The sequence below is a fragment of the Acinonyx jubatus genome, chromosome B3 (assembly GCF_027475565.1).
Source record: "Acinonyx jubatus isolate Ajub_Pintada_27869175 chromosome B3, VMU_Ajub_asm_v1.0, whole genome shotgun sequence".
NCBI lineage: Eukaryota > Metazoa > Chordata > Mammalia > Carnivora > Felidae > Acinonyx > Acinonyx jubatus.
Genome location: NC_069386.1, coordinates 23,775,242 through 23,919,420, shown reverse-complemented (window position 1 = coordinate 23,919,420; position 144,179 = coordinate 23,775,242). Strand labels below are relative to the sequence as shown.

The window sequence follows — 144,179 nt, the reverse complement described above, 5'->3', positions numbered from 1 at the left end:
AGAAGTAATCAAGCAGATGGCAGTACTTTCATTTACCCATGTTGTTATGGAAGAATTCCTACAGATGCAGAAGAATATTATTTATTCACAATACTGAAACAGAACTTTGCATTCTTCTCTGGGCTAAGTTTACTTCATTTTTTTATCCTTTAATTACATTTTTTTCTTTTTTCTCCTTTTTTATTTTCTAATTAATTAATTTATTTATTCTTAATTTACATCCAGGTTAGTTAGCATATACTGCTATAATGTTTTCAGGAGTAGGTTCCAGTGATTCATCCCCTATGTATAACCCAGTGCTCATCCGAACAAGTGTCTCTCTTAATGTCCCTTACCCATTTATCCATCCCACCATCCACAATCCTTCCAGCAATCCTCAGTTTGTTCTCTGTATTTAAATCTCCAATATTTCCCTGTTTTTATATTCTTTTTGCTTCCCTTCCCTTATATTCATCTGTTTTGAATCTTAAATTCCTCATATGACTAAAGTCAGATATTTGTCTTTCTCTGACTGACTAATTTCACTTAGCATAATACCCTCTAGTTCCATCCACGTTGTTGCAAATGCAAGATTTCACTTTTTCATTGTCTAGCAACACTCCATTATATATATATATATATATATATATATATATATATATTGATTTGGATTTCCCTGATGAGAATTTTTTTCATGTGTCAGTTGGCCATCTGGCTGTCTTCTTTGGAAAAGTGTCTATTCATGTCTTTTGCCCATTTCTTCACTGGATTCTTTGTTTTTTGGGTGTTGAGTTTGGTAAGTTATTTATAGATTTTGGATACTAACCCTTCATCTGATAAGTCATTTGCAAATATCTTCTCCCATTCCGTTGGTTGCCTTTTAGATTTGCTGATTGTTTCCTTGGATGTGCAAAAGCTTTTTATCTTGATGAGATCCCAACAGTTCATTTTTTCTTTTGTTTCACTTGCTTCTGGAGACATGTTGAGTAGGAAGTTGCTGTGGCCCAGGTCAAAGAGGTTTTTGCCTGCTTTCTCCTCGAGGATTTTGATGGCTTCCTGTCTTATGTTTAGGTCTTCCTTCCATTTTGAGTTTATTTTTGTTTATGCTGTAAGAAAGTAAGAAAGTGTTCCATATTCATTTTTCTGCATGTTGTTGTCCAGTTTTCCCAGCACCACTTGCTGAAGAGACTGTCTTTATACCATTGGACATTCCTTCCTGCTTTGTCAAAGATTGGCTGGCCATACGTTCGTGGATCCATTTCTGGGTTCTCTATTCTGTTCCATTGATCTATGTGTCTGTTTTTGTGCCATACTGTCTTGATGGTTACAACTTTGTAATACATCTTGAAGTCCGGGATTGTCATGTCTCCAGCTTCAGGATTGCTTTGGATATTCAGGGTCTTTTCTGGCTCCATAGAAATTTTAGGATTGTTTGTTCTAGCTCTGTGAAGAATAATGATGTTATTTTAATAGGGATTGCACTGCATATGTAAATTGCTTTGGGTGGTATCAACATTTCAACAACATTTGTTCTTCCAGAACACGAACATGGAATCTTTTTCCATTTTTTTGTGTCTTCTTCAATTTCTTTCATAAGCTTTTTATAGTTTCAAGTGTATACATTTCTTGCCTCTTTGGTTAGATTTATTCCTGGGTATTTTATGGCTTTTCATGCAACTGCAAATGGGATCAATTCCTTGATTTATCCTGTTGCTTCATTATTGGTGTATAGAAATGCAACCAATTTCTGTGCATTGATTTTATATCCTGCGACTTTGCTGAATTTATGGATCCATCCTAGCAGTTTCTTTGTGTAATCTTTTGGTTTTTCATGTACAGTATCAGGTCGTCTGTTAAGAGTGAAAGTTTGACTTCCTCCTTGCCAATTTTGATGCTTTTTATTCCTTTGTGTTGTCTGATTGCTGAGGCTAAAACTTCCAATACTATGTTGAATAACAGTGGTGAGAATGGACATCACTGACGTGTTCCTCACATTAGGGTGAAAGCTCTCAGTTTTTCCCCATTGAGGATGATATTAGCGTTGGGTCTTTTATATATAGCTTTTATGATCTTGCAGTATGCTCCTTCTATCCCTACTTTCTTGAGGGCTTTTATCAAGAAAGGATGTTGTATTTTTTCAAATGCTTTCTCTGCATCTATTGAGAGGATCATGTGGTTCTTGTCATTTCTTTTATTGATGTGATGTATTACATGGACTATTTTGCAGATATTGAACCAGCCCTGCATCCCAGGTATAAATCCCACTTGGTCATAGTGAATAATTCTTTTAATGTATTGTTGGATCCAATTGGCTAGTATTTTGTTGAGGATTTTTGCATCCACATTCATCGGGGAAATTGGTCTGTAGTTCTCCTTTTAGTGGGGTCTTTTGCTGGTTTTGGAATCAAAGTAATGCTGGCTTCATAGAAAGAGTTTGGAAGTTTTCCTTCCATTTCTATTTTTTTGGAACAGCTTCCAAAGAATAGGTGTTAACTCTTCTTTAAATGTTTGGTAGAATTCCCCTGGGAAGCCATCTGGCCCTGGGCTCTTGTTTTGGGGGAGATTTTTTATTATAGTTCGATTTCTTTACCAGTTATGGGTCTGTTCAAATTTTCTATATCTTCTTGTTTCGGTTTTGGTAGTTTATATGTTTCCAGGCATTTGCCCATTTCTTCCAGATTGCCCAATTTATTGGCATGTAATAGTTCATAATATTCTCTTATTATTGTTTGTATTTCTGCAGTGTTTGTTGTGATCTCTCCTCTTTCATTCTTGATTTTATTTATTTGGTTACTTCCCTTTTTCTTTTTGATCATACTGGCTAAGGGTTTGTCAATATTGTTAATTCTTTCAAGGAACCAGATCCTGGTTTCATTGATCTGTTCTGTTGTTGTTGTTGTTGTTGTTGTTTATTTCAATAGCATTGATTTCTGCTCTAATCTTTATTATTTCCTGTCTTCTGCTCTTTTGGGGTTTTATTTACTGTTCTTTTTCCAGCTCCTTAGGATGTAAGGTTAAGTTGTGTATCTGAGACCTTTCTTCCTTCTTTAGGAAGGCCTGGATTGCTATATACTTCCCTCAGATGACCAACTTTGCTGCATCCCAGAGGTTTGTGGCTGTGTTGTTATCATATTCATTGGCTTCCATGTAGTTTTTATTTTATAAATTTTTTAATGTTTATTTTAGAGAGAGAAAGACAGACACAGCATGAGTGGGAGAGGAGCATAAAGAGAGGGAGACATAGAATCTGAAGCAGGCTCCAGGCTCTGAGGTGTCAGTGCAGAGCCCAATGCAGGGCTTGAACCCATGAACCGTGAGATCATGACCTGAGCTGAAGTCAGACGCTTAACAGACTGAGCCACCTAGTTGCTCGGGCTCACGGACTTTTTAATTTCTTCTTTAACTTCTTGGTTAGCCCATTCGTTATTTAGTAGGATGTTCTTTAGTCTCCAAGTATTTGTTCTTTCCAAATTTTTGTTGTGGTTAATTTTGAGTTTCATAACATTGTGGTCTGAAACTATGCATGAAATGATCAAGATTTTTTTGTACTTGTTGAGGGCTGATTTTTGTTCCAGTATGTGATCTATTCTGAACAGTATTACGTGTGCACTGGACAAGAATGTATATTCTGCTGCTTTAGGATGAAATGTTCTGAATATGTATGTTAAGTCCATCCAGTCAAGTGTGTCATTCAAAGACATTGTTTTCTTGTTGATTTTCTGTTTAGATGATCTTTCCATTGTTGCAAGTGGGGGTGTTGAAGTCCCCTACTACTATGGTATTTCTATCAATGAGTTTCTTTATGTTTGTGATTAATTGATTTACATATTTGGGTTCTTTCAGATTGGGGGCATAGATGTTTACAATTGTTAGGTCCTGGTGGATAGACCCTTTCATTATGATATAATGCCCTTCTTCATCACTTGTTATAGTCTTTATTTTAAAATCTAGATTGCCTGATATAAGTATGGCAACTCTGACTTTCTTTCGGCTACCATTAGCATGATAGATGGTTCTCCATCCCCTTACTTTCAATCTGAAGGTGTCTTTAGGTCTAAAATGGGTCTCTTGTAAATAGCATATAGGTGGATCTTGTTTTCTTATACATTCTGTTACCCTGTCTTTTCTGACATTTAGTGAGTACTGAAAGATTAATTTATTGCCATTGTGTTGCCTGTAGAGTTGGAGGTTCTGGTGGTATTCTCTAGTCCTTGTTAGTCTTTGTTGTTTTGGTCTTTTTAATTTTGTTTCATCTTTTCTCCCCTCAGAAAGTTCCCCTTAAAATTTTTGCAGGGCTGGTTCAGTGGTCATGAATTCCTTTAGTTTTTGTTTTTCTGGGAAACTTTTTATTTCTCCTTCCTTTTTAAACAATAGCCTTGCATGATAAAGAATTCTTGGATGAACATTTTTATGATTCCGCGTATTGAATATATCTTGCCACTCCTTTCTGGCCTGCCACGTTTCTTTGGCTAGGTCTTCCGCAAACCTGATCTGTTTTCCCTGATAGGTTAAGAACTTTATTTTCCCTTGCTTCTTTCATGATTATTTCCTTGTCTGTGTATTTTATGAACTTGACTATGATATACCTTGTTGATGGTCAGTTTTTGTTGAATCTAATGGGAGTTCTCTGTGCTTCTGGATTTTGATGTCTGTGTCTTTCCCCAGGTTAAGAAAGTTTTCTGCTATGATTTGCTCACATAAACCTTCTACCCCTTTTTCTCTCTCTTCATCTTCTGGGACCCCTATGATTCTGAAGTTATTCCTTTTTAATTAATCACTGAGTTCTCTAATTCTTATATCATGCTCTTTTGCCTTACACTTCCTCTTTTTTTCTGCTTCATAATTCTCCATAAGTTTGTCCTCCTTATTGCTTATTTGCTGCTGTGTTTCATCCATCATTGCCGCTGTGACATTCATTCGAGATTGCAGCTCAGTTTTTTTTTTTAAATTTCATCCTGACTAGTTTTTACTTCTTTATTTCTGCAGAATGGGATTCTAATCTATTTTTTACTCCAGCTAGTATTATTACCATAATTCTAAATTCTGGTTCAGACATCTCTTTGTATCTGTGTTGGTTAAGTCCCTGGCTGTCATTTCTTCCTGTTCTTTCTTTTGGGGTGAATTCCTTTGTTTTGTCAATTTGGAGAAAGAAAAATAATTAATAAAATTAAAAATTAAAATTAAAAACAACACAAAAAAATCAAGGACAGGATGCTATATCCTAGGTGTGTTTTGGTCTGGTTGTTGAAAGAAGTTTGAGAGAATAGAGGGAAAGGGAAAGTAAAGAAAAGAAAAGAGGAAAACATTTGAAAATTTAAAAAATGGATACAATAAAATAGAATAAATGAAATGTTGAAAATAGAATAGGAGAAAAAATTTTTCAAAAGAAGTAAAAAATATAGTAGAAAAAATATTTAAAATATTTGGGGCACCTGGGTGGCTCAGTCAGTTGACCATCTGACTTCAGCTCAGGTCATGATCTCATGGCTTGTGAGTTTGAGCCCCACATCAGGCTCTATGCTGACAGCTCAGAGTCTGGAGCCTGCTTTGAATTCTGTGTCTCCCTCTCTCTCTGCCCCTCCCCCGCTCATGCTCTGTCTCTCTCTCTCAAAAATAAATAGACATTCAAAAAAATTTAAAATATTTAAAATATTTTTATAAAAATAGAAAATAAAAAATAATTTTTTTCTCTGTTTTCAAGAAAATAAAATAAAAAGAAAACAAAATTGAATAGATAGACCAGGGTACAGAATGGAATACAATTGAAATTACATTCAGTTTCCCCTAGAAGTCAAACTATGAAGCACATTATAGTCTGTAAAGTAAGCAGGCAGAAAGACTTGTATTCCTTACAGCACAGTCGGAACAGTTGCATGGGGCTTAGTGTAACAGTTCTGTTCTCCACTAGATGGCACTGCTTAGCTTACTGGGGTGGATTGTTGTGGTGTGTGTACACGTGTATGCTCATGCACAAGAGAGGTGAAAATGGCCATACCCAGCTACCCAGTCTCTGGTATCAGAACTCTGTCCTCTTGTCCACTGGAAATCAAGCACCCTTCTTTTGTCTCTGGCCTCTGTCCACTCCCCACCTCTACCCTGTCTGCCACTAAGTTGTCAGCCTGCCAAACAACACCTCCCTCCTGAGTTTTATCTCAGATGGGGTTTCGAAACCCCTCACTCCTGAGGGCCCTGCGGCTTTGTCCCACTCAGACCCTCTGGGAGAGTGTTTTGCCAAGCAATGTCCAGTGCTGGCCTGCCCCTGGGAATGCTCATGCAACCATGCCATTGCAGAGGCCCAGAGACTGCAGTCGGGTGCCACCCTGCCCCAGAAAAAGTTTGATCATGTAGCAGCAGCATTTCAGGGATTATGGTAAATCACAACACATATCTGGCACCAGTCTCTACTGCCTCCTTATGTGCTTGTTCCCACACCAGCAAATATGGCTGATCTCTAGGGTCTTCTGGGACCTTTGCCTGTGCAGAGGCCACAAAGCCTCTACCAAATATCCTCTCATCAGGGGAACTGCCTCTCTGTGTGTGGCCTGAGGACCCCTCAGACCTCACTGTCTGCTCCTGGGTATTTGCCCTTCCTACCAGAGCACTGCCAGGTTTCGAGCTGTGGAGTTTCAGACTCTGCACTCCTCTATTCATAGAGTCTTAATGGTATCCAAACCCTCTCTTTCTCCCTTTCTTATTAATTCCCTTCTAAGTATTTCTACTCTTTCTCTTTCTCTCCAGCTGCTTTCAGGAAGAGTGCCTTTCTTGTACTCTCCCCCACACCCCATCTCTGTCCTCTTTCTGCAAGCAAAAATAGCTTCCTACCTTCCATGGCTTCTCTTTCCCCCAGTTCACCTCTCTGTGCCACATACCTGCTGAGTTCTGTGGTTCAAGTTTTGCATATTGTTGAGTTAATTCTCAGATCAATTTTCTAGGTGTGCAAGATGATTTGGTGTTGATCTGGCTTCATTTCAAGGATGAGAGACACAAAACTTCCATGCTGCTCCACCATCTTGGCCCCTCCCTGAGAATCTCTTCATGTGTCTTTATCCATCTGTATGTCTTCCCAGAAGAATGTTTATTCAGGTCCACTGCCTATTTTTTTTATTGTATTGCTTTTTGATATGGAGTAAGCCTATTTTTCAACATTTTAAGGAGTTCATACAACATAAAATACACCATAGCAGTAATTCTATGCCAAAAAAATTATGGAAAATATTGTTAGAATTCCCCCAATATACTTCAACAGTCCATCTCAAGCAATATGCTACCCTTAGAACACAATTAGACACAAAATTGTATACAATACAATTTAGAGCCACGTGACAGTTAACAAGAGAAGACCCCAGAAAATACTTCAAAGCATTTGAGTAAATAAAGGAGAGAAATAACACATTTGAAGAAAATTTGGTTTCAGTGTTACTTATATGCTTCAGCCAGATTATTATTGGCCAGTGCCCATAACCTCCATAAATCTATTGGGAACAAATTCTGTGAAAAGGTAACTAGTGGGGTCATGTGGTATTTCCCCCAATCCTGCAGAAGTCAACGTTTTCAATTCTGAAACTCTGCTGTTGGCATTCACCAAGCCTGTACCCTCAAATTCCTCACAAATAATTTCCCCTAAACTTATTTTTTCTTTGTTTTTAATTTCCCAAATTTTGATAAGCCTTCACTACTAATAATAAAAACAACAAAGTCCCTTTCTATAGATTATCTTTCTTTTGTAGAGAATCTTTCCTCTTTGGCATAGCAAAAATAGAAGCATCAAAATGTCTATCAAACATCTGCCATTTTTAAGATGGTCATCTTTGGCCCTACCAAGAACTAATCACTCCACAGATTGAAGAGGTAGCATCACATCTCTTAAGCAGGTATAACTTTCTTAAAAACAGGCAAAGTTTTGATAGACATGTTTACAAGCCTGCTCAAAGATCTCTACCCAAGGGATGTGATACCAGCTATGCAATCTGATGTCTTCAAATCAGGCTATTTATGAACCATAATAAAAAATGTCTATACCATACTGTGAGAGATCTAGGCTGAGGTCATGAAGAGTTGAGGTACAATCTCATTCTACTCTCAAAATTAAGTTTCTTTCTTACTAACCCAAGCTTAGTTGTACAGTTGCTGATGACAGCTGCAGCTTCGACTTGTTTCCAAATGCTATTCCTTATGCATGTATCTTCCCAACCAAATATTGGGGTTAATAGTACTTGGGTTGGGCACCTGGGTGGCTCAGTAAATTAAGCGTCTGACTCTTGATTTCCGCTCAGGTCATGATCTCATGGTTTGTAAGATTGAACCCTGCATTGGGCTCTGCACTGACAGTGCAGAGCCTGCTTGGGATTCTTTCTCTCCCACTCTTTCTGCCCCTTCCTCCTTGCCTCTCTCACAATAAATAAATAAAATAAACTTTTTAAAAATAAATAAGGCTATTTAGGTGTTTTTTAGATGGTATTTCTCTTAAGGACACAGGCATACACAAATCCTGCCCTACCAACCTCCCTTACCTAAATACTACTCTCCTACTGTCATAGTCAACCATGGAATCCCAGGTGAAATAGAATCAATCCCAGTTGAAATAGTCTCTTTATTAGTACATCTACATATTCCTAATAACTCTAACATATGCTATGTTAAAGCATGAGGTTCCTTTATATTTAAAGTATTTTCTACTGTCTTTTATATTTAAATTCCTATGACCATTTGGTGATGTATAAGCAAGGATATGAAGAATGAGATGTCTGGGTCCCAAGAGGATCTCCAAATAAACTTATACACCTTGGCACATGAAATGAAGAAGAAAAAGAGGGAGAGAAACAAGTTTAACATATAATGATCCTGCCTAGTAGAAAAAAATATATATATAATCCAAAAACTGGCATAAGTATTTTTTGTTGTCATCTCTCTTTCTTGAAGTACAATTTACATAGTATGAAATTCAGGAAGGTGGCAGTGGAGTAGGAGGATCCTAGGTTCATCTCCTTTCATGAATATAGCGAGATAACTATCAAATACCCCCAGAAACCAACCTAAAGACTGGCAAAACAAACTGCCTTACTAAAAGAGGAGAATAGGCTACACTGAAGAATGTAGAAAGTATAGAGATGCATAATAAGAGATATATAGATAGTGGCTGCTGCAGTGGGGAGGGAGCCATGGTCACAGAGAAGGGTGAGAGACAGATTAGCATGCAGATGAGCCCACACAGGAAAGACAAATCCCTACAGCAAAAGGAGCTAAATTAACAGAGTTCTTGCAATCAGCAGGGCTTAAAGACTGGGGTTTCAAATCTCAGTGAGTGTGGCTGTGAAAGGGCATGAAGGGCATTGAGGCTGCACCTTGAAAGAAAGCAGGGCAAACAGTTCACAGACATACAGCGAGGAAATAGCACTCTGGGGAGCACCTGAGGAACACAGTGGGAAGGTCAATTTCTCATGTTAGGGCATGTCCCAGAGAGGCAGTGTTCAAGGAGAGGCCCTTCCAGGAACAAAGAAACTGGTAGGTGACATTTCTCTCCCTTACTCCTCAGCATAAGCACAGGGCCAACTACAAGAACCATCATAGTACTGACATTTATTACCTAACTTGCTTACACCAATGTCCCACCCCTGCAATGCTCTGGTGAAACTACTCTTTACAGTCATACTTACCTTAGTCTCAGCACAGTGACTCCCTCACCCAGAACACCAAACCAAACCCCTTCCAATGCTACATCTCTCAAACAGGGAGTTTTGTGGGGCCTTGGCTCCAGTGGCAGTAGCAACAACTCTCATTTCACAAGTAGACAAGAGAACATCTAGTTAAAACTTGCTACATTTAGGCCAGGGATAAAACATCGCCCAAAACAGGCAAAGAGAGCCTCTTCAGATGACTGGCCTGAAGTTTAAAGTGGCCAGGACACATACACAGCACACATTGGAGACATTCTCTGAAGCCTCAGGCCCTAGGGAACAGGTGACACTACACAGCAGGGCACTATGGGAGCTCTTGTTCATAAGGCCATTATCCTCAAGAAGAGGAGACAGAGATGACATTACTAACACAGAGAAACACACACAGAGACTTAGATAAAATGAGGAAACAGAGGAATTTGTCCTACATTAAAGAAGAGGACAAAGCCACCACCAGAGGTCTAAGTGAAAGAGATATAGGTAACCTGCCTGAGAGAGAATTTAAAGTAATGATAATAAAGATACTCACTGGACTTGAGGAAAGAGTGGAAGGCATTAGTGTCACCCTTAACACAAATAAGGAATAACATAGCAGAGATAAAGGGTCCAATAAATAAAATGAGAAACACACTTGATGAAACAAACAGCAGGCTGGAAAAAGCAGAGGAATGAGTTAATGACCTAGAAGGAAGAATAATGGAAATTAATCAACCTGAACAAAAAAGAGAAAAATATATGCAAAATGAAAATAGTCTTTGGGAACTCAGAAACTCCATCAAAAGTAATAACATTTGTATTATAGGAACCCCAGACGAATACAGAAGAAAGGGGGAAGAAAACTTATTTGAAGAAATAATAGCTGAAAACTTCCTGAATCTGGGGAAGGAAACAGATATCCAGATGCAGAAGGCACTTACAAACCCTAATGGAATCAACAAAAGCAGATCCACCCCAAGTCATATTGTAATTAAAATGGCAAAATGTAGTGATAAAGAAAAATTTTAAAGCAGCAAGACAGAAGAATATAGTTGCATACAAGGGAAGTCCCATAAGGCTATCAGCAGATTTTTAAGCAGAAATTTTGCAAGCCATAAGGGAGTGACATGATATATTCAAAGTGTTGAATGGGAAAAAAGGGGCAGCCAAGAATACTCTATCCAGCAGGGTATCATTCAGAATGGAAAGAAAGATGAAGAGTTTCTCAAACTAAAACTAAAGGAGTCATGACCACTAAGCCAGCTCTGCAAATATTATTAAAGGGGACACTTTGAGTGGACAGGAGAGACCAAAAGTGACAATATGAAAGTAGGAAGCATAAAAGCAGTAAAAAAAAAAAAAAAGAAAAAAAAGAAAGAAAGCAAAAAGAATATTTCTGTAAAAAATCAGTCAAGGAACTAAAAAAATAAATGGATGTAATATGGGGAGGAGCCAAGATGGTGAAACAGCATGGAAATTTTTTGTTTGCTTTGCATCCATGAAACACAGTCAGACCAACACTAAACCATCCTGCACACCTAGAAAACTGATCTGAGGATTAATACAACAATCTACACAACCTGAACCACAGAACTCAGCAGGTACACAGAGCAGAGAGGTTAACTGGGGGAGAGAGAAGTTGCAGAGGGCAGGGAGCCACTTTTGTGTGCATAGAAAGGACAAAGATGGAGAGGTGAGAATATGTGAAAATCACTGCCCACAAAGCAGCTGGAGAGAAAGTGGAAAAGTGGAAACAGCCACAGGGACTGAACTAAAAAGGGAGAAAGGAGAAAGAAAAGGGTTTAAACCCTATAAACAGAGGAAGTGCAGAGTCTGAAACTCCATGGCTCAATACCTGATGGTGCTCTGGTGAGAAGGGCGAATTCTCAGTAGCAGAGTGGAGTCTGGGTTCTTCAGGGGACATGGGGAGAGACAGTTCCCCTGATAGGAGGACATCGGGTAAAGGCTGAGTGGATACCCCAAAGGCAAGGCCCCAGTAGACCCAGGAGAACAACGACATTTTCTGGTGCTGGAACAAGGTTGTTAAGGGTGAAGACTGGTGCCAGATGTGTGTTGTGATTTTCCATAATCCCTGAAACACTGCTGCTACATTATCTTGCAAACTTTTTCTGGGGCAGGCTGGCACCAGCCACAGTCTCAGCATCGGCAGCAGCATGGTCCCGCAAACATTCCTGGGTGCAGCTGGCACCTAGCCATTACTCTATGAAACCCTCTTGCAGAGGGGCAGAACTGGTCAAAGCCACAGTCCCTCAGAAGGTGTCGAGAAAAACAGCCACATCAGAGACAAAACTCAGGAGGAAGGTGCTGCCTGGGCTTGACCACAGACTGTGTAAAAGCAGGGAGTAGACAGATGCTGAAGACAAACCACGGGTGCGCAATTGCTAATCAGGGAGAACAGTGTTCCAATATAGAGACTGGGTAGCTGGGTGACACCATTTTCACTGCTCCCACGCATGAGATATGCACCTATAAGTGCCACAACAATCCACTCCAGTAAGCTAAGCAGCACCATCTAGTGCAGAACGGAGCCGTTACACTAAGCACCGCCCAACTGGACCAACCTCGTTCTTAAAGAACACAAGTCTAGCCACCTGCTTAGTTTATGGACTATAAAGCACTTCATAGCTTGACTTCTAGGGTAAAACAAAGTAATGTCAGTTGTATTTCAGTCTGTTTGCCAGTCCATCTATTCAATTTTCTTTCCTTTTTTTTCTCTTTTTAAATTTCTCTTCTTTCTCTTCAATACAGAAAGAGAAAAATTCATTTTTATTTTTAATTTTTATTAAAAATATTTTCTTTCATGTTTTTCTACTATATTTTTTACCTTCATGTAAATTTTTTCAACTTCTATTTTACTTCTATATTTCATTTTAGTCTACTTCAGTGTATTCATTTTTTCAAATTATCAAATGATTTGCTTTTTTTCTTTCCCCTTTTTTCTCTAATCTATCAAGCCCCTTTCCACAACCAGACCAAACACACCTAGGATCTAGCATAATTTATTTGATTTGTGTGTGTGTATTTGTTTGCTTTTAATTTTTTAATTTTAATATTTTTTTAAATTTAAAATTGTTTAAGTTTTTTTGCCTCACAATTTCCTTTTCTCCTTCAAAATGATGAAATGGAGGAATTCACCCCAAAAGAAAGAGCAGGAAGAAATGACAGCCAGGGACTTAACCAACACAGATACAAGCAAGGTGTCTGATCCACAAATTAGAATCATGAAAATAAAAATTCTAGCTGGAGTCAAAATAGATTAGAATCCATTTCTGTGGAGATAGAAGAAGTAAAAGCTAGTCAGGATGAAATACAAAATGCTATAAATGAACTTCAATCTCGAATGGATGCCACGGCAGCAAGGATGGATGAGGCAGAATGGAGAATCAGCGATATAGAGGACAAATTTATGGAGACTAATGAAGCATAAAAAGAAAGAAGGGAATTAAGGCAAAGGATACAAATTAAAAATTAGAGAAATCAATGACTCATTAAAAAGGAACAACATCAGAATCATAGCAGTCCCAGAAGAGGAAGAGAGAGAAATAGGGGTGGAAGCGTTATGTGAGCAAATCATAGCAGAAAACTTTCCTAACCTGGGGAAAGACACAGACATCAAAATTCAGGAAGCACAGAGGATTCCCATTAGATTCGACAAAAACCGACCATCAGCAAGGCATATCATAGTCAAATTCACAAAATACTCAGGCAAGACAAGAATCATGAAAACAGCAAGGGAAAAAAAGTCCCTAACCTACAAGGGAATTGACAGATCAGGTTTGTAGCAGACCTATACACAGACACTTGGGAGGCCAAAAAGGAGTGGCAAGATATATTCAATCCACTGAATCAGAAAAATATGCAGCCAAGAATTCTTTATCCAGCAAGGTTATCATACAAAACAGAAGGAGAGATAAAAAGTTCCTAAACAAACAAAAGTTAAAATACTTTGTTAGCACTAAACCAGCCCTGCAAGAAATTTTAAGACAGACTTTCTCAGGGGAGACAAGATGAAAATATAAATAAATAAATAAATAAATAAATAAATAAATAAATACCAAAAGCAACAAAGATTGGAAAGGACCAGAGAACACCAGCAGACACTCCAACTCTACAAGCAACATAATGGGAATAAATTCATTTCTTTCAGTACTCACTCTAAACATCAATGGGCTCAATGCTCCAATGAAAAGACAGAGGGTAACAGAATGGATAAGAAAACAAGATCCATCTATATGCTGTTTACGAGAGACCCACGTTAGACCTAAAGACCTTCAGATTAAAACTAAGGGTATGGAGAACCATCTATCAGGTTAATGTTTGCCAAAAAAAGCTGGAATGGCCATACTTATATCAGAAAATCTAGACTTTAAAATAAAGACTGTATCAAGAGATGCAGAAGGGCATTATATCATAATCAAGGATCTATCCACCAAGAATACCTAACAATTGTAAACATTAATGCTCCAAATGTGCAGACACCCAAATATATAAATCAATTAATCACAAACATAAAGACACTCATTGATAATAATACCATAACAGGAGGGGACTTCAACACCCCAGTTACAACATTGGACAGATCATCTAAACAGAAAATCAACAACAAAATGATGGCTTTGAATGACACACTGGACCGGATTGACTTAACAGATATATTCAGAACATTTCATCCTAAAGCAACAGAATATACATTCTTCTCCAGGGCACATAGAATGTTCTCCAGAATAGACCACATACTGGGACATAAGTCAGCCCTCAGAAAGTACAAAAAGATTGAGATAAAACCGTACATATTATCAGACCACAACATTATGAAACTCGAAATCAACCACAAGAAAAAAAATTGGAACGGTAACAAATACTTGGAGACTGAAGAACATCCTACTGAAGAATTAATGGGCTAACCAAGAAGTTAAAGAGGAAATTAAAAAGTGTATGGAAGTCAATGAAAATGATAACACCACAACCTAAAACCTCTGGGATGCAGCAAAGGCAGATATGAGAGGAAAGTATATACCAATCCAGTCCTTCCTAAAGAAGGAAAAAAGATCTCAGATACACAACCTAAGCTTATGCCTTAAGGAGCTGGAAAAAGAAGAGCAAATAAAACCCAAAACCAGCAAAAGACAGGAAATAATAAAGATTAGAGCAGAAATTAATGCTATTGAAACAAAAAAAAAAAGTAGAACAGAAAAATAAAGCCACAAGCTGGTGCTTTAAAGCAAACAACAAAATTGATAAACCACTAGCCAGTTTGATCAAAAAGAAAAAGGAAAGGGCACAAATAAATAAAATCAAGAATGAAAGAGGAGAGGTGACAACCAACACAGCAGAAATGAAAACAATAATAAGAGAATATTATGAGAAATTATACACCAATAAAATGGACAATCTGGAAGAAATGGATAAGTTCCTAGAAACATATACACTACCAAAACTGAAACAGGAAGAAATACAAAATTTGAACAGACCCATAACCAGTAAAGAAATCGAATTAGTAATCAAAAATCTCCCCCAAAAACAAGAGTCCAGGGCCAGATGACTTTCCAGGGGAATTCTACCAAACATTTAAGGAAGAGTTAACACCTATTCTCTTGAAATTGTTCCAAAACATAGAAATGGAAGGAAAACTTCCAAACTCTTTCTTTGAAGCCAGCATTACTTTGATTCCAAAACCAGACAGAGAACCCACTAAAAAGGAGAACTATAGACCAATTTCCCTGATGAACATGGGTACAAAAATACTCAACAAGATATTAGCCAACTGGCTCTAACGATACATTAAAAAAATTATTCACCATGACCAAGTGGGATTTATACCTGGGATGCAGGGCTGATTCAACATCAGCAAAACAATTAACATGATTCATCACATCAATAAAATAAATAACAAGAACCATATAATCCTCTCAATAGATGCAGAGAAAACATTTGACAAAATACAGCAACTTTTCTTGATAAAAACCCTCAAGAAAGTAGAGATAGAAGGATCATACCTCGAGATTATAAAAGCCATATATGAACGACCCAATGCTAATATCATCCTCAATGGGGAAAAACTGAGAGCTTTCCCCCTAAGGTCAGGAAAAAGACAGGAATGTCTACTCTCACCACTGTTATTCAACATGGTATTGGAGGTCTTAGGCTCTGCAACCAGACAACACAAAGAAATAAAAGGCGTCCAAATCGGCCAGGAGGTCAAACTTTCACTCTTTGCAGATGACATGATTCTCTAGATGGAAAACCCACAGGATTCCACCAAAATACTGCTAGAATTGATTCATGAATTCAGCAAAGTTTCAGGATATAAAATCAATGCAGAGAAATCAGTCGCATTCCTATACACCAACAATGAAGCAACAAAAAGAGAAATCAAGGAATCGATCCCACTTACAATTGCACCAAAAACCATAAAATACCTAGGAATAAATCTAACCAAAGAGGTGAAAAATCTATACGTTGAAAACTATAGAAAGCTTATGAAAGAAATTGAAGAAAACACAAAACAATGGAAAAATATTCCATGCTCCTGGATAGGAATAACAAATATTGTTAAAATCTCAATACTACCCAAGGCGATCTACATATTCAATGCAATCCCTACCTGCCTAAATCCCACACCTGCCTAAATAACCCAGAAAACCACCAGAAGACTAGCAGAGTGGATTCTCCTGAGCCAAGCGTAGAGGAGAGGCCCACGGAAGAGGGTAGGAAGGGTGGAGAGGCGGTGCTCGCTACATGGACTGGCGGGAAGGAGCCAGGGCTGAGGGAAAGCCCGCCAGCAGAGCAGAGCCCCTGAGTCTGGCTTGCAAAAGCGGAGGCGCCGGACAGAGTGTGTTCTGACAGCAAGCGGGACTTAACATCTGGAAGGTTGTAAGTTAACAGCTCTGCTCAGAGAGCCAGAGGGCTGGAGGACAATGGGAGGGAGAGTTGTTGAGCCCAGGACGACAGAGCACAGCTTGGCGGGGAACAAAGGCGCTCACCAGTGCCATCTCCTTCACCCATTGCCCCAGCCAAAATCCCAAAGGGAACCAGTTCCTGTCAGGGAACTTGCTTGCACCACGCAAACACCCAACGCTGTGCTTCTTCGGATCCATCCCTCCGGCCGCGGGTCTGACTCCCTTCCCGTGCAGCAGGGCCCCTCCCAAAGCGGATCTCTGAAGGAAAAGTGAGCTAAGCATGCTCCTCCCGCCCCTGTGCACCTTGCTGATCCACCCCAGCTATTACACCAGATCCCCAGCACCACAAGCCTGGCACTGTGCAAGTAGCCCACATGGGCCACACCACCCCACAGTGAATCCTGCTACTAGGAGAGGGGAAGAGAAGGTACACACCAGTCTGACTGTGGCCCCAATGGTGGTCTGGGGGCAGACATCAGGTCTGACTGCAGCCCCTCCCACCAACGCAAGTTATTCAAGACAACACAGGGGAAGTGCCGTGCAGTTCTGCACCACTCCAGGGACTGTCCAAAATGACAAAATGGAAGAATTCCCCTCAAAGAATCTCCAGGAAATAGCGACAGGTAACGAACTGATCAGAAACGATTTAAACAATATAACAGAAAGTGAATTTAGAATAATAGTCTTAAAATTAATCGCTGGCTTGAAAACAGTATAAAGGACAGCAGAGAATCTATTGCTACAGAGATCACAGGACTAAGGAACAGTCAGGAGGAGCTAAAAAAATGCTATTAATGAGCTGCAAAATAAAATGGAGACAACCACATCTCGGATTGAAGAGGCAGAGGAGAGAATAGGTTAACTAGAAGATAAAATTATGGAAAAAGAGGAAGCTGAGAAAAAGAGATAAAAAAAATCCAGGAGTATGAGGGGGAAATTAGAGAACTAAGCGATGCACTAAAGAGAAATAATCTACGCATAATTGGTATTCCAGAGGAGGAAGAGAGAGGGAAAGGTGCTGAAGGTGTACTTGAAGAAATCATAGCTGGGAACTTCCCTGATCTGGGGAAGGAAAAAGGCATTGACATCCAAGAGGCACAGAGAACTCGCTTCAGACGTAACTTGAATCAATCTTTTGCACGACATATCATAGTGAAACTAGCAAAATACAAGGATAAAGAGAAAATTCTGAAAGCAGCTAGGGATAAATGTGCTCTAACACATAAAGGGAGACCCATAAGACTAGTGACGGATCTCTCGACTGAAACTTGGCAGGCCAGAAAGGAATGGCAGGAAATCTTCAATGTGATGAACAGAAAAAAATATGCAACTGAGAATCTTCTATCCAGCAAATCTGTCATTTAGAATAGAAGGAGAGATAAAGGTCTTCCGAAACAAACAAAAACTGAAGGAATTCATCACCACTAAACCAGCCCTACAAGAGACCTTAAGGGGGATCCTGTGAGACAAAGTACCAGAGACATGTCTACAAGCATGAAACCTACACACATCACAATGACTCTAAACCCATGTCTTTCTATAATAACACTGAATGTAAATGGACTAAATGCGCCAACCAAAAGACATAGGGTATCAGAATGGATAAAAAAACAAGACCCATCTATTTGCTGTCTACACGAGACTCATTTTAGACCTGAAGACACTTTCAGATTGAAAGTGAGGGGATGGAGAACTATTTATCATGTTACTGAAAGTCAAAAGAAAGCTGGAGTAGCCATACTTATATCAGACAAACTAGACTTTAAATTAAAGGCTATAACAAGAGATGAAGAAGAGCTTTATATAATAATTACAGGGTCTATCCATCAGGAAGAACTAATAATTATAAATGTCTATGCGCCGAATACAGGAGCCCCCAAATATATAAAACAATTACTCACAAACATAAGCAACCTTACTGACAAGAATATAGTAATTGCAAGGGACTTTAATACCTCACTTAGAACAATGGATAGATCATCTAGACACAGGATCAAGAAAGAAACAAGGGCCCTGAATGATACATTGGATCAGGTGGACTTGACAGATATATTTAGAACTCTGAATCCCAAAGCAACAGAATATACTTTCTTCTCGGGTGCACATGGAACATTCTCCAAGATAGATCACATACTGGGTCACAAAACAGCCCTTCATAAGTATGTAAGAATTGAGATCATACCGTGCATACTTTCGGACCACAGTGCTATGAAGCTTGATATCAACCACAGGAAAAAGTCTGGAAAACCTCCAAAAGCATGGAGGTTAAAGAATACCCTACTAAAGAATGAATGGGTCAAACAGGCAATTAGAGAAGAAATTAAAAAATATATGGAAACAAATGAAAATGAAAATACAACAATCCAAACGCTTTGGGATACAGTGAAGGCAGTCCTGAGAGGAAAGTACATTGCAATCCAGGCCTACCTCAAGAAACAAGAAAAATCCCAAATACAAAATCTAACAGCACACCTAGAGGAAATAGAAGCAGAGCAGCAAAGACACCCTGAACCCAGCAGAAGAAGAGAAATAATAAAGATCAGAGCAGAAATAAACAATATAGAATCTAAAAAAACTGTAGAGCAGATCAATGAAATCAAGAGTTGGTTTTTTGAAAAAATAAAATCGATAAACCTCTAGCCAGGCTTCTCAAAAAGAAAAGGGAGATGACCCAAATAGATACAATCAGGAATGAAAATGGAATTATTACAACCAATCCCTCAGAAATAGAAGCAATTATCAGGGAATACTATGAAAAATTATATGCCAACAAACTGGACAACCTGGAAGAAATGGACAAATTCCTAAGCATCCACACACTTCCAAAACTCAATCACGAGGAAGTACAAAGCTTGAACAGACCCATAACCGGTGAAGAAATTGAATCAGTTATCAAAACTCTCCCAACAAATAAGAGTCCATGACCAGATGGCTTCACAGGGGAGTTCTATCAGACGTTTAAAGCAGAGAAAATACCTATCCTTCTCAAGCTATTCCAAAAAATAGAAAGGGACGGAAAACTTCCAGACTCATTCTATGAAGCCAGTATTACTTTGATTCCTAAACCAGGCAGAGACCCGATAAGAAAAAGAGAACTACAGGCCAATATCCCTGATGAATATGGATGCAAAAATTCTCAATAAGATACTAGCAACTCGAATTCAACAGCATGTGAAAAGAAGTATTCACCATGATCAAGTAGGATTCATTCCTGGGATGCAGGGCTGGTTCAACATTCACAAATCAATCAACGTGATACATCACGTTAATAAAAGAAAAGAAACATATGATCTTGTGAATCGATGCAGAAAAAGCATTTGACAAAATTAAGCATCTTTTCTTAATAAAAACCCTCGAGAAAGTCGGGATAGAAGAAACATACTTCAACATCATAAAACCCATTTTTGAAAAGCCCACAGCTAACATCATCCTCAATGGAGAAACACTGAGAGCTTTCTCCCTGAGAGCAGGAACACGACAAGGATGTCCACTCTCACCGCTGTTGTTTAACATGGTGTTGGAAGTTCTAGCATCAGCAATCAGACAACAAAAGGAAATCAAAGGCATCAAAACTGGCAAAGATGAAGTCAAGCTTTCACTTTTTGCAGATGACATGATATTATACATGGAAAACCTGATAGACTCCACCAAAAGTCTGCTAGAACTGATACATGAATTCAGCAAAGCTGCAGGATACAAAATCAATGTAAAGAAATCAGTTGCATTCGTATACACTAATAATGAAGCAACAGAAAAACAAATAAAGAAACTTATCCCATTCACAATTGCACCAAGAAGCATAAAATACCTAGGAATAAATCTAACCAAAGATGTAAAAGATCTGTATGCTGAAAACTATAGAAAGCTTATGAAGGAAATTGAAGATATAAGGAAATGGAAAAACGTTCTGTGCTCATGGGTTGGAAGAATAAATATTGTCAAAATGTCAATCCTGCCCAAAGCTATCTACACATTCAATGCAATCCCAATCAAAATTGCACCAGCATTCTTCTCAAAGCTAGAACAAGCAATCCTAAAATTCATATGGAACCACAAAAGGCCCTGAATAGCCAAAGTAATTTTGAAGAAGAAGACCAAAGCAGGAGGCATCAGAATCCCAGACTTTAGCCTCTACGACAAAGCTGTCATCAAGACAGCATGGTATTGGCACAAAAACAGACACATAGACTAATGGAATAGAATAGAAACCCAAGAACTAGACCCACAAAAGTATGGCAAACTCATCTTTGACAAAGCAGGAAAGAATAACCAATGGAAAAAAGACAGTCTCTTTAACAAATGGTGCTGGGAGAACTGGACAGCAACATGCAGAAGAATGAAACTAGATCACTTTCTTACACCATTCACAAAAATAAACTCAAAATGGATAAAGGACCTGAATGTGAGACAGGAAACCATCAAAACCCTAGAGGAGAAAGCAGGAAAAGACCTCTCTGACCTCAGCTGCAGCCATTTCTTACTTGACACATCCCCAAAGTCAAGGGAATTAAAAGCAAAAATGAACTATTGGGACCTCATGAAGATAAAAAGCTTCTGCACAGCAAAGGAAACAATCAACAAAACTAAAAGGCAACCAGCGGAATGGGAAAAGATATTTGCAAATGACATATCGGACAAAGGGCTAGTATCTAAAATCTATAAAGAGCTCACCAAACTCCACACCCGAAAAAACAAATAATCCAGTGAAGAAATGGGCAGAAAACACGAATAGCCACTTCTCTAAAGAAGACATCCGGATGGCCAACAGGCACATGAAAAGATGCTCAACGTCACTCCTCATCAGGGAAGTACAAATCAAAACCACACTCAGATGTCACCTCACGCCAGTCAGAGTGGCCAAAATGAACAAATCAGGAGACTACAGATGCTGGAGAGGATGTGGAGAAACAGGAACCCTCTTGCACTGTTGGTGGGAATGCAACTGGTGCAGCTGCTCTGGAAAACAGTGTGGAGGTTCCTCAAAAAATTAAAAAGAGACCTACCCTATGATCTAGCAGTAGCACTGCTAGGAATTTACTCAAGGGATACAAGAGTACGGATGTATAGGGGCACTTGTACCCCAATGTTTATAGCAGCACTCTCAACAATAGCCAAATTATGGAAAAAGCCTAAATCTCCATCGACTGATGAATGGATATATACACAATGGAGTACTACACGGCAATGAGAAAGAATGAAATATGGCCCTTTGTAGCAACGTGGATGGAACTGGAGAGTGTTATGCTAAGCGAAATAAGCCATACAGAGAAAGACAGATGCCATATGTTTTCACTCTTATGTGGATCCTGAGGGAGTTATCAGAAACCCATGACGGAGGGGAAGGGGAAAAAAACAAATAGTGGTTAGAGTGGGAGAGAGCCAAAGCATAAGAGACTCTTAAAAACTGAGAACAAACTGAGGGTTGATGGGGTAGGAGGGAGGGGAGGGGAGGTGATGGGTACTGAAGAGGACATCTTTTGGGATGAGCACTCGTGTTGTATAGAAACCAGTTTGACAATAAATTCCATATATTTTTAAAAAAAGTTACTTACAGATTCATTTGGATTCTCTTTATATAGTAATGGGGTATGAAATTTTTTCATGTATGAATAATGATAATTTTACTTCTTTATAATTTATACGTTTTATAATTTTTTGTCTTGCTTAACTTCACTGGCCAGGATCTCCAGGATAACATTGAACAGAAATAATGAGAGTGGAAATCTTTGTTTTAGTCCCAACCTTGAAGAAATACTCCTAGTCTTCTACCATGTAGGACAATTTTATCTATAACCCTGACCAATTAACTAAGTCACTTGTTATTTCCCATAAGTCCATGTGTATCCAACTTCTCTCTCCACATAAAACAAATGACGAGTCATCCAAAGGTCTACCCATTGAGATGTTTTCCCCTACCCCACACTACTATTTTTTTGTTTTTGTTTTTAACTTTCTGGTCATGCCAACAACATACATTGACCCATTGTCAAACAAGTTCAAAATTTTTTTTCTTCTTTGTCAGCTTGTCATAAGAAATACTCCATTGGGTCAAAGGTAACACTGGGTGAAGGGAGAGGCAACACTGCAAGAGTAAATAACATGGAGTTGAGAGACAGCTGTTATTTAAGCTTACTTGTGATGTTTAGAGTTGCTGAAGCCTGATCTTGAATGTATCACTTCCACTCATGATGAATTTATGGTGGTATTACCTAGTCTTATAACTACATACTAAAAATATTTATGGAAATAAAAGAAGATCTGAAACTATATGTTGAAAGGGCCTCACTGTGAACTTGGAAAATCACCACTAAATGATCACATCCAAATCATATCCTAGTAAAACTATTAAAAGTTAAGATTTTTAAAAGTATGGCTCTGTGTTAAAAGACAAAGTTTCTTATAAAGGGCATAAAATCTAGTTCTCATCAGATTTCTTAAAAGCAGCAGAAGTAAAGAAACAGTGGAGCATCATATACCTAAAGATCAAAGGGAATATGTAAACCAAATGTCTTAAGCCAATTAAGCCATCCTTTGAATATCAAGGATATAGGAAAAACAGTTTAAAATATGAACAAAACTCAGGAAATACTGTATGCCTGACCTCTTCCTGAGGAATTTACTGGAAGATGACTTTTATCAAACCAAGATATAACTGAAGAAACATCAGTAAAAGGACTTGTTATAAGCTTAGAATGTATTTACTTATAGCCCTAACCTTAACCCTAAAACAAATTGCTGTGAAGAATAGTATGTAAAAATTATTATTACTAAGTAGAACTTACACCATTTTAAAAATAAGAGAATGGAGAAGTAATGGGGAGTAGAATATCCTCACTGATTGTTGCATAGGCAATAGGTAGAATTCAAACTTTTTTGAGTAACTATTAAATAAAATAGTCAAAATCTAAATACAGGAAACTGAGAAGATTATATAAAGTATTAGTGTAATTTTTTTCTATACTAATTTACATTTCTTAAATACCAAAAGAAATAAACGCCATAAATATAAAGAAGAGAGGATGATAATAATAATATACATTACATACACAAATAAAAATATGAACAAGATGTGTGGGAGTTATTTTATTGAAAATAAATTTTCATTTAAAAAATGTTAGGAAAGGTATTCTAAAAAATAAACATGGCTTCTTATAAGGAGTGAGTAGGAATGGAGTTGAAGGGATAGGAAATTGAGTGAAACACCTCTAGGTATATCTTTTTATGTAGTTTGAAAATTTGAAACATCAAAATATTTTACAAACTCCAAATGAAAATAACTCATGAAGATGAAAGAATCAAGCCCAAAAATTCCTGTAGACAGAAAAAAATAAACCTATGTATCAAAGTAATAATAATTAATTCAAGAAACTTCTGAATACAATAATCTGATCATCTTTGGGGGGTTAGTTTAAGGACTAGAAATCTGCAAAGAAATCTTGAATTTTACTTCGTAAATTTGTTGTTGATAGTGGTATTGGTAATTTGTGTGTATTGTAAGATAGAGCATATAATAAATATATTGGGTTCTCACTGTGGGAGAAGGAAGAAGTAAATATGGAATGAGAGAAGATGCAGAAGAATACAGGAGTATTGGGTTTGACACATAATTTAAAAAATGATAGATGATGGATAGATAGATAGATAGATAGATAGATAGATAGATATAGATGTATTCCATAAATATGGCCATTGATGCAATGAATAGTGCCCAGATTTACTAAAACAAATCAAAACAAAACCCCACAAGGTTTCTGAGAAACAGCTCAGTCACTGAGTACAGATCTTGAGTAGAATAAACCTGAACATCTTATTGTGCAAAGAAATACTCATATTGATAGGATCAAGTCAAAAGGATACAAAATTGGTTGGGGGGCCTCAACTTGCCAAATTTGGGACAATTTGAGCACTAGAAAGAATAATGATGTAATGTATTTTGTCATATTGAATAAAAAGTAAAACCATGAATCCATATTAAAACTAAAGAAAAATGGTGGGTAGGAGGAAAATCTCTTCTCTAAAATACACAGCTGATAGATGTAAAAGAAATGGAGGTAGAATTATTATATAATCATCAGTGTAAGGTTGCTTCAGATAATAATCATACCTGGACAAAAACTACTAGGTAAAATACTGAAATATATGCTCAACTTTAAAAGTACCACTACTCAAATTACTTATTAATTACAACAAACATTTATAATGAAGAAATCTAGTAGACCCCTAACCAAGTAATAAGAGCAACACTAACAATACAAAAACTACAATATATGCCTGCTTTGGTGATGCAAAGAGTATGTAACATCACCTATATATTATTTCTAAAAATATATAATGTGAATCTAATCATGAGGAAACAATCAGATGAATCAGATCATGAGGACTCCTATATAACAACTGCCCTGTATCTTCAAAGAATCAAGGTCATAAAAGAAAAAATCTTGTGGGGTGGTTTCTAGATAAACAAAGACTAAAAAATTATGAAAACTAATGGTGTGTGTTACTTAATTGGTTCTTACTCAGAGAAAGACAAATGCCATATGGTTTCACTCATATGTGGAATTTAAGAAATAAAACAAGGGGCGCCAGGGTGGCTCAGTTGGTTAAGCATGTGACTTTGGCTCAGGTCATGATCTCATGGTTCATGGGTTCAAGCCCCACATTAGGACCTCTGCTGACAACTCAGAGCCTAGAGCCTGCTTGGGATTCTGTCTGTCTTTCTGTCTGTCTCTCTCTCTCTCTCTCTGCCCCTCCATGCTCACACTCTGTCTCTCTGTTTCTCTCAAAAATAAATAAACATTAAAGAAATAAAACAAAGGATCAAAGAAAAAATGAGACAAAAAGGCCTTAACTATAGAGAACAAACTGGTGGTTATCAGAGGGAAGATGGGTGTGAGGATGGGTGAAACAGATGAAGGGAATTAAAAGTATACTCCTCATGATGAGCACTGAGTAATGTACAGAATTGTTGGATCTATATGTTGTACACCTGAAACTAATATAACACTATGTGCCAACTATACTTGAAAAATATTTAAAAAACTATAAGCAATATTACAATTAGGGAAACTTGAATATAAATTGTGTGTTAGACAACATTATTGGGTCAATGTTAAATATTATACAGTATTGTGATAATATGTAAGAATGTTCTTGTTGTTTTCTTTTTCTTATGTTTAATGTTTATTTCTTTTTGATAGAGACAGAGACAGAGACAGAGCATGAGCAGGGGATGGGCAGAGAGAGATGGAGACACAGAATCCAATGTAGGGTCCAGGCTCTGAGCTGTCAGTCCAGAGCCCAATGTGAGGCTTGAACCCATGAGCTGTGAGATCATGACCTGAGTCAAAGTCAGATGCTCAACCAACTGAGCTACCCAGGAGCCCCAAGAATGCTTTTGTTCTTAGGAAAAGTATGCTGAGATATGTAAGAGTTATTTTGATAGGGATTTCATTGAATGTGTAGATTGCTTTGAGTAGTATCAACATTTTAACAATATTTTTCTTCCAATCCATGAGCATGGAATGTTTTTCCATTTCTCTGTGTCTTCTTCAATCTCTTTCATAAGCTTTCTAGAGTTTTCAGCATATAGGTTTTTCACCTCTTTGGTTGCACTTATTCCTAGGTATTTTATCATTTCTGTTGCAATTGTAAATGGGATCAATTCCTTGATATCTCTTTCTGCTGCTTCATTTTGGCGTATAGAAATACAACTGATTTCTGTATGCTGATTTCATAACCTGCAAGTTTGCTTAATTCATGTATCAGTTCCAGCAGTTTTTTGGTGGAGTCTTTCAGGTTTTCCACATAGAGTATCATGTAATCTGCAAACACTGAAAGTATGACTTCTTCCTTGCCAATTTGGATACCTTTTATTTCTTTTTGTTGTCTGATTCCTGAAGCTCGGACTTCCAACACTATGCTGAACAACAATTATGAGAGTGGACATCCCTGTCATGTTCCTGACCTTAGGGGAAAGGCTCTCAGTTTTTCCCCATTGAGGATGATATTAGCTGTGGGTCTTTCATATATGGCCTTTATGAGCTTGAGGTATGTTCCTTCTATCCCTACTTTCTTGAGGGTTTTTATCAAGAATGGGTGTTATATTTTGTCAAATGCTTTTCCTGCCTATATTAAGAGATCATGTGGTTCTTGTCCTTTCTTTTATTAATGTGATGTATCACATTGATTGACTTGCAGATATTGAACCTGCCCTGCAGACCAGGAATAAATCCCACTTAATCATGGTGAATAATTCTTTTAATGTATTTTTGGATTTGGTTTAATAGCATCCTGTTCAGAATTTTTGGATCCATGTTAATCAGAGAGATTGGTCTGTAACTCTCATTTTTAGTGGTGTCTTCTGGTTTCAGAAACAAGGTAATGCTGGCCTCATAGAGTGAGTTTGTAACTTTTCCTTCCATTTCTATTTTTTGTAACAGCTTCAAAAGAATAGGTATGAACTCTTCTTTAAATGTTTGGTAGAATTCCCCTGGGAAGATATCTGGCTCTGGACTCTTGTTTGTTGGGAGATTTTTATTACTGACTCAATTGCTTTTTTTTTATGTTTATTTATTTTTGAGATAGGGGGAGGGGCCAAGAAATAGAGAGACAGACACAGAATCTGAAGCAGGCTCCAAGCTGTAAGCTGTCAGCACAGAGCCCAACATGGGGCTCACAAACCGTGAGATCATGACCTGAGCCAAAGTCAGACACTCAACTGACTGAGCCACCCAGGTGCCATCCCCCCTTTTTTATTTACTGATTCAATTTCTTTATTGGTTATGGATCTATTCAAATTTTCTACTTCTTCCTGCTTCAGTTTCCTTCCCAATTTGTTGGCATATATTTGCTCATAATGTTCTCTAATTATTGTTTTTATTTCTGTGCTGTAGGTTGTGATCTCTCCTCTTTCATTTGTGATTTTATTTCTTTGGGTCCTTTCCTTTTTCTTTTTGATAAATCTGGACATGGGGTTATCAATTTTGTTAATTCTTTTAAATAACCAGCTCCTAATTTTGTTGATCTGTTTTACTGTTGTTTTGTTTGTTTGTTTGTTTGTTTTTGTATTTAAATATCATTGATTTCTGCTCTAATCTTTTCTATTCCCCTTCTTCCACAGGTTTTGGGCTTTATTAGCTGTTCTTTTTCCAACTGCTGTAGATGTAAGGTTAGCTTGAGTATTTGAGACATTTCTTTCTTTAGGAAGGCCTGAATTGCTATATACTTCCCTATTGTGATCCCCTTTGCTGTATCCCAGATATTTTGGACTGTTGTGTTTTCATTGGCTTCCATGTACTTTTTAATTCCCTCTTTAATTTCTTGGTTAACCCATTCATTCTTTAGTAAGATGTTCTTTAATCTCCACGTATTTGTGGTCTTTCCAAAATTTTTCTTGTGGTTGATTTTAAGTTTTATAGCATTGCAGTCTGAAAATATGCATGGTATGGTATCGATCATTTTGTACTTCTTGAGGACTAATTTGTGACCCAGTATGTGATCCTTTCTGGAGAACATTCCATGTAAACTCAAGAAGGATGTGTGTTCTGTTGCTTTAGGATAAAATGTTCTGAATATATCTGTTAAATCCATCCAGTCCAGTGTGTTATTATAGCCATTGTTTCCTAGTTGGTTTCAGCCTAAATCTGTCCATTGTTGTAAGTGGGGTGTTGAAGTCCCCTACTATTATGTTATTATTATCATCAATGAGTTTATTTTTGTGATTTATTGATTGATACATTTGAGTTCTTTCAAGATGGGGGCATAAATATTTACAATTATTAGAGTTTCTTGGCAGATAGTCCCCTTAATTATGATGTCATGCCCTGCTTTTCTCTTGTTAAAGTCTTCGTTTTAAAATCTATTTTGTCCAATATAAGTATGGCTACTCTGACTTTCTTTTGATGTCCATTAGCATGATAGATGGTTCTCCAGCCCCTTACTTTCAACCTACAGGTGTCTTTAGGTCTAAAATGAGTCTCTTGCAGGCAGCATATAAATGGATCTCTTTTTTTTCCCATTCTGATACCCATGTCTTTCGATTGGATAATTTAGTCCATTTACATTTAGAGTGATTATTGAAAGATATGAATACAGTGCCATTGTGTTGCCTGTAGAGTTGATATTTCAGGTGATGTTCTCTTGTCCTTTCTAGCCTTTGTTGCATTTGGTCTTTTTTGTTTTGTTGTGTTTTTCTCCACTCAAAGAATATCCCTTAAAATTTCCTGTAGGGGTGGATTAGTGGTCACAAACTCGTTTGGTTTTTGTTTGTCTGGGAAACTATTTATTTCTCCTTTTATTTTGAATGACAGCCTTGCTGGTTAAAACATTCTTGGCTGCCTATTTTCAAATTCAGCACGTTGAATGTACTCTGCCATTCCTTTCTGGCCTGCCAAGTTTCCGTGGACAGATCTGCTGCAAACCTGATCTGTCTTCCCTTGCAGGTTAAGGACTTTTTTCCCTTGCTACTTCCATAATTCTATCTTTGTCTGTGTATTTTATGAATTTGACTCTGATGTGCCTTGGTGATGGTCGGTTTTTGTTGAATCTAATGGGAGTTTTCTGTGCTTCTTGGATTTTGAAGTCTGTGTCTTTCCTTAGATCAGAAAAGTTTTCAGCTGTAATTTGCTCACATAAACCTTCTGCCCCTTTTTTCTCTCTTCATCTCCTGGGACTCCTATCATTCAAATATTATTCCTTTTTAATAAGTCACTGAGTTCTCTAAGTATTGTATCATGATCTTTTTCCTTTGTCCCTCTTTTTTTCTGCTTCTTTATTTTACATAATTTTATTTTCTATCTCACTGATTAACTGCTCTGCTTAATCATCCTTGCTGTCACGGCATCCATTCACAATTGCATGTTGGCTATAGCATTTTTAATTTGGGGCTGACTAGAATTTACTTCTTTTATCTCCACAGAAAGGGATTCTCAGCATCTTCTATGCTTTTTTCAAGCCTAGGTGGCATTCTTATAGTCATGGTTTTAAATTCTAGTTTAGACATCTTATTTATATCTGTGTTAATTAAATCCCTGGCCATAATTTCTTCCTGTTCTCTTTTGGGGTGATTTCTTCTGTCTTGTCAATTTGGAGGAAGAAAAAAATAATAAAATAAGAAATAAGTGTTAAAAATAAAAAAAAAATAAAACTAAAAATATCAAATACAGAAAGCTAGATCCTAGGTGTATTTTGGTCTGCTTGTTGAGAGAAGCTTGATAGAATAGAGAAAGGAAAATAATGTTTTTATTTTTATTTTTAAAGAATTTTTTAATTTTTATTTATTTTTGAGAGAGAGAGAGAGACAGAGTGTGAGCAGGGAAGGGGCAGAGAGAGAGGTAGACACAGAATCCGGAGCAGGCTCCAGGCTCTGAGCTGTTAACACAGAGCACTATGTGGGGCTCGAACTCATGGATTGCAAGATCATGACTTGAGATGAAGTCAGACGCTTAACCGACTGAGTCACTCAGGCGCGCCATAATTTTTATTATTTTATAATAAAATAATATAAATTATTATAAATAAATAAATATTTATTTATAAGTATAAATAAATATATATAAATTATATAAAATTATATAAATTATTATAAATTATTTTATAATTTTTAAATAATAAAATTATATAAAGAGAATAAAATAGGATTACAAAATAAAATAAAGACATTAAAAAGTAAGAATTTGATCTTTCTGTACCTAACAAAGAGAAAGAAAGGAAAGAACAAAGAAAACAATCTAAAGAAAAACAGAAGCAAAGAAAACAAACAAATAAGCAAACAGAATGAAATCTGAATGACGTTACATTCGGTGTCCCCTAGAACTGAAACTTTGCAGTTTATAGACATGCTATAGTCTGTAGACTAATAAGCAGGTAGAAGGGATGTGTGCTGGTCTCTGGGGGATATGCCTGGAGGGTGCAGGTGGGCAGGGCTTGGTGTAACAACTCTGTTCTCCACTTGGTGGTGCTGCTAGCTTACTGGGATTGATCCATGTGTGTGCATGCTAGAAGTGAAAATGGCTTCACCCAGATCCCTAGTCTCTGAAACAGAAACCCTGTGCCCTCACTGGTGATCAAGCACCCCTCATTTGTCTCAGGCCTCTGTCTGCTCCCTGCCCCATCCTGCCTGTGTCCAAGCTGTCCACCTGCCAGGTGGAACCTCCCTCCAGAGTTTTATCTCAGATGGGGCTGTTTCAAAACCCCATACTTCAGAGAGTCTTATGGCTTGGACCCACACCAACTCTCTGGGGGAGGGTCTCACCAAGCAATGGCTGGGTGCTGGCTCGTCCCAGAAAAAGTTCACTCAGTTTCACAGTGACAGAGGCCCAGAGTTTATGGCAAGTCACAACACATAGCTGGCACCAGGTTGTGCTCCCCTCTGGCATCTTTGTTCCAATATCAGTAAACGTGGCTGCCCTTGGGAGGGTGAGGGGGTCCACTGGGACTTTTGTCTGCAGGGAGGCCATATGGCTTCTACCAAATGCACTCCAATCAGGGAAACCACTTCTCCCCATATGGCACATGGTCCCCTCAGAGTGTGCTGCCTGCTCATGAGGTTTTGTGCTACTTCTTCACCAGAGCACCTCCAGGCACTGAGCTCTGAAATTTCAGACTTTTCTCTCCACTGGTTATAGAATCTGGTGGTATTGAACTCCTCTCCTTTCTCCCTGTCAATGGTTTGGTGAACAGATTTTTTTGTCCAGTCCTGTGCAAGTGTTTTCACTCTTTCTCTCTCTCTTTCTCTCTAGCTACTTTCATGGGGAGGACTTTTCTTGTGTGACTCTGATATGCTGCATTCTCCCCCTTTCTCTTTCTCCCTCTGTCCTCTCTCCATGAAAATGTCTCCCTACCCTCTGTGGCTCCATGGCTGTTCTCTCCCCCAATTAACCTCTCTGCACCATGCACCTGCCAAGTTCTCTGGCTTCAATTATGCAGATTGTTGCATTAATCCTCAGATCAATTTCCTAGGTGTTCAAAATGGTTTGATGCTGATCTAGCTGTGTTTCAGGTATGAGGCAAGCTCAGGGTCCCCATATAATTCTGCCATATTAATTCCTCAAAATTATTCTTAACGGAAGTTGAATATATCAGGTATTTTACCTTATTGTCATCAAAATTCACTTCCTCCAACTCATTTTGTCTAGATCTCAAGCTTCATAAGAAACTTTCTCTTATTGAGGGGACTGTATATCTTCTTACCGAGAAAGAATGCTCTGATCATATGCACTGCCACCATTCCAGCCCCTGTAATAGTTATTTCTCAATTTAAATCAACAAACTGGCATTCTGCTTATGTAAGAAATTGAAGAAGACACAAAGAAATGGAAAAACATACCATGCTCGTGTATTGGAAGAACAAACATTGTTAAAATGTCTATACTACGCAACTCAATCTACACATTTAATGCAATCCCTATCTAAATACCACCAGTATTTTTTGCAGATATAGTAAAAACAATCCTAAAATTTATATGGAACCACAAAAGACCCCATAATAGCCAAAGCAATCCTGACAAAGAAAAACAGAACTAAAGGCATAACGATTCTGGATTTCAAGCTATACTACAAAGCTGTAGTCATCAAGACAGTATGGTACTGGCACAAAAACAGATACATAGATCAATGGAACAGAATAGAGAACCCAGAAATGGACTCACAACTATATGATCGCCTAATATTTGACAAAGCAGGAAAGAATATCTGGTGGAAAAAAGACAGTCTCTTCAACAAATGGTGTTGGGAAAACTGGATGGTGACATGCAGAAGAATGAACCTGGATCAATTTCTCACACTGTACACAAAAATAAATTCAAAATGGATGAGAAACCTAAATGTGAGACAGGAAACCATCAAAATCCTAGAGGAGAACACAGGCAGCAACCTCTCTGACCTCAGCCAGAACAACTTCTTACTAGACACTTACTAGACACATCACTGAAGGCAAAGGAAACAAAAGCAAACATGAACTATTGGGACTTCATGAAGATAAAATCTTTGGCACAGCAAAGGAAGCAATCAACAAAACTAAAAGGTAGCCTATAGAATGGGAGAAGATAAATGCAAATGACATATCTGATAAAGAGTTAGTGTCCAAAATCTATAAGGAACTTATCAAACTCAACACCCAAAAATCAAACCACCCAGTTAAGAAATGGGCAGAGCACATTTTCTAAAGACATCCAGATGACTAAGAGACACATGAAAAGATGATCAGCATCACTCATTATCAGGGAAATACAAATCAAAACCACAATGAGATCCCACCTTACACCTGTCAGAATGGCTAAAACTAACAACACAAAAAACAACAGGTATTTCAAGGTTGTGGAGAAAGAGGAACCCTCTTGCACTATTGGTGGGAATGCAAACCAGTGTAGACACTGTGGAGAATACTATGGAGTTTCCTACTCTATGATCCAGAAATTGCACTATTATTTACTCAAAGGATTCAAAAATACAGATTCAAAGAGGTACATGCACCCTAATGTTTGTAGCAGCATTATCAACAATAGCTGAACTATGGAGAGAGCCCAAATGTCCATGTCCATTGACTGATGAATGGATAAAGAAAATACCTTATATATGTGTACACACACACACTGGAATACTACTCAGCCATCAAAAAGAATGAAATCTTGCCATTTGCAACAACGTGGATGGAGCTAGAATGCATTATGTTAAATGAAATAAGTCAGAGAAAGACATATACCATATGATTTCAGTCCTATGTAGAATTTAAGAAACAAAACAGATGAACATAGGGGTAGGAGGGGGAAGAGAAAAGAAGGAAACTAACCACAAGAGACTCTTAATGATAGAGAAGAAACGGAGGGTTAATGAAGGGAGGTCAGTGGGAGATGGGCTAGATTGGTAATGGGTATTAAGAAGGGCACTTGTTTAGATGGGTACTGGGTTGCATGTAAGTGATGAATCGCTAAATTCTACTTACGAAAAACAAATGAAAAGAAATAAACTGGCATTCTGATTTTAAAATTCCATTTCTCGAGCTTGGTTAATGTTAATTTGTTTGATGGGCTGCTCTAATAGGTTTCTAAACTTGCAAACACGAGGGCCATCTGAACTGTGGTAAATTCATCAAATATGGCTCATTTGTCCCTTTTTTTGTGTGTGTGCATTAATTCATACAGCAGATGCTCTTGGTGACCTAAGTCTTATCAATGTAGTACATGCCAGTACTAGCTCTAATTGCTAGCATCTGCATTTTTTTTTTACTTTGGGCATTTTCTGACCAGTTGGAGTTGCCATGCCCCTACTACAGTAAGCCAGCAGTGTTATCACCGGGATAATCAGTGTATAATAAAAGCTCCCTTTTTCCACTGACAGGATAACTGCGAGGTGACTGTTCTACACTTTCTTCCAGAGTTCCTCAGCAGAATTAACTGCTGGTTACCCACAGTGGATACTTGATTGATATTGCCCACTTTATTCGTTGTCCTCCTTCCTTAGCTCACTTCCTTGCTTCCCTACCAAAGTTTTTAGAATAACCTCTCAACTAAAATACTTATACTCAAATTATCTCAAATCTGTTTCTGGGAAACCCAAGTTAAGACAACTTCATCTACTCACCCATTCATTCATTCATTCATTCATACATCACATTTATTTAGCATTTATCATGTGCTAAGCATTGAGTCAAGTCCTTAGCAACACATGGTCTCTTTAATCATATTCATATCATCCCCTTTACAAATGAAGAAATTAACGCCTAAAGAAGATAAGCAGCTTGTCCAACAATCACAAAATGGGACTGAGTGTTGGAAGGGAGTTGTGGCAAATCAGGCAGCTGAGGGCCACAGAATTTGTGTTTTGAATTGAACATTATGGAAAAGGAGGTTTCTTTGGGAGTAATAAGTTGAGAATATTGTTCTGGTATACAGGTTCATGTCATACCAGGTTCAATTTCTCATATACAGTTCATGACCCACCACTTTGCTTTTATGGAAGACTCACATTAGAACATACCTATTTTCACTGACTAAAAGAAATTCAAAGAGGATTTTTGCTTTTACCAGAAAAAGGTATAAAGTGAAAATAGTGTTCAACATTTGTTTTACATCGAGCCATAATAGAAGTAGCGTACACCCAGAGCAGCGAGTGTCACTGCCCAGCATCTTCTCCAGGAACTACACTCAGCATCTTAGCATCAAACTGCCAAAGCTTTGAACTGTGTTTATGAATATCTGTGTTTTATTTCCATTCATTGTGTACATCCATTAGCAAGATATGTTGTAAGGGATCAGAAAAGCCTAAGAGAAGTTTTTTTGGGGGGGGTCTGGGAATGCTAAAAAAAGTTTTTCCATGTAAATTTATGGTAATTGCTTCTTTGATTTATGCCATTTCAGCTTATGAAAGATTTCATATGAGCATTCTACTTTTGGAAAGCAGGGGAAACCTGTAATACTGTTAGGGATGACTTAATAATTTAAAAAGCATTTCAATGAAACCTTTGAAATTCAAAAAATTATCTTTGTTTTCTGGGAAAGCAGCAACAGGACTCACACACACACACACACACACACACACACACACACACACACACCTGGATTTAAATCCTAGCTCTACTAGGTTTCAACTGAGAGACATTGACAGGTTACTTATTCTAAGCTCAACTTCCTAATCCATAAAATGCATAGCATTCAAAATTGTTGTAAGGATTAATGAGGTTTATTCAAGCAACTAGCACCTAAAGGGTGCACAAATGCAATTTGTGGAAATAAACTGTCATGTCAGAAACTTTGTGTTAAGTGCTAAAATACAGATGTAATTAGTATTATGCTTAACCAAAATAAAAAAAAAACACTTTATGTCATAAATAATATCTACATTACTATCTTTAAAAATTTTGATCTTTCTATATCATAATGATAGTTTACTGTCACAAAGCAAAACTAAAATAAAGGCAAGCTTTAGGTATAAAATTGTTTTAAGTAAGCTCAGAGTCCAATAGTAAATTTATCATTTTGATAATTTTGTATTGTTTGTTGGTGTCAAGCAAGAATTAAAAAAAATAAATAAAATATTGCTTGTTGATTCCAAACTGTATTCATGATTCTTCTCTAACCAGATGTTTTTCTTTAGTTGAGATATCATGAGGAAAAATAGGAAGTGTAGTCTGTACCGGTTTTAATAATTGAGATTTTATTTAACCCATGCACTTCCTTAGATTCCTATTAAAATGAGTATAAGTATTAAAAAATAGTATCAGATATATGAATGCAATGTGAATGATTTCAAATAAATAAAAGATGAGATTGTCAGAAGGCAAAATTTCTGATGGCTTCATTGATTTCAGTGGAACTATTTTATTCAGAACAGTTCAGATTAGCAGCAGCAGCAGCAACAGTAGCAGCAGCAGCAGCAGCAGCAGCTGGTGTTCAATGAAACTCCTCTCTTCCACCTACTCTCCAGCTGGGTTAAGGTAGGCACAAAGAAACTGAAATCACCAAGGTCAAAGCATAACACTTCCAAGTTTTTACTTCAATGACTTTTTAAAATTCCAATATAGTTAACATACAGTGGTATATTAATTTCAGGTGTACAATATACCAATTCATCAATTCCATACATCACCCAGTGCTCATCACAAGTGCTCTCCTTAATCCCCATCATCTATTTTCACCCATATGCCCACCAACCTCTCCTCTGGTAACTCTCAGTTTGTTCTCAATATTTGAGTCTGTTTATTGGTTTGCCTCTCTTTTTTTATTCCTCATTTATTTCTTAAATTCCACATAAGAGAAATCATATCATAGTTCTAATTTTGCTTAACATCATACTCTAGCTCCATCTATGTTGTTACAAATGACAAGATTTCATTATTTTTTATGACTGAATAATATTCCATCACACACACACACACACACCCACACATACACACACCACATCTTCTTTATCCATCAATGTATCAATGGACATTTGGGTTGCTTCCATAATTTGACTATTGTAAATTATGCTAGAATGAACATAGGGGTGCATGTACCCCTCTGAATTTGTGTTTTTCTATTTTTTGGGTAAATACCCAGGAGTGGGATGGCTGGATCATGGGGTAGTTCTATTTTGAACTTTTTAAAGAAACTCCATACTGTTTTTCACAGTGGCTGTACCAGTTTGCATTCCCACCAGCAGTGCAGGAGAGTTCCTTTTCCTCCACATTCTCACTTATTTTTTCTTGTGCTGTTAATTTTAGCCATTATGACAAATGTGAGGTGGTATCTCATTGGGGTTTTGATTTGCATTTCCCTGATAAGGACTGAAGTTGAACATCTTTTTGGTGTCTATTGGCCACCTGTATGTCTTCTTTGGAGATATGTCTGTTCATGCCTTCTGCCCATTTGTTTATTGGATTATTTTTTGGTATCAATTTTACAAGTTCTTTATATATTTTGGGTACTAATCCTTTATCAGATATCATTTGTAATTACCTTCTTCCATTCAATAGTCTTTTGTCTTTAGTTTTGTTAGTGAAGGAGATTAAGAGTGCATTTCTCTTAATGACCACTAATACATGAAGTTATTCAATCACTATATGGTACATCTGAAACTAATTAACACTGCATGCTAACTACACTGGAATTGGAAAATGAAAAAAAAAATGAATTTGCATGCAAAAGGGCTCCAAATGACTTTTTAAAGTAAGTACTTCTCCAGCAATGGATTTATGTGGGAAGTGGAAAGAATTGGAGCTGGAAGGGAAGCGAGGCCCAATTCGAATGGACTTTGGTCTTGGGAGTTTGGACGTCATCCAGAAAGCTATGAAAACCAGTGACAGATTTTGGGTGCCTGGGTGGCTCAGTAGGTTGAGCATCTGACTTTGGCTCAGGTCATGATCTCATAGTTCGTGAGTTTGAGCCCCCCATCAGGCTTGCTGTGGTCAGAGCAGAGCTTACTCTGGATCTCCCTCTCTTTGTCCCTCCCCTCCCCTAAAAATAAACATTAAAAAAAAAAAAAGAACCAGTGACAGATTCAAGCAAGGATGCAATGAAATCATATTTGTTTCTTTAAAAAATATTCCACAGTGAGATTCAGTAGCAAAGTACTGTAATATGGATCAGCATTGTCTTGGGTTTGGGGGATATAATATGAATAAGGTAGTACGATCCTGCCCTTCTGAAGCTTACACTGGCATTCAGGTAAGAAACAGTAAGGGTCTAAATTAAGGTAGTATCAGAGAGTTCACATATAAGGAAATAGATGTCATAATAATAATGATCATTGTAAGGATTAAATTGTAGTGTAGGGCTAACATGTAGCCTTAATAAATAACAGCTTTGTTTTAACACTATAGGTTAAGAGATGACAGCCTTATCCTATCAATCAAGGGATGTGATTAGTGTTTGATTGGATTGGGACAAGGGCCTGTTTGAACTGTTTCCACCTGGGAACTATTCCTTTGTTCTGTTCCCAGGTGATAATAGACGATGTGGTCAGCTATAAAAACTCTGTACTCCGGCTGTTTGAGACCGCACTCTGGTCAAGAGTGTCGGTCCCGATCGATCGGTTTGCCTTACCTTTCATTGCAATAAACTTTATTGTGACTGTCACTGATGCCCGTAGCATTCTGTTTCAGGAGTCATGTGGATGCAACAATCATAATACCTAATAAATGTTTATTACCACTCATTGAACATTTCTTATATGTCAGGCACTAAACACTTCACATGTGCTGTCTGCCCATTCTCCACACAACAGCCAGAATGATTCCTATGGGTTAAATTTGTCATAACTCTCTCAAACCCTTCTAGGGCTTTCCACCTCATTTAGTGCAAGTACCCATGGCCTCAAGATGTGTTGCAAAGCCTGGGCTGTGGCCCACTCTGACTTCCCTGATCTCATCTCAGCTCCTTTTCTGTGTTCCAGCCAGTTTCTTCCTAGGTGGTCCTAGAATTCTTTAGGCACCTTCCTGCCTCAGGGCCCTCTCTGTCTGGAATACTCTCCCTCTTATATCTCACAGCTCATTCTGTCAAGCCTCTGCTTAAATATATTTTTAATGACACCTCTCTGACCACCCTGCATGATTCAACTCCTGTAGCATTCTCTATTCTCTTCACTTTGTTTTGTAGTTCTCCTTAACACTTATCACATTGATTGGTTTCTCTACTAGATCATAAACCACATGAGGGCAGGCTTTGTTCAGTTGTATTCTTGACACCTAGAACTATGCTGGTATATCATATCTATTTAGTAAATATGTTTGAATGGATGAAAGAAGGCTTACAGTGGCCATATGAGGTCAGTACTCCTATTATTTTTCCCATTTTACTGATGAGGAAACAGAGACATTAATTCAAGTTTTATTTAACTAAAAGTTCTATACCTGGTAAGTGGCAGAACTGGGATTTGCATTGGGATTTAGAAAAAGCTCACTTTTGTTTACTATATGCTCAGCATTATTCTAAGAGCTTTACATATATTAACACTTAATCCTCACAATAACCCCACTTTACAGATGAGAAAAGTTAATCCAGGGAGGGATTTATGATTTTGCCTGACATTTTTGCACTTGCCAATAAATTGGGAGCCGGTGCTCTTAACCATTTTGCTATGCTACCTAACTTTAAAACCAATGCTTTAAAGAAAATGTGAATTTGCCTAATTGCCAAAGGAGTGAGAGAGAGGAAGAAATCTAGGATTACCAAATTATGATTGAGGAATGCCACAGATGGAAGAGTCATCAAGCCAGGGAATGTAGAATAAGTTGCTTTCATTCTCCCTTAACTCCAGACACCCACATCCAACTGCCTCCTTGATTTCTTCATTTGGATATTATGATACAAGGTCAGCTTCAGTAAAAGTGATGTAGAAAAACCATGGCAAATTATAGAAGTTATCGGTCTCACACTAAAGTTCAAGCTGGTACATAGGCTCTGACTCATGAAGTCTTCAGGGACCCACCCAATTGTCCTTCCAAAATAGCTCACAACGTCTACTACATTTCCATCACCAGAAACGGATAAAGGGAAAGAGGCATCCCATTATTTTAGAATATCATCTGGAAGTTTCTCAATCCCACTGGCCAGAACCTACTGACATGGATACATTCAGAGTTTATTATAGGCAACCATGTGTCTGGCTAGATAATTCTATTACCATGGATGAAGAGGAGAAGGCATATTAGGAGTCAACTAGCAGTCAATCTCTACTACGGATATCCACTACAGAGATATAGGTATTTCAAATTTAACATTCCCCAAACCCAATTCCTGCTAGTTCTTCCAAAACCTGCTCTTCTCCAAAATTATTCCCATGTCAGTTAATGGTGTAAAATGGAAATTAGCAGTTTAATTTTATACATGTTGAGTTTTAAGGTGCAACAGAACATCCAATACACATTTCCAATAAGGGGCTGAATATAACTGGTTTCTGAGAGAGATCAGTGTTCAAGATTCAGACTTGTTCTCTGACTGAAATAAGTGATAGAGGGAGAGTATATGTATATGGTAATGTCAGAGACTGTATAATACAGCAGGCAAAGAGAACCAACAATGAAGAACATTATGCAAAGACAACTTGAAGAAGAGGGCCCATGACGAGGAAGGGAGAATGCAGGGTGATGGAACCTAGGAAGCAGTTTCCAGCAGGCAGTGGTTAGCAGCAGTATGGAAGCCTACAAAGAGGTCATACACCATGAAAATTGAGAAGCAACTTTTAGATTTGGCCACTGTGCTATTACTGACATTAACACAAGCAGTATATTAAAATGGGGGCAAATGCTAAATTTCAGTAGTTGAAGAGGGACTTAGAAAGAAATGACAACCCAAGTATAGATAGCTCTTCTAAATAGAAGGGACAAAGTTAGGAGAATTCATGAACAAGAAAGGAAACAACCAAGGGACTAAGGTCTTGAGATTTCTACCCCCTCACGCACTGGCAAAAAAAAAAAAAAAAAAAAAAAAAGGCTCATACTTTAAGACACGAGATCGGGGGAGTGGAAATTCAGGTAGATCTGTAGAAATAAGTGTGGAGGTGTGAAGGAGTTCATGAAGTGTATAATGTTACACAATAGTATTGATACTACTACTATTACTAAGCCCTAACATTTACTGAGCACTTACCATATGCCAAAGTGCTAGTAATTTTTATCAGCAAACATCACAACATTTTAAATGGATAAGACAAAGAGAGTGGGTTCTTTAACCAGGTCTGACACTAACAAATACCTATCAATGAATTAAAAGGTCTATGTGTAATTTCTGCATATTCAAAGGATCTGGGATCCTCTTTAATTTTGGTAAAGAACAGGATAGTCAGTGCGACATTTAACTAAGAACAGAATTATTTGTCAGTCTTTAATTTTTTTGATATTCAGGAATTTCTGCCCCATTTTGATGCATCAGGTTATACAAAACTACATTTCATTTATTCAATTTATACTTAAGTAGAATAGTTACAAGTATCTTCACATACTAGACACTGCAGTAACATTTTGCTTTGATAATTCTAACAAAATTCTTCAAAGATTTTCATTCTCATTTGCCTGTTTTGATAATATGCAAAGAATCCTTAAAAGGCTGACTTTAATTTCCCTCTTCTATAAAATATAACTGCAAATTGTTTCCAAATTAAGACCTGTAATGGAGGAAAATGAAAAAAAAGAATGAGGAACTGAGTTAAAATTGGACATGATTTAATACTGTCATTTATCATTAATTGTCCTGGGAAAATTTAAATTCCAGTAGCTGACTTTTTATAGTTGTTTAAGTTGTTTATAGTTGGAAAGCAGTATATCTCTATATATAACTATATATATATATGTTACTGTATAGAAAAAAACGTTCTAAGAATGACAGCTAAATACAGTGCTATGTAAGATTGTTGATTTAAAAAAATCCTTTGAATACTAGATGAATGGGATCTCATATAGTATTCTATGGGCTTAGCAAAGTTGCAAGCCGTTAAGACTATGAACTGCTAGTGATTCCATTATAGCTTTGCTAGTTTAAGTGTCGCAGAGCCACAAAAAATCCCTTTTAAATAAAATGGTGACCTTGGTACTAAAAATGACGCACGGGTTTAAATGTGTTGTCATATGGGTCAAAATTAGCATCCATCCAGCTGATGTCTACCAAGACGCCACATTCATTTTATCAACAACCTACCAAACATCAAAACTGCGAGACTGGCTTTCAGATTCTAGCAAACTAGTGACAAAGTGTTGCCGAGAGACCTAAGCAGATGACCTTGGATCCCTGAAAGCTGGCTCACACTTTCGGGCTACCTCTGCAGTATTTAGAGGCAGCTCTGGACAGAAAGGGGTTGGGGTCGAAGGCCTGGGATCCGGAGGCTTCAGCCCCGCAGAGGGGCTGGGAGCTATCAAAGGCCCCCTCCACCCACCCTTCGGCGGATTTTCAGAGCCGATTTGTTCCCCACCAAAAGCAAAAGAGTCCAAGTCCTAGCACGTTTCTGGACTTGGGTTGATCAAGGGGCTCTCCAACACGCCTGGGGAGACAGGGGCCTTCCGGCGTGTACCCCCTTCTTTCGTGGGGCCACAAACAGCGGTGGCTCAAAGGAAACATTGCCCTCTCCGCCCCGTCCTAAGATGGCGACCGACCCTAGTAGGACTCCAGGGAGCCGGGAGCATCTTCCCCTTCCCAACAGACCCTGCGCCGGCGACGACGGCAAGCAGGAAGAGGGCGGAGCCAGCAAGGGGGGCAGGGCACAACGCTGCGTCCTCCTGCGCTCCCCCCAGCCCCGCCCCGCGTTCCTGCGTCCCGGCCGGGAGCCCTCGCCCGACCGGGCGGAGCGCGCTGCCTGCTGGGATACTCGGCCCGCCCAGCCAGTCCTCCCGGCTTGCGCTGCGGCGGCGAGATCCGCGTTTTTCCCAAGATGGTGGCGCTGGGTTCGGGGTGACTGCAGGAGACGACAGAGCCTGAATCCCCTTCGCCAGAACCTCGACACATCGCCTTCTTCTCGCTTGCACACCTCGCTACCACTTAGCCATCTGCCGGCCCAGGCACTCGCCTTTCGCTCCTGCCTCCGACTTGAGCTTCATCTGTGCGGACCTAGCGATTACGGCCTCGGGGAGCGGCGCCTCCCTCGGCTCCTCGTTGGGGTCGCGCTCGGAGCAGCTTACAGTCTAGCCCCGGGTCGGCGGGCCCCGCAGCTCTCTAGTGGGGACAGGCAGCGGCGGAGCGGCGGCTGGCGACGAGCGCGGGGTTTTATGCGGCCCCGGTGCCCCCTTTCCCGGCCTTAGTCTCCGGAGAAGGAAGTGCGGGTCCCGCATGAGCCCCGGCGGTGGCGGCAGCGAAAGGGAACGAGGCGGCGGCGGGCGGAGGCGGCGAGCGAGGGCGACGACGACTAGTGAGGCGGCCGCTTCTGCGAGGGCCACAGCCCAGGCGCGGGGGCGACAACAGGTCAGTGTGGCCGAGGACGGGGCCTGGGCCGGGGAGGCCGGTCACATTTCCCTTCGTTTTCTCTGTAGTCCAAGCCACCCTGCGGGGCTGGCTTCGGCAAACGTAAGGACGCCCCTAAACCGCGCCGCGGCAGGTGTTGGGGGCGCGTGGTTTGGAGGGGTCGGTGCCAGAAGTAGGCCTCTGATAGGTAGCAGCCGCTGCTGCTCCCGTAACTGTCAGTCCTGGCTGAGGGCCTGAGGGAGGGTTTTGTCGCCTTAGGGGACGCGAGCGGGCCCGAGGCGGGCCGTGCAGGGAGTCGAGAGTTGGCCCTCTTGGAGCGGAGCTTAAGGAGCAGGCCCGGGCCCCAGGCTGAATAGGCCTGGCCTTTTTCTTCCAAAGGGGAGGAAGCCTCTGTTTTCGAGGTTTTTGCCCCGGTAGTGAAAAATGTTTAGACGTGTGCTTTGGTGGGTCGGGATTTTGGGGGTGGACTGGCGGAGAGGGGGAATGAAGAGGGAAATCAAGCCCAAGGATTGTGTTCACAGGTTATTGGGTTTTTCAAATTAAGTATGAGCTCTACCGGGTTTGCCAGAGATTCTGTTAAATGCAACCCTGCAAACAGTTGGCATTTTTTGTTTTCCCTTTTCAGTTGAGAAAATGAAAAGGACTTTTCGTCATGGCGTTGAGGTTTTGTTGGTAAAGTCAGAATTGAATGTGGCAAATGCTTTAGTCCGTAAAATTGTTAGAAATAATTTTAACATAGACACTCGTTGAGTTTATTCTTCAAAGATAATTTAGTTTCTGATTTTTTTTTAAAACGTCCTATGGGCATATTAAAATAGAAGCATTACTAAATCTCTTTGGCATTATATTTATTAAGTGGCTAAGGTGCTGTTGAAAATGTAGACGAATGGCAATATGGGATTTACAGTCCAGAGTTACTCTCCATAAACCATGAGAGAATATGGATATGACCTATAATTTTCGAGTATTCCACTGCTTGCAATATTGAAAGAAGCAGGAAGTTTATTCCAGAATATTCTGGGGACCTGAAATGGAAGTGACCTAAAGTTTCTAAGTACAGCAGTCAAAAAAATTACCTGTCAAAGTCATTGTAGATACCCAGTAAATCTTAAGTGAATGACAAGAGGAATGAGAAGTGAATTTCATATCTCTGACTAGTAAGTATTCTTACTTGGAGTATTATTGTGTAAATCATGTAAAAAAGTTTAGAATTTAGGAAGATAAAAATAAAATTTTGTCACAGTGTGTATAGTTGAAGTAATTTTGGAATTAGATCTTGCTTGTAAATCTGAGCTATTTATCACATTTTTAATGAAATGAATACATTATTAGTGATGGTGCTGATAAAACTAAAGAATGACCCAGAAGCCCTTTAAAGAAACTAGTAATCATGATCGCAAAAGTAAAAAATAAATCCAAGAAATAATGACCCTATATTTACAAAATTAGAATTGGAAACTAAGAAAGCCTTATTGTGTCAATATTTATTAACTAGCATTAATGTGCTAAGTGTTGTGTACACAATTGTCTAGACATTGCCTAGTTCCTGAGGAGTTTAACTTTACAGAGAGATAAAATTACAATGTTTTGATTCCTTTTCAGAGGTTTTGTAAGCTGTTTTTGTTTTATGTCTCCTAAATTGTACATCTTTTTCATGACTTACATTTTTAAGTGTACTTAATTAGAATTGAGAGGAAGACATTCTCATCCCACTTGTCCAGGTCATTTAACAAGATTAATTGGTTACTTACAGTGTCTTTGACATTTAATATTTAATCATTTGTATTTCTTAAACTTTAGGTCATTTTTAAAATTATCCCTTCTCTCTCACCTCCAAACCTCTCCCCCACAAATCTGAAATAATTTGCTGTTTCGAATAAGCAGTCGTTGGAATAATCCAAAACTATGAATCATACCTAAATTTTTCAACCCAAGCACTTGAAATGATATTTACAAATGCTTATTTTCTTAAATGATTATTGGTTATGTTCTTCAGTCACGTTGCATATTTTTGTTGAGACCTAAACTTGTATTGGTCAGAATGTAGAGACAATTTATATTAAGTACACATGCAGCTGTATAAAAATTAGTTTTCTCATTTTTATGAATGAAGACAAATTTTCTCTTTTTATGGTTAATTCAGGATAACAGAGTTTTGGCAGATTTTGACAGTTCCTGCTCCCTCAGCCCCCTAACCCCCCACCCCCAGTGGAAATGTAAAGATAAATATATTCAAAGACATTACAATATGTACAGTGAAAACAGCTTTGGAACTAGATCCCATTTTTAATTCAGGGCTTCCCCCTAGTTGTCTTATCTTGGCAAGTTAACTTCATCTTGGTGAGCTGCAGTTTTGTCATCTGTAAAATGGGATGGTGAAACTAACTCAGAGTTGTTAATGAGGATTAAAGTTTGTAAAATGCCTAACACATGGACCCTTAATAAGTATTATCATTTGAAGTCTTTCTACCCAGTTTTTCTGATTGGTCTCAAAGCACCTTACATACAGGGAACGCTAGCATGTTATCCTTTACATGTTTTCATTCTCACTACCTGTGAACTCACTCTTTAAGGGCAAGGACTCCTACTAGTGTTTACCAGAAAGTTTACTATCCATACTTGAGTATGGATGAATTAGTTAATGAAGTAGTAAATAGTCAGCTAACAGTTATTGGGTACCTACTATGAGCTTGGTTAGGTGTAAGGGATACAAAGACAAAAATCATGTCTCTGTCTTTCGGAAGCTTATAGTCTAGTTACTCTGTCCATATTAATCCCATTTTTTGTGAAACCCTATCATGTAACAGAGCCTCATTCTTCTGTGCTCTTCTAATCTTAGGACAGTTCTGTTGGGCTCAACACTTTCCACCCGCAGCTGCTATTCTAAAGATTATTATTTTTACCCCTTTCTACCACTATTTGGCATATGTGAGATATTTCATATCTTTATATCTTGGTCCCTCTCTCTCCATCACCCAAGATCTGGCACATAGTGTGTTTGTTTGTGTGAATGGGTATATATAAAAAAAGAAAAATTGGCAGTTTCTATGAATATTTTGATATTTTTCTGGGGTGATTATCCTTCTGTCTTCTAGATTTATACAAGGTTTAAACCTGAGTAGGACTATTCTCGAAGTTAGTTACTCCATTAATTTTACACATGAAGAAGTTGAAGTGCAAAGCTTTAAACAGATTTTCTTAAAGTCACCTAGGTGGCAGAGCCAGAACTACAGTCTGAGAATATGGACTCTTTGTTCAGGACTCTTTGTACCCTATGGCACATGTTTGCTCCTACCTCTTGGGAGGAGTAGTTTGTGATTACACACTTACCTTCTGTTTGAGTGTTTTCTACACTATTATTAGAAGGATGACTTCACAAGATGCCATCAATGGGCCTTTTCTGACCATAACAGTGCAGGAAATGGAACTTTTTCTTCTTAGAAAGGTAGTCAAGTAAAATTACAGTAAATAGAAATAGTATTTTTTTTTTTTACATTTATTTATTATTGAGAGACAGAGCGAGACAGAGCATGAGCATGGGAGGGGCAGAGAGAGGAGGAGACACAGAATTTGAAGGAGGCTTCATGCTCTGAGCTGTCAGCACAGAGCCTGACGCAGGGCTTGGACCCACCAACTGCGAGATCATGACCTGAGCCAAAGTCAGATGCCCAACCGACGGAGCCACCCAGGTGCCCCTAAATAGAAATAGTATTAATCTATAAACATATTCTATGTTTAAAACACTTAAAGATACTGTGTAATTTTTTTAATGAAATAACAGTACATAATTAGTCTCTGCTAACTTTCATTTTCATTTAACCTGAGAAATGTTACCTATAGTGTGCTTTGATCTAAATTATCTTTAGCAAGTAAATATCATTGTGGATAATAAGTCAAAAAGAAGATTATTAAGTTTAAGGCCAATCTGAGAATGAAATAAAGCTAGTACCTTTTTTTGGAATATTGCTGCTTGCATATAGATTTAGCTGACAGTTGTTAACTGTTTGATTCTAAGCTTCATGACTGTGAACTCCCTAAAATTATATATAAAATTTTAAGTGTTTCAGAGTCTCAGCAGGTTCAGTGAACAAAAGCCACCAAGAATCACTGATGTGGAGGAAGAAGCACTAAACTTTGGTGTCAGAAGATCATGGGTTCATTCTTCCCATCTAGCTTCTAGTCATGAGCAGGTCATTTATCTCTTAAAGCCTTTGTTCTGTTAACTTCTTTCAAGTGAAGGTGATACTTGCTTTGTCTGTTTCAAAGGATTGCTTTTCAGATGCGATCATTCTCAAAAAAGTGGAATAATAAAGTGACCTTGTATGATTTAGTGACTTGCCCTAAAAAACAAGTTGGTTAGTATTAAATAGGTGATTGGAACCTTGGTATATTTCCATGCTTTTCTCTATTAACATTTTTAATCTTTTCATAGAAGTATTATTTTGGAAAATGTTTAGTGTCTGAATTTATTTTAAATTTGTCAACTACATTTAAAATAAACAATAAATCTTAATAATTAGTGATGTATTCAGTATTATTAATCCATAGTCCAACACCTTCTGTAATTTGCTTTACTTTTGACCTCTCCTGTTAATTTGATAAATGGCAAGTGAATCATAAGGTTGACCTCAAAGGAAAAATTTTGGAGACATAGATTCTTATTGGATAAAATTATGCGAGAAGTTCAATCCTAGGAAGTCTGTGGACTCTATAAGGCATCACATGTGGATCATGGAAAAGAATCCTATGTAAGACTTTATTAAAGTCAGCATCTATGCTATAATTAAAAGCATGAAGGTAGCATATGAACCCTGAACACTTACTATACAAGTAGGGTAAAATGTTCTTTAAATGAAACTCTTGGCTGGGCAGAATGGAGCTTAATGTGGTAACTCTTAACAGTTCAGTGTGTTGCGTACAGTACCCTTCTGAGGTCAGTTGAGGTTAGTCAAGCACAGATCCTTTTATATTGAAAATAAAACATGAAAAAAATTTTTGACCTGTTTCTTTGTGGTATACAGGCTTATAGCTCTTTGTTAGTTCTTAATGTGATGACTTCTGCCTCCTTGTATCAAAAGGGATACCTTATCCATTTCAAGCTTCTAATAGAGTTCTACTCTTGAATGTGAGAAGGTAGTCTTAGCATTTCTTTTGTGGACTGTAACCACTATCCTAACCCATTTACTTTTATATTCTTTGTGATTCAGAACAAATTCTGACCCCCCCCCCATTCAATATACAGACAGTATAGAGAATAATATAACAATCATGTATGTACCATTCAGACTGAACAAATGTCACATTTTGTCACTTCCTTGCTTCATCTTTAAAACTGGTGTTCTTTTTTTTCTTCTCAGATGATACTTCTAGCACTGCAGATACCATTACAGGAATTTCTTCATACTGCTAACAAATTCTTTTATCAGATGTAAAGCATAATCCCATTCTTTGAAAGAGAAAGGATGAAATGCCCAGCAGTTTTTATTACATAAAAGCTAATGGGTCATAGGGAGACATATGGGTATTTTCAGCTTAATAATTACTTCAGTATTTTTTTCTTAGGGGTTCTATTTATTGTGACTCTTTGTATGTATATGTGCCAATATTGATAACCTTATAGTGTGCTGTAAATAAGGATATTAAATATTTACCTTTGCTAAATATTTAAAGTTTTTGTTTTAGGAATTAAAAAAAAATACATGTCTTTTGAGCACCTGCTTTATGTGATAAATCCCATTTAACACAAAGAGTAATTGGGTAACATTTCTCTTCTAGTTTTCTGAAGTGAGCTGACAATGCATCATATTGAATATTGGTTATAGAAACTATGCTGTTCAAGATGTTCTAAATTTAGAGTTTCTTACAAAAAATGAAAAGTTTCTTTCCATAGCTACTTAAGCTGCTTCATTTATATTCAATATTTTACACATTTTGTTATGTTTGTGACATACTGCTATAGACTAAATGTTTACGTCCTCCCAAAATTTATGTGTTGGAATTGTAACACCCAGTGTAATGGTATTAGGATCTGACGCCTTCTGGAGGTGATTAGATCATTAGAGTAGAGCCCTCACTAATGGGGTGCCTTATAAAAGATTTCAAGGAATTCCCTTGCCTTTTCTTCCATAGGAGGACCCAGCTAGAAGACAGCTGTCTGTGAATCAGGAATCTAGTTCTTCCCAGACATCAAATCTGCCAGCACCCTGATATTGGGCTTCTTAGACTCCAGAAATGTGAGAAATTTCTGTTTACAAGCCACCCAGTCTGTGGTATCTTGTTTTAGCTGCCCAAAATGGACTAGGACACATTCAACATGTTTAAAGAGCAGAAAAGGAAAATAGAAAATCAAATGGATCAAAGTTTGGCAGCGAAGGTAGGGATGTACTGTGCTTGACAGGATGGAAGTGCTTAAAAGTTGACTATAGTGTTGAAATGAGACCTCTTAAGTAGAATATGTTAAAAAAAAAAAGGGGTAACTTTAGTCTTGCATACACATAAAACTAGATTTCTGCATTTCAGGTATTATTGTATATTCTTTTAATTCCATGATTGCCCAGTGTATTATATTTCAGATTATCTTCAAAATGAAAAAGTAAGGTCCTGTGGTCTCATTTATCTCAGTAGGGAGTCCGTTTACTCACCCTAAAATTCCTCTTTCATCTTTTGGGCTAGATGAAAGGCAAGGAGGGGTGAACTTAAAAATAGATGGGTCTCAACAGGAGAATAGGTAAGTCACTTATCTCAACGGAAATTAAATCATTTCTTTGCTCCTGGATTGAAGAGTCTATGAGAACAATAAACATTTTTTCACGTGCAGTTTTATGTATTTGTAAGTGCTTAATGAGTGAACTGCTTTCTTTTTAGTTTAGAACTACTTTTGGATATCTGCTGTGGGCTGATGAACTAAGTTTAATCAGGAGCAAAATCCTCTAGGCTTCAGAACTTTAAATAATTTTAAGTAATGATAGGACTAGGGGTCAGTCTGGACAGTAGACTAAAGACCTGCCTATACTGCAGTCCCACTTTACTGCTGATACCTGTGCTGTACTTGACAGGGTTTCCTAGGAGGGGTGTGTTTGTGTTCTCGATATTTCTAGCTGACATCAGATGTTGAGAAATTAAGGCTGCACTGTAGCCTACAAGTTTCTTTCTCTTAAGTGATCAAGATTTAATTCCCCAAAGTGCTATTTTAGACATGTTTAAAATTGCTGTGACTACAATAGTATTTATTTTATATTCTGATATCTTTCCTTTCATAAAGTAAGTAGGTTAGGTTACATTGTTTACAAAGTATTTAAAACTTACAGTAAATAATATAGCAAATACTCATTCAAACACTATCCAGAATTATAAATTCGGCCACTTTTGATTCTTTGGGAAATAAATGCAGTCTTATGTATGCACTTATAGCAACATCCTCCCAGTCTTTCCCAGTTCTATTACCCTCTCTCTACTTAAGGTAATAACTATCCTGAGGTTCTTGAGTATACTTCATATTCTTGTATATACTTCTACTGTATCCATGTACATGTATCCATAAGTGATATACACAGTGTTTTATGTTTAAAATTTTTACAAAATGGTACTGTATTGAACATAATCTTTCATCAGCTTCCTTTTAAAAAAAATACTTAGCATTTTTTGAGATCTGTATGTTAGTGCATATAAGTCTAATATATTCAATTTGCTGTAATGGTACTCCATTGTATAGATATATAAAATGTATGTATTTCACTGTTGATGGATATTTTGAGTTATTTTCTTTTCTGTTATTAATAATGCTGGAGTGATTGTTTCTTTTTTTTTTTTTGGTGTAGGTGTTTGGGAAGATTCATTAAAGTGAAATTGCCTGGAATAGGTTGTGAATAACTTTAATTTTACTAGATATTACTAATTCTTCTTTAAAATCATTATGCAATGTATACTTTACCAGCAGCATATGTGCAATTCATTTTCCAGCATCCTAGCCCATACTTGGGATTGTCACATTTTAAAATTTTAGCAAATTTGATGGATACGAAATGATACTTCATTTTAATTTGCATTTTCTTGATTATTAACTCTGGATGGTTGGTAAATGGCTATGAACTTTATTATTTTGGCTATGTTTTAAATATTTTATGAATTAAGTGTTTCAAAAAGAGGGAGACATCATAACAGCATTTATGTTATGTAAAGGACCTTGATAATCATCTCATTCAACCTTCTTACTTTACAGTGCAGTGGTGAAAGATAACAGAATAAGAATAAAATTACTTGTTGCCCGTTGTGATAGTGTCTTGTGTGATATAGAATCTCAACTTTGGATGTTAAAATCATGATCCTTTTCCTTTATGATTTGTATTTTTTGTTCCAGAAACCATCTTCTACGTTGTCTGCTAATAGTTGAGAGGTTTATGTTGTTTGATTTTTTTGCATTTAGGTCCCATGTGGGAGGGAGTTAAGAATCAATTTTTTTTTCACATAAGTTAATTGTTCCAACATTAAGTATTGATTCTCCATTATTTTTCTACTGTCATCTGTCATATGCTTGGGTTTGATTTTAGTTTTTTTTTTTTTTAATTTAATTTTTTGTCTTAATCTTTTTTAAACACCAGTACTACATTTTTTTATTTCACATAGTTCTATATTAAGCTTTGAAATCTGGGATTCCAGGCCTCCCCTTTATTAATTTTCAGAACTATCTTGACTCTTAGACTTTCATTCTTTCATAACTTAAAACTATTTTATCAAATTCCTTTGGGGATATTATTTGGAATTGCATTGACTATACATGGTTTATCTTGCTATTTATTTGATTCTTCTGTATTTTGCAGTTTTCTTCATAAAGGCCTTTTACACATGCTTTATTAAATTTATTCCTGGTATATGATTAATTTGTTTTTTTGCAATATAAATAGCATCCTTTTTATTTCATTTGATTATTGCTGGTATTGATTTTGTAACCATCAACTTGGATGAACTCCATCATTTCTAATTGTTTGTAATTCTTTTGGATTATTGTGAACAAATAATTCTGTCTTTTCAAGTGATTGTTTAAAAATAAGTCTTAACCTTGTTACTTTCTTTTTTTTTTTAATTTTTTTTTCAACGTTTTTATTTATTTTTGGGACAGAGAGAGACAGAGCATGAACGGGGGAGGGGCAGAGAGAGAGGGAGACACAGAATGGGAAACAGGCTCCAGGCTCCGAGCCATCAGCCCAGAGCCTGACGTGGGGCTCGAACTCACGGACCGCGAGATCGTGACCTGGCTGAAGTCGGACGCTTAACCGACTGCGCCACCCAGGCGCCCCAACCTTGTTACTTTCTATTTAAAATTATGCTTTGGCTTTCCGTTGCTTTTAGAATAAATTCAGAATCCTTTATTAGTCTAGGAAGTCTCACATAATCTAGATTCTTTCTCCTCCACAGCTGTATCTTTCTCCTCAGTCCCCATTGTTCAGAGCCATCTAACAGTAGTGACCTTTGCAGTTTTTTGAGCTGTCTAACCTCTTTCTAGTGTCAAAGTCTTTGCCAGTGCATTTAATTTTCCTGGAATACAGACAACAAATTTCACCTGTTCTTTAGGTCTCAGGGAATATTGCTAAATATTCCTAAATATTACTCTGGGAAGCCTTCCCTGAGAATCTCCTTGCACTCATTGGTTTTAGTGTTTCCTTGTATTGTGCTGTTTTTGAATCCTGCTTTTCCTGAGCAAGTACATAATCTCAAATTGCAATTAAATAAGTTCTTTAATCCTGACTTGATAACTCCATGATAAAAGTAAATGGTTCTCTATTTTATTTTATTTTATTTTATTTTATTTTAATTTTATTAATTTTACTTATTTAAAGATCTTATTTTTTTTTAAGTAATCTCTATACCCAACTTGGGGCTCAAATTTACAACCCTGGAGTAAAGAGTCTCATACTCCACCAACTAAGCCATCCTGATGTCCTCCCCACCCCCCCTTTTTTTTTATTGTATACATTCAGGCATTTGTGCTGGGTGAATGAATGAAGGTTCATGTACTAATTGATCTAAAAATACTACTCCAGTTGGTAACTGCTCAAAAGAATATAATTAGGCCACTTTGAGGTATTTTACTAGATATTAATAGAAAATTAAACATCTTCAACTTTTACGTTTTATATCCTTCAAGTATAGTCTTTAGAACAATTTTCAATTTTTTTTAACAGATGCAGATGTAATTAAAATTATATGTAATAAGCATTTTTAAAAGCACTTTGAAGTTAAATTAGAAGCCAGTGGTCTTTTGTTATCCTTGAATCAGATTTTATGAGTTTATTTTTTTTAAGTTTATTGTATTTATTTTGAGAGAGAGAGAGAGAGCTTGCGCAAGCAGGGGAGGGGAGAGAGAGAATCCCAAGCAGGGTCTGCACTGTCAGCACGGAGCCCAACAGGGGAGCTCCATCTCATGAACTGTGATTTGAGCTGAAATCCTGTCGCATGCTTAACCGACTAAGCTTCCCAGCATGCCAGATACTTGAGTTTAGGTGCTACATTTGATATGCAGAGACATAATAAATGTGAAAGTATATGTTCATGATTATTTCAAGGAAAACCCACCTACCTTTAGTTATTTCAGTATCTTGTACTGTATGTCATTTTTTGGTGTGTGTGCATAAAATAGGCTGAAAGCATAATTCTAGGTTTAATTTTAGGTTAGACACTATATAAGATTGAACTCAAATGAACTGTAGTGCAGAAAGAACCTGGAGGAAAATTTCACAATACTGTCATTCGGACTATGTGTCACATTTGCTTCTATTTTCAGATCATAGAATTCTTGACCAGAATATGTGATTTATATTTAAAGCCAGGAAATTGAGATAAATCTGGTAATTTAGAATTTCTAAAAGATTTCCATAGATGACACTTGATCTACTCTTAACCCATGTAACAAAACACTTAAGTAAAGGTACCTTATTAGGGGGAAAATTGGCCAATCAGGAATGTACATTTTGTAGTTATTCAGGTAGGTAAATAAGCATAACTTATTTAATTTATGAACTGTTCACAGAACCCAGAGGGAGGGGAAGGCTAAATGCCATTAGAGAGTTCAGTTCTTTTCCAATACACAGTAATTGTGATCCCAGAGTTCTCCTACCTACTCCTATATATAACTGTACAATCTAGATTTGCAGCATAGTATCAATTTCAAATATTGGGTTAGGTTATTTTCATAAATCATAAAACCATGAATTCTAACATTTCTGTATTTCCAGAAAGCCTCTTGTATTTCCTGGTTGGTTTTCCCATCCCCCCCCTTAAATATTGGTGCATAGAATTATTTTTGAGAGTGAGCAAATGCAGGTAGATAAAATGTATAGTTTTAGGTATAAAAATAAGTGAAAGTTTCTTCTTATTCTAAAATAATAACAGCTGTTAAATGTTAGTGTAGAATAATCTAAAATTGCCTGGCAAATGCCAAACAAATATATTTGTATAATTATAGATACGTGTAGCTTTTTTCTTTTTTTGAGAGGTTTCTTAAAAAAAAATCACACCATATATTTTTTATAATTCCCAACTTTATTGAGATATAATTCACATACCATACAATTCATCCTTTTAAAGCATATAATTCAGTTTTAGTAATAACTGTTTTTAGTATATTTGGGTTTTAGTATACTCAGTTGTACAACCACCAGGGCTGATTTTAGAACCTTATTATCCCAAAAAGAAACTCTGTACCTGTTAGTAGTCATTCCCTATTCTCCTGTCCTCCATCCTCTGGCAACCATTAATCTGCTTTCTTTCTATATGGATTTGCCTGTTCTGGACATCTCATTTATGTGGAATCATAAAATATGTGCCCTTTAATGTAAGACTTACACAGTATTATATTTTCAGGTTTCACTCATGTAGCGTATAACAGCACTTCATTCTTTTTTTATGGCTGAATAATATGCTATGAATATATGCACTGTTTATTCAGTTAGTTGATAACTATTTGGATTGTTTCCACTTTATGGTTATTATGAATCAAGTTGCCATGAACATTCATATATAGGCTTTTGTGTGGACATATATATTCAGCTCTGTTGGGTATATATCTAGAAGTGAAACTGCTGGGTCATAGGGTGTCTATGTTTAACATTTTAAGCTGCCAAAGTCCTCCAAAGTGGCTGCACCATTTTACAGTTGACTCAGCAGTGTATGCAGGTTCTTTCTGATAGCACTACCTCCGTTCATTGTCCCTTTATCTTAGTAATTTTTATGGGTGTGAAGGTATCTCTTTGTGGTTTTGATTTGCATTTGCTTGATGACTAATGATGATAGAAACATTTCATGTGCTGATTAGCCCTCTTTGGGGGTGGATCTGCACAAATCCTTTGCTACTTTTTAATTGGAACTTTTTTTTTTTTTTTTTTTTGAGAGAGCTTCTATATACGAGAGTGGGGGAATGGCAGAAAAAGAGAGAGGGAAAATCCCAAGCAGGCTGCACGCTGTTAGTTAAACTCAGAGCCCCATGTGGGGCTCGATCTCATGAAATGTGAGATCATGACCTGAGCTGAAATCAAGTCAGCCGCTTACCTGACTTAGCCACCCAGGTGCCCCTTTCTGTTGTTGTGTTTTAAGTATTCTTTATATGTTCTGGATACAAGTCTCTTATCAGATACATGATTTTCAAATATTTCTCCACATTCTGTGGGTTTTCTTTTCACTTTTATGGTTGTTATCTTGAAGCACCCAAGTTTTAAATGTCCGGTTTATGAATTTTTATTTTGTTGTCTTTGGTGTTGTTATTTAAGAAACCATTGCCTAATCTAAAGGTTATAAGGATTTATGCCTACTTTCTTCTAAGAGTTTTGTAGTTCTAGCTCTGTATTTAAGTCTGTCATCTGTTTTGAGTTAATTTTTTGTATATTGTTTTGTTTAGATTTAGATCTGTATTGCATTTGGCATGTCCTTGGATATTGTGTATACATATTTACCTTTTATTTTTTTTCCACTTGGGTAGACAATTCTCTAGATCAGTTAAGGGATCCTTTCTTCAGTGATTTAAAATGCCACCTTTTTATATGCTACATTTTCATAAACCAAAAAAAGTTTATTGAAGTATAATTTATATCCAATAACGTATGCCCATTTTTAAGTGTACTGTTTGATGTATTTTCATGCATATATGTCCTGTAACTGCTACCACAGTTAAGAACTAGAACATTTAAATTACTCCCCAAAAATGTTCTTCCTAGTCATTTCTCCCTCTTAGCTCCAGGTAACCAACCATTGCTCTGCATATTAGTTTTGCCTCTTCCAGAGTTGCATATAAATGGTGTCATAAGTTATATATTTTTCTTTCTTTGACTTTGTTCCTTTAACAAGTATTTGAAATTCCTCCATTTTGTATTTATCACTTTTTGTTTGTTTTTTAGTGCAGTACAGCTATGCCCCAGTTTGCTTATTCATTTTTCTTTTTTTTTTTCTTTTGGTGAACATTGAGATTTTTTCCAGCATTAGGCTGTTGTGAATAAACATACACTTTGCGTGTGTCTTTTTGTGAACATGTTTTCATTTCTCCAGAGTAAAAACCTTAAATTGGAATTACTAGATCACATGACAAGTTTATGTTCAGATTTATAAAGAATTGTTTTTCAAATTGTTCTATCATTTCGCATTTAGCATTTGATATTTTCAAGTATCAGATGTTCTGATGGGTGTGTGGTGGTATCACATCATAGTTTCTTTTTTTGTACAGTAAAATGTACATAAGATAAAATTCATTACTTTAACCATTTTTAAGTGTACAGATCAGTGGCATAAAGTATATTCATGTTGTTGTGCAGTCATCACTCTTACTCATCTCTGGAACTTTTTCATTGTCCCAAACTCAGATTCTGTACCCATTAAACAATAACTCTCCCCTGCTCCTGTTACCTTTTCCCTCCCTCCAGCCTTTAGTGACCACTCTTCTATTTTCTGTCTCTAAGAATTTGACTATTCTAGCTACTTATGTAAGTGTAATCATACAATATCTATTCTTTTGCTTCTGGCTTGTATCACGTAGGGTGATATATTCAAGGCTTACTCATGTTACAGCATGTATCATTTTCCTTTTTTAAGGCTGAATAGTATTTCATTGTATGTAAAAATACCACAATTTGTTTAACCATTCATTCACTGGACACTTGGGTTGCTTCCTTCTTTTGGCTGTTACAAATAATGCTGCTGTGAATATGGATGTACAAATGTTTCTTCAAGTACTTGCTTTCAGTTCTTATATTTTTGGTTCTTGGGTATCTACTGAGGAATGGTATTATTGGGTCATAGGGTGCTTCTGTGGTTTTTTGCCTTCCCTGTTTTCCCAGATTGTCAGAACTTTATATGCACTTACCATATTTTGTGCTTCTTTACAACACAATTATGTATTGCAATTACATTATTTATTGTGGTTTTTATTATTTGTGCCCCTTTTGCCCATCACATGAGGATAAGAGATTATGTCTAGTTTCTTTACCACTGTGTCTTTATCCACTTGATGTGCACTCAAACTCTAATACACTTTTTTTATTGAGATGTAATTGATGTATAACATGGTATTAGTTTCAGCTAGCAGACATTTTTTGAATGAATAAGAATTTGAAGGTTAACAAGTTTCAACCCACACTGTGGTTATGCTAAATAAAAATGAGAGGAAGAAAATAAAGACTGGCAGCAATTTTTTCATTCTGTATCTAGAAGGACAGCAGGATTGGGCATGTTGGAGTGATTTTTTGGGAAATAATGGAGTTTGATTATATGCTAATGATAATTCAGGCGTGCATGTGTATCAGTGGTAATTGAGAGTAGCAGGCTTATCACAACTTGAGAGAGACTTAAAGGTATAGAGTTGGGTCCAAAGTATAGGGGTGCTATAGAAATGGATGGCATTGCACAGAGAATTAATTTAGGTTAAGAAAAGGGGCTAGTGCAAGAAACTTTAGTGGCCAAGAATGAGGGGTAGGAAGATGAACTAGAAGAAGACCTAGTTGCTGTCACAGGTAGAAGAATATATAGGTGGGTACAGCATTATGGAAGCCAGGGAAGGTGAGTACTGGTGTGAAGTGCTGCAGAGATAAAATAGGATTAGAGGCCACAGGATTTAGAATACACAGGAATGATGATGACTTCTGTAAGAAAAATGTCAGTAGGTGGAAGGTTTTGTGTGTAAGCAGCTGAGATAATTAATAATGGTTTTCAGGTCTTTCCAGCAGTTAAAAGGGAAGAAAATAAGGAACTGGTACTCAGGGGTTAATAGAGTTGAGGGGATTATGTGGAGAGTACGGTATGAAAGCAGTATTTAAACATTTTGTTCTAACAACAGAATGGATGAGGACAGTCTTTGGTCAGTTGTGAGATTTATAAATTTACAAAGCTTAAGAGTTTCAACAAGTAGCTTTACCCATAAATTTAAGACATCATAACCATTGTTCAAAGAAGTGCTGAGGGAACACACAAAAAAACGATAGAAAAGGTAGTCTGTGAAATTAAGTTTTGACCTAGGTTAGAAGGAAATGAAGGAAATAGGCTATTGAAGAGGAGATGAAGGACATAACAAATGTAATAATATAGGTGGTGTGCATAGAGTGCGAGGGTTAACAGATGGACCATTTTAAGAGTAAATGAAAATGTTAGAGGGGCAGATGAATGTAGATGGATAAAGGGTAGATTACGTTTTTCTTAGATTATTAGACTGGGCTTTCTGGAGAGGCACACAGATATAAATAAAATAAAGGCACTAAGTCTTGTATGAGGGTGCTAATGGTTAAATTTACAGAGACTACCTAACATTTCTGGGGCTTACAGTTTCTCTTATCCTGTATCACTCTAGATTTGATGATATATTTTCCTATGATTATGTGTTCCCAATCTTCTAAAGCAAGGTATTTCACATTTGGATCTGTGTGTCACCTGAAATGTGTATTAAAAATGCAGATTCATGCACCCCCACTTTATGCACCGAATCACAGTCTGAAAGTAAAGGTCAAATACCCATTTTTTGCAGATTTCTCTAGTGGAGTCTATTTTGAATACATTGAGACTTGGTTCTCTAAGATCTTAAAACTTTTTTAATATAAAAAATATATGCGGTGTATTCATTTTCTACCATCAACCTAGAACACTGGGTGGGTGTTTTTTTTTGTTTTTGTTTGTGTTTTTTTAGTATATTTATTTTATTTTGAGAGAGCACAAGTGAGCAGGGGAGGGCCAAAGAGAGGGAGAGAGAATCCCAATAAGGCCCTGCACTGATATCGAGGATCCTGATGTGGGCCTTGATCCCACAAACTGTGAGATCAGGACCTCAGCCAAAATTATTGGATGATTAACTGAATGAGTCACCCTGGCCTGCCCCAACCCGACCTCCTGTGGGTTTCCTAATCTTTGGGAGTTGGTTTCTTCATATATGATCAAAGGAAATGATTTAAAAGACTGCAGTTCTTATTCCACTGAGAAATGCAAAAGAGTTAAGAATTTACAGTGATTATTTGGGTACATGTTTTAAGCTCAGAATTTGGTTTTTGATGGGTCAAGGTATTTTTTTTTTTTTTTTGATGAGTTAAGTTTTGATAGACATGTTACATGTTTGATTTAGGAAATAATCATTGCTGCCATGTGTTGAGCTCCTTTTTTGTGCCAGGTAGCATTGTCCTACATACTTATAAAACATTTTCTCTAAAACTCACAACAACCTGACGCCTGAGACTCAGATATGAAAGAACCTGCCCAAGGCTGCAAATCTAGGGGGTAGTGGACGGATGCTCGTAAATATACCTAACATAGCAGATGCTCATAATATGTTAAGATGCTACATATTATGAGCATCTGCTATGTTAGGTACATTTATTTACCTATAGCTAAATTGCTATAGGTATCTGAAGGAATTAGAGGCATACAGTCAAACAGTTTTCATGTATTTTCAGCCCTTTTGGAGGGAGGGAAGAGTAAAGAAATGGCAGACTCTAAGCTCTGTGGATGAATATAGGAAACATGGCTCTGCCAGAGGAAAGCAGTCAGGGAACAGGGCCTGTCTAACCACCCTTGCATGCAGCCTGGCAGAAGCATTAGGGACACTTGTCTCTTGGTATGTTTTTGGATATTCATAAACATTACAAAAAATGAATTTTGGGGAAGATTTTTTTTTTTAGTTTATCCAGTTGTCTATGTGAAAAGAATTGAGTGAGGTGTTTTATATTTTAGGTTAAAAATCTGTAAGAACCTGATTTTACAATTCACCAGCTCCTCAGAAGTTTGGCGAAATATGGTATGTTTCTGTTTTATTTTTTGGAATTCAAAATGCATGCGTATCTTAATGTCATAGTTAGAATAAGGACAAACATTTTCAGCAAATTTGGGTGCCTGCTATTTTTAAAGCATTGTGCTAGGTGGTAAATCACTGTGCTACCAGGTAGACTATAAGGGACAGAAATGAGATTCTGAAAGAAATTAGAAGAGGTTAGGATGCTGTGAAAAGTGAAATCTTATGCATGAGAAGATTGAAGGGGACAGGTTTGGCTGTTAAGTTGTGAGTTAATAATAGCTTCCATTTGTTAAGCTCTTACTATGTGCCAGGCACTGTTCTGAGCATTTTAATATGTTGGTTTGTGCATCCTCAGGACAGCCCTCTAAAATAGACACTACCATTGTCTTACTTCTCTCTATGAATGAAATGAGGCTCAGAATGGTTAAACAACTTGCCCAAGAGTTGCCATCTAGTAAGTGACCAAACAAGGACTTGAATCTAGATTGGCTCTGGACCCTATTTGTGCTCTGTTAAACACTGGACCTCATATAAAAGTGGACCAGTAGAGAGAACTTGGCTCAGTAAAATACAAATAGCTCTTTAATGAATTAATTTACCTCAGTTGATCACTCGAGGTATTTTAACTTTCTCATATATTATGTTTACAGGTTGGAAAGTTAGACTTCTTTGGGGGTTCTGAAATCAGAGGGAACCCAAGAGGGAACATTGTTCATTTCAGGGATGCCATTGCCTTTTTCTCATGTAAACTCAGGAATATTCTAGGCTCTCATAAGGAGACAGTTAGCTATGATAGGGAAGTCTAGAAAATTGGATTGTTTTGTCCAGGGCATGTAAGTCCCATATATTTGGAGTTCCCTAAAATTACTTGTATATACTAAGGCCAACCCTCACCCTTATCTGAATTTGAAGCCCAAGTTCATAGGCTGCTGTAGAGGTATGGACTCAAGATTGATATTTCAACTCTTCTCTTGGTATTCTCAGATACCTTACTATTTTATATTGGGTTCTGGGTCCATGCTGGTAACCGCCTTCTGTGGTTGTTTGTTGCCACTTTGGAAAGGTGTCAACTATCAAGGGTATTTTTTCCTCCCTCTTAATTTTCTCATTTTTCCTTAGTTCACTTTTTGGATTTGGCCTGGATATACAGTTTGGTAGGGAAATCAAATAGAGGAAAAACTAGTTGCACAAAATGAGTTCTCAATACGGGGATATATCAGATGTATGTCTTTGCCAGAACTATATAGGATTAGGATGCCTGATACATTTGAACCATGACAATCAAGAAAGTTGTGCTAAAGCCAAGTAAGGGGATCAAAAGATACTAGGTTGAGGGAGGAGAACATGTTTTTGTATCTTGCCAGTCTCTTTTATGGAATTGAATATTAGTGGATTTATGGCTGAGAAAGAATAGAACGCTTTTTTCATGGAGTACCCAAGGGGTTTGGGCTTTTAGATTACCCTACTTAATGTAGAGTAAGTAGGACTAGACTTTGGGTGTGTGTGTGTGTGTGTGTGTGTGTGTGTGTGTGTGTGTGTAACCATTAAGCATTTGACTACCTGGAAAACTCTATGACTGTTAGTCTCATTTAAACAGTTGCCATAATAGTGGGATCTCAATCCATATTCTGAATCTTTGCATACACTGAAGTTAGGAAACTCTGTATAGTAAAAACTAAATCAAACCAAAAAATTCTAACCCTGGATAGGAAGTCAGTAGATCTGAGTTTTAATCCTAGCTTCAACACTAATTCTAAAATCTTGGGCAAGTCAGTTAATCAGTCTAAGTCTGCTTAATTTGTTTTGGTTTTTGTTTTTTCCTTAAATTCTTATTATAGTATCTGCCCTGATTAGGTAGAGCTGAAGTTGTCCTGAGTTTCAAACAAGACACTGTTGACCAAAGTGCTGTGTAAACTGTAACACTCTGTAAAAATACAAGAGATTATCACCACACTTTATCAAGTGAAGAGATCATTTAAGGAAAAAAAAAATCTGGAAAATAGTCCTTAAAAGCATTTCTATAATAATTACTCTTCTGATGAATGTTGAATTGACACCTGATTTGAAGCTTTGAAGATAAGTTTTTGAACAGTGATTTGGATTTATATTAAAGTGTTCTAACTAAAGATTTGTTTAATTTATTAGAGTTATTAAACCTACGCTCAGATCAAGTTAGCAGCTAGACTGGTGTGACTACCTGTTTTTAATCAGTGACTCAAAGCTGTGATCACCCTGATGTCACCGAATGGCCACAGCTTGTAAAAGGTAATTTTGAATGTTATTTTACAGCCTTTAAAAGGCTGTTATTATAAAGTAAAATATGTTTTGTAAGAAATGAAGAAAATTATAGTTGGCAGGAACAGTGCAAATAGTAGAGCTTAAGTTGTAATGTGCTTCTCCATTTAAATATCCTTCCTAAAATATTTTATGCTTCCCCCGACCCCAGATCTATCTGTATAAGTAAACAAGAAAGTATTTCTCAAAAATTTCATGTTTTTAAATAAACCTGTTTGAACATTATAAAAACTATAAAAAAAATTCTCAGTGTGCATTTTAAGATGTGCTTTTTATATGGTAAGAGTTTTAACTAAAATACTTCTAGAAATTTTTACAACTTCAATAAAACTGGTATAATTTTCTCTCCTAGATAGTTATCGTGGAGGTAGAAGGAGTGGCTTGCTGGCTGGACAAGCTGCACCCATTATTATTGGAAGTGATCCTCCATTTGAATGTTCCAGCTCATGCTGCACTATCTAGATTAGTAGGCATTTTGTGATCAGTTTTCTGTGATCCAAATCAAGGCCTAAAATTGAGACTCTTCCAAGATTTTTTATTTTCTAATGTTACTTATTGTTTATTTTAAAGTGTCTTTTCTGGTTTGTTATTCTGACAAACTAGGTTAACTTAAGTCAGTACTTTTTCTTTTTTCTCCCCATTGATAATATCCTGAACATGTACTAGATCCTTACTTCCAAAAACTTGACAGTAATGAATAAAAATGCTTTAGTGGCCAAAGTAAAGCTTGGAAACTAATGCTAGATGTTAGATATTTCATAGTTTGAGAGTCAGAATCATAATTTTAGGATATTTTTTGGTAAATTATTTAGAATATTACAGAAATATAAGCAGAATGACTAGAAGTTTATTCAAACATATGCTATTATGCATTGCAAGAAAAGCGTTTGCTAGTTCTATGTATATTCACTTTTCTCTTAATTAAAAAAAAATTTCCATTTTGAGTAGAAAACAATTTGGGCTAACCATCTTTAAGAGACTTAGGATAGATCTGTTTTTGGGTAATACTCTTTCAATCCTTTCTTATTCTTTTGTCCTTCTGTTAGACCGAATTGGTTTAAATTGCTTGGTTTGACTTATAAATGGTTTTTAGTAGCTCACTTGAATATGTATTAACTATATAATAATTTGCTGACAGTTTGATGCTAATGTTTACATATTCTCTTGTTTAGGGAACAGATTGGAAAACAGAGTGTAGTTACCATTTGATGATGTATTTAACGTCTATCTCATTTCTCAAAACTTTGCAGCAGTTATATATTGTGCTTCTAAGACTTGAATTTGTTTTCCTTCTTGCTTGTGTCTTACCTTTTTGCAGTAGTATTTTAATTTTCCTGTCATTGTGTCCTCATTTTTTTCCCTCTCTCTTTCTCTTTCCCTGTTAATTTTGAAAGTTTTGCCGCCTCCGTGTTTGAAAGCTTCTAATCTGCCTCTCTTCCCTTAGTGCCAGCAGGTTTATTTTTTGTTTTGCAAGCCTGCTCTGCCTCCTTACAGTATGACATCTGATGCTGGAGGGTCGCACTTTCAAAAATGAGTCAGCTGGTACATGGGGTTATCATCAGTTTTTAGCTCTTCTGTCTGAGACATACAAACAAGTTTGGAAGCAATCTTGGGGTACTTACCCACAAGGCTGGTGGAGACCAGGTGTGTCACAAAGGTGATTTGCTTGCTCCCTGGGGGAGAGGGTGGAGTGAAATTTTTGCATTTGTGTCAGTGCCAAGTCACTGCCACCTCCAGCATGCCCCAATTTTTAGTTCTAATATAACTTTGTGCAAAATTGAAAATGTGAATACACTGCAAAGAGGAGCTAAAATATTTGAGCTGCTGGAGTCTTTTTTGTTTTTTTTTTTTGTTTGTTTGTTTTGTTTTTTTTGGCATTCTTGTCCTTGGACTCTGAATGAACTACAGTGAGGGGTAATTTTGAAAGTCTGGTAAAGAAGTGAGATTTTTAAAAGCTAAGAAATGTGGAAAACTGTTTATTTTTGTTGTTTTTTTCTTTTTCTTTCTTTTCTTTTTTTATTTTGCTGGTGGCTCTGAATTTAAGATTCTTTTGTTAAAGGTCAGAATTAGAAATTTCAAGTCAGTGATAAATTCACAAATCAAGTCCTTATAATGTCATTTTAGATATTTAGCTTTTCATCTCTAAAAATTTTGAGAATTTGAGTGTTAGAAATCAATATTATGTTGATTCACCTTAGTATACACTGACCAATACTGTTGATGAAACCGAATAGGATCACAGGAATTTATTTTTTTAACAGCATGGTGGGAATAGGCAAAATTGATTCATATCTCAAAATGAAAATAAAATACTTTTTGGTGTAACTGGCAACTACTTATAACTGAAGTCAGTTCACAATTATCTGTAGTAAAATTTTAATATCCCCGGTTGGTACACTTTTGATACGTACTGCATCTTGCCGGTGTATTTTCAGGGAAAGTTAATTTCATTGTTAAACCAAGATAATCATGATTAGAATGGTAAATCTGACTTAAAGTGTCTCAAAATTCCCAAGGCTATTAGATTTAAATTTAAATTATGTAGAGCAGAAGTTGGCAAACTTTTTCTTAATGGGCCAGATAATAAATACTTAGGCTTTGTGGGCTGTATATCCTTATCAGAGTTTCTCACCTCTGCTCTTGTAGTGTTTTGAAAGCAGCCATAGACAATATGTAAATGAATGAGTGTGGCTGTATTCTAATAAAATTGTACAACAATAGGCGCCTGGCCCAGGCCTTAGTTTGTTGTCCGAGGAAATAGTTTGCTGACCCCTGATCTAAATATAGTTTGGGACTGTGAATACTAGTGAATACTTTTGATATTATGGATAACTAGTAGTTGGCTGTAGAAAGTTTCGTAGTTGTATGTTTTTATTATAAATATTGACTTTGTGAATAATTATGTTTTATTATACTGCTTTGTATGTTGGTATCTAAATATAGTGTTTACAGTTTTCCTTAAAAACAATGTGCTGACTTTTTTATTAGTCCAGCTTTTATAATAAATGTGTTGAATGGCAGTCTGACTTGATCACTTTTTTCTTCTGTTGAAATCTTTAGTTACTTTTAAAACTGTTAACAGTTAAATCTTGTTTTCAAATTTGTCTTCTAAAATAACATGTCTGCCCTTTTTGGAATATGGAATATTCTGCTTAACTTTCCTCAATTGCATTTTACAGATCGCCAGGAGAACCTCAGTCTGACAACATCGAAGCTAGCCGAATGTAAGTGTAACTTGGTTGAGGCTATGGTGTTTGTTAAGTTAACCTAGATTGCTTTAAAGGTGTCATGTTATTTGACAATAATTTCCAGTTGTAAGAGACTAATACATTAAAAAAAAAATTGGGAGAGAGGAATGTGCCTACTATTTTTCCTACCAAATAAATACCTCTAAACTTTGGTAACATGGTACTAGATTTCTACTTTTAAGTGGATAATTGTATACTCCTGGATTGTAATGTCTTTTTGGTCACCTAGAAGTTGTGGAGAAATAGAGAGGGGAAAGAGTCAGGTTAACAATCACTTATTAAATACTCACTATGTATAAAGCAGCTGGTGATGTCTTGTGGCTACAAAGATGCATAATAATTAGTCTCTAACCCAGATAATTTTACAGTGTACCTAGTAGAAAGACATAGAAGCAAATCATCTTTTTGGTAGAGTTATACTGAGGATGCAACAGGAACATTAAGGAATACCGTGTTACCTAGGTATTCAAAAGGAACCTAAACCAGGTGGCAGGGAAATAGGGGTGGCCAGGGAAGGCCAAATTAAATCTTGAACTGGAACTGGAACTTAGGTAGCCAGAAGCATAGTCAGAGTTGTTCTAGGCAGAAGCATGGGTAAAGTTATAAAGCTGCATAGTGTGTGTAGGGAACAGTAGGCATTTGAGGATTTTTAGATCATAAGTAGGAAAGTGAAAAATAACACTTGATAGAGAAAGGGCCTTGCCAGCTATGTGAAAGGCCTTGGCCTGTCTCTCATAAGTATCTGGGAGTCAATAAAGAATTTGCTGAGGAAGAGGTAGTAACCTTGTTAGACATAGGTTTTTAATAGTTTTGGCAGCAGAGAAACAGAATTGAAGAGAAGTCCGTGGTGGCAGGTGACCAGAGCTTCAGCAGTTCAGTCAGTGACAGCCCTAAGAAGGGCAGTGAATAGGAATTCAAGATAACGTTCTCTGGATTTAAGAAAAATATTTAGAAAGTGAAATAGTTAAGACCTCAGTGACTAGTTGTAAGAATTTAAGAAGTTTAAGGTAAGGTAACAGGAAGGTGGTAATTATTGAAGCAAGGTTTTTGAGATAGTAAGGGTTGAAATGAAGAATATAGGTATAGGGATTGCTTTGGAATAAGAGCAGAGACCCCTATCTTAAACTAGAAGAAGGAGATAAAGATGGTTATGTAATGTTAAATGTGTTTGCAGATGAGAATAGGGGAAGTCAAGGTCTTTTTTTTTTTTTTTTTAAGTTTATTTATTTTGAGAGAGAGAACGAGAGAGGGAGGGGCAGAGAGAGAGGGAGAGAGAATCCCAATCAGAGTCCACTGACAGCACGGAGCCTGACATGGGCTCAGTCCCATGAACCGTGAGATCCTGACCTGAGCCAGAATCAAGAGTCAGATGCTTAACTGACTGAGCCACCCAGGTGCCCCAGTCAAAGGTCATTTTTACTTGGAGTATTTTCTCAGTAAATTTGTATAGGTCTGCTACACCACTGTTTATTTCTCCTTTGAGATGTTAGTAGACACTTCTTGAAAAGGAGGTTCAATTGTTGAATAAATTTGGGAACTACAGAATTAAACAGGTTTCTTTACTGAAAATAGTGGAATACTTTAAAGTGCTGATGTACATTGTGAATCTCCAAAAGGGATTGTAAAATGTATTTCTCAAATTTATGTGTCCATGTAACGTTTTCATCCTATTTTTTTTGTGGTAAAATACATGTAACATTATTTTTTAAGTGCAATTCAGTGGTATTTAAGTACATTAACATTGTTGTGTAGATTCTCCACAACTCTGTGCATCTTGCAATGCTGAAACTATATCCTTTAAACAATAACTCCCAATTTCCCCTTCTCCCCACCTCCTGGCAACCATCATTCTACTTTCTATTTTGACTACTCTGTTTCATATAAGCGGAATTATTTATATTTGTCTTTTTGTGATGGCTTATTTCACTTAGCATAATGTTCTCAAGCTTTATCCTGTTGTGGCATTTGTCAGAATTGTCTTCCTTTTTAAGGCTGAATAATATTCTGCTATATGTATATAACATTTTGTTTATCCTTTCACCCATTAATGGACACTTAGATTACTTTCATGACATGTTTAGGACAACACAGATATCTCTTTGAGACCCTGCTTTCAATTCTTTGGGCATATTCCCAGAAGTAGGCTTGTTGGATCATATGCTAATTCTTTAATTTTTTGAGGAACCGCTATGCTTTTTTTAATAATCTCATCAACACTTGTAATTATCTGTTTTTGATAATTGCCATCCTAATGCAGTTATTTTTTTTATTCTAGTTTTGTGAGCATGTAACTTTCTAAGAAACATGTTTTAATAGGGTTTTGTGGAACACAGAGTTTGATTAGGGAATTTGAGAAGACTGTGCAAATTTGGAAAGTGTCTGGGGAGAATGGATGAAGAAGTAGACCAAATATTATTGAGTCTCATGCTACTGAGTGGTTAGTTGAGGTTAGGGAACATATACTTGGAGTTTAAAGAATTTCTTTAATAGCCAGAAAAGAGGCATGGTATTTCAAGGTTGGGTATTAGCAGAACAGATGGGACAGAATTACTAGTGGCATGTGCATAGGTTGTTAACACTGAAGTAAGTTGAATATGTAAGTCTTTGGTGATGGCCATGATTGGATATATTGTGGTGCCAGACAGAGGTGTTAGGCTGGTTACAAAAAGCCTTGATAGGTCAGAGAGATCGTTTAGTGTAAGTGAAATTTTTATAAGGATAGATGATAATGATCAGGGGTTGGATATTTAATATGCCTACAGTAGTGATTGACATAGAGAGGCGGTGAAGGTTTCTGAAGAAAGTCAAGTATTTTGGGTAAGAGGGGGCTAAAGTGTTGGGATAGATCATGAACACAGACATTGAAGTCAGCATGCCAGTGATATAAATGGGGGCAAAATAGAGCCTTTAGTATATGGGTATAATTTACCAGAAGAAAGGCATTCAGGTAGATAATATGATTTTCAAATGTAAGTTGTGTTTGTGTTGTGTTTATTTTGTTTTGATGGACATTGTTTTAAATACAAGGAATTAGAAGAATAATAGTGGATTTACGGGTTTTAGTTGTTTATGAAATCCTCACATAAAAGGGATGCAAGATAAGCAGTGCCTTTTGGGGTAAAACCAGGCTTTAGTGAAAGCTAAGTGGTTGAGGAACCATTATATAAAGCAGTTGAAGATTAGGGACCACTTGTATTATAAATATTTTTCTAGAGATCTTAGTAGAGTAGATTAATGGGATGAATCAATAGTAAAGAATAGAAAACAGTAGATGAAGCTTGGCATTTTGTAGTAAAAATGAAGGATAGCAAGAATGTGAGACATGGTAGGATATGTGTCACAAGATTCCAGATGAAACTCTGGTACTCAGTTCTGGTTGAGTTGAGCAAGCTGCCGTACTGTTTAACTTGATCATATTAAGGTAGAATAGCCGGGAATTAGACCTAACATGATGTCTTGATAACGGCGTCTAAGCTTCCAGATATAATCGTTGTAATACAGCTCTGTCTTCGTGTCCGTCCCCATTTCATAAATTATTATACCTGTGGAAGCTATAACCAGACAATGGTTTAGTAAAGTGAGTAGGTCCAGTTTATTCTACCAAAATTTTATGAGTTTTGATGTACAAAATAGATAATGAAGGATTCTTGGTTTTACCTAAGAATTATCCTAGGATCTTTGAATAATGGCAACATCTTGAAGAATGATTTTTTGGGGGGCAATTGGAGACACATTTGCATTTGGCATCCTTTACGGAACATCTTGGGTGCATTCTAAATGGTAATTATAAAATTAAAGAATATATCTAGTGTTGCCTATTCCCTAGGTTGCAGAAAAACAGTAAAAATCTTTAACAGTTGCATGCCATGCTATAGTTTAGCCTAGAAATAGAACTAACAAAATAACCCAGATCTTTTTATCCAATTGTATGAATAGTCGCCCTGTATTTTTAAAAAATTCATATATACCACATAGTGGAATATTTTTGTACATATTAATTTAGACTCTAATTTTTTTTAATGATTACGAAGCAATTTCTAGGAACTTCAGAATTCTCATCCTTTGGTAGTTACTCTCCAACCCTATCTTCAGTGCTTAGGCTGTATGTATGAGTGTATGACTAAGAAAATGGAACAAGGGTAAACATATCAACTGATTTATGGTTCTGTAATTGAAATAAATACTTAGTTTTCTGTAAATGTTGGTAGGACCCAGGTCTCAGGCCATCATTATTTTTTCTCTCCAGGTAAGAGCTCATATTTTCATCTCTAACTCTGACTTACCCTCTGAATTGTAAACTCATATATCCAATAATTGAATGTCTGATTCTCAAACTTAACAAGTCCAAGGTAGGTCTTGATTTTCATCCTCTCAAAACTACTTTTCTTGTAATCTTTTTGCCATCTCAATTAGTAGGAAGTCTTTTTTTTTCTTCCAGCTTATCAAAAACTTTGGAAGCATCTTTAATTTATCTTTGTCTTACTCAAGTTATCAGCAAATCATGTTGCCTCCACCTTGAAAATATCTTAATTGTACCACTTTATTTACACCATTTCCACCTTATCATGCTGATTTAAAGCCAATATCTTGTGCCAGAAGAATGAAATTGTTTCCCTGGTAGTCTTGCTGCTTCCATCCTTGCCCCTTTCATTGTATTTTCTGGGTAGCAGCCAGAGTGATCTGTTTTAAATTGAAGTTAAACCACGTTATTTATGCTCAAAACTTTTCAGGGGCTCCCTATATGTCTCAGAGTAAAATCTGAAGATCTTCGAGGCCCTGTACGAGCTTTCATTTTGTGTGGCCTTTCCATCTCTCTTGTTTATCTTTATATACACTGGCTTTATGATTTTGCCTTTAATGTTTTGATGTTCTTAAGACTTGTGCCTGTTGGGGTGCCTGGGTGGCTCAGTCGGTTAAGCGGCCAACTTCGGCTCAGGTCGTGATCTCGCGCTCCGTGAGTTCAAGCCCCGCGTCGGGCTCTGTGCTGACAGCTCAGAGCCTGAAGCCTGTTTCAGATTCTGTGTCTCCCTCTCTCTGACCCTCCCCTGTTCATGCTCTGTCTCTCCCTGTCTCAAAAATAAATAAAACATTAAAAAAAAATTAAAAAAAGAAAAAAGACTTGTGCCTGTTGTTTGCGACCCTTCTCTGTGGTATCCCCATGGCTTCCTTTCACTTGCCCCAGAGATCTCTGCTCAAATGATGTCTTATCAGAGGGGCCTTCCTTGACCAACTTCAACAAAGAATTGTCATGTTCTTTGTTTGCTGTTGCCTTTACCCTGTTAGTTTGTCATCATGGGATTTAATGTCATTTGACTTAATTGATTTCATTGTTGTCTGACTCATTTAATACTAGTATGGAAGCCTAATGATAGAGTGCCTGGCCTGCAAGAGGTAATCAGTAAATAATATATGAAAGAGTGAAATTATTAAGTTAATGCAAAATGTTTATTTCTGTCTTTTTAATTCCCTTGCAGAAGTGTTGGAAGAATTTTCTGGGATCAGTTTATGTGGAAATAACTGATATATATTTGTATACAACCCACAGAACTTATGTAGTAGCACCTGACATCTTGAGCACTTAGCATATAATAAACCACTGTGCTCAGTACTCCACATGCATTCTGTCATTTGATAATAAAAGTGAGCCTTCTTAAAACACAAACAATAACCAAAATATTTCTATAGGTATGTAAAGTTTAATTTCGTGAATTTGCATTTTATTTATTTATTGACATATAGTTGATGCATAGCGATACACTAGATTCAGGTATACAACATAGTGATTCAGCAACTCTACATTATGCCATGCTCACCAGAAGCATGGTTGCCATCTGTCACCATACAACACTATTACAGAACTATTGACTATATTCCTTATATTGTACCTTTCATCCCTGTGACTTATTCTGTAACTGGAAGCCTGTGCCTCCCATTCTTCTTCACCCATTTTTTCCCTCTCATCCACCCCTCTGGCAGCCACCAGTTCTCTGTATTTATGGATCTTTTTCTGCTTTTTGTTTGTTTTTGTGTTCATTTGTTTTTGGTTTTTTGGTTGTGTGGTTTTTTTTTTTTTTTTTTAAGATTCCACTTGTAAGTGAGATCATATGGTATTTGTCTTTCTCTTACTTCACTTAGCATAATACCTTCCAGGTCCATCAGTATTGTCTTAATTGGCAAGATTTTGTTGTTTTTAAACCTGAGCCTTTTAATCAGATTAGACTCTGGAGTTACAGCTTGTATCCTCTGATAGAGACTGAAGAACTGGTACAATTTCTTAAATTTTTGGTAAAATTCATCAGTGAATTCATTTGGTTCTAGTGCTTTCTGTTTTGGAAGGTTACTTATTTATTCAGTTTTCATATCAGATATAGGCCTATCAGGTTGTGTATTTCTTGTGAGTTTTGGCAGAGTGGGTCTTATAAGGAGTTGGTCAGTTACATCTAGGTTGTCAAATTTGTGGGTATAGAGTTACTCGTAGTATATCTTTTATCCTTTTAATGTTTGTGGGATCTGTTGTGATGTCCCCTATTTCATTTGTGATACTAGTAATTCATTTTTTCCTTAGTTAGCCTGGCTAGAGGAGTATTGATTTCATTAATCTTTTCAGAGAACTTTTGATGTTGATTTTTCTCTGTTGGTTTCCGTTTTTCAATTTCATGGATTTCTGTTACAATATTATTTCTTTCCTTTTGCTTACTTTGGATTTAATTTGCTCTTTTTTAGTTTATTAAGGTGGGAATATAAATGATTAACTTTAGTTCTTTCTTTTTTTTCTAATACATGCATGCAGTGTTAATAAATTAGTGCACTAATAATTAGTTAGTGCTCTCTAAGCACTATTTTCACTGCATTCCATTCCACAATTTTGATAAATTGTGTTTTCATTTTTATTTAGTTGAAAAGAATTTTTGGTTTCTGTTGGGATTTCTTTGTTGACTTGTTTAATATCCATGTATTTTGAGATTTTCCAGTTAATTGTTCTGTTACTGATTTTGGCTTAATTCTATTGTAGTGTAAGAGTAGACTTTGTATGATTTCTATTATTTTAAATTTGTTAAGGTATATCATATGGCCCCGAATGTGATATATCTTGACGAATTTTCTGTGTGAGCTTGAGAAAAATGTGTAATCTGCTGTTGTTGGATGAGGTAGTCCAGAGATGTCAATTATATCTAATTGATTGATGGTGCTTTTGAGTTCAACTATGTCTCTACTGATTATCTGCCTGCTAGATCTGTCCATTTCTGATAGAGGGGTGTGGAAGTTTGCAACTATGATGGTGGATTTATCTATTTTTCTTGTAGTTGTATCCGTTTTTGCCTTATTTAATCTGATGCCTTTTAGTTAGGTTCACAGATGTTAAGGATCATTATGTCTTCTTGGAAAATTAAACTGTTTATCATTATGTTGTGTCCCCTCTTTAATTCTGATGACTTACCTTGCTTTTGAAGTCTGCCCTGTCTGCCCAGCTTTCTTTTCATTGTTAGCACAGTACATTTTTAAATTTTTAATCTGTATGTTTATATTTGAAGTGTAGACAATGTATAGTTGCATGTTATTTTTTTTTTAATGTTTATTTTTGAGAGAGAGAGAGACCCAGTACAAGCAGGGGAGGGGCAGAGAGAGGGAGACACAGAATCTGAAACAGGCTCCAGGCTCTGAGCTGTCAGCACAGAGCCCAACGCAGGGCTTGAACCTAGGACTGAGATCATGATCTGAGCCGAAGTTGGATGCTTAACTGACTGAACCACCAAGGCGTCCTTGGATGTTATTTTTTTGATCCAGTCTGGCAATCTGTGTCTTTCAGTTGATGCATTTAGAACACTAATGTTGAAAGTGATTATTGATACAGTTGGATTAGTACCTAACATTTTTGTTACTGTTGTCTATTTGTTGCTCTTGCTCTTTTTTCCTGTTTTTGTCTTCTACCCTCTTTATTCCTTTTGTGGTTTTACTTGAGCATTGTATATTGTTCCATTTTCTCTCACTTGCAAGTAGATCAGTTAGTTACTTTTCATTTAACTTTTCTTTTTGGGGTTGTCTTAGAGTCTGTAGTATACATTTATATCTTAACCTAGTCTACTTTCAAGTAACACTATACATGTCGCAGGGAATGGGAGCACCTTATAATATTCCTTTCTTCTGTCCTTTTATCATTGCTGTCATTTATTTCACATATATAAACATGTATTTAAAATTTTACACACATAAATAGTCATAACTGAATAAATTGTTGGCATTATTATTTTAAACAAACTGTTATCTGTTATATCAATTAAGGTTAAGAAGAATAAGTTATTTTATTTCCACTTACTCCTTTGGTAGTGGTCTTTCCTTATATAGATAATGAGTTTCTGATCTACATCATTTCCTTTCTGTCTAAACAAGTTCTCTTAATATTTCTTGCAAGGCAAATGTACTGACAACAGATTCCCTCCCCCCCCCCTTTTTTTTTGCTTGAGAGTCTGTTTCTTTTCTACTTTTGAAGAATGATTTCTCAAGGTACAGAATTCTTAGGTTGGTGGGGGTTTTTTTCTTTGACTCTTTTTCATTCCACTCTCTTGCTTTCATCGTTTCTGAGAAGTCAGATGTAATTTTTATCTTTATTCTTCTGTAGTTGTTTTCCTCTTGGCTTCTTTCAAAATTGTTTCTTTTTTTTTAATTAATTTTTTAATGTTTATTTTTTAGAGAGAGACAGTGTGAGTGGAAGAGGGGAAGAGAGAGAGAGTGTGAGGCACAGAATCCAAAGCAGGCTCCAGGTTCCGAGCTGTCAGCACAGAGCCTGACATGGGGCTCGAATCCACAAACTGTGAGATCATGACCTGAGCTAAAGTTGGACACTTAGCCGAGTGAGCCACTCAGGCGCCTCTCAAAATTTTTTCTTTATCTTTGATTATTTGTAGTTTAAAAATGATGTGCCAAGTGTAGTTTTTTGGTTTTGGTGTGTTTTTGTTTTTGTTTTTGTTTTTGTTTTTGTTTTTTTGTGGGTGTTTTTTGTTTGTTTTACAATTTATTCTTTTTGATGTTTTCTGAATTTCCTGGATCTGTGGTTTGATGTCTGATACTAATTTGGGGACATTCTCAGTCATTATTGTTTCAGTTCTGATTCTGTCACTTTCTTCTGATATTCCCATTTTGTGTATGTTACACTTTTTGTAGGTCCCACAAGTCCTTGCGTATTGTTTTTGCCAATCTTTGTTCTCTTTGCTTTTCAGTTCTGTTTCTTTTGGTATATTTTCAAGTTCAGGATTTCTTTCTTCAGTTGTTTGCAATTCATTATTAAGCTCATCAAAAATAGTTTTCATTTCTGTTACAGTGTTTTTGAACTCTGGTTTTTCTTTTTTGAGTCTTTGGTTTTTCTCTGCTTACATAGTTCTGCTGTTCTTTTGTGCTGTCTACTTTATCCATTAGAGTCCTTAGCATATTAATCATAGTTTAAATTTCTGGTATGTTAATTCCAACATCCCTGCTGTATTTAGTTCTTGTGTTTGCTGTCTTTTCAGACAGTGTTTTATTGCCTTTAGTATGCCTTGTAATATTTCTAGATAGCTGGATGTGATTTCCCAGGTAAAAGGAATTGCTATAAATAGGCCTTAATAATATGGTATTGTGTTGTAGGAGGAAGGGAAGTGTTCTGTAGTCTTTTGTTTACGTCTTAGTCTTCTAGTGAGCCTGGCTGTGCCTCTGGATTGTGAACTTTCATTTTTTTTTCATCCCCTCTTAAGTGGAACAGGATGACTAGAGTGGGCTGGAGTTGGATGTTTCCAGTACACAGGCCAGTTAGGCTCTGATAATACCTGGCAGATTAGGCTCTGGTTAACTAGTGTCCCCTGAGGATAGGTCTTGTTGTGAATTCTCTGATCTATCTCAAATGTTTCCTTTTTCCTCCCCTGCTAGAAGCATGAGGGGATTTTTCTCCAGCATTTGCTGTGAGAGCCTGGTTGAGTTTTTTGAGGTAAATATCACAAAATTGTGGGGGCTCTGCTGTGGCTAGGTCCCTTTGGGAGTTTTTAACTATTAGACTTTTCTGTGGTGAGCCTCCAGGAATTTGTCAATTGCAGTTTAGGTTTTCCTCTCACATCACAGATTCCGATGATGGTTTCCTGTTCTCTGCTTCAGTAAACCATGGCTGCGTGTATTTGCCTCTCTCTCTCTAGTCTTTGGGGCAGCAATTTGCCCTGTATCCCTCTTCCAATAACCCAAGAAGAGTTGTTAATTTTTTGTCTGTTCAGATTTTTACCTGTTGTTTGATTGGAGTAGCAGCTTTCTAGCTCTTTACATGTGGAACCAGAAGTCAGAAATTGAGATCTAGCTTGGATGCTTTTATTTTCTATATGGAATGGGAAAAATAATTCTGTGTAACTTCCAACTTAGATATATTTAACATGTATAACAGCATTTATGGATTAAATAACATCTGGAAGTACATTCTAAAGATACAAATCTCTTTCATCGACAAATACCATATGATTTTGCTCGTGTGGAATTTAAGAAACAAAACGAACATATGGGAGGGCGGGAAAGAGAGGGAAACAAACCATGAGAGACTCTTAAAAATAGAGAACAAACTTAGGGTTGATGGAAGGAAGTGGGTGGGGGATGGGCTAGATGGGTGATGGGTATTGAGAAGGGCACTTGTGATGAGCACTGGGTATTTATGTAAGTGATGAATCACTGAATTCTCCTGAAACCAGTATTGCACTGTATGTTAACCAACTAGAATTTAAATAAAAATTTGGAAAAAAATCTATTTAGTCAATAGAGATAATTTTTTTTCAGTATCCTCTCCTATAGGTTCTGATAACTGTGTTCTTCTCCAGATTGAGCCTTTGCATATTCTTTTTATGCTTCTGTTAAAACCTATGAAATTGGGAGGTATTTTTTGTTAAAAAAGATGCTCATATTTTTTGTTCCATTTTAAGTTCCAGTGTAATTAACATACGGTTTTATATTTTACAGTAAAGTGATTCAACAGTTCTATGCATTACTCATTGCTTATCATGATAAGTATACTCTTAATCCCCTTTACCTATTTCACTAATCCTCCCCTTGCTCCCATCAGTTTGTTCTCTTAGTTAAGAGTCTGGTTTTTTTGTTTGTTTATTTGTCTCTTTTTTCTTTGTTGAGGTTCTTAAATTCTGTGTATGAGTGAAATTGTATTTGTTTCTCTCTGAATGACTTATTTCACTTAGCCTTATGCCCTACAGATCCATCCATGTTTCTGCAAATGGCAAGATTTCATTTTTTATGGCTAAGTAATATTCCATTATATATGTACCACATCTTTATCCTTTGATCTGTCGATTGACACCTGGATTTTTTCCATATCTTTGCTATTGTAAATAATACTCCAGTAACCATAGAGTGCATTTACCTTTTTGAATTACTGTGCTCATCTTCTTTGGGTAAATACTCAGTAGTGGAATTACTGGATAATATGGTAATCTATTTTAAATTTTTTGGGGAACCTCCATACTGTTTTCCACAGTGACTACACAGTTTTCATTCCTACCAACAGTGCACAAGGGTTCCTTTTTCTGAAACTGGGAAGTATTCTGACAGGTATTTCCTTTTATGGTTAAATACTAGAAAAAGATAGGGTTAATTGACACTGTTATTTAGATAATACCAGAAGAGAAATTGAAGGACCTTTATTAAAGTTTCATAATTTACTAGGTCCTGAGGATATAACTGTAAAGAAGTTATTTGGTCATGTGTCTCAGGGAACCTACCATCTAAATAATTGGCATTTATAATAAGGCACATTTAGAGTAGGTACAGGTTGCTGTGGGATCAGAGAAGGGATATGTAATAATCTTGGAAGTGATATCTAAGCTGAGTCTTTGAGAATTACTTGGTGTAAGTAGGGATCATAGTATTCTGGGCAGGAAGAAAACTTTTCTAACACCTGGAACCAAGGAAGACGGTAGAACAAATCCTTTTAACTGTAGGAAGTTCAGTATTGCTGGAATGTAGATTTAGGAGATGGGAGGGGATGTGCTAAAAAAAATGTAGCTGGAAGCAGAAAGGCATGACAAAGTGAAGTAGTCAAGTGAAAGGCCTCTACACTACTGAAAAGCCCTGGGTTTTCTTCTGATAGACATAGGAGCTAATGAAAAGTGTTAGGCTTTGAAGTGGCTTGAATTGGTCTACTTTTCTACCACATGAAGCATCATATAAACTTACACATTGTATTTTAAATAGAAGGTATTGTGCTTCTGGTTAATGGTAAGAATGAATGAATAGATGAGCTCCCTCTGGCTTAGTCTTCTCAGAAAGCAGAATGAGCAAAACCTGGCTGGTTTTGTTCAGGTACTCTAATAAAATGTTGTTTAGAATCTATGTTAATTTTGCATTTTATTCATTATATCTTATGTGTCCCTAAAAAGGTTTTAAGAAACATTAATGGGGATGGTGTACTTTATTACATAGAACTTGCTGGCTATAAATGGGATTCAAAGTTAAAAGATGTAGTGAAAATAGATGCTATTTCCCCTAAATTATTTAAAAGCAGGACTTTCTGATTTACTGGATCCTTTATTGGCTTCTGCAATCTTCTTGCTAGGATAATTGTAAGGATTAAAGGACACAACATACAAAAACCATTCACTATAGGTTAATGCAGGTTAATGAGTGGTGGTTGTTTTTGTTATCATTTTAGATTGTAGCACTACCTTCTACCCAGTTGCCCATAATAGAAACCTAGGCATTTATCTCTTTCCACTCATTTACCCCCTACATGCTACATCTTTTAAATATTTCTTGCATTAGTTTCCTTCTCTTCATTCCTGCTGCTTTCTTTCCCTGGTGTATTACAGTAGTCATCACCTAACTGGATTGCCTGCCTCCACTTTTGCCAGCTTTGATCCCAATTTACAAAATAGAATTGTCATAAAGGCAAATTTGGCTTAATCACTGACCTGCTTAAACCCTTCAGTGACTTGTATTGAATGTGTTTTTATCTAGTGGTTTATAAATAGTATTGTGATGCCTCTGAAATTTTTTGCAAGATGGAGTATATGTGCATTTTTATGAGGTGAAAATCATTCACCTTTATTAGATTACTTTTCTGCTGACTAAAATCAGAATTCAAAGTCTCTCATAATCTGGCTCCTCCCTTCCGCTTCATATTTTTGATTCCTGTTTTGAACTGTATCTTTGAAATTGTCATAGGATGTTCTCAGGCTCTTGTGCCTTTACTCATTCCCTTCTTACCTGAAATATTCCTTGTATTTTTTTGTTCTCTCCTAGTCATCCTTTGTGACTTATCTTGGCTAAGTTGTCTTTCTTTATATTACTGTACCTCTGTATTTCCTATGATATTTAAATCATCTGGCCTTTATCTTTTCAAGCAGCAAATTTCTTAAAGAAACAGCTAATATGAAAATAGCCAGAGAACTTGGAATAGATTCTCAAGCAGAGTTAAACTATGCTGAAAGAGACATTTGGAACTCATCAGGTATTGACTTGAAAAAGATGAAATGGTTCAAAGAGAAATTTAAAAGAGAAAGTGTCTAATGGCTGGTCCCTGGGAGTATAAACATTTCCAGATTAGGGAGGGAAGTCTGTGAAGAACAGTCAGAGAGAAGGGAGAAAATCAGGAAATGTGTCCTGAAAGCCCACAATAAATTTCCAGGTCTGCATTTCTCAGCAAGGTTAAAACAAAATAAGGAGTGAAAAGTGATGACTGTCAAGAATAGTTTCTGTATCACTAGATACAGAAGCTAGGTTACAGGTGCAGTAAGCCTGACCTGTTTGTTTCCCACACATTGTTATTCTTGTTCTCCACTGATGTTTCTGAACTGTTACTATTCTCTCAGCATAAAAATTCCTGCTCCTTTGAGGCTATGCATTCTGGCTATGTCATCTTTATGGCTATGTCTGTCTTCATTGTTAGTCACTTCTCAGTCTTTGAAGTACTCTTTTCACCTCTGTTTTGCTGCTCCTTTCCATTTCCATGGGCATGCTAATGTTTATTATTTAATGTTAATTAAAACAGCCACCTCAGGTTGTGATCTTTGTATGCTTTCTTACTTGCTTTCTCTCCTGTTTTTCCTGTCTTTGAGAGGTATCCTGTGGCCCCTCTGCTGTCTTCCAGTCTCCATCCCTGGTTCTTCTATTTCCTGAGGTGGAGTGTTTAATTCAGACCCAGGAGATGGAATAATCAAATATGATTATATTTGAAACATAAGTGAAAACATATAATAATGAAAACATATAATATAAATATAAAACATATATATAAATATAAATAAAATATAAATAAAATATATAAATATAAAACATATAATAATGAAAACATAAGTGAAACATACAATAATATATGTTGCCTTTTCACTCTGTTGATGGTTTCCTTTGCTGTGCAGAAGTTCACTGTAGTCTCATTTGTCTATTTTTGCTTTTGTTTTATGTGGTTTTAGTTGTGCTTTTGGTGTTACATTGCCCAATCCAGTGTAATGAAGCTATTTCCCTATGTTTATTTTTGGAGTTTTGTAATGTTGGGTTTTATGTTTAGGTCTTTATTTATTTTTTAATGTTTATTTTTGAGAGAGAGAGAGAGAGAGAGAGAGAGAGTGTGTGTGTGTGTGTGCGCGCGCGTGCATGCACGCATGAGTTGGGGAGGGGCAGAGAGAGGAGGACAGAAGATCTGAAGTGGGCTCTATGCTGACATCAGAGAGCTTGATGTTGGGCTCAAACATATAAACTCTGAGATCCTGACCTGAGCTGAAGTCAGATGCTCAACTGACTGAGCCATCCAGGCGCCCCTATTTGTTTTAATGTTTATTTATTTATTTATTTATTTATTTAGAGAGAGTGTGAGTAGGAGAGGGTCAGAGAGAGAGGGAGAGAGAGAATCCCAAGCAGGCTCCACCCTGTAACCATAGAGCCCCACATGAGGCTCGATCCCATGAACTGTGAAATCACAATTCAAGCCAAAATCAAGAGTCGGTTACTCAACCACCCAGGCCCCCGTATGTTTAGTTCTTTAATCCATTTTGGTTAACCTTTTTTTTTTTTTTTTTTTAATGTAGTATAAGATGTAAGGCTCCAACTTCATTCTTTTGCATTTGGATATCCAGGTTTCCCAGCACCATTTGTGGAAGAGGCTCTTGTTCCCCCATTGGATAGCCTTGGCATCTATGCCACAGTTTATTTGACCATATATGTGAGTTTATTTTTGGGTTCTCTGATGTGTTTCATTGGTCTGTGTCTTGTCTTTATGCCAGTACATTACTGTTTTGGTTTCTGTAGCTTTGTAAGATGTTTTAAGTCAGGAAGTATGAGACTGGCTTTGTTTTCTTTCTCAAGATTGTTTTTGTTGTTTGGGTCCTATTGATATTCCATGAATTTTAGATTTTTTTTTTATTTTTTTTATTTAAAACATGCCAGTTCAGTAGGGTTTGAATTGAATATGTAGATTGTTTTGGGTAGAATGGGCATTTAAAAATATTAAGTCTTACCGTGAACACAGCATGTTTACATTTGTGTCTTTAGTTTCTTTCAGCAGTATTTCATAGTTTTCATTGTATATTTTTCATTGTTCTCTTTATCCATTGTTTCCCTTTTAGTGTTTTCAGTTATCCATGGTCAACTGCATTGTGGAAGCAGATGATGATTCTTCTTCGGTGTTGTCAGATTTTGGTCAATAGTAGCCTAATACTACATCACAAGGCATCTGTCATTCACCTTATTTCATTTCATCACATAGGCATTTTATCATCTCACATCATTAGAAAGTTGAGTACAGTAGTACAATAAGGTAGTTTGAGAGAAAGACCACATTCACGTAACTTTTATTGTAATATATTGTAATTGTTCTATTTCATTATTATTGTTACTGTCTTAACTGTGCTTAATTTATTAATTAAACTTTATCAAAAGTATCAATAGGAAAATATATATATAGGTTTTGGTACTGTTGTGGTTTCACACATCTGTTGGAGTCCTTAGAGTCCCCACAAATAAGGGGGACTGTTACATAAGTCTACTTCCTTAGTTAAGTTTCTTTAGTAAAGTATTTTTTTCTTTTTGATGCTTTTGTAAATGGGAATATTTTTTATTTCCTTTTGTTCACTGTTTATAGAAATACAACTGGATTTTGCATTGGTTGACTTTTGTATCCTGTAATTTTACTAAGTTTGATTTATTCTAACAGTTTTTTTACAGGGTCTAAATTTAGGGTTTTCTACACATAAGATCATGTCATCCGCAAACAGAGATAATTTTGTTTCTTCCTTTCCAGTTTGGATGCCTAATTGCTTTGTCTAGGATTTCTAGTACTGTTTTGAAAAGAAATGGTAACAATGGGCATCCTTGCCTTGTTCCTGATTTTAGAGGGAAAGCTTTCAGTTTTATACCATTACGTATAATCTTCGCTCTGGGCTTTTCATATATGGCTTTTATTGTGTTGAAGTAATTTCCTTCCTTGTCTAGTTTGTGGAATGTTTTTATTATGAAAGGATCTTGATTTTTGTCAAATGCTTTTTCTGTGTCAGTGGAGTGATCATGTTATTTTTGTAATTTTGATAATTCATTGTGTTGGATTGATTTTTGTATGGTGAAGCATCCTTACATTCCAGGAATAAATTCCACTTGGTGATGATATAACTCTTTTAATGTATTGTTAAATTCTAACTGCCTAGTATTTCATTGAGGGTTTTTGCATCAATAATCATTAGGGATATTTGTCTGTATTTTTCTTTTCTTCTTTGTCTTATTTTGGTATCAGGGTAATGTTGGCCTCATGGGATGAGTTTTACAGTATTCCCTTCACTTCAGGTTTTTGGAGGAGTTAGAGAAGGGTTCTTGTTAATTTTTTTTTTTTTTTTTTTAATCATTGGTAGATTCTCCATTGAAACTATCTGATTCTGGGTTATTCATTGTTGGGAAGTTTTGTATTACTGATTCAGTCTTTTTACTAGTTACAGGTTGCTTCGGATTTTTTATTTCCTCATGATTCTGTCCTGTTAGATTATATGTTTCTAGAAATATACTCATTTCTTCTAAGTTATCCAATTTTTGGCATGTGTTGACAGCAGTCTCTTATGATCCTTTTTATTCTTATGGCATCCGTTATAATGTGTCTTTTTTCATTTTTGACTTTTGTTTTATGAGCATTTTCTCTTGGTCTAATTAACGGTTTGTTGATATTCTTAATAGTCTCAAAAAACCAATACTAAATTGTTGAATTTTTATTTTTCTGTCTCTATTTCGTTTAATTGTGCTGTAATCTTTATTATTCCCTCCTTTGATGAACTTTGAGTTAGTTTTTCTAATTTCTTGAAGTCTGAAGTTAGGTTGTTCATTTGCGGTCTTTGTTTTTTACTATAGGCATTTACTACTATGAATTTCCCTTTTCATACTGCTTTTGTGGCATTCCATACATTTTGGTATGTTGTGTTTTATTGTCCTTTGTCTCCAGATATTTTCTGCTTTCCCTTCGGATTTTTTCTTCTGACATATTTGTTATTCAGGAATATGCGGTTTGATTTTCCCGTATTTTGTAGATATTCATGTTTTTCTTTTGCTTTTGATGTCTAGCTTCATTCCGTTGTAGTCAGAAAAGATACTTGGTATGATTTCAGTCTCCTTAAGTTTGTTAAAACTAACTTTATGGTATAACGTGATCTCCTGTGGAAAATGTCCCATGTACAACTGAGAAAATGTGTATTCTGTTGTTGAGTATAATGTCTTGTGTTTTTTTAGGTCCATTTGGTCTAATGCTAAGGTCCTGTGTTTCCTAATCGGTTTTCTTTCCCATTATTGAAAGTGGGATATGGAAACGTCCTATTATTACTATGTTACTATCTTTCTTTTCTCTTTAGTTCTTTGTCATTATTTGCTTAATGTATCTGGCTGCTCTTCTGTTAGGTGCATATATATTTATAATATATATTTTTGGCGAATTAACCCTTTTATCATATAATGTGTCACTTGTTTCTTTTTTCTATATATATGTGTGTGTGTACATATATATATAGCCATATATATATGTATATGTATACATATATAATCATTCTTTCTCTTTTTTGGTTATTATTTGCATAGGATGTCTCTTTCCATCCTTTCAGTCTGTGTATATCCTTCTATCTAATGTGAGTCTCTTGTAAGTAACATATAGTTGTGTCTTATCTTTTTTTTTTTTTTTAAATCCACTCACCCACTCTGTGTCTTTTGATTGGGGAGTTTAATCCATATACCTTTAAAGTAATTACTGATAAGGAAGACTTCCTATCGCCATTTTTATGGGTTTTGTGTGTCTTGTAGTTATTTTTTTCCTTCTCTGTGAGGTCTTCCTTTGTGTTTCATTGATATTTTTTTGTAGTGACATGCTGTGATTCCTGTCTCGTTTTCTTTTGTATATCTTCTCTAGGCATTTTCTTTCTGGTTACCATGGGAATTACATAAGACATCTTATAGTTGTACTGTAGTTATAATCTATTTAAAACTAATAGCAATTTCAATTGCATACAAAAACTCTACTCCTTTACATCTTTCCCCCTGAAATATGTTTTGTATCAATTTTATTTATAGTTGTTTAAAAAATGTTTTCATCTTTCACATCTTTTGCATCTACCTGACTGATTTACTCACCACCATTACAGTATTACAGGATCCTGTATTTGTCCATATATTTACCTTTACCAAACAGTTTTATATTTTTACATGATTTTGTATTTACAGTCCTTTTTATCTTTTTCTTTTCTTTTTTTTTCAAGTTGAAGGACTTCCTTTTTGTAAGACAGGGCTAGTAGTGAGGAACTGTCAGCTTTTGTTTATCCTTGGGAGTCTTTATTCTTCATTTAGAAAGTCAGTTTTGCTAGATACAGTGTTTTTGGTTGGCACTTATTTTTTTCAACACTTTGAATATATTATCCCACTTCTTTCTGGTCTTTCTGCAAGGTTTCTGCTGAGAAACCCGCTGATAGTCTTAGGATAGCTGCCTTTGTACATGACTAGTCATTTTTGTTTTGCTGTTTTCCAGATTCTCTCTGTCTCTGACTTCTGACAGAGATTATAGTGTGTTTTAGTATCAGCCTCTTCGGGTTCATTGTAGTTGGAGTCCTTCAGACCTCTTAAAATTAGATATCCATTTCCTTCCTTACATTTGGGAAGTGTTTGGCCATTACTTTTTCAGATAAGCTGTCTGCCACATTCTTTGTTCTCATGGAATTCCTCTAAGTGCATATATTAGTAGGGTTGGTGGTGTCCTACAAGTGTCTTGGGGTTTCTTCACTTTTCTTCCATTTTAAAAATTGCCTCTGACTCAGTAATTTCAAATGGCCTGACTTTGGGTTTATTTTCTTTCTTTTGTTTGATTAAGTCTATTGTTCCCTCGTGAATTTTCAGTTCAGTTATTGTATTCTTTTTATTTCTAGAATTTTTGGTTAGTTCTTTTTTATATTTTTTGCTGATGAATTCTTTTTTTGTGTATGCATGGTGATTTCATCTAGTTGTTTTCCTTGTGTTCTCTTGTAACAAATTGAGTTTCCCTGAGGCAGTTATGTTGCATTTTTGTCAGGTAATTCATAGATCTCTGCTTCTTTAAGGTCATTTCTAGAGCTTGATTTTGTTCCTTTGATTGGAATTGGACTGTAATTTCTTGGTTTTGGGGGGGGTACTTTGTAGTTTTTAATATGCATTTTAATTTTGTGTGTGTGTGTGTGTGTGTAGATTTTGCCTCTGATAAAAACAACCACCTCTTCCAGTCTCTCTGAATTGGCTTCATTGAGGGGAAGACCTTCATTAGAGATTCTTGGTAACTCTAATACCTTTTATTGGGGTGTATCTTTTTCGGACTTACGCTTGTAATTTCCCAGTGAAAGACTTAATTGGTTTCTTTTTCAAGAGCTTCAAGTACTCTAGTCCTGAAACAAGCCAGTGTTTTCTGTAGCCTCTAGGCGTCCAGTATATGCTGGTTCCATCAGTGCTCCAAGTCTGGCCAATACAAAAACTTGTCCCTTTGACAGCTCCTTTCACCCCAAAAAACAGGAATGTTGGACATAATTCCAATGGGTGAAGCTGCAGGTTGAGCTTTTCATCATGAGTATGAACTGTGCCATCTTGGGGAGGGATTGATACAGTTGAAATGAAAGTTTTTCTTACATATATCTGGCTCTTTTTGGCTTGGAGCTTGCTGGGGGTACTGCAACTTTCTAACTGGTTTCTAGAGGTCTCATAAAGGGTTTTTGGACCATGTATATAAATTAATGTTCCTGTGAGGGAATAAATTCTGGAGCTTCTTTTTCCTCCATCTTGCAGACATCTCTCCTGGTTGGCTTCTTATCTTTGTTCAGATAAATTTAGTATTTCTCCAATTCATTTGGTCGGAGGAAAATGCCAGAAGATTTATCACCTATACAAAGCTAACTTAGACATATTAGTAAATTATCTTTAGTATAAGTTCAAAGATCTGTTTCAGGATTTTCTCATTATAACACTGAAAAGTCTACTTGTTTCTCAACAGTATCTATAAAAGCTATTGTTTCTAATAACTCCAAGGTTTAGTCAGCTCCCTAAACCCCTAAAAAAGATGATTTTGTAAGAGTGATTAAAATATTCAGAATGTAAAATAACCCATTAACCAGATCTTTATCACAAAATTTTGGGCATATTGCCTGGTCCATGGTAGACACAGAAGTATGTTATCAACCAAGGAATGAATTTCTGTCTTGATTATATTCGAATTAGAAAGAAAAAAAAAAAATCAAAGACTATATTTCATGATTGTCACAGATAATTGATAGATACCCTATACTAATGCCAACAAGTATTTTGTGTTTTTGTGTTTCTATCCTTTTAGGATCTTAATTAGAGGGAGGCAGATGGATATAGTTCGGTTTTTGTTCGTTACAACTTCACCATAAAATGTGATACTTTTTTAAAAAACAGGTTAAAGGTAAATAAATATTTTGTTCTACAGTTTTACTTCATGTTTAATGTATAACACACACTCTGGGCATTGAGATTATAAAGCTCAATAAAGTAATACTTTGGGATTATTATTATGTTGACTTTATCATAGTAAAATATGCTGATTTATATTTATATTTTTCTCCTGAAAATATATCTTATTCTGTAGTTAATGGATTATTGGTAGGATATAGTGTAATAATGACTTCAGAATTGTACGTTCAGTCTTGAAATAATCTAACATTTCATGCAGTTCCATTGTAACAGACCCAACCTTAAACCTAACAGCTATGTTACAGATGTTTTATGTCATCCAATTTTCTAAGGTGTAATACTACCTTGGATATCATTGTTCACTCTTCCAAAATTTTTATGTTAAATATAACTGTAGGGGAGGGGATGGAGTGTTTACAAAGCCAACATCCCAAAAGGAACAGAGAGACACACTACTTTGAGAAATCAGTAAGCAAGTGTTTATTAGCTTTATAGATTGAGCATACAAGCCTTTTTATCTCTGGCGTCTCGATTCCTCACATCTTCATTTAACTTCATCTTCAGTTAAAGTCACTCTGCTTACATTGACTTTTTTATCTTTGCCTTTTTATCTTCTTTTATTATTTTATACTCTATCATTAGCTTTTTTATTATATAAATATTTTTTTAGAGAGAGCGCATAAGTGGAGGGGAGGGTTGGGAGAATCTGAAGCAGGTTCCACGCTCAGTGTAGAGCCCATCGCTGGGCTCAATCTCATGAACCTGGGATTATGACCTGAGCCGAAATCAAGAGTCAGATGCTTAACCGTCTGAGCCACCCAGACGCCCCTACCATTAGTTTTTATGTTAACATGTCACAGTTACTATTTCTTTTATGTTCTGCCGTTTTTAATTGATTCCAATCTTGTTTGCTCATTGTTCGTTAACACATCTTCCCTTTCTGACAGTAGCAGTTTCTGTGGTTTCATCTTTTTTGTTCCTGTATTCATTACTTATTTTTCAGCTACCTGTTTAATATCTTTTTTCAACTTTCATCTACTTTATCATTGGCCGTCATTTCAGTGATCCTAACCCCAGTGCTTTGCTATTGGTATAGGAATATTAAAAATACTTTCCTAATATTTGTCTCCTTGACAAGTAAACTAAGTTGCTATATGTATTTATGGTCATCTCATAGCTTTTCTTTTTATTATTATTATTATAGGGGTTTTTGTTTGTTGAGTACTGGATTGATTCAAAACTAGCTTCAAAGTCAGAAAACATGGTATTAGTGCCATTGATGACACATTGGTTTTTCTGTTTTGGCCACTGATGGCTAAAATCATTTCCTCTGCCAGTTGACCTCTCAGAAGTTATAGTATGTATTGTAACAGTATTTTCCCCCAGTGTTTTATTTTGGAAACTTGGAAACATGCAGCAAAGTTGAAAGTGTTCTGCAATGGACACAATATACCTGCCATCTAGATTTTACTATTAATACTTACCTTGTATTGTCACATATCCATCCTTCTGTCCATCATTCCATCTTTATTTTTTCATGCATTTCAAAGTTAATTGCTGACCTCAGTGCCCTTCTCCCCAAGAGTGAAACTAATTTTTAAAAGACTTCTGTCCAGTTTTCTAGAGTAACTCTGGCCCTCTATATGTAATTTATTCCATAGGACATTTATTTGTAGAACTGTCTCACTGAGCCATGGAAGTAAAATAAATAGAAAGTGTTGTCTGATTGATTGATTGATTTTTGAGAGAGAGAGATAGAGCACAAGTGGGGGAGGGACAGAGAGAGAGAGGGAGACTCAGAATCTGAAACACGCTCCAGGCTCTGAGCTGTCAGCACAGAGCCTGACACAGGGCTCAAACCCATGAACTGTGAGATCATGATGTGAGCCGAAGTTGGACTCTTCACCGACTGAGCCACCCAGGTGCCCCAATGTTGTCTATTTTAAATGCATATTTTTAGTTGTCTACTTTGAGAGCTTTCTCATCAGATCTCACTTGGCCCTCCTCCATTATTGACTCCATAAGAAAAGTCCATGAAATGTGAAAAAAATACAGAATATAGAAAGTAAGCCATATTTTTAACTTTTTGAGAAGCCCCCATACTGTTTTCCAGAGTGGCTGTACCAGTTTGCATTCCCACCAGCAGTGCATGAGGGTTCCCCTTTCTCCACAACACCTGTTGTTTCTTTTGTTGTTGATTTTAGCCATTCTGACACATGTGAGGCAGTGCCACATTTTAGTTTTGATTTGTATTTCCCTGATGATGAGTGATGTCGAACATCTTTTCCTGTGTCTGGGGCCACCTGGATGTCTTCCTTGGGAAAATATCTATTCATGTCTTGTGTCCATTTTTAGATTGGATTTTTGGGTTTTTTGATGTTTTATAAGTTCTTTATATATTTTTGATACTAACCTTTTATCAGATATGCCATTTGGAAATACCTTCTCCCATTCTGTAGGCTGCCTTTTAGTTTTGTTGGTTGTGTCCTTCACCATGCAGAAGCTTTTATTTTGATGAAGCCCAAATAGTTTATTTTTGCTTTTGTTTCCCTTGCCTCAGGAGACAGATCTAGAAAGAAGTTGCTACGACCAGTGTCAAAGAGGTTACTGTGTGTTCTCCTATAGGATTTTTATAGTTTCAATTGTACTACCAGGTATTGAACCAGGGAATGCAAAAACACTAATTCAGAGGGATACATGGCACCTTGATGTTTATAGCAGCATTATCTAAAAAGGAAAAATTATGGAAACAGCCCAGATATCTAACAACTGATGAATGCATAAGGAAGATGTGGCGTATATACACAATGGAATATTACTCAGCCATAAAAAAAGAATGAAATCTTGCCATTTGCAGCAACATTCATGGCGCTAGAGAGTATTATGCTAAGTGAAATAAGTCAGCTGGAGAAAGACAAAATACCATATAATTTCACTCATGTAGAATTTAAGAAACAAAACAAACATGGGGGGGGGGAGGCATTGCAAGAGAGGAAAACCAAGAAACAGACTCTTAATTATAGAGAACAAACTGATGGTTACAAGAGGGGAGGTGGGTGGAGGGGATAGGTGGTCGGGATTTACAAGTGCACTTGTGATGAGCACCAAGTGTTATATGGAAGTGTTGAATCCTTCTATTGTACACTTGAAATTAATACTGCACTGTATGGTAACTAACTGGAATGTAAATAAAAACTTAAAAAAAAAATAAGCCCTAGCCCGTATTATAGTTTTGATTATGAATAGCAGATAGGGGTCACTAGAGGGGTCTGGTTAAGGAAGGATCTCTCTTCGTTTCTTTCCTTTTTTGTTATCTCCTTTTCTTCCTTTCTTTTTTTCTCTTCTCCTTCCATTTTCTCTCTTTCTCTCTCTTTTAATCATAGTTGGGGAAAAGTACATATTTTGCTGCATTGATTTGTTGAGGGGAAAGAGTGAGCCGACCATGTGATGATAAGGAAATGTCACTGGAGAGCAAGGAACACAGACTCTAAATTAAGAGTTGGGAAATTTTTTCTGTAAGGGGCCAGGTGGTATTTATTTTAGGATTTACAAGCCATACAATCTCTTTTAAAACTACTCAACTCAACTCTGTTGTTGTAGTGCAAAACAGCCATAGACGATATATAAATTATTGAGCTTGGCTATGTTTTAATAAGACTTTATGGTTGGTTGTTTGTTTGTTTTTTATGGCAGGCTAGATTTGGCCCACAAGCTATGATTTGGTGACTCCTACTGTATAGGGATTAACCTTGTACAAGTTACTTATAAAAATGTCATTATTAGTGTACACATTGCCAACATAGAAGTCTTTTTTAATGCTCTATTAGATGGGGATACAGAATTGGACAGATATAATTCAGGGTGTCATTGGTGTGAGGAAAGAAGAAAAATGTTTAAAATGGTTGATTCCACTGATAACCTGGAGGTTCTGGCATGGCCTCCTTTCAGTCCTGTTTCATCTGTGTAGCTGCTATTTGTATGTCCCGGGCAGAGAAGCAGACTGAATAGAGAGGGCTACGTTCCCCTGTCTGGTATTAAATCTCCTCTTAGTGGTATTTAAAACCCAAGTTTTTGAGTCAAGCCTGGGTTCAAATCTCTTATCAGATGTGTGACTTGTGATGTAACTGCTCTGAGCATCAGCAGAATGATAGTTTATCTAGCCAATTCATAAGCTTACGAGGATCTTAGTCATAACAATAATAGCAGCTAACACATGGCACTTACTATATCCCAGGCAGTGTTCTAACTATGTATATTAACTCATTTAATTCTCTCACAGCCATGGTAATTGTATATCATCATTTTAATGATGAAGAAGCTGAGACACAGAAATGTTGTCAGTAAATCATTCAAGGCCACATAGTTAATAAGTGCCAGAGCCAACATGTGAACTTGGGCAGTCTGGCTTCATAGTGCAAGCTCTTAACTGCTAGGCTTTACTGCCTTCTAAGGTGAAAACATCTGTAGCATATAGGCTTTCAAGAAATTGTAGATGTATTAACTTTACAGAATATTTTGGTATCTCTTCAAAAAAGTGTACTTATGAGGTAGCAGGTATGCATAAATATGAGATTCAGATTTTGATTTTTTTCAGGTTTTTTGCTTTTTTCAATTACATATTATTCCTGGGATTTTTTTTCCCCCATTAGAGTCATTAGTGCTACTATTCTTAAGAATTGTTTTGAAATGAATCCCTTTCTGTGAGGCAGTATAGTGGAAATGAGCCAGAAGACCCCTGACTCCTGTTTTTGTCCTGATTCTGCATTTTCCTTTGTGTGATCTTGGGTACATAATTTTACTCTTTTAATTGTCTTTTAGCTGTCAACTGAAGATAATCCTCAAAGTAATGGGATTCAAATGAGATAACCTACGCCAGAGTGCCTAGCAGTATGTCTAGTATGTTATCAGACACTCATCAAATACTAGTACCTTGTTCACCTACTATTACATAGAATAACCTAAAGCTTAGTACTGAAGGGAATCTTAAGATGGGAGAACTGAGGCCCAGAGAACTACTCATTCAGAACTGTATAGGTAATTAGAGGCAAAAGGAGCTATCACTTAATGTAGGTCTTCTAATTTCTCAGTCTTGTCCTATTTTTACTGTTCACACTCCTTTATGCATTACATACAGAAGCATTATGTAATATGGCTGAGTTTTGGGGGGACTTTTCTTCGAACAAAACATGACACTCTTGTTAAAAATAATAAGAGTGTTTGGTATTTTGAATTTTGTAATTAACTACTAAAAAAATCATAGGGACAATTTAATAAATCTTGAGGCTCTTTAAATCATGTATATGAAGTTATAAAGCTGTTAACGTTTCCTCATTTGTATTTATTTTTAATATACAAGTAGCATGTTTATTATAGAAAAAATAAATTAGAAGCAAAGTATGGAAGAATTCAAAAAACCCATTCAGTCAACATCAGTTAGAGAAAATGACTGTTAACACTTTGAAATAAAAGTGGCCTCATCTTAAACTTAAAACTTTGTAACTGACTTTTGTCCATTAGTGATGAATGAAGAAGACTATTCCTTGCCAAATTCAGATCTTGGTAATTTCATTTATTCCATTATGTGAATTGTTGCAGTTCATTTAAGTAATCCCATATTATGTAAATGGGCATTTCATTTTTTCCAAATTTCACAGAAACAATGCATTTTTGCACAGTTTTCCAGTTAATTTCACTTGATTTCTGATTTTTCATTTTTAACTTTGTGTTCAATAATTTTCCTCCAGAATAGAAATACATACATACCTATTTACATTTTCACTAGGGAAAGCTACTATATTTTGGGAGATGATGGTATAAATCTTCTTGAGACTATATTTCTCTTTACATGTCACTTTAATATTTTGCATAGTGACATATCTGGCATAATCTTTAATTTTCAAAAGTTGGATTGTTTGTAGCTACATCTAAAATAACTAAGTGCTGCTGATGAAAATTTTAAGTGTGTGTTTTACGTTTGTCTTCTTTCTCTGTATGCATTAATTTGCATGGCACATTTAAAAAATAGATGCATCAAAATGAGTGTTTTTGAGTTACATTTGACCCTTGAACAACATAGGTTTGAACTGCATTCACTTACATGAGGGTTCTTTTAAACTCACATATTGATAAATCCACTAGAGTACTGTAAATGTATTCTTACGATTTTCTTAATATTTTATTTTCTCTAGCTTACATTAATGTAAAAATATATAATACATGTAACATACAAAATATGTGTTAATCACTTCTTTATATTATTGGTAAGGCTTCTGGTTAATAGTAGGCTGTTTGTAGTTAAGTTATGAGAGCATCTAAAGTTACTTGCAGATTTTAACTCTGCAAAGTGCACCGCTAATGCCAACATTGTTCAAGAGTTAATTGTGCTAGTCTTTGTCACTTAGTTTAGGGACAAAGTCCTACTTTTGAGACAGAATTCGACTTAATTAGTATGTCCCTTATCTACTGTTCATTTGCCTTGTTGTTCAGTTTCTCATGATGAACAAGAGGTATCTCACAATTAACAAAATGTGAACCCTACTGTCCTTTGCCATTTAGTCTTACATGTTAGTAAGGTAATTGTAGGAACATTTTGAGAGTTAGGTAATTTCTTTTTTTTATGGTTTTGATTACTTGTAGTTTTTATTCCCATGCATGTGAATTTGAGACCAAAAGGAATAGCTGTGAATTCTGTTTCTTTGGATGTAGACTGCTTTCCTTAAATTATGGTAATCTCACATCATCAGACAGTACAAGCATAGATCTTAGAGTTGAATAAACCATAGAGATAGATATTGTAGTCCAGCTCCTTGCTTGATGAAATAATCTCTTCCTCAGTATCTTTGGAAGCTCTGCTGGAACAGCCAGTTAAGAACGTTAATCTACATACTTTAACTTCACAAGTAAATGAAACATAAAATTTTGCCCTACGGGAATTTAAAATATTCTAGGTTTCTGTGACATGGGATTAAGGAGCAAGTTCAAGGACATGTTTTGGGTTCAGGATTGTATGCTCAGAATCATTTTCTTGCAGTATAACACAGTTTTGGCTATTTCATTTATAGGTTATTTTTAAATCCCTCATATGGTAGATAATTGGAGGAAAAAACTTTTTTGTTCCAGATAGAAGTTCTTTGTTAACTATTAATCAAGTATTTATAAATTGTTAAAATAGTAATTATATAAAGGAAAGCTGGATTGATACTTTTAACTAGACTCTTATTTTCTTAATGTCAGTTGTTTAAAGTGATAAAATACAAAACTCTTGGCCATAAACCTTCTGATTTTCATCCGTTGTGCTAAACAGTTTAAGCACATATACCATCGAATAAAGTCCCCCCCACACACTTTTTTAAGCCAAAGAAAAGCATAATCTATTAAAACAATGATTTTGATAAATATTGCTGTTCTTTTTTTTTTTTTTAATTTTTTTTAATGTTTATTCATTTTTGAGAGACACAGACAGAGTGTGAATGGGGGAAGGGCAGAGAGAGGGGGGGGAGACACAGAATCCGAAGCAGGCTCCAGGCTCTGAGCTGTTCGCACAGAACCCGACGTGGGGCTCGAACCCACGAGCCGTGAGATCCTCACCTGAGCCAAAGTCAGATGCTTAACCGACTGAGCCACCCAGGTGTCCCTGCTGTTCTTTATCATAGTATCTTAGCATTTATCTAGTTAAAAGTTTTATTTATGTAAATAGTGGGTCTCCATTTTCTAAACCTCATCTTAATTTGCCAGTTTTTTACTTCAGTGCTTGACTAACTTGCCTTGCCTTATGATCTGTTGAGCTTTTTACATGAGAGCTATACTAATCTTAATCACTGTGCTCATTGTTTGAATGTTTGCTACAGGAAGCGAGCAGCTGCAAAGCATCTAATAGAACGCTACTACCACCAGTTAACTGAGGGCTGTGGAAATGAGGCCTGCACGAATGAGTTTTGTGCTTCCTGTCCAACTTTTCTTCGTATGGATAACAATGCAGCAGCTATTAAAGCCCTCGAGCTTTATAAGATTAATGCAAAACTCTGTGATCCTCATCCCTCCAAGAAAGGAGCAAGCTCAGCTTACCTTGAAAACTCGAAAGGTGCCCCTAACAACTCCTGCTCTGACATAAAAATGAACAAGAAGGAAGGACACGGAGCAAGAGATGATTTTAGAGGTAAGATGTTCTATTTTTGGGAACTTTTGACTGAAAAACCAGATTGGAGATTTAAATAATTTGTGAGGTTCTTACTTGTTTTGTCTAATTGTGTGACATTAAGACGTATTAGTATAGTGGTATTTATTTACCACTGTATATATATATTTATTGTGGCAAAGGACAAACTAATAATTGAACTAATTATTTGACTGCATTTTATAGTTCTAATGGTCTCTAATGAGAAGCAGATTAAATTCCAAAAGTTTCTTTAATAGATTGATTGGAACTTTTGAACATTTTTCCTAAGTAGTAGTCTCCTAAACTAGGCTATAGAATCTAATGAAGTTATCAAATAGCTGGACTGAATATCTGGAATGAATTGTGGAACCTGAGCACTATTAGGTGAAAGAAGCAGAAAGAAGTGGTGGCAGTCTTTTCCATTTCTGAGGGCACAGCAAAATTTTGTAGCCGTTACTTGAGAAATTATTCAGTTTTTCTTTCTAATATTCTTCCCATATCCTGCTCAGCTTCTTCTCGGGATTTGGTACACTCATGCTTCCAAGAATCATCACCTACTTATTAATGGCAGTCTTTACCCAAGCCTTTGTTTTCTAAATGATCCTGTATTCCAAAATTGTTTAAAGAAAAATTTTTTTTAACCTTCAAATCCAAGCTTTCTTTTCCTCAGTGAAGATAATCAATGTTAGTAACAAAGTAGTTGAATTTCTAAATAACTGACAGTGTGCATAATACCTACCAGAGGTATTTTAAAAAAGGAAGCTTTTTGTTTAAGACTTGTAAGTTGGAGAACACCTCAAAAGTTTTCAGTAACATGATTTGAATGCAAGTTTAATTTTAATTGGTGATATGGAATTGTATTATATCTTTTATTCTAATTTCATAGTATAACTAATTTCATAACTTTATACCACTTTATTGCTCCTAAATGCATGGTTCTGTTACATGAATTAGCTCACACAGTGTGAATAAGTAGGTGAATGTTGTCAGTGTGTACAATGTGGAAGTTGCATTGACTCCATTATACCCATTTCCCCATTTAGAAAAAAAAATTTTTTTAATGTTTATTTTTGAGAGAGAGAGAGCAAGTGAGCACAGGTCGGGGAGGAACAGAGAGAGAGGGAGACACAGAATCCAAAGCAGGCTCTAGGCCCTGAGCTGTCAGCACAGAGCCCAACATGGAGCTTGAACGCATGAACCACGAGATCATGACCTGAGCCCAAGTCGGACACTTAACTGACTGAGCCACCCAGACCCCCCATACTCATTTCCCCATTAAGTGTGCACCACAGAGTAGCAATTACTAAATGTAAATGTGCTGGTGCAGTTGAATACAGCTAGCCATGGGGATTATGGTACAGGGCAGATGGACACATCTTTTTTGGCTATGTGCTTCATTGTAGGTGTTATTGAATGTTTATCCCTGTTTTTGCTCGTCTATGTAATTTATCAATTCCTTGTACTTTCTCCCAATACGTTACTCTCTCTGCTGCTCCTTCCTTTTTTCTGCAACTTTCTGTATTTCCTACAATATTTTTTCTACGAGGTATTACAAATGCATTAACTACACTAGTACTTTTTATTGTTAATTATATTTGTTAGTTCTATACATATTTAGTAGTTTGCCCCAAACTCTGTTTTTATATAAAAATTTTCTTAAGTATAAAATTTTACAGAATGTATTTTCAGGAACACACATCTATTTATTACAAAATATACTGGTATACCCTATGGGAATGTTCTTTCATTTAACATTTTCTTAGTAGAGCATCTCTTTTTAAACATTGTGAATGCTTATATCTCTAATTATAATTTTTTTAACTAATTTATGTCTGAAAAACTCAGTTCACTTTAAAAATTTTTTTTAATTTTTAATTTTTTTAAACATTTATTTTTGAGAGAGAAAGAGTACAAACAGGGGAAGGATAGAGAAAGGGAGACACAGAATCTGAAGCAAGCTCCAGGCTCTGAGCTGTCATCACAGAGCCCGATGAGGGGGCTCGAACCCGGGATCACGAGATCCTGACCTGAGCTGAAAAGTCAGAGGCTTAACCAACTGAGCCACAGGTGTCCCCTCAGTTCAACATTTTAAACAAAACTCTGTGTAGGGAAATTGATACATTTTATATTATACATTCTATAGAATTAGTAGAATGTCTGATTCACTTGAAGATGTTCTGAACAGCATGTCAACAAAAAGGGTGTGTGGGTCTAGAATGTTGCTGTCCCTTAAGATAGTTCATGTTACTGCATGCAAAACAACTCTTTGTTAATAAGTTTATGATTTGATGAATAGGAAGCAGAGTTTTTAGGTCCTAGCAAGGTAGTTATAATAGGTATTCTGTTTTGGTTACATTTTAGGAAATTAGATAGGGGTTTTGTTTTGTCTTGTAAGATGTTAAATTTTGTTTCCAATGGAAATAATGGGAAATAAGCTTCCAGTTAACAGTTTCATACTTTTCAGGAAGAGATTACTGATGTTAAGCAGAATTCCCCACTATCTGAAAATAGAGCATTCTTATGAAACCTTTCATGAGCCAAAATGGCATATAATAAGTGAAGAAGTGATTATCATTAGTTTCTATAGAAAAAATTTTGAGGTTCTCTTACCCAAAAAATAACCTCTCTCTTAACACAAAATAACACAAACTCTTTTTTTTTTTTTGCTTTTTAACTTTCTTTGTATAAACAAAGTAGCCTAATGGAAACTTTCGAAAAGCACTCCTATGTATCCTGGAACAAACCTGAGGATTAACTCTTAAAGAGTTAAAACCCATAAAGGAAACTATAGGTGTATTAGTATATCTACTACTAAAAATTAGGAGATTTTTGTTGTACTCACAGTGTGAGTTAATCATAGCTGCCCCTATTTATCAGGAAAATTAGCCATCAGAAGTTCACCAGTGGACTTCCACTTAGGTAATTGGCAGACCTGTGTCACATGCTATTCTCCAGATATAAATGAAGATTGGAATACTAAGTGTTTAGTTTTTACAGTTTCTGTTATGACAGCATGTTTAGAGAAGACCACAGTTTCAGAAGATCACCTTTTAGATACAGAATGATTAATAATTCTAATTTGGAGTTAGAAATAATCTCAGTAGAAAATTTAAGTTAACGGGGCACCTGGGTAGCTCAGTCGGTTGGGCGTCCGACTTCGGCTCAGGTCATGATCTCACGGTCCGTGAGTTCGAGCCCCGCGTCGGGCTCTGTGCTGACAACTCAGAGCCTGGAGCCTGCTTCCGATTCTGTGTCTCCCTCCCTCTCTGGCCCTCTCCCATTCATGCTCTGTCTCTCTCTGTCTCAAAAATAAATAAACATTAAAAAAAATTAAAAAAAAAGAAAATTTAAGTTGACATATTCATGTAAACTAAACTAGTATAACTCAGGGCACAAAACTCTTGAGTGTACTATCCAGCATTGAATGACATCTTTATAATCAGTTGAGAATGACGTACACTAGTCAGTCATTAATAGTTTCATATCCTTTTAGTAATTGGTTAGCCTTACCTGTCTACCAACATTTGAGTATTTTAAATAATACCAGACATGTGATAGTCATTAGGGATCACAAAAACACATTTATACACACAGATAACATGAAGCTTTCAAGCTTTTGAGTTATCTTTGCCCAGAGAGTTCATTCTTCCTTTAGCTATTACAACAGGTCATAGAGTTGATTTTTAAAGTGAAATTTATTTATCTAATGTTTAAAGGACGTTTCCATCTCTTTTATTAATGAAGTTGTTTGTAGGATCAGAATATTTTTATTTCCTTATTTTTATTTGTAATACAAGTCATTTGTGTTCTTGTTTGACCTTTAAAAAACAATTTATTGTTATCCCCAGTTAACCTGATATTCATGCAAGTCATAAGTGAAAAAATAGTGTTGTCAAGGTAGATTTCGCAGCTTTGGTAAGGTGCAATTTTGTGATTATTTAGCCTATCTCAGATTATAAGTGAGAAAATGAAGTGTGGGTTTTTTGTTTTTTTTTTTGCTTTTGTTTTGATGGTAGATCATGAAAATTGAGTACATTTATAGCTAAGCTAATTTTAATTTTTAAAATGTTTTTTTTTTCCTTTTTTAAATTGAAATTCATGGTAAGTACCAGGGAGTTCTATTATTTGATGTGTTGAATCTGTGAGTTGTCAATTGTCTAATATCCCCAAGCGTTGAGATGGAGTTGAATGGAATGTTTTACATGGTTTCCTCTTAATCACTGCACTCAGTGCTGTGAAAAAGTCAAGCATTATGAAAGCTCAGATTAAACTGCATGAAATAAATTAACATTTAAATAGATGACAACTTGGAATTTTAGAAAAGAGCATGTTAATATTCTTTTTGTGTGTTTGAGTAAACAAAGCATAAGAGAGGGAACACACTTGGAGTTTTTCTTTGTTGTTCTAATGTGTTTCATCCATTGGGGTTCCCTTTTAATTAAGCTTATGCATTCTATAATCTCCAGACTTATTCTTCGTTCCTCTCAAGGGGATATATGTACAGATTTAATTTTTGTTGAAGAGAATGAGAGCCATATGTTTATCTGGTTTTGTCTGAAAGAGAATAATGGCAAATATAAAAATATTTGAAAAGGTGATAATGGAGGTCTAAGTTACTATTTAGAGACAGATGTGAGAGGAAGTAAGATGCATGCCAGCAAACTGCTACAGACTTTCACCACAGCAGTAGTCCCTGTCTCCAGAGATTTTTATCTCCAAAATCCTTGAAATGTTCTTTTTGTTTCTTCTGTGATTTCATTTGAATTTCAGTTTATTAACATTACTGTAATTCTGAAAATGTGTAATAAATTGATATTTGGTCTGGCTTTTCCTTGCCTCCTGTCATTTTTGCCTCTCATAGGGTTATTTCTTAATGGGGGAGAACGGATATAATAGAAAAACATACTAAAACTACCTTGGATTTAAGTACTACAGACAGCAAAAACAATGGTAACTAAGTGCAAAAACAGCTTATCTTCCTTATAAAATTTTTATATATACAAGAAAAGTACCAAGAAAGATTAAGCTTAATTTAGAGGGACAGTCATTACTGGTGTTTTAAAGACTCTGAAGGCAAGATGGAAAAAGCTGAAAAGCTTCTTTCTGTATTAAGTAAGGATCAACTAGACTGCAATATTAAGTAGATACTAGAAAGAGCACTAGCTTATTAAACAAAGTGGAAATTTATTTCTAGCTCATCTGACAGCCATGATATTCTAGGTTGGCAAAATTCTGCTTCACACAGTCATTCAGAAATGCAGCTGTAGTGACATTATTACTTTTAACACATAGCTTCCAGAGCATTCTGGGAGCATCGCCCCATTAGCCAGAAGGAAAAGCCTTGGCCTGACCCCGTAACTATTTCCTGTTACTCTGTAAGGTTTGTTGCAACCTGATTCCTGGCTGCAGATGGCAGTGTTTGTCAACTTCAGGTTTTATGAGAAACGGTGTATTAATTCTTGTCAATCACCCACAGAATAACCACCCTGCAAAAAAACTAAAAATGAAGACTCCAAAGGAACCAGTTTGATTTTCAGATAATACAAAAGTAAGACAAGGGTGGTTTATCAAAGAGAATACTGAAGGAACCTTTCTTGCCTTCTCAGTCTTTTGAGAACAGAGTAGTGAAATAAGGAAGAAACCTCTCAGAAGAACAGTGTTCTCTAAAGTGAGGTTGTAAAGAGGTGTGATGAGTCAAATCACATGATGGCTTGGTTCACATATTTACAAATTAAAGCTGTAGTCTACTGTGATTATGAAAAGAGTTTAAACTCATTAAATGCTGTGTATTAATGAAAGAATGTAAAAGAATGGGTGAGGTTGTTTCTGTTATTTCATGGAAAGAAATAGATAAAATATATTTTGTTGAATCTAAGTATTAGATACATTTTAAAAGAGCTGTACATCATAAATGGTATTGAGTACAAAATGTTTTGGCTATTTTACTTTTCACTAGAACTTATTAAGACAAAGTAAACATACTTAAAAAATAAATGTTCTCCTTTTTTCTTTAATTTTCTAGATGTGACTTACCTAACAGAAGATACGGTATATGAAATTCTTGAATTGTGTAGAGAGAGAGAGGATTATTCCCCTTTAATCCGTGTTATTGGAAGAGTTTTTTCTAGTGCTGAGGCATTGGTACAGAGCTTTCGGAAAGTCAAGCAACACACCAAGGAAGAACTGAAATCTCTTCAAGGAAAGGATGAAGACAAAGATGAGGATGAAAAGGAAAAAGCTGCATGTTCTGCTGCTGCTGCTATGGAAGAAGATTCAGAAGCATCTTCTTCAAGGATAAGTGATAGTTCACAAGGAGATAACAACTTACAAAAATTAGGCCCTGATGATGTGTCTGTGGATATTGAGGCCATTAGAAGGGTCTACACCAGATTACTCTCTAATGAAAAAATAGAAACTGCTTTTCTCAATGCACTTGTATATTTGTCACCTAATGTGGAATGTGACTTGACATATCACAATGTATACTCTCGAGATCCTAATTATCTGAATTTATTCATTATTGTAATGGAGAATAGAAATCTCCACAGTCCTGAATATCTGGAAATGGCTTTGCCATTATTTTGCAAAGCAATGAGTAAGCTACCCCTTGCAGCCCAAGGAAAATTGGTTAGACTGTGGTCTAAATACAGTGCAGACCAGATTCGCAGAATGATGGAAACATTTCAGCAACTTATTACTTACAAGGTCATAAGCAATGAATTTAACAGTCGCAATCTAGTGAATGATGATGATGCTATTGTTGCTGCTTCAAAGTGCTTGAAAATGGTTTACTATGCAAATGTAGTGGGTGGGGAAGTGGACACAAATCATAATGAAGAAGATGATGAAGAGCCCATCCCTGAGTCAAGTGAATTGACACTTCAGGAGCTTTTGGGAGAGGAAAGAAGAAACAAGAAAGGTCCTCGAGTGGACCCACTGGAAACTGAACTTGGTGTTAAAACTCTGGACTGTCGAAAACCACTTATCCCTTTTGAAGAGTTTATTAATGAACCACTGAATGATGTTCTAGAAATGGATAAAGACTATACTTTTTTCAAAGTAGAAACAGAGAACAAATTCTCTTTCATGACATGTCCCTTTATATTGAATGCTGTCACAAAGAATTTGGGATTATATTATGACAATAGAATTCGCATGTACAGTGAACGAAGAATCACTGTTCTCTACAGCTTAGTTCAAGGACAGCAGTTGAATCCATATTTGAGACTCAAAGTCAGACGTGACCATATCATAGATGATGCACTTGTCCGGGTAAGTTGGGCTAATGCTTAAAAATTAGTACTAGAATACATACCTAATGCTGGGGAGATTGTAATACAGTTCAGTAAATTCATTTTATAAGTGACTCTGAAAAAAAATGTATTACATGGTTTAGGAACACATGGACATTTTGTATTATAAATGTAAATATTATACTTTTGTTGTTCCTGTCCAAATTTATAAATGCGTCCCACAAACTATTGGTTGTCTTAAATAATGGTCACTCTGTCTTTGAAAAAGATTTTCTAAATATCGACAACTAACCCCAAAAGTTTTTTCTCTATTCAGAAGACAAGTGGATGTTGGGAAAAGACTAGAACACAAGAACAAGGGGAATGTGGAGACAGTAATAAGTATGAATGTCAAGCCTTAACTGGGAAGAGTGGTACAGTAAAATCATACCATAGAATAATACGTGGTATTCAAAAATTCACAAACTCTAAACGTAAAGTTTAGAGTTGGGTTATTGTGAAGTTGAAGTGATCTAGACACTTTAGCGTGCGTTGCTGGTAAGAGTTCCTGCTGGGTCACTCATAATGCCCCTGAATGGCACTGCCTGATTGTGGTATTTTCTTAACCACTTAAATAATCTGTATGAACTACTCTGGGTCTTGGAGTTTGTTGGAACTTCTAGGAAAACAGCAGCTATTCCAGGATTTCTTGAAATTAATGGTGCCTTGTTTCATAAAACCAATCCAGGGAGATTGAGCTAGGAGAATATTGGGAATACAAGTACCCACCTTCTAACTTCCTGTATCTCCAGATTGTTGCCTTTTGTTCATTCCTTCCCGCAGCAGAAAATAAGAATTTTACTGCCCCCATTTAAGTAAGAGTGCAGGCCTGTTCAGAAGACAGAAACCAGTTGCCAATCATGTACCAAAATTTACATTTGCCATAGGGTGCTTTATTGCAGGATTTTATTGTATTCAGAATATTAGATACACCCATCATTACTAGTTCTTTTTTTTAACCACTTTAAGTAAAATTTGATGCCAGCTAAAATTAAGATGCAGTAAACCTCCCATACTAGTGGAAGATAAACCATGACACAACTAGGAAATTGTGGTATTTATTTTAAAATATATTTTAGCTTTAGAATTGGTTTGTCTAAATCTGAATATTCATAAAACTTAACCAGTGGAAAAAGTTGTTTGACACCTCAGAAACTTAAAAGTTTTCGAGATTTTTATGCCTCTTTTGTTTGTTAATTGGTTTTTTAAAACATCAAATATATTTCTAGTATTGAAGAAAAGTTCTACACTATTTAAACAACTCAAGCAGTTTTTCAACAGCGGCAGAAAGAGGCATTAATTGTTTGGAGTAATTACTGTTGCTTGCTTTCTGATGCTCTTTTTATTTTACTCCTGTAGTTTTGAGCTACATAAATAATTAATATACTTAACAACTCATCATCAGGCAGCCAGCAACTTTACATAATTTAGCAGAAAGTAGGGTATCTTACAAAAGCGTGAGTGATGTTTTGTGAAAAGGACATTGAAGTCTTCTATGAATTTCGATTGTTAGAGCAGAACTGCATATCCCAAAACAACACATTTTATGTTTGGCTTCTTGAGTTGGGATTCTTTTATCTATTTCCAGCAAAAGCTGTGCCTGGCTTTTAAAAAGCAGTGAAATCACTCTGTATAAGATTCAATCCAGAATTTAAAAAAAAATGTTGTCCACCTTCCTTATCTGCCTTCTGCTAAGAAATCTACCCAACTTTATTTTCCTTCCCCCGCCTTGTTTCCCACCACCACCCCCTTAGTAAAGCAAGGCTAAGAATCAACGAAAGTTTAAGTACTTGTTGTATACTTACTTTATTCTATCATCTAGAACTTTGAGGAAACAATCATTTTGGTTTATAAGGCCTTTTTTAAAGCAGATGTTAGGATAAGATTAACTGAACTTTTTAATTATGCTAAGAAATTGGGTTTTTTTAGTGAGTTCTGCTTCATTATACCAAACCTGAATATTATAATTTGACCAGTTATAAATTAGGATTCACTAGATAATACCTGTACTTAAATTACCAGTCCACAAAAGCAGTTTGATTTAGAAATCTTCTGTGTGAGGCATTTTGCTAAGCAGTAAAGATGTAAAGATGAATCATGACCACCGAGAAGCTTCTTAGGGGCTGTAAATATTCATACTAAGCAAATTTTACTCTTCCCTTTTTTCTTTTGCTTTCTTTTTTAATAACAATATGAAGGGCCAGAAAAATAAAATCATCAAAATAGCCTTGTGAGTCAGTCAATTGATGCTCTATTTTTTAAAAAGTATTCATAGAATATGTGATTATGATAAAAATTATAGTATTTTAGTAGCAAAAAGTAAAAGGTTTACAACAAAAAGTTTAAGGACATCCTCTCAGCTGAACTCCCAAAAGTACTGATGGGTTTTAACATCTTATTCTTCAAGGATCTACTTTGCTTTTTTAAAGCCTCATTCTTTATTCTATATCAGTTTGACAGACAAAATAAACCTATTGACCACTTTCTTATGGCCTGCTAATTTAGGGTCAGGAAAAAGAGGAAATGAGAAACTTTGTGGTGAGCTCAATATTAATAATTAAATAATTAAGGTTATAGGATTGTAGGCTTTAAGAGCTAAAAGGAGGCTTGGAGTTCATCTCCTTAGTATACAAATGAGACCCAGAAAATAGTGACTACATATATGACAGTCTTGAGTATGTTTTCTGTTAGGTCCTATTTTTCAGTTAATTGTCAGGCTGACTGTCGTGGAGGAAAAGGGAGGGGTAGTACCTTCAGTTGATAATTTCAGATTTTTTTTAAATGAAAAATATGTTTGCCACCTTCTCATACCATGTAATTCAGACCAGACTAGCAGATTATTTCCTAACTGGAGTTTTTTCTAGAGGAACTATCTTTGGTGACAGCTGAATTAGTGTTTACAGTTATTTTATTGAACCTTAAATGCTATTGATTATAGGACCCACTATTACTACTAAAAAAGAAAAAAAGACTGCCAGTTAGTTGTGAGATGCTACCAGTTATATGGTATATCCATAATTTCAGAGATGTTAAAGTGCAAAAACAGAAAAATGAATTTTAGAATCAGTGAAATATGGTAAAATATTAACTGCCTTTTCACAGGTAGGTATCTCAGAATCATTTAAGAACTACTCCCATACCTGTAAGTTGCTGGAATGTTTCCCCCAGGGCTTACTTTCACTATTTTTTATTGTTTCTTAGAAAATAGTACAGTGATAGTTATGAGCTCATTTGAATTAAAACAATTCTAACATAAGGTTTTTATAGTATTTTACTCATAACATTTGTGTATTCTTTTAAAAGTAGATATTTTGTCATTTTTCTTAGACCAACCATTCCCAAAGGAAAAGGATATAAAATTTTATTCATACTTTTTATCTTAGATTATGTTAGGAGAGTATGAGTATCATGGAAGACAGTATTGCCATCTATGACATACCCTGAACTGCCTTCACATCAGAATGGGAAATTTGTTTAAAAGAAAAATTTCAAGGTTCTACCCTCTAGAGATTCAGATTAGGAAGTCTGGTGTGGAGCCTAGAAATCTATATTTCTGGTCATGTCCACAGATACTCCCATAAAGCCAGTCTGCAAACCAGTATTTGGGAAGATAGCAACTAGTACGGTTTATATATACATATTTATTGAGGCCATTTTTATATACAAGTACATACTGGGAAAACTGGCAGTCTTTGAAAAGGTGGTGAAAATAGGTGTAGAAATAGGATTGACAGTGGTCTGAGACTTGGTTCAGATTAGGTTCTTGGTTCTGGGAATCATAGAATTTTGAGTGGGGATCTAAAGACTGAAAGGAATGGCTGAGTAGAACTGGATAGGAAAGTCCAAAAATGTGAACTGGAACAGATAAAGATGATAAGCACAAATGAAAAGCCCCCTACTACCAATTAGTTCTGCTCAGTCCCCTGTAAAAAAATCATTCATTTTTTCTGGGCTCTAACAGTACTGTCTGACCCAGCCCCCAGTATTTTCCTTGACACACACCCTTAGTTATTTAAATAAAACCTGATTCTTTTATTTAACAATTGATCTACAGTGCTTTAAGAATCAGATTATCTTGTGCTGTTCTGAGTATGATTAATTTGATCTTGTACATTCACTTTATTGTGCTTAATGCAATGATGATTATTGTTTCTTAAGATTTATTCTAAAGGAAATTAATTAACTTCATGTCTGTTTTATGTACTCAAAGGAGATTAGGAGAATGAAGCAGATCTACATAGATTCTCCGCATCATATAATAATCTAAAAAAATGAAATTTGTGAAACTCCTTACTGTTACATGTGAGAAAAATGAATCTCAGATTCTGGCCTGTATAAATTAATGGCAGGATTGGAACTGTTAGAACTCAGGGTTCCTGGTCTCACAAGCAGATATGATTAAATGATTTGGCTGTTACCGAAACATCTAAACTTTATGTGTAAAATAGTAAAAACAAAACAAAACAAAACACTTGATCTGTTCATAGATAAATGAAAAAATTAAATATACTTAAATAATCTAAAGATCTTGCTCCAGTCAGTAGCTTAAAGGTGTAAACAAACTGTTTAACCATAGACTCTAATAAGTTGACTGAAGTTGTTTTAAGCCAGCCATTCTTAGAGAACGTAGGCATTCTTAAGAATTAGGTCTATTTTATGTGAATACTACTTAAATATCCATACCATTAAGGAATTTTTTCAACTATGGGTAAAGATAACTTTGTCATGAATAATAATAGCCCAGAATACTGTAAGATTTTAAAGGATAGGGTTTTCCTTTTAACGCTTTTGCATCTGGCAAGTATGATATTTTTATATTAGGATGTCATCCTACCTAGGTATTCTGGGAATGCTTTGATACCAGATCAATTTTTTTAAAAAATGATCTCTCTAGGATTTCATCATCATGGCCAATTAAAAGTTCAGAAATTGAAAATCGTTTTATCCAACAATTGATGAAATCAAGAGTCTTAGTAAGAAGAGGAAGTCATATAAGGAAGAGGTAGATGTTATTACATCCAGTCTGTTGTTTATTTTAACCCAGTAATCTGCATTTTGCTAGTCTTCATATTAAATTAATACAAAATATACCCTACTTTAAGAAAACCTGTATATAAAACTACAAGTCTGTATACTAAATGATTTCAATTCAAGGATGCATACAAATACTCCCTTTTCAGAATGTTCACTGACCTAGTCTTTCAATTTCCAAGTATCCTGTATTCAAGACAGCTTTTGATTTTCATAATTCTGTTTTAAATGCTATGTATTTATTACAGAAAGTTGTATACCTTTACAGTTCAGTTCTGAAATCATTCTCTGAACAGTGGGTCAGAAGTGGTTGTGTTTAAGAAAAATAAAAATGTAGCCCCTTAATGGCCTTTGTCAAATGGTAACTGGCAAATTTTATGCTATAATTAAAAGTAAACATTGTTTTTAAAGGTAGACTGCCCATGTATACATAAATGATAAAGTATTTTACAGAACCACTTAATATATACTTAGGTATATATTAAGTATATAGTATATATAAATACTTATATATATTAAGTATAGAACATAGGTAATGGAAATTTTTGCCTGCAGAGTTCAGTTGCCATCTATTTTTCAAATCATTCTTTTTACATATTTACATGTGACTACATCCTGATTCTGAAATACATGTTTATTGTAAAAACTAATTGAAAATACAGAAAACATGAAGAAAATAAAAGTCACTTACAATTTCAAAAAAGATTATTGCTAGTTATTGAAGAGAGGCAGGAAGGCATAATAGTTAAGAGCTTCCTTCTGGATTAGAATCTGTTCTATTTACTAACACTAAAAGCAAGTTATTGAACCTCTCATGACTTTGGAGACTTCATCTGTAAAATGGGATTGATAATATTACTGGCCTCATAAGATTGTTGTGAAAATGCAGTGAATTGATATATGTAAAGTGCTGAGAATAGTGCCCTGGCACATAAGTGTTATATATTATTCTTGTGTTGTTACTGAAATATTTTTGTTCTGTAATATCTGGGTTGTTAGGTTTTCAGGCATGCCTGAAAGAATTTTTAGTACAGATAAAAGTAACAATAACAAAAGCGTTGTACAGGGAATTCATCTAGTGCTTCACATATATTAATTTTTTATTATATCATTTTCATTTTATAGATGAAACTAAAGCAAAGAAAGAAAGCTATATGTTTACAATTATAATTATAAAATATTATATTGAATTATTTTGGCACTCAGGGTGGAGAGCACTGTGGAGATTGATGGAGACAGACAGACATTTAATATTTTATAAGAATGAAGTTAGGGGCTCCTGGGTGGCTCAGTTGGTTGAGCATCTGACTTGATTTCAGCTCAGGTCATGTTCCCAGGGTTGTGGGATCGAGCCCCATGTTGGGCTCTGCACTGAGTGTGGAACCTTCTTAAGATTCTCTTTCCCTCCATATGCCCCTCTCCCCTGCTCACATGTTCTCTCTTTCTCTCTAGAAAAAAAAAAAAGGTATTAGGAACATCTTTTAAAAAAAAAAGGAATGAAGATAAATTTGTTTCAGTGTCCTATGAGGTGTCTTAGGTGGAACTAAGACTACAACACATGGCCTCTGAATCCTGTAGAATCGACACCGAATCCTTTAAAAGATATCAATCACATTGATAATGGAGTCAGCTCTCATTTGTGAATGTTAATAAAGAGGACTATAGGAAGTATAATTTAAATAGATAATCAGTTTTTTCACCTCAGAATGCATTATACTTTTGATATAAGCAGATTTGTCTTTGTGTTATAAGGGCATATATATAAACATTGACTTATATTCCTTTGACACCTAGGCAGGTGGGAACTGGAAGAAGGAAACTAGGAATGCGTTCCATGGCAATATAGGATGTTGGCGTGATGGGTAAACCACGTTGGAGCTGATAATTCTAATTTAGTTCTCAGCATTCTTTATTTTCTGTGGCTTGAAGCAGGTTTCCAACTGGAACTATTTTTCCCCAAGGTTCTTTCAAACTTGGGACTAGGCTATAAAATCAAATTATGAATCTTATGTTCAAAGATCAAAGTTGTTTTAAAAGGTTGCAACATGATGTGTTATCTTAGTAATATTGTCTGCTCTAGAACTCTTCTGTATATTTTTATTAAGCCTTCACATCTTTGCAGTATGAAGAGTACTATCCCTTTTTTTTCTCTGCAGATGAGGGAACAGGCTTACCTGAGTCGCTTGCTAAAATTTAAAGTTTAAAAGTTAAGTGATAGTTGGAACAACTACAGAGTATTTATTCTGTCTCAATTCACAACACTCTGTCACAAAAATAAATTATCTTTAAAAACTTGGCATAAATTTTTTTTTTGGTAAATATTAAAGACCATTGTTACACAGGACATTTCTTAAAGCTAAAGATTCTAAATTCATAGACTCCAAAAGTTGAAGATATCTAGATTATTTCAGCCTTTGTTCTTAAAACTTTTTTGACTGTATTCCCAAGTAGGAAAGTGATACTTTACATAGCATAGGTACATACATGTATGTGTATCTGTCTATACTTCTAGTTGAAACAAAATTTTCACAAAATGGTTGATGCCATTACTATGTGGAACACATTCTCTTTCCTCCCGTTGTTGGTTTTAAACCACTAAATGAATTGGGCTGCCCACTAATGAGTGGCAGTTGACAGTTTGAAAAACATTGATCTAGGACAACTGTCCGGATTCATGAATTTGAGATTTTATTTTTCTATAGACATACTAGAATGTCCAAACCAGTACTGTTACCTAAAGTAATTGCTTGAGGACTATAGTACAGTTGTTTTGATGATGTTTGCATTGCTCAAAACCATTTTTAAAATTATAATTGCAATGGTTGGAATAACTTGAACACTCGTAAATACTCTGTTTTGGCAAATTTCAAATTTTTTAACCGCCAGAAGGCATTTTAAGTCTATTTAGCAAATAAAGCGGGTGATCAGTCAGGCATGCTATTAGTAAATTTCAAATACATTAAAAACTGGAAGTATAAATAGTTCACATTAGTATTTAGTGTGTATTTTCTGATTAATCTTTTAATGACTGAGATCACTTACTGTGTATTCTATAGATTCAAAAAAGTATCTAGTAAAGATTTATAGTTGAAAAATGTAACTGTTAGTAAGAAATTAAGAGTAAGGATGTAAGCAAGCGTAAATCTCATCTGCTTTCAAAAAAAAGTATATATAAGATGTCTTAGGTTCCATCAAGACGTGGCAGTTTGTATTAAGTGCTATAAGAGACCATAAGCTGCTCCCTATTTACCCAATATGTTTCTTCTCTTAACTGAAAGTATTTTATTCATGGCTTAATAGATAACAAAACTTAATTCCTTAGTTTCTATTCTCTTAAACATAAAGACTTACTAGCAAACAAACTTGAAGTCAAACTTCTGTACTCTGTTGTTTTTGCTGAAATGATTTAGTTTGAGTAGTCACTTATGTATTTGGCTGTGTTGACTTCTTTCCATGTCCTAACCTTTAGAGCCCAGGTTTGTTATACAGAAGTAACAGAAAATCTAATTTTAATTTTCTACTATATGTTAATTTCATGACAAATCAATAGTTAGAAAGTAACTCTTTTATTATTCTATGCCGATTTCTTTTCTGTCCTATTTTTCCATTATCTGTGAGACTGAATCTTTGCCTTTACTGGCTTTTTACTGGTTTGCTTCCTGTTTCCTTTTAAAACAAACCAAAAGTCAGTATCTTTTATTTGCTCCATAGCCTGAATCCTTGTTTTTATTTTTTCTACTTATTTTTATTTTGCTTTCATCCTTAAACTGGCAGTCACCTTCTTTTCACTTTATCTTTTCACTCACTAGCTAGAGATGATCGCTATGGAAAATCCTGCAGACTTGAAGAAACAGTTGTATGTGGAATTTGAAGGAGAACAAGGAGTTGATGAGGGAGGTGTTTCCAAAGAATTTTTTCAGCTGGTTGTGGAGGAAATCTTCAATCCAGATATTGGTAAATATTTTAGTGATGTGATCATGATGTCATATCTTTTTGATTTAAGGGTTTGTTTACCTAGGTTTATAAATATTCTCAGTTACAAAGAGTAAACAGTAGGTTTCAGTATAGATTTCCTAGAATCACAGAAAATGACTGAATTTGGGTTTGGGGGAGTGATGTGCATCACTCATTTATTCAAGTTCTTATTTAGATTACTTAGCCAAATATTTTACTGTAGGAAATTGCCTTTTAGGTAAGTTAAATTGAAAACCCTTTAGAATGGTACATTAGAACAATTGAAGGATTTCTTTGCTCTCTTTATTCGAAAACATTCTTCAGACTCACGGCATTTCTGAAATGAGAGTTTCATACAACAATTGTCTGAAGAGTGTTGAGAATGTCTCACAAGTGTATCATGCTCAAAGTTTGGAAACCCTGACTGGTATCAGATTAATTAGGTTTATTTACTACAGGATTTCAGGAGGCTTAATATTATGCTTTCCCAAACTTTTTGAACTTCAGAAGCCTTTTTCCACCCCACCTTTAATAACATTTGTCTCTCAGAAGTGTTTTTCATTGAACAGTTTGGGAAAAACTGATCTACATATCTCAGTCTGAAAGTTGAAGGATTTGAATTTTACTGGTAGACAAGTAGGCACAGTGGAAGTGGTAAAAGACAACAGCTTCTTGGATAGATAATTCTGAACTGATTCAGTTTATGTGATGTAACCACTTACTTGGTTACCAGGTTTGCTTACTTTTAAAAACAATGCATGACCATCATAGGAAAAGGATTCCGCTAAAGGTACTTTTAGAATTGTGAAGAATATGACATAGAATAATGCAGATCATTTCCTTTAAGCTTTGAGAATTGAGCTCTTACAGCCTGTTGATTGTCAGTATGTACATTGAATTGACTTTTCTGTTATTGTTCTTAGCTGGTCATATATACACACAAACGTGCAAATGGACATAGACGTTTTGAGTTCATGACATAAATGTAGTTAAAGTAAGACTATATATTTTAGCTAATGTTTATTAATAATCAGAAAGCTGTGTAATTTGCATATAATTTGTTCAAAGTAAACCAAGACACATAAAACCATGCCTTTTTTGTGATAGAAAATTAATTTATGAGCTTCATAGGTTTGGTAAACCTTTGCTCTGGATTCTTTTGTATCTCAACATGTAAAACATTAGCTGTAAATAAAATATACTTAAATTATATGCAGAAATACTTTCAGAAAAAAAACATAAACAGTTCTACTTGATAGTAAAGTAATTGAAATGGTTAAAAATACAAAATACGGAATATTTGGTTAAATATACCAAAATAGAATGTTTTATAAGAACTACCTTTATGGTGCATTTCTTCCAGGGACCTGGCAAAAATGTGCCCAAAATAGATCACTTTGAACCTTAAAATTATTATCTTTCATTTCATACACAGAGAGGAGAGTAATGACCTATGTAATTTATATTCTGATTAATTTAGTTTATTGCTCTTGAGACCAAGGACATACATTTGTGAGATTTCACCAAATTTATTGTTTTCAACTGTTCTTGACTTTGTTCATACCATATTTATAACTAAGTGAAGTTTTTTACTTCAATGAATCTTGTAACTTAGACTTGTAAAAAAATTTAGATCTAAACTGAAATTCAGAAAAGAATTGGATAATTTTCAGACTGTTATTTTGTGAATTGTAACTTCCATTAGAAAAACGTCCTAGCTTATTTTGTACTCTTATGATCCAGGGGACATTTTATGGTTCCTTTGTATTTAACTTAAACTAAATGTGAAAATAAACATTTTTAAAGCTTTCAAAAATCATATGAATTGACATATTTATGTGCCAAATTGATTTTTAAAGTTTGTTCTATTGGAAATTGCCCTTTTCAGACCTAATTCTTAAAATATTTTCATTCAGTTGCACAGTAGCAACTGAAAAACATTTTAGTAAAGTAAGAAAAATCGTAAATTCATTAAAGTATCATATAACCTTTCCTTAGATATTCTGTTTGTTTAAAGGGAAGAAGATAATTCTGTCTTAGTAATGGTTTTAGATAGGTAAACGAACCATTCCTACTTTTTAATTGTTTTTTTAATGTTTATTTTTGAGAGAGAGAGAGAGAAAGAGAGTGTGAGTGGGGGAGGAGCAGAGAGAGAGGGAGACACAGAGTCCAAAGCAGGCTCCAGGCTCCCAGCTGCCAGCACAGAGCCCGAAGCGGAGCTAGAACCCACGAACCATGAGATCATGACCTGAGCCGAAGTCGGACGCTTAACCAACTGAGCCACTCAGGCGCCCTGAAACATTCCTACTTTTTAAGATGAATGTTACAAAAAAAATCTCCAAGCTTGGGTTTTGAATAGTGAAAAACATATGAAATTGAAAGAAGGCTACAAATACAAACTACTTTTGTTTTACTCACTGGCTCACAATTAACGTGTATGTATATTAAATAGCCTTGGATTTTGGACGTAATCTACCTTTATCAAATTTATTCAAGTTTATGTACTTGACTTCATCTGACTTCGTTGGGAGTTAGAAAAACTTCATAGGATCATTGTGCAGTTTTGGAAAAACAAAAACTTTTCTTTAATGAAATTTAAAATTGGTTTTTGAAAACAGCACATGTAGATTAAACATGTTTTTATACGTGAAACATTTTAAAAATATGGTAGCTTTTTTCCTTTTGGTTTTGCACTCATTTTCAATCAACCAGTGGATGTAGTAAATTAATTTCTTATTTGTATTAGTAGAAGATTAGAGAATTGAATTTAATGAACATTTTTCCGTTTTGAAAAATGCAGCCAAAATTGCCTGCTACTTGTTTCCTTTTTCCTTGGCTTCTTAAAATGACATACTACCATTTGCCACAATTTATAACAATCACATATATTTGAACTGTGGTCTCTCAAGTGCTGATGTAATAGAAAAAACAATTTTTTTATGCCTACTATGTATAAGTTTGCATGTGTAATTATTTTATGTTTGTATTGTTCATTAGTCTATTTAATAAAATAGAAAAGTAATGTATTTTTTTAAAATCCTTTTTTATAGGTATGTTCACATATGATGAATCTACAAAATTGTTTTGGTTTAATCCATCCTCTTTTGAAACTGAGGGTCAGTTCACTCTGATTGGTATAGTGCTGGGTCTGGCTATTTACAATAACTGTATACTGGATGTACATTTTCCCATGGTTGTCTACAGGAAGCTAATGGGGAAAAAAGGAACTTTTCGTGATCTGGGAGACTCTCACCCTGTAAGTCTGGCATTTTTTATTTGATCATTTAGCTTTATTTAAAAGCAAAACTATAATTTATGTAAAAAACTACAGTTTTCATTTGGAATCAGTTTCACTTGTTAATATTTATACCTAATAAGTTAAAGTTGTTTTAACCTGTTGCAGTACCATGAATACCTAAAAACTCAGGAAATTTATTATATATTACTTTCAGCAAGCAGGTTTTGTAAAATTGATTCTGTAGAAAAGGGTTTTTAAACATTGTTTGTTTTTTAAAACACATGAGATTGCCACGTGAAATCAGAACTGCTCTGGATAAGGGGCTTGGTGGCTACAGTTAGTATGTTGTTTCTGTCTCGAATCCCTCCCTCACTATGAGACACCTGAGGTTCACTCATAGAGCACAGTGTGAAATCCATTGCTAAATTGATGCTGTGGTTTTCTCAGCACTGGATGGGACATACCAGTGACTGACAGTCTTTCTTTAGAGTAAACTATTTGAGGGACAAGAAGGATACTTCCTATTCTTTAGTCTTTGTTGTCATTTTTTTTCCCCAAGAAAAATGATGCTAACTTATATTTTATAGCTCTGTGGTAGCCTAATTTGTCATTTCTGGTTGTTAGGTCCTATATCAGAGTTTAAAAGATTTACTGGAATATGAAGGGAATGTAGAAGATGACATGATGATCACTTTCCAGATATCTCAGACAGACCTTTTTGGTAATCCAATGATGTATGATCTAAAGGAAAATGGTGATAAAATTCCAATTACAAATGAAAACAGGAAGGTAATACATGTTTTTATATCATCATTGTCTTTGTCTCTTTATTAACAGAGTTTTAAAGCATATATATTTGTGATAAAGAAGTATCTAAAATAGTCCATACAAAAACTCAAGAAATCAAATACTCAAATTCTTTTAAATGAAATAGCCCCAGTTTTCTAAATCTTGGATATAAGCTGGTATGAGAGCACATAGTTAGGCACTAAACCCCCTTTCAAGAAAGGGGGCAGGAATAGTAGATAGTGAGTGACACATTATGGCCATAAAACATTTTATAATAATGTAACTTGATAAAATATTATAATGTCTAAGTTAGGATTCACTTGCCTTTTACAATTTGGTATAACAGCTTATGTATCTAGTAAAACACCCACATTTTTGCTGAACTGGATACAGTAGGCAGCTTCCTAAATATTCTAGCACAGACAACATGAGGCTTCCTGGTTTGCTCAAATCCGGTACATTGCAGTTGTTAGGTTTTATAAATTGATGTATACATGGTTTAAATGTGTCTGTGTTTGTACACTTGGTTGAGGGAATGTCAAAATTGCATTAAGGCCCAGCTTTTATTTTAAGTCTGGTTTAATACAGTATCAAATTTGAAACTTACGTGTATAATTAGTTTACGTGGGCTTTTTATAGTTCAGTATTTACTATTGCAAAAAGTTGTGAAATTGTTAAAGGTACAGGCATACCTCATTTTACTGAGCTTCACTTTATTGCATTTTGCATATGTTGGGTTTTTTACAAATCAACTGTGGAAACCTTGTGTCGAGGAAGTCTGTCAGCACCAATTTTCAAACAGCGTTTGCTCACTCTGTGTCACATTTGGTTAATTCTCATTTTATTTCAAACTTTTTCATCATTGTACTTGTTACGGTGATCTGTGATCAGTGATTAAGACTTGCTGAAAGCTCAAATGATGGTTAGCATTTTTTAGCAGTAAAGTATTTTTAAAATTAAGGAATATACATTGTTTTGGACATAGTGTTATTACAATCTTAATAGACTACAATATAGTGTAAACATTACTTTTATATGCACTGGGAAACCAAAAAATTCATTTGTCTTGCTTTATTGCAATATTCACTTTATTGCAGTGGGCCAAAACTAACCACGATATCTCTGAGGTATTCCTGTATTTTCCTTTATATGTATAAAGTTTGAATCTTTAAAAATATTTTTGAGTGTTTGTTCTTTCTTGGGGAAAATGAAAACAAAACTAAAAGCTATGCAGCTGAGTAGCTTGTTATGTTTTGTTTATATAGCATATTATAAGAAGTTCTTATGGTTAATGTTTTCTGCAGGAATTTGTCAATCTCTATTCTGACTACATTCTCAATAAATCAGTAGAAAAACAGTTTAAGGCTTTTCGGAGAGGTTTTCATATGGTGACCAATGAATCTCCCTTAAAATATTTATTCAGACCAGAGGAAATTGAATTGCTTATATGTGGAAGCCGGGTAAGAAAGCAAAAAGTGTCTGCAAAAAATATATCGATTTATTGTTTGTAATGATGTATATATATTAAGATACATTTTCTTGAATTTGCAGAATCTAGACTTCCAAGCACTAGAAGAAACTACCGAATATGATGGTGGCTATACCAGGGACTCTGTTCTGATTAGGTGAGGTGTTTAATTCTTAAAAAGAAGATTTAAATTCATCAGAGGGGTGTGTACTTTATGCTTTAGGTCTTCATCTCTAGGTATTACTTCCCAAATAAGCAAACTCACAAATTCTCAATCTGTAATATTAAAAGTGTATTTGTAATATAATCACTAGTTTTCATTGTTAATCTTACGATTTATTTCTTAAGTGTTTTATGTAAGTCACATGTTTTCTTTGGCATTTGGGATATAAGTTATCTAATATTCGTAATGATTTTGATTAGCATGTGCTTGCTGCTGGTTAGAAAATAATGAAAATAGAGCTACCATCTCTGAATGTTTCTCCTTTCTTTTGAACTCCCTATTTGTGAACTATTTCTTCCCTACTTATATGAAGCACCTTATATAATATGTTACGTTCTTTTATTTAATCTTTATGATAATATGCCAAGATATGTATTAATGTTTGTTCTACACCTGAAGAAACTGAACCCCAAATTTTCACAGAAACAGGCAAAGATTCCCAATATTATCTGCTTCCAGTCAAGCAATTAGCAATTGCTAATATTTCCTTTTCTGTACTACGCTATTCAATCTTAAAAGGCATAGGCTTCTTTCTTCCTCGCACGGATTGTTAGAAGAGCACGAAGATGCTTCTTTGGCGCATCTTTGGGGTGGGGTAAGGTGAGAAGGAATGCAAACATAACTTCCTGGAGGTTGTCTCTAAAGGTTATTCCTGTAAGACTCCAATTTGTGGACACCACAATGAATATCAAGTATAATTAGAAATAAATAATATTTTATGTTAAATTATTTTCTTCTGTTATTTTGTTCTTCATCCTGGTGTGCAGGAGGCTACTGGTATTTCCTCTTTTTAGTACACCTTAAGTCATTTCTAGCAGCAGTATTGGAACTTACATACTCTAACCATTGTTCTTCTACTACTTGAAGTTTCAAAATTGACACATGAAAGGTTTGAGATATGGTGATGAAAAAAAAACGGCACTTATGAGTCACAAGGAGTTCACAGTAGTATCTCTGTTAATGACAGTGATCACAGGATTTTGTAGCCTTAGTGTTTCTCTGAGAATAGTTGAAAATACCTTGTGTGTTCTTTATGGAGAAATTATTTTTTAAATTAAGGTTTAATTTGATTTCTAGCTTCTATAATAACATAATCCCTACTTGGTACATATCTTAAGGTCATAAGTTAATGTGTGATTTAAAAGGCAAGTGAAAAGACAACAGGTTCCAAATCATTCTCACAGTTAATGATATTCTAAATCTTTAAACAAAATTCAATTTCTTATTTTGTCAACCTTAATATGAAAATATTAATTATTAAATAGAGTCTACAACTAGTAGGAAGTTGAAGACAGAATAGTAATGATAGGGGCAACTGGGTGGCTCAGTTGGTTAGACATCTGACTCTTGATTTCAGCTCAAGTCATGATCCCAGTGTTATGGGATGGAGCCCTGTGTCAGGCTCCACACTGAGCCTGTGCCCCTCCCCCCACTCGCACTCCCTGTCTCTCAAAATCAATAAACTTTAAAACAACAAAGTGTAAAAATGTTGACTCACAGGCAAGCTTTTGCATATATGTTTTCCAGTTGCTGATAAGACTCTCCCTGATTTCATTTGACTACTAAGAGACTTAGAGATATCTTTTTAAATGCCCCTTTTTACTCTTGGGGTGAGGTGAGAGGTGGGGACTGCAGTTTTCTTTTAATTGATAGTTTTCTGTTTCAAACGCTTGAGCAGATTCAGATTTGATTATCCTCTCCCCACAGTTCTTGTGATTCATTTCATTGAATCTTTCAGTATTATATCAGCCTTTGTTTCTAGGTAAGCCTAACTTAGCTGTGGTCTGTTAGTTTATAAATATGGTGCTCTGTTTATTTTATTAACCTTTTGTTAAGATTTTTTGGTCTGTATTCATAAGGAATATTGACCGATAATATCCCTTTTTTGTACACATTTATCAGGTTTTGCTACCCTCACATACTGATTTGAAAGAGTACTGTTCTTTATTTTCAGAAATACTTCTGTAAGATTGGTATTTTTTTCTCTTAAATAAATTTGTTCAAATTCACCAGTGAGACCATCAGGGCCTGGATATTTCTTTTTCAGAAGGTTTTTGTTTTTTGGAATTTTTTTTATTTTGTTTTGAAATAACTGTAGATTTATTGGAATTTTCTGTTAAACTACAGGTTGGTCCCCCATACCCTCCATCACTTTCCCACAGTGGTAACATTTTGCATAACTGTAGCACAATATCAAAATCAGGAAACTGATATAGGTTCAATCTACAGACCATGTTCAGATTTCATCAATTTTTCAGGCACTTATTTATATGTATGTGTAGTTCTGTGTACTTTTTGTCACATTGTATAGATGTGCATAACCACTATCATAATCATAATGCACAACTTTTTCATCACCAGAAGTGTGTCTCTTGCTATCCGTTTGTATGCATACTCCTACCCCTACAGCATGATGCCCTTCAGATCCATCAAAGTTGTTACATATATCAACAGCTTATTCCTTTTTATTCCTGCATAGTATTCCATGGCATAGATGTACCATATTTGATTTAACCATTCAACTGTTTAAAGGACACGTGGTTTGTTGTCAGTATTTGGCTTTTAGGAATAAGGCTACTAAACATTTAGGCACAGATTTTTACATGAACATAAGTTGTCATTTCTCTGGTATAAATGTCCAAGAGTGCAATCTTGGGTTATATGATAAACTGCCAAACTATTTTCCAGAATTGCTATACCATTTTACATTTCCCTGGGCAATATATGAGTGATCCAGTTTATATCATTGCCTGCATTTGGTGGTATCAAAGATGTTATTTTGTTCATTCTGCTGGGTATGTTGTGATATCTCGTGGTGTAATTTGAATTACTCTAGATGACAGTGATGTGGGATATCTTTTCATGTACTTATTTACCATCTGTATATTGTTTTTGGTGAAATGTCTGGTTATTTTTACTGTTGAATTTTGAGTTCTTCATATATTCTAGTCCTTTCTGAGGTATGTGCTTTTCAAATACTATGTCCTACTCTTGTAGCTAATCGTTGCATTTTCTTTAGAGAATCTTTTGCATAGCAGAAGTATTTAATTTTGATGAGCTTTGATTTTTCATTTTATGGATCATACTTTTTATTTTTTTAACATTTTTATTTATTTCTTGAGACAGAGCATGAACGGGGAGGATCAGAGAGAGAGGGAGACACAGAATCTGAAACAGGCTCCAGGCTCTGAGCTGTCAGCATAGAGTCCGACGCAGGGCTCAAACTCACAGACTGTGAGATCATGACCTAAGCTTAAGTCGGACGCCCAACCGACTGAGCCACCCAGGCGCCCCTGGATCATACTTTTTGTCAAGTCAGACCTAAAACTCTTGGCCAGCCTTAGGTCCTGAAGATTTTCTTTTTTTTTCTTTTTCCCTAAAATTTTAAAGTTTTACATATTATATTGAAATCTGTGGTCCATTTTTAGTTGATTTTTATATGTGAGATTCAAGTCAAGATTCTCTTTTTTGCCTGTAGATGCCCATTTGTTCCCATACAATTTATTGAAAAGGCTATCCTTCCTTTCCTGAAGAACTGTTTTTTCATCTTTGTCAAAAATCAGTTTGTAATGTTTGTCTGAATCCTGAATTCTATATTCTCCCTTGATCTGTGTGCCTCTTCATCCCTCTGTCAATACTACACTATTAGTACAGGTAAATAGTAAGTATTAACATCAGATGGAGTGCTTACTCCAATTTTAAGTGAAAGATTTCTTGCCTTTTCCATATGTTAGCTACTCTGCTTTTCCCTATAAATTTTATATTCACTTTGTGCCTACAAAAAAACCTTGATGAGATTTTGATAGGAGTTAACACTGAGATCACATTGGGGAGAAATGACATTTTTACTGTGTTGACTCTTCAGCTATGGTATAGCTCCCCATTTATTTTTTATTCCTTTCATCAGTATTCTGTAATTTTCAACATACACATTTTATACATGTTTTGTTTGATTTATCCTAAATGTGTGATTTCCTTTGTAGTGATTGTAAATGGTGTTTTTATTTTTTTTAATGGTATTGTATTTTTAATTTTTGTTTCCGTATGTTGGTAGTATAGTCAGATGTAATTGATTTTTTACATGTTGGTCATATATCTTTTGATCTTGCTGAACTCACTTATTTTAGAAGGGTTTTTTTGTTTTTTTTTTTATTGAGATCACTTGGGGCCTTCTGTGTAGTCGTGTCATCTGTAAATAGGGATAGTTTGTGCTGCTTCTTTTTAAATGTTTATGCCTTTTATTCATTTTTCCTGCCTTATTATGCTGCCTAGAACTTTTAACACAATGCCAAATAGGAGTAATAAAAGTGATGAAAACCTTGCCTTGTTCTCAGATTTAGGAGAAAGCATTTATCTTTATTAAGCTTTATATTAGTGTAGTAAGTGCTCTACAAATTCAAGGAAGCTCCCCTCTGTACCTTGCTTGTTGAGTTTTATTATATATAGGCTTTTGGTTTTTGTCAGATGCTTTTTCTGTTGGTTGATATAATAACTTTTCTTTATCCTCTATTTGATATGGCACATTACATTAATGGATTTTCCATTATTGAACCACCATTGTGTATCTGAGTCATTTCCATTTAGTTATTGTCAAATTGGACTTGCTAACTGTTTGGTGATTTTTGTGTTTAAGTTCATGAGAGATACTGGTCTGTAGTTTTGGTGTTTTATGTTGTCTTGGTCTGGTTTTAACATCAGGGTTAATTCTGGCCTCATGATTGAGTTGAAAAGTGTTCTGCTCTCTAGGAAAGGATTGTGTTCAAGTGGTACTAATTATTTCTTAAATGTTTGGTAGAATTCTCCAATGAAACCATCTTGGCCTAGAAATATCCTTTTTGGGGAGTGTTTTAATTTCAAATTCAGTTTGTTTAATGTTTGTAGAACTGTTAAAGTTTTCTTTCATATTGGGTGGGTTGTGATAGTTTGTGTTATTCAAGGAGTTGATCCATTTTATTTTTAAGTTGTCAAATTTATGTGTGCAGAATTCTTAATATTCCCTTTTTGTCCTTTTGATGTCTGCAGATCTGAACTGATCATACCCATTTTAATTCCTCATAGTGATAATTTGCTTGTTTTTCTTTTTTGAACTTGTTAGTCTTGCTTGAGAGATTTGTTGAATTTACTGATTATATTGAAAAGCCAGCTTTTATTTCTTTGTTGTTTTCCTGCTTTCAGTTTCATTGATTTCTGCTGTTTATTACTTCCTTCCTTATTTTGGTTTAGTTTGCTCTTTTTGTTCTAGGTTATTGAGGATAGAAACAGTGATTGATTAGAAACCTTTCCTCTTTTCTGATGTAATCATTTAGTGCTTTAAATTTTATTCTCCCTCACCTTTGCTTTAGCTGTATCCCATATTCTTAATATATTTGATTTTCATTTTTTTCCCTATGTATTTTTTAGAATTTATTTTGAGACTTTTTCTTCAGACATTATTTAAATAAAATTATGTTGTTTAATTTCCAGTGTTTTTTAATATTTTCCTCTGTTACTGATTTCTAGTTTGATTCTTCATAATAAGAGAACTTAATCTTCGTGACTCCCCAATGCTTTTGAATTTGTGAATTCTGTGTTGATAGGTGGAATGTTCTATAAATGTTGATGTAGATTCTGTTAATTGATGATTTTGCAGATTTTCTATTAGTTGCTCAGAGACAAGGGTCTTGAATGCTCCATAATGGTAGATTTGTTCATTCCTCCTTTCAGCTCTATCAGTTTTTACTTTATGTATCTTAAATATTTTTTGATTGGTGCATACACTCTGAACCTCAGTACGTCTTCTTGGTGGATGTCTTCTTGGTGGATTGATCCTTTACCATTATTAGGTGATGTGCCTCTTTGTCTCTACTGATTTTCTTTACTCCCAAACCTACTCATCTGTTAATCTTCTTTAACACATTTTTTTGTGCGTATGTGTGAGAGAGAGAAAGAGAAAGAGAGTGCATGCACATGTGAGCAAACGGGGGAGTGTCAGAATCTCAAGCGGGCTCCATGCCCAGCATGGAACTCAGTCTCAACCCTGAGATTATGACCTGAGCTGAAATCAAATTGGACACTTAACAGACTGAGTTACCCAGGTGCCCCAACACTTTCCTTTTAATTAAACTTTTTATTGTGAGATCATGTAATTTGGCATATAGTTGTTAAGAAATCACACAGACCCTGTGTATACTTTACCGTGTTTCCCTCAATGGAAGTCTTTATAAAACATTAGTATAATATCACAACTAGAATACGGTTAAGATACAGAAAAGTTCTGTCACCACAAGAATTCCTTCTGTTGATCTTTTATATATAAGTCAGTCACACTCCTACCGTTACCCTGTCCTCACTCTAGTCCCTAATCCCTGACAACCACTAATCTGTTCTCTGTTTAAGTTTGTCATTTCGAGAATGTTGTATTAAGTGAATCACATATAATGTGTCACCTTTTGGGATTGGCTTTTTTTACTCAGCCTTGAAAGTCATCCAGATTTTTTCACTATCAATAATCTGTTTCTTTTTATTGCCGAGTAGTGTTTATTCCTTTGCTATGGATTTACCAGTCTTTTTAGCCATTTGCTTGTTGAAAGACTTCAGACTTCAGAAAAGCTTCTAAAGCCATTATGAATAAAGTTGCTATGAATAATCATGTGATTTTTTTAGGTAAACATAAATTTTCATTTCTATGATAAATGCCAAGAGTGCACCTGACTTTTTTTTTTTTTTTTTTTTTTTTTTTACTGTTGAGTTTGAGAGCTCCGTGTGCATATTCTAGATTTACTACTTTATCTTTCCTCCAGTGAATTACTTTTTTCACATATGTCAAAAATCAGTGGAGCATATTTCTGTAGGTCTCTTTCTGGTACATGTCTTTCTCCTTTCCCCTTTTTTTTTCCTTCATGTATTTTGAGGCTCTGAAATTTGGTGCATATCTTTTTTCAGTTTTTAACATTTTTTCGTACATACCCATTTAGAATCATACGTTATTGGTGGACTGGTCTTTTTATCATTATATAAGGTCACTCTTTGTATCTTGAAATTTTCTGTGCTCTGAATCTAATATGAATATAACAGTTCCTGTTTTTTTTAAGTTTGCATGATATCTTTTTCTGTCATTGTACTTTCAACCTGTTGCTGAATTCAAAATGAATTTCTTAGAAATAGCACAAAGTTTGTTTGGTTTTTTTTTTGTTTGTTTGTTTGTTTTTTAGTCTACTCTGTCAGTTTGCCTTATAATTGGCAAATTTAGACAGTTCATATTTAAGGTAATTACTAATAGGTTAGGGCTTACATCTACCATTTGTTTTCTGTTCCTCTTTGTGATTGCTTGTTTCTATCTTTTTGCCTTCCATGGATTATTTAGTTACTTGAGCATATTTTAAGATTCCCTCTTGATTTACTTTTAGTGTTTATTGGGGTATATTGTTTATATAGTGTTCTTCCTGGTTGCTGTGATATTACACTGTACATATGTGAAAGTGGATAACATCACTTCCAGTGAAGTATGGAAACCTTGCTTCCATTTAGGTTTCTTTCCTCACTTTTAAAAATTATCTTGACTATTAATGCTGTTACAATTTTTGTATCAGTCATCACATTTGATTTACAAAACTCATGAGAATAGTATTCTGTTGTATGTTACTTACATTTCTTCTGTCATTTCCATTCTTCTTTCCATTTGCTTCAAGAGTCCATATTTTGTCACTTTCTTTCAGTCATTCTTCAAAGACAGGTCTATTGATGGCATTTTCTTTTAATTTTCCTTTGTCTAGGGATGTCTTTACTTCCCCTTTATTCCTGAAGAATAGTTTTGTTTAAGCTTTTTGAAGTTTGTTCAGCTTCTTGAATTTGTGGGTTTGTGTCTTTTGCCCAACATGGTAAGGTTTTGGCCGTTTCTTCAAATACTTTTTCAGCTCCAATCTCTTTTTCTTTCTGGGCCTCTAATAATTTGATATTGTTCCACATGAACCTGAGTTTCTGTTGTTTTTGTTTCTCTGTTTTCTCTCTTGTTCGGTTTATTATTCTCTGTCATCTTTACTATTGATCCCATCCGGTATTTTTCTCTTATTGTATTTTTCAGTTCTATAATTTACATTTAGCTCATTTTTTTATTATTATTATTTTAACTTCTGTTTCTTTCCTGAGATTTTTCTATTATTTCACAAGTGAAACATTTTGTGAGTTGTGGTTCCAGTGACAAATTTAGTTTTCCAGAGTTGTGGCACTATTCCTGTCTGCTTTATTTATATCATTCCATGGGGGCTCCCAATACATGATGGTGTTGTTTGAGGGGGCTGAAATGAGCTGCTTCACTAGGCCGAGTTGCATGATGTCTTAGGCCCATGGGGCTGGAGGGCTCTTCCTGCGGATCTTTGTTAGCGGATCTTTCAGTGCACTTTATTCTCTATAGAGACATCATTCTTGTGTGTGCGCGCACACACACACACTATTCTCTCTCTAGTAACAGCTCTTTTTAGTGTTTGTGATTTTTTTCCTGTTGCTCATTACTTTTAAGTGGAATGAGTTTTGTCATATTTGCAAGAGGGAGAGATAGGCCAGGCAGCTTTTCATGCTTCAGGAAGGCTCTGTACATTTTACTTTTGCAAAATGATAAAAATATATACATATATGTATATGTATATATGTATGATCTTGCATTTTCTTACCTATTCTACTCTTCCCATTTATTTGACTTTTTATTGTTTGTTTTTTTTTCTTGATTTGGTCAATTTGGACCTATGTCCAGCAGTCTCTCCTCAGTTTAAAAAAGAATTTTAGTGTTCAAGAGCTTTAAAGGCCCAGACCTTTCACTGTATCATGATCCCTTGTATTGGATAACTCTTTGAGCTGCTATTCTCAGACTAACATGTGATTTCCAGTGGGTTGGTGTTTTTGAGGTCCCATTGTTCTCAGGGCTGTAAGAAATGCAGTTGTCTTCCTTCTGCTTCTTCACCCACTGACACCGATACCAGCCAGGTCTTGTAGTGTCAGTGGTGTTCCTTTTCACTTACACGCAAGGATTTATGGGGGATATCTTGTTACCTAGTTTTATAGGTGCTCTCTGTAGGTCTTCTCTTTTGTCATCCACTTAGTTCTGATTTTATGGGAGAGATTAAGATTAGGAAGAGTGGAAAGAAAAGCAAAAACAAAATAACTGTGTTTCTGCCACCATCATTGTCCCAAAACCTCCTATCTGTCTCTCTTCTAATTTTTAGTATCAGTATTCTTGCCTGAATCCATTGTTTCACTGGGGGTTGCAAAATGGTGATTTAGGAAAAAAAATTTTTTCTGTTCATTCTACATATATACCTGCCATTCTTTTTCCTCATCAATGGTTGCTATTTGATTACCTTGAGAAACAGTTCTACTGAAAAGGCATAATAAAATGTATTAAATATTTTAGAGTAAGGAGTTGATATAATTCAGTGATGACAAATGAGTTTGGATTTTAATTGGTGGGGTGAATTTGTTTCGTTTTGTTTTTTGGATTTTTTCTGAATATTGTTATGAACTCATGGACTTTTATATGTTGAGTGTGTTTCACATTCATTATTCTTAGTGATATTCAAACAGCTTAGTTTTGGTATGCTTTTAACATCACCTCATTACATTTTGAAATTTTTAGGTCACCCTTGAGCATTCTTAACTCGAGGTCTGAAATAAGCCATTTTATAAGAAATCGTATGGCTAAATACTATCATTGTGTGAAAGCAGTATAGATTATTAGGACATAGTGTTTATTTCTAACCTTTTGCTATTAGAAATAATGTGACAATGAATCATCATACATGGATTATTCCATATGTATGTATGGGTATCATTTAATTGCTAAAAATGGGATTGTTATATCAAATTGTAGATACATGTGTTTTTTTGCTAGGTAATGCCAAATTCTCCTTCACAGTAATTACAAAGTTTTGTACTCCCACCAGCAATATATGAGTATCCCTTTTCCTACAGTTTCCCAAATCCAGTGTGGTGTTTAAACTCTGATGTTTACCTGTCTGCCAGTTAAGAAATGGTAATTTGTGTTTTCCTCAATATGTATGAGAATGGGCATCTTTTCTTGTACTTAGGAGCTATTTGTATTCTTTATAGTCTTACTCCTTTTCCTGCTCAGTTATTGGTTATTTTCTTTGTTTTTAGAAACTTTATATGTTAGATTAGCTGTTTAACCCTAATAAATTTGCAAATATATTTTTACGAGTTTATCTTTTGACTTTGCTTAGGTTTTTGTTTTTGTTTTTGTTTTTTGCCAAGTAAAAGCTTTTATGTTTATGTAGTTAAAAATAGTAATCTTTTTCTGTATTCTGCTTTGGTGCATATTTCTTTAGGTTTTTCTTTGTTTTGTTTTTGTTTTTTGTGGGGTTTTTTTGTTTGTTTAGTTTTTTAAATTCATTTTTCTTGTTCTTTTGTTTCTGATCTCTGTGTCCCTAGTAGAAATGTTGTCTGTGCTGTTTCTCCTTTGGTCACCTTATATATTAACCTTCTGTTTCCAAATTTATGTTCATATTTCTTGAGTATGTTTGAGTATTCCCATTTCTGTTTCAGATTTGTTCATTCCTGATCTTTGTATTTCTGATTAATGGTGTTCTTTTCTATCTTCATATTGGAATGTGGGAATTACACAGTTTGCATTCTTCACAACTGAATTTTTCAAGAATACATTTTTTCTGCTAGGAATTTAGCTTCTTATTTGTTATACTTGTTTCATAATATCTTTATTTGGACTTTGGAATTATGTTTTTCTCATTTATGTTTCTATTGGTTGGATTTTTCTGACCTATTAGTAGATATCATGGGGGAGTAGAGAGAAGTTTGGGTGGCTTTAGTGGTCTTTTGATCGAATAGTCCCTCTTTTACTGTTGTGCAATTTCTTTAATACATGGTTATGTGGCCTACCACCTTCTGATTCTTCAGTTCCATCTTGTTTAATTAGGACCTTTTTCATTAGCTGCTTCCATCCCTTTTATTATTTTTTTTTTTTAGTTTTTTTTTTTCTTTTTCAATGTTTATTTATTTTTGAGTGAGACAGAGACAGAATGAGAGTTGTTTAGCACCAGAGAGAGAGGGAAACACAGAATCCGAAGCAGGCTCCAGGCTCTGAGCTATCAGCACAGAGCCCAATGCGGGGCTCGAACTCTCACAAGCCGTGTGAGGTCATGACCTGAGCTGAAATCGGACGTTCAACCAACTGAGCCACCCAGGCATTCCTGCTTCCATCCCTTTATAACCAGAAGCTACTTTCAAGGGACACTTATGCCTCCCAGGGTGCTCCCCATCCCTTCCAGGTAGCATGCCTGTCATTTATAATCCCTGATACTTTTCTAAGACCCTTCCTATTAGCCACTTTGTTGCCAGTGCTCTTACCTATCCTTAGTAGTTCACTCTTGGGGTGGGGCTCTGCCCTTCTGGGGTGAACTGTAACCTGTGTTATTCTTCTGTACACCCCCCTCTTCCATAGTGCTCCTGCTGGACTCTGCTAGTTTGGGCTCAGGTGTTCGTACTCCAGCTGATATGTCAGTTGGGAGTTTGCTGCTCTGTTTTCCTGGTTTTAATCTAAGCATAGGTTATGAGTGTTTCTATCAGATTTTCTCTCATTTTTGATCTGAATAGGTTTAAGGAGATATAAATGAGATGTGATCCATGCAGCCACCACTTAAGGAAGAACTGCAGAAGCCTCTCTTTCATGTTTGGTTATCTAAATAGTTGCATTCCTAACCAGAATTTTAATATAGAACATAACACTAAGAGAAGAATTTTGTCAATAAGTGTTTTCATTATATAAACTGATGGTAACTCCAATATTTTAAATTCCTATTTTTTAGAAAGAACCAAATAAATAAGAAGCCATGCTGATAAGGATACCTTTGTATCTGCCTTTTTAGGTATGACTGGTTCCTTGTAGTGTGCAGGATACCTATTCTGCCCTGACAGAGAGCTCTAGGCTATAGGAAACTTATTTTTTCTTGTCAGCCAACCAAAAGTGATGATCTAAACTGTGGGGTGATTTTAGCTGTTCCTGAAAGATGCACCTGCAAGTTCCGTGTCTAATTTCCTGTTGTTACGATGTAGTTCTTTATTGTTTTCTCTAGGGGAGTGGGAAGTTTACTGGGACGGAGGGCTAGGGAGGATGTTAAGAGTGTCAGGGAAAAAAGTAGGAAGACTTTGAAGGGAGCCAAGAAGTCTAATAAAGCTGCTAACCTGTGTCAGAAGTATTGGCATTGCACCAACAAAAATGCCAGCATTTTGATAATAGAAATTGTATCCTGGAATATTAGAATATCGAAAACTGGAATTATAATTATATGTGTAGGGAGTGTGATCTTTTCTGCTAAGATTCTGGAAAGAGCCTTTCAAATAAATATTAAAATGTACTCTTCGATCAATTTAAAAAAACATTTTAATTTTTTTTAGCTGAGAATTAGTATATATGTTAAATTTATGGATATCTCATTATTCGAACAAGTATGCCAAGATTGCTTTTAATGAGCTACATTTTTTTTTTTTTTTTTTTTAATGTTTATTTTTCAGAGATAGAGCATGAGTGGGGGAGGGGCAGAGAGAGAGGGAGACACAGAATCTGAAGCAGGCTCCAGGCTCTGAGCTGTCAGCCCAGAGCCTGACACAGGGCTTGAACCCACAAGCCGTGAGATCATGACCTAAGCTGAAGTCGGAGTCGGACGCCCAAACGACTGAGCCACCCAGGCGCCCCCATTTTGTTTTTAGAGTGATTATAACAACATGAATTTTATCACATAGGTTTTAGGAATGCCAGGGACCAAATCATTCTCTTAAAATAATTGCATGTAAGTAGTGTCCTCCAGGGGCGCCTGGGTGGCTCAGTCAGTTGTGTCTGACTTCAGCTCAGATCATGATCTCATTGTTTGTGAGCACAAGCCTCACATAGGGCTCTGTGCTGACAGCTCAGAGCCTGGAGCCTGCTTTGGATTCCCTCTTTCTTTGCCCTTCTCTTTCTCTCTCTCTTTCTTCTCTCTTTCTCTCTCTCTCTCTCTCTCTGTCTCTCTCTCTCAAAAATAAATATTTTTTTAAAAATTAAAAAAAAAATTATCCTCCATCCCCACTTCCACAACACGTAAAGTCAAAAATGTTCTAGTTTATATAAAAGTATGTTTTTGTATTACTACTATTAGGGGTGTGTGTGTTTCTTTTTATTTTGTCCTTAATCTCTTATCACCTTTCCTCACCCCCAATGCCCAAAATTAAGTAAGGTAAGGGTAGACAAAGAGAATAAGGAAGTCAGGTGTGGAGGGCAATAAATAAAAATATATATACCCAAAGACATCTGGAGTTAATTTTTTAGAGTATTTCTTTTCACTTACTTTCATTTAACAGGATTTGGGTTTTGGATTTTGTCTTTACTGATTACTTTACTGATTCCTGATTATATACTGTGAGTATACCGTAGTTTACATAATTATTTCCTATTGGACACTTGGGTTTGCCGGTTAATGTTGTAAATAATATGATTTTAAAACTGTTTCCTTAAGATAAATTTGCATAAGTAATCCATAGATCCTAAATTACCAGGAGTTTAGGGTTTCTGATATTAACTTCCAGTTCATCTCCCTAATACGGTTTTAATAAGTCATAAACTCATATTAGTGTTAGTTGTAAATGAATTCCAAACTAAAATCAGTATTCTATCTTTTCTCCTTAGGGAGTTCTGGGAAATTGTTCATTCATTTACAGATGAGCAGAAAAGACTCTTCTTGCAGTTTACAACAGGCACAGACAGAGCACCTGTGGGTGGACTAGGAAAATTAAAGATGATTATAGCCAAAAATGGCCCAGACACAGAAAGGTAATTATTAAATTGTGACTATATACCAGAAACCTTACATTCCATATCACACATATGTGAACTGTCCAGTAGCTTCTGAGCACTTTTACAATTTTATATAGAACTCTCCAAATCACATGAAACATTAGTTCAGAGAATATTTTGCTGTTACTGTTTGAGGAAATTTTTAAAACAGTGGCCTAGTTCAAAATTATTACAGGGCTCACTTGATTTGGAATTTTACATATTGTTACGAATCACTCAGCTTTTAATTTCACAGTTTTTTAATTGAACACCCATAGTATGTAATCTATTTAGGATGGTTAAGTTGAGGCTAAGAAAATTGTTCGGCACTAGATTTCATAATGTTGACATTTGAATCCAATTTCATAATCTTGACATTTGATTTTATTCTCTCTTCATTATAGAAGTTAACATTTTTTTTGAATAAGAATCATACATACAGTAACCTATTTAAGGGTTTAAACGTATAGAAAAATTTCTATTAGTAGTCCACATTATTTGCTGTATGATGGCTTTAACGTTAATTTACTTATATTTGTTACAAGTCATTGATGTAGTCATATGGCCAAGAATATTTCTGATTAGCATTAAAGAACACAGACTTTGAAATCTTGAAAACTGGGTTGACTGGGTTTGAATATTATCTCCATTTTAGAGTAAGTTCTCAGTGATGTCGGCTCTGTAGTGGGGATAATACTTCCTCTGTAGGTTTATTGTGAGAAGATTTAGTTAAAATAGATATAACAGTTAAATACCTAAAACAATATCTGGGATGTCATAATAGCTTAGTGAATGCAGTGTTATCATCAGTCAGCAGCAGCAGCAGCATTAGTATTAAATAAACTGATACTTGGCAGTTGCACAGGAAAAGCAAAAAGTTTATCTTTGTGAGTTGCATTAATGTATAGTCTGCATTGCAAACCATCTCAACTATATATACCATCTAAAAGTAGGATCATTTAGTACTGGGCGTATTCTCCATGATTTATTTTCCTACCTTTTCCCCTCCTCTCTCTTTAGGTTACCTACATCTCATACTTGCTTTAATGTCCTTTTACTGCCGGAATATTCAAGCAAAGAAAAACTTAAAGAAAGATTGTTGAAGGCCATCACTTATGCCAAAGGATTTGGCATGCTGTAAAAAAAAAAAAGAAGAAGAAGAAGAAGAAAAAAAAAATGAAAAAAGAAAAAAAAAAATTTAAAATTTTAATACATATAACAAGAGGGATAAAATTGGTGGTGATAGTGTCCCAGTACAAAAAGGCTGTAAGATAGTGAACCACAGTAGTCACCTATGTCTGTGCCTCCCTTCTTTATTGGGGATATATGGGCTGGAACAGCAGATTTCAGCTACTTATATGAACAAATCCTTTATTATTATTATTATTATTTTTTTTTTTTTTTGGTGTGAAAGTGTTACTTATTCTTTCACTTGTATGTACAGAGAGGTTTTTCTGAATATTTATTTTAAGGGTTAAATCACTTTTGCTTGTGTTTATTACTGCTTGAGGTTGAGCCTTTTTGAGTATTTAAAAAATATATACCAACAAAACTACTCTCCCAAGGAAAATATTACCACCATTTGTAGACTGTGTAACCTTCAAGTATGTGCTATTTTGTCCCTGTATCTAACTCAAATCAGGAACTGTGCTTTTTTTTTTTTTTTTTTAAACAATTTGCTTTGAAACTTGAAGTCTTGAAAACAGTGTGATGCAATTGCTGCTGTTCTAGTCCCCAAAGAGTTTTCTGTGCAAAATCTTGAAATCAATAAAGATGGAAGGGAGAACTTGGAATGTTTTAACTGCAGCCCTCAGAACTTTACTTTAGAAACAGCACAACAAATTAAAAACAACTCATGCCACAGTATGTCGTCTTCATGTGTCTTGCAATGAACTGTTTCAGTAGCCAATCCTCTTTCTTAGTATATGAAAGGACAGGGATTATTTTGTTGTTGTTGTTGTTGTTGTTGTTGTTGTTGTTATTGTTGTTGTTTTAAGTTTACTGGGGAAAAGTGCATTTGGCCAAAAGAAATGGTAGTCAAGCCTGTTGCAAGAAAGTTAGGAAGTTTGTTGTTTATTATAAACTCAAAGCATGTGAAAGTGCACTTAAAATAAATTTTTTATTAATTACTTATTACCTGCATTTTAAATAGACAATCCAAAGTCTTCCCTTCATGTTGCCATCATCTTGTCTAATCAGCCATTTTATCAAGGCACATGATCAGTGTTGCAACATAATGGAAAGGATGGCTATTGTGCCTTGTTTTACCTAATCATACATTAAGCAGACCTGGAAATGAATGGAACTATTACTCTTAAGTCCTATCTACATTGTATATCCCCAAAGATTAAGTTTTACTTCAAAAAGTAAGTGTTAAATATTACTTTCATGTACTATGGAAAAGTACAAATACGTTTAAATTACTGGAAGTTCAGAAGTAAGTAGTTTCCCCTTTCTAGTCTTATGTGTCTGTGGTGTTAATTTGTTTTATTGCAATATAAAATAAAAGGATTATGTATTTTTAACTAAGGAGAAACATATTGATATATCCTTTTACTACAAGCTACATACAGCTAATGTGCTGAGCTTGTGCTTTGATGATTGTTTTAACAGACTACGATCAGCTGATGATTTGTTTGCAATTGACAGGAAAAATACAGCTTTTCAAATCACTGGAGGGGAAAAAGGATGTCTTTGAGGATTATTTTAATTATTTTGGTAATTGAAACACATCTGTTATGTACCATATTGCTAAATAAAGCAGTAACATTTTTCATCATAATTTAGTGGAAAAAGAAAATAATGCTTTCCATCTTGTGATAAGGTAACGTTTTTGTTTTTTGTTTTTTTCTGGGCCAGCCTTTAGAACACTGTTAAGGTATGTACACTACCTTGATGCAAGGGACTCTCATGCTACTACAGTTATCTTGAAGAGTGTCTCATCCATGTGCTTGTGTATAATGAAAGTGAGAAGGAGAGAAATAAAATACTCTGGGGGCATTTTATAATAAATTCGTGAAGAAATGTGTGCTCTTCAGTTCTCAAATTCTATTATCACAGTATTGAAGTTCTACAATTGTATTAATATATCTGTATGAAGTCTGTGAATGGTAATTGAGTATAGGTTATCAGATATAGAATTCACATCAAATAGACTTTTAACAAACAGTTCAAAATAAACCTACCCTTAAAAATATTCTAAGAGAAAAAGTCATTGGTTGTCCATAGTAGCCTCTCTCACTTGCTTAATAATTATCCTGGGCATGTTACCACTTCTTATCATTGCCTCCTGTTCACTACTGTTTACCAGAATGCCACTGAACAATATCTCAAGGAAGAGGAAAACAGAAATTTTGACTAATGACTACTTACTCTACCCCAAATGTCATATTATTAAAGCACATTTTTGCCTGGACACTTACATATTTTGGTTGTCTGTCAATCAGCCTACAGTCTCCCAAGAAGTTCTGGGACAAAATGAACCATAAACTAAAATAATGAAATTTCCAAATGGAAACTTTGTGTTTAATATTTTATTATTTTAGAAAATTCCAAACATGCAATATAAAAATACAACTTGAAGCCAAATTTTCCCGGAGCCTGGCAGCTTCAGCAAATGAGTTAGATTTCCTGACCCTATACTGTATACTACTTTCCTGGGTTGTGGTTAATTGTGTGATAAAATACAATTACAACTTCCGTAGCCTCATTTGGGGATACAAACTTGTGTAGGAAAGATAAATATCCAAACAAAAAACAACTTGAAAATGAGGCTTCAAACTGAACTGCTGATGTTATTCATTCATAGTTGTGACCTAGCAATGTCATTCCCTTTCCTATAAGAACACAACTGTGCTGGGGTTTTAAGCCCCTTTGGGGTTTTTCTCAGTTTCATAGTCTGTTACAGGAAGGACTGTTTTCCTGAGGCTACTCTATTTGTAGTCTTGATCCCCTTGCTATCTATCTATCCATCCTGTCATCTATCTAATCTATCTTTTTTTTACCTTACCACCTTTTTTACCTTCCATAGCTTCTTAAGGAACATCTCTACCCCTCCCACCCCTTCCCTGAGCCACCAAAGAATTCAAAAACAAGCTTCTATTTTACTCCCTCTTGTCTTCCTCTACTCAGTGTCATTAGTTTATAAAGAATTTCCTGGGGAGGACAGAGTGTCAAATGCAAAGTCCCAAAGCTTTTTCCTCTTCCCTGTTCAAATCCAGTAGATTGGCTTTTGTTAAAAAAAACAAAAACAAAAAACTAAAAGATTTTAATGCAAATGTCTGTGAGAAATGCTGCTAATCCATTTCTGTCCTACTGAAAATGCTGTCCTGAAGAATGCTCATAACCTGAATTGCCAGTAAGGGCTCTAATCTTGCCAACAACTTGAACTTAATTTGCCTGTTATTTGGTTCCTTTTTTTGGTTGGATGTATACTGTCCAGATCTTGGATGGATACTATAATTAAAGTTCTTGTCTTGCCCAATTCTCTCTGGTCAACCTCAAGGACTCCTTAAGATTCTTGCCTAAATCCCTATTTTCTGTTCAGACCCTAGCCCCAGGATATCTTTCTGGCATCTCAAAGTCAATACCAAAACTTAATCTTGCATCTCTACCTATTGTTTCTCCCTTTAAAGGGTCACTTTCAACCCAGTCACCAAAATCCTTCATCCCTCAGTTGTCACAGCTTGTATCCGCTCTTTTCCCTCCAATCTTCCCAGCTGTTCATTCCTCCATCCTACTTCCTTTCAGGTCCTGGTCCATTGAATCACCTGGTTGCTCTTGGTAGCTTTCTAACTAGCCACCCTGACTGTAACCTCTTCCAGTCTTTTTCATTCTGCTAAAATGCAGTTTTGCTTATTTAAATAACTTCTGCCTCAAAATTTATTCCCATTAGAAATATTCCTCAAGCTTGGCATCTAAAACCCTCCATAGACTGAGCCCCACATACTTTTCCACTTTTGCCTTCTATTATGGGCACTTCTCTCCCTGCATCCCCACCCAGCATCTACATTTGTGCCTAATCGTTTTTATATTTCTCAAATACCCTTCAAAACCAAAATTTAAAAAGTACCTCACCCATAAAAACTTCATTGACCCCCAAAGTGCTCATGTGACCTCACAGCAGCCCACGCTTTCATGGTAGCACAGCATGGTGGGGCACATTTCTTTTTTGAACAGTGAGGGGTGAATGGAATTTCCCCCCCATAACCATTACCTAGAATGTGTGCCAATTCATGGTAAAGGTTATGGGATTTTGTTTTGTTTTTTATCATCTCTCCACCAGCTTGTCACTACGTGAATGATTGAAAATGACTCAGCATGCAATAGAATGTTCAATGTAGCTTCCTGTTTTTTCACTAAAGGTGGCCTCTGCCTCTTTGTCTTCTCACACTTCTCCCCCCCAAAAAAAGGCTTTTTTAGGGGTGCCTGGGTGGCTCAGTCAGTTGAGCCTCCTTCTTCGGCCAAGTCATGATCTCATCGTTCGTTGAGTTTGAGCCCCACGTCGGGTTCTGTGCTGACAGCTTGGAGCCTGCTTCAGATTCTGTGTCTCCCTCTCTGCCCCCACCCCGCTCACGCTCTGACTCTCGAAAATAAATAAACATTAAAAATAAAAATTTTTTTATTTTTGAATATTTTAATGTTTTGTGACTGAAGGACTTTCTCCTTGGGGCAGTGTCTCCCCAGAATCACTGGCTGTGTTTCGACTCATGGAAAGATAAATTAGTGAGAGGGGGAGGATGAAAAGGACAGATTCCTTGAGAGCAAGAATATGGGACTTTCCCAGCCCTGCCCTTTGGATGTGCTCTGACAACGAGAAGCCTCTGTGCAGCCTTGCTGTGGCCACATTCCTTTCCCAGTGGAGATGGAGGCAGGCATCACATCATCCCACTGTTGCCAGCTCCTCATGTCTATCAAGGAGCAATCTGCCAAATACTATGCATTTATACTAAATGAAGCACCACGATGAATGCCTGTTTTTCCCAGAACCTCATAACCATTACTACAAGTCAACCATCAAGTCAGGATTCTTAAGTGCATTTGAGCAGGATGTGGAATAATTATCCTAGCTATCTTCTGGTCTTTAAGAAACCATAGAAAATGGGATAAGCATGTGACTGGTAAAGGTACACAGCTGTTGAGGGTGCAGCCTTCAGAGTCAAATGACTGGTTCTCAGTCCTGGCCCTGTCCTGCCCTCAGCTTGGATTCTGATATCCAAGCTTACCTCATTGCTGGTTATCAGGATTCAGCAAAGTTGAGATAACAGATACTAGACAGCCTTATGCAAAACATCCTGAGAGACTGAGATTCTCAATAGTTGCCAATTAAGAGCAGAATCCATGGAGAAGTTGAAGATAATTTATAGTGAAGATTTCTTTGGCAAGAGTTGACCCTCCCTCATCCAATAAAATTCACCATTTTAATGTGCGCAATTAGTTGCTTTCAGAATATTCACAAAATTGTGCAACTATCACCATTTTATACAAAGCATTTTTATCACTGTAAAAAAAATAAAATTCCTGTACCCATTAGAGTGGCTGTTTATTCTCCCCTCACTACTTCCCCAATCCCACCCCCACCCCCCCACCTCCCACCAAAGCCCCTGGTAACCGCCAATCTTTCTGTCTATAGATTTGCCTACTTGGGACATTTCATGTCAATGGAATCGTGCAATATGTGGCCTTTGTATATGATTTTTTTTCCCACTTAGAACAATGTTTTCAAGGTGCATCTATGTTGCAACATGTATCAGTACTTCATTTCTTTCTATGGCTGAATATTTCATTGTATTTATATGCCATATTTTGGTCATTCATTTGATGGATATTTGTGTTATTTCTGCTTTATGGCTATTATAAATACTACTACTATGAACATTTGTGTACAGGTTTTTATGTGGACCTAAGTTTTTATTTCCCTTGGTTATGTACATAGGAGTGAATTGCGGAGTCATATGCCTACTCCTCTCAAGGAAGTATCAAACCTTTCCAAAGTGGCTGTTAACTATTTCCACCAACTGTGTGTAAGAGTTCCAATTTCTCTATATCCTGGCCAACACTTATTATTGACATTTTGATTCTAGCCATCCTAGTGGGAATGAAGTATTTCATGGTTTTGATTTACATTTCCCTAATGACTAATAATGTTGAGCATCTTTTCATGTGCTTTTTGGACATTTGTTCATCTTTGGAGAAATGTTTATTCAGATCCTTTGCCCATTTTTTAATTGGGTTCTTTTTATTGCTGAGTTCTTTATTCTAAATGCAAGTCCCTACCCACATAAATTACTTGCAAATATTTTCACCCATTCTTTGGATAGTATTTTCACTTTCTTGATGGCGCTCTTTGAAGCAGAAAAATTTTCAATTTTGGTGATGTCCAAATTCTCTATTTTTTCTTTTGAGACTTGTGCTTTTGGTGTCATATCTTTTTTTTTTTCTTAATGTTTATTTCTGAGAGAGAGAGACAGAGCATGAGTGGGGGGAGGGGCAGACAGAGAGGGAGACACAGAATTGGAAGCAGGCTCCAGGCTCAGAGCTGTCAGCATAGAGCCCGAAGCGGGGCTCGAACTCACAAACCGTGAGATCGTGACCTGAGCCAAAGTCGGTCGCTCAACTGACTGAACCACCCAGGTGCCTCAAGTGTCATGTCTTTAAAAAAAAAAATTTACCTAATCCAAGTCATGAATATTTACACTTGTTTTCTAGTAAGTGTCTTATAGTTTTAGGTGTTTGATCCATTTTTGCATATTGTGCATTGTAGGAATCCAGCTTTGTTCTTTGGCTTGTGGATGTCCAGTTGTCCAAGCCCAGTTGAAAAGACTTGTTTACCTATGATGGTCTTGGCACCATTATTGAGAAATGATTGACCATAAATATAAGACTTTATTTTTTGGACTTGCATTGTCGTTATGCCAGTGCCACACTGTCTTATTACAGCTTGATTGCTATAGCTAGGTTTTGAATTTGAGATGTGAATCCCCCAACTTTGTTCTTTTTCAAGATCACTTTGTTTATTTGAGGTCCCTTGCAGTTCCACATGAATTTTATAATCAACAAAACACACAGCTGGAATTTTGATAGGGATTGTGCTGTGTTTTATAAGGAATATTGCTATTTTAACAATATAAAGTTTCCCAATCCATGAACATGGGATGTCTCTCCATTTGTTCAGGTCTTTAATTTTTTTCACTGATGTTTCGTAGGTTTCAGTGTACAAGTCTGGTCTTCTTTGGATATTTTCCTAAGTTGTTATTTTTGATGCTATTACTATAAACAATCTTCTAAATTTTATTTTTGGTTTGTTCATTGCTAGTATGTAAAATATAATTTTTGTATATTGATCTTGTATTCTGCAGCTTTTCTGTATTTGTTTATTTTATTCCTTAGGAGTTCATACACACAACATCATGCATCTGTGAATTTAAATAGTTTCACTTCTTCCTTTCCACTTTGGATTCTTTTTGTTTGTTTTTCATACCTACATACCCTGACTAGCACTTTTAGAATAACATTAGCTGGAAGTGGCAAGAACAGGTATCTTTGTCTTATTCTTGATTTTAGGAGGAAAACATTCCATCTTTCACCAGTGAGTATGGTGTTAGCTGTGAGTTTCTCATAGATGCTTCAGGTTGACGAAATTTTCTTCTATTCCTAGTTTGTTGAGTGTTTTTATCAAGAAAGTATATTGGATTTTGTCAAATCATTCTTCTGTATCTAAGGGGGTATATTACATTGATGAATTTTAGTGTATTGAACCCACCTTGCATTCATGAAATAATCCTACTTGTCCATGGTACATAAAACTTTTTATATGGTCCTGGATTTGTTTTGCTAGTATTTTTTAAGAATATTTACATCTATGTTAATAAGAAATACTGATCTGTAGTTTTCTTGTTATATCTTTGCCTCGTTTTGATATCAGGGCAATACTTGTTCAAATACAGTTCAGATGAACTGCTTGGAGGCCTTGACCCTGTGATAAGATTGGGGGGAACACAAGGATGGTACTTGACTCTTCCTGGAAAGAGTCCTTGGGTAGGATGTGGCTGAAAGGACCTTTAACAACTGAATAAAGGGGTGACTGGGTGGCTCAGTAGGTTAAGCATCCAACTTTGCTTCATCATGATCTAATAGTTCATGAGTTCGAGCCACTCATCTGGCTCTCTGCTGTCAGCACAGAGCCGCTTTGGATCCTCTGTCTCCTCTTTCTGCCCCACCCCGCTCATTTGCTTATGCTATCTCTCACAAAAATAAATAAATAAACCAAAAAAAAAAAAAGGCACATTCACAAATAATGGGGTTGAAGTGTATGTTTCCCATTTGCTACATGTGGTTATAAGAGATGAGCCATCTTGGAAATCACTTCACCTGCGGACTTCTTGCAGGGGGCCAGGTACCCTACATCTGAGTACCATAAAATACAGAAGTTGTGAGGGGAGGAGAAATGGGAACCTGCCAGCCTAACTAGAGATTCTCAGTTGGGGTTCCCAGTAGGATATATTTCATGGAGGAAAGCCATTAACCTCACCTCTTCCAACGGCTCAATACCCTATTATAGCTGCACAAAATGGATAAGGCAGAATCATTTTCTCTAATTCCTTCCCTTCTAGAAGGGCTGGAAATAGCTGTAAGTAAGAAGAAGGGTAAGGGGAGGAAGAGAAAAGAATCTGGTTGCTCACACACTTATCTTCAGGCTTCCCACCTAGAGGAAGGCCTAAGTGAGAATTATGTTTTCAGTTAAGAGAGTTTCACTGGTGTGGACTTAATACCTAGAAATGTAGATGTTTGTTTCTTATCTAATAGTGACCAGAAAAAAAAAAAAAAATTTTTTTTCAGAGCCACCAGAGCCAGAGAGCAGGTTTGCAAAAAAAAAAAAAAAAGTTTTCTTTTGCTGCTCCACTCTCCCCTCCCCTATACACAAATACAGCCCTCATTATTTAAATGAGTCTGTAAATCAGACCTATGGGAAGAACTTGGGACATGTAGGATGATGATAATATTTATGACAAGGAGAGTTTGCTACAGGAGATTTCAAAACCTGCCCCTCATCGTATTCCAACTGAAGTGTGAAGTTTTTTCCTTTCATTAACATTTAACAAATACCAATTGAATACTTGCCACATTGCATGTTTGCTAAAGTGTTAGATTGATTCAAAACTGCTTTGCTCAATCAAAGAGTCTATTATAAGGAGATAATTTAATAGATCAGACATATGCAAACCACTAAGGGTTATAGAAGTATGTAAAAATATAATCTTAGCATTCAGATCCAAAACTTTTTCAGATAGGAGATAAGGGTTTAGGACAGTCTTAACAGATGTGTAAATGTATACCAGGCAGATATATAGAGGGTGTTCAATATACCTGAGTATAGGGAATAAGTGTGAAGATGGGATTAGAAAGGACAATGATAGGTCAGGTCATAGAGGGCCTTGTAAACCATACCAAAGACTTTGGACTTTATTTTACAGACTTTGAGTAGCAAAGATAATCTGTTTTGCATTCTAAAGAACTACCACATTTCTGGTTTAGGTGACTGGGTAGATAGTGGGGTTGTTGGGTTCAAACAAGAGGAGCAGGTTTTGGAGGGAAAGCCAATACAGAACAGCTGGGTTTAGTAGTTTTAGTTGAAGTGTCTGAAAGATATGCAAGTGGAGTTGTTCAGAGAAAATTCAAAAAATATATGGATCTAGAAAAAAGCCTACACAGGAGATAAAAATGTTAGCTCTTAAGATTACAGTTCATATAGGTCATAGCAGAACCCATAGGTAGGAACCAGAAAAAGGGAATAAAGGGAGGCAAGAAGAACGTGGTCAATATCCCCGGGAAATGGTAGCATTTGAGTTACACATGGAACTTTCAGTAAAGGAAAATTGTCATTATTATTAGTTTGCTTATTGCTATCTGTGCTCCACTAGAAATCAAGCTCTATGAAGGCAGGGACTTTGTCTTATTCATGGTTGTGCCCCCCATGTCAGTAGCAGAATGTAAACATGATTTATGGAGCTACACACCAACCAGAGTGTCTCAGAAATTCCTTTTCATCTTCCCTTCTGTACCTTTGCACACCACTGGTGGACACCCACTCCTCAATCACAACTCTTCTTACAGATAAATCAGCTAAGTGAAAATATTTCAAAACTTTTGAGAGGTGATGTAATTGATTTTGGACTTTATATATCAATTGTTCACCTTTCAGGACCAATCATTGCCTGACACTGCTAGGTTTCATCTACTCAGTGGGCACAAAAAGGGACTGTAGTGAGATCAAATCTGTTGCTTGAGGCAAATAAGGCAGCCTTATCCCAGAGATAACACCAAGGGCAGGAAGATAATGTTCAAGTACTTCAAGCTAAAATTGAGTAAGACAATCCCAGCTTGCCACAACTCAACAGTGTATACTTGGGCCTGTCAAATGAAGTTATCTTCTTACCTAAAAATGCATTTCAAAATTGCTCCCAGTGTGCTTGCATTCAGCACCCAACCTGGTGAAAATGCCATTTGCCTTCAATATATATTATTAATAGGACTGACTTATTTTTCAAATTTAAATTGTGTTCTCCAAAATGTTCATCATCATTCCATAGTGCCTATCACAATGTATTATTTTGTTTGTTTCATTACTGCCTAACTCTGTCCTCAAATTGTAAGCTCCAGGACAGTAGAAACATGTCTATTTTGGTTTACTTCAATGTCCAGTACAAAACTATTGAAGGAATATATGAATAAAATTATATTTGCAAAGTCAAAGGGCCTGATTTGTCACCTGGGCTTCCAGATCTCTACAGAAACTACCAGTATAAGAATTGTCCCTGGATATGTAGAAGGATCTTGGAGCTCTTCTGGCATTCAGGGGCTCCTCACACTTTCTTTCCATTGTTCAGGGACAGCATAATTCTTATGAATGTAGCTGGTTTGGAAACGCAGTAAGAGGAAAACCGGTTTGTTTTCCACATATTTCTAAGAAGGTGGTGAGTAAATAGATCATATTTTCCTAAGCGACTTTTCAGAGAGCTTCTTTACTCCTCTCTATCTCATATCTCCATCTAGACTCCCCACTCTAAAATCACTCTTGTAATCATTTATTTAAGGATGTCTTTTTGTTTCTCGTGATAACCATCTGTGTGTTTTCAATACTTCTACTCAATAACCTATAGAGGAAATTGTTAAAATTCACATTGAAACCACATGAAGTGGATACAGTCATTTGGAACATCACAGACCATTGCAATGTGTGACAAGAGTAGCCTCTGCCTGCAAATGGGCCTCATTTCAGCCATCTGATTTCACAGGTGACACTAAACCTGCGATTAATTAGTCATATGCTTTATAAAATGAAGTCCACTTTCTTAGATTACTTTTGCTGTCATCATGAGACTTAAATATTTAGGAAATACACAGAAATAACTTTTAAAGAGAGCCTTACCATTATGGAATTTAAGAAACAACAGATGAACATAGGGAAAGGGAAGGAAAAATAAGATAAAAACAGAGAGGGAGACAAACCATAAGAGACTCTTAAATACAGAGAACAAACTTAGGGTTGCTGGAGGGGTGCTGGATGGGGGTATGGGCTCAATGGGTGATAGGCATTGAGGAGGGCACTTGTTGGGATGAGCACTGGGTGTTACAAAAGGAAAAAAAAACATTTAAATGTAAAATTCTCACTTTATGTATTTATCCCATTACTATCTAATTGATTATTAAAAACTTTTAACTGCCTTATGTTACCTCAGCAAAAAGTATGAAATATTAACAGACCACTGGAAAGATCACTGGAGGGACAAGACATTTTATTTTGCTCAAGGGCAGTCATTCAGAATCTGTTTTTGTAACAAAGTAATTTGCATTGTGGAAGTTTAGGGGTTAAAATGACTAAAAAATCATATTACCTAACCCTCATTTTATAGATGAGGAAACAGATGTCAAACTGTGAAGCACTTTGCCCAAGATTACTCTGGCCATTGTATTCATGTAAATAAAGGTAGAAACCAGGCTCTGCCTCCCACTCCATGCTCCTTCCACATTATCTAGCCAGTTAACTTCAGCTTGCTTCAGTCAGTACTGTCTTTGTTTAACTAAATGTAAGGAGGCTCCCCATAAGAGGTTTCTCCCCATAAGAAAAAGATCTCTCCTAGTTTTCAAGTCAACTAGTGTTCATTTGTTTGTTTTTATTGTGAAAAGGTCAGAAATTAGAGTGAAGTTTCCATTCCCACTCCCTCCTCATGCCACTGAAGGAACAAATTTGCTAACATTTCCCAAATTATTGTCTTTGACTCTTTTTACAGTAAAAATAATATTGGCAAAAAGTTTCCCAGAATCATGTTCCTTTTGGATATTACTCATTGAAAAGTGTTATTTGGTGTAGAGATGAAGGCTGGTGTGGAAAGTTCAAGATGCCCTGCTCCCAGTGCAGCCTGCCCATCATTTGCTGCCTGTGGGCTATGTTTGTCTCTGTGTCTCCAATTTAAGGGCTACAAGGGCCAGTTGTGATCCAGGTCCACTTTCTTACTGTTAAATCCTGTCTTGATGTCATGGTTTTATAGAAGAGGAAAAGCATTTTCTCTCTGAGTTCAGAAGCAGTTTGAGGTCAGGGGTAAGATTTTTGTTGTTGTTG

The 144,179-nt window shown here is 35.9% G+C and overlaps 1 protein-coding gene across 12 annotated transcripts; it reads left to right on the top strand.

Moving 5' to 3' along the window:
* The first annotated feature begins 42,766 nt into the window (after positions 1 to 42,766).
* Positions 42,767 to 135,044, top strand: UBE3A (ubiquitin protein ligase E3A). 12 transcript variants are annotated; one of them, XM_053223664.1, is made up of 14 exons: positions 42,767 to 42,909; positions 60,094 to 60,157; positions 62,300 to 62,419; positions 63,944 to 64,106; positions 65,629 to 65,673; positions 94,452 to 94,759; positions 100,782 to 102,031; positions 110,892 to 111,036; positions 114,087 to 114,292; positions 114,899 to 115,063; positions 116,368 to 116,523; positions 116,615 to 116,688; positions 130,415 to 130,558; positions 131,582 to 135,044. In XM_053223664.1, exons 4-14 carry the CDS (start codon positions 63,955 to 63,957, stop codon positions 131,700 to 131,702), a joined length of 2,766 nt encoding a protein of 921 aa, XP_053079639.1. In that variant the 5' UTR covers positions 42,767 to 42,909; positions 60,094 to 60,157; positions 62,300 to 62,419; positions 63,944 to 63,954; the 3' UTR covers positions 131,703 to 135,044. The 12 variants fall into 12 exon arrangements, with proteins under 12 accessions (XP_053079639.1, XP_053079637.1, XP_026923674.1 ...); XM_053223662.1 differs by having other exon boundaries at positions 63,924 to 64,106; XM_027067873.2 differs by having other exon boundaries at positions 63,894 to 64,106.
* Positions 135,045 to 144,179: the final 9,135 nt, after the last annotated feature.

Coding starts and splice junctions, on each gene's coding strand:
- UBE3A (XM_053223664.1), top strand. CDS start 63,955: ATGCTGGAGGGTCGCACTTTCAAAAATGAGTCAGCTGGTACATGGGGT. Junction 116,524..116,614: donor TGCTTATATGTGGAAGCCGG/GTAAGAAAGCAA, acceptor TTGAATTTGCAG/AATCTAGACTTCCAAGCACT. Junction 130,559..131,581: donor AATGGCCCAGACACAGAAAG/GTAATTATTAAA, acceptor CTCTCTCTTTAG/GTTACCTACATCTCATACTT.